Below are 104,338 nucleotides of genomic sequence, written 5' to 3'. Positions count from 1 at the left end.
GGTGAGGTTGTCTGACACCAAGGTGTGAAGTGAATAGTTTCTGGTGGTAAGTGGTGTTTTGTTTTGTCTTTAAAGATTTTGCTTATTTATTTGAGAGAGAGAGAGAATGAAAGACGGAGAGAGTGAGACAACATGGGGTGGGGGGTTGGGGGGGCAGGGCCAGAGGGAGAAGCAGACTTCCTGCTCAGCAGAGAGCCTGATGTGGGACTTGATCCTGGGACTCCAGGATCATGTCCTGAGCCAAAGACAGACGCTTAACCAACTGAGCCACCCAGGTGCTGGTAGTCTTTGAATGGGGACTTTCTTTGTTTCTACAAGGATCTGATCCCAGACTTTGAAGGACAGATACCAAGCTTTGGTCCTGGCTACCCTGGGATCGACCGAGCCAGTGCTCAGCTGTGGCCTTTCCTCCCAGGGCTCAGGGCAGAGCCCTTGACCATTCATGAGGCTCTCCCACCAACATGTTCTCTTTGACTCTTCACAGCATCCTTGGAAAGCAGTTGTAATTCCCATTTCCCAGTTGGGGAAACTGAGGCCCGTGATGGGAAGCATCAAGTACAAGAGAGAAAAGAGTTGGGACCAAAACTTTGGCCTTGGCACCTGTTGCCTCCCCTGCCTTCTCCTAGGCTGGGCTGCTGTGTGGGTGTGGGGTGACTCAGGCAGGGCGTGTGGGTGGGCAGGCGCTGCAGCTACGGCTGGTGGGTGTGGCCTGCCTGACGCCTAGGGCGGGTGGCCCAGCCAGTTCTGCCTCTGACGCCTCATTTCAACCCTCTCTCTGCCTAGGATGAGAGCCTCCCGCCGCCTCAGCCGCAGTCCCTCCGGGGGTCCCTGGGCCCAGGGCATGCGATGATCTCAGAGCAAAGGCAGCCACCACCACCCAGACCTCACCAGGTGAGTCCTCACCACACATGGCAGCCAGCGCTCTCCAAGGTCCTAGGGGACCCCGGAGTGAGAACCCAAGGGGTCCTTTAGGTCGCATCTGCCCTTTGCTGACAGGCCTTGGGAGAAGGGTTGGGAAGAAGCTTGGATTTCTAGCAGGAGAAACAAAGTGAGGTGTGAGCTCTTGGCCTGGGGAGTAAGTGCAGAGCCCAGGTTCTGATGGACCCAAGAAACTTCCCTGAGGTTTGGAGATCTTGGGAGGGGGAAGGGCTCACAACCACCTAGGGGCAAAGGCGAGACTCTTGTCACCACTAGTGGGCCCCGGGATGTGGCTCTCCAGTGCAGGAAAGTGAGGGGGGCATTCAGGATGAGATGAGGTAGCCCAGAGCTTGAGAGAGACAAGGCCCAGGCACCTCTCAGAGGGGGAGCCTGCAGCTCCAGGGGTTCCCTGTGGGCCCCAGGCCTGGCCTGTCTCCCGGGAAAGGCCGTTCAGTCAGTATCACGGCTTGGGAGCACTTCTCCGGTGAGGAAGGCCAAACCCAGGGAGGGAAGGCAAGGCAGTGAGAGAGTCCCACAGGTGAGAATCCCGAGTTTATGGGGTGACTCAGGGAGCTAATTATCTCCACTAATTATAGCTCCAACCCAGAGTTTTCTTGACCCTCTCCTGCCCCATGGCTGCCCCAACTCATGGGCCCAGTGCTGGGAGGATGGAGCGGCTGGATGTCATGGGTGAGCGCTCTAGGGTCCTGGGGTCCTTTCAGCTCATTCATCAGAAGGGAAAACAGAGGCCCAGGGTAAGAGACATGCCCTCCACCCCCCTCCCAACCCCCTGCCTCAGTCTCGGTTTAGCTCGGCTTTTTAGCCCTATCTGTCCATAGACCAGTCCTGGCTGAGGAAGGAGTTAAAGCCCACCCTTCCTCATCCTGTGACTGTGGATACAGTCAGGGACCTACATGCTCATGATTCTTTCTCGGTAGGAGACTTCATCTCTCTGACCTCAAGTTCCCTGCATTCCAAGGCCAAAGCCTTCCCCTGGATAACTCCTCCTCTCCCAGGGCTGCTGACTTTGGGGAGGGCAGCTGTCCCATTTCCAAACCTCACTGCCAACTGATAACGAACGGCTCTGGATACTTTTTCCAGGAAGCTTTCCTATCTGGGCCAGGATTACCAGTGGCCCCAGCTCTACTCCGCCTAGCTAAGCTCTTCTTAGAGGAACTCTGTCCCTTGTTCCTATCTCCAGGACCCTGAGGGTGTTCTCTGAGGGCTGCTCAAGCTGAGGATGGCCCCCTGTTGACTGCAGAGTCACCTCTTATCCACGAACCCTTGGTCCTGTCCATCTTATCCTATATGGCCAGCCCACCCTTCTCCATGGGTGCTGGCATATACCGCCCCCACAGCGGCCTTCTGCCAGCTAGCTCACACCTAGCTCCATGTGCTAGTCTTCTTCATCCTTCATAGTCTGCTATCGCTAACATGTCTGTCTCCTGTGTAAACCCTCCCATGCCCGCTGCCCTTGGGACCAACTACAACTCCTCACTGGTGTTTCAGGCCCTCATAACATGGCCCCCCCTGCTTTTGGAGCCTCTCACATCAGTGGTCCCCAGAACTCCCCAGGTTCTGCAGCCACACCAGCTCCTGGCCACTTGCTATCTTTCTTGACCTGTGGTCTTTGCTAAGGCTGTCCCCTCTGTCCAGATTGTCCTTCCTCTACACAGATACCTCTAAGGTCCCCTTAGAGTTCTCAAAAGACATATCAGTCCCTCTCCCCAGCACATCCCTCTGAGCCCAGCATGGGGTCCAGCCTGTACTGAGCACATCTGAGGGGCTGCTTTGCCTGCCTCTGGGAAGGGAGCTTAGCTGCTCGCTTCAGGTGAGAAGGGAATCTAACGGACAGATAGCCACAAGGCTGGTGGCACTCAGCTCTTGGGGATGAGACAAAGATAATGAGTGTGTCAGCTGCAGAGACCACCAGGGTAGTAAGAAATCCAAAGCACCAAAGAGGCCTGAAGCTGTATTACTAGGAGCAGAGTGTCTAGGACAAAGGAGAAGGTAGTCCTGTTTTGTTGAGGAAATCACTGAACACAACATCTGATGGGGAAATGGAAAAAGCAGAGCTAATTCTTAGTTGTCTGCCTGAAGATTGTGAGTGGAGATGATGTCTTGAGAGAAGCTAAGGGCATGGTGGTCTCTGCCTGGAAACTCTGTTGGGCTCTCCTAGGATGCAAAGGGCAGAGGTGCTGGAGCAGGGAACAGGAGGAATTGCAGCGAAGTTGGTAGGCTTGGAGGGTAGAGAGTGAGCTCCTTGTCCTGTGGGTATGAGTAGGGACCACCCGGTGCCACATGGGCATCTGAAGCCCCCTAAAGCTCCCCCATGCCCACTCAACCTAAGCACCTGTGCTACGATTTTGCTCCAGCCATGAATGCCCACCCCAAGGAGATGGTGCCCCTCATGGGCAGAAGAGCTGCTGTCCCCAGTGGGAACCCTGCCGTCCTGCAGGAGAAGAGGCCAGCAGAGATCACCCCCACCAAGAAGAGGTAGGACGGGCAGGCTTCGGCACTGTGTTGTGAGGGCACAAGAGGGATTCTGATGCCCATCCTCAGGCAGCCCTTGCCTGGGGTTGACACAAGACTGTCTCATCTGGGGTGACCTGATATCCGGCTAGGTATAAATGGGGGAGGGTGGGGAAACAGCCCTACATATTCAGGGACTGAGCTAGAGAAGCCATTCTCAATGGGAATAATCAGGGAGACCTCCTTGAAGGGATCAGAGGTGCTGAGGCAGTAATATTCAGGAAGGCTTCTCGGGGAGGCAAGGGATCCCTGGAGCCATCCTTGAGACAAGGAGTAGAAAGAGGCATGGACATTCCAGGCAACCCGGATCCCCAAATGAATGCTTTCTTCACATAAGCCAACTGCTTTCCCATCCCATCCATTTCCCATCCAGGGTGTTCAAGCTCTTAAACACCACCTGTGTAACGGGCAAGAAGCAAAGGCATCTCCTCATAGGGTGATGGTTTGCTGGGGTTGTCCGCAAGCAGTTGGCATCCTGCACACACGTGCTGATGGTGTTTTTGTTACTTGGAGCTCCATCTTCATCACGGTCATTGTTATTGTCACTCCAAGGGGCCCCTGGGAGCTGACTAGGACTGGGATGGTTACGACTACTTCCCAGCTGGGGATGTGGAGGAAGCAAAGCGCGGGAGTGTTTCTCCAGGGTCATCTCTGGCGCCTGAGCTGCTTCCGTGGCAGTTGCCCAACACCTTTCAGCGCCCAAATGCCCCTCCTCACCACAAGCTGTGTCTTCACTGGACCGTGGTGGCCCGGATGTGATTTAGCTTCTTTGCCCTGCCTCCTCTGGCCCCAGCCCCAGCCCCTGCTTGGGCCAGAGGTGAGAACAGTGATTTCCCTTCTGTCTGTTGTTTTTGAGTAATAATTACTGAAGTTTTCTGTGCACCAGGGCCCAGGCTGGGGAGGCTGAGACACAGAGAGAAAGAATATCCATCCCTACTCACAGTCTGGTGAGAAGGGCACCCAGAAGAATGTGAGATGTGTCCCAACTTCTGAGAAGGGATCTGAGAAGACTGTGGGCCTTCTCAGGGCACTTCCTGGATGAGTTGGTTTAATGTGGGTAATGGCAGGTGGAGAAGAAGGGCAACAGCATCCCCAGATGGAGGCTTGGGGCAGGGACCAGTGAGGAAATGTGTAACTGAAGTGCTGGATGGGTGGTAGAATCTTGGAGAACATGAGTCCCATGGGGGCTGGGTCTTGGAGGTTGGTTAAAGAGTTCGGACAAACCTGAGGGCAGTCAGGAGCCACAGAGGGATTTTATGTGAGATAGAGGGCATGGTGAGATTTGCATTTTGGAAAGGATAGTCTGGGTGATCTATGTGGATGATGGATTAGAGGGGAGACTGGGAGCAAGAAGATGACAAGGAGGCTCTTGGGAAGCTTGAGTGACAGCTGGTAAGGTCTGAACCTGGGTGACCAGGGATGGGGAAGAGGGGGTCAGGTCAGAAATTTATCAGGATCATGGGGTCTGCAGGACCAACTATGAGAAGGGAGGGACAAGGCAAAACAAGAGACATCCCCTTCATTTGATGGGAGGGTTGATGGGGCCATCTGTGACATGAGCACGTCAGAGGAGGAGCAAGATGAGGAGAGACAAGCCAGGTTCAGGTGTGAATGTTGTCTGAGAAGTGCCCGAGGAACGTGCAGGTGGAGGCTCCATCCTGGAGTGCAGGAGAGAAAACTGGGCAGACCTGGGGCTATGAGGGCAGCCTTAGTTGTCTAGATAAGGGCAGAGATTCCAGATCCAAGCCATGAAGCACCACCCTCCTGCCTCTCTTTCCCTTTCCCTGACTTCTCCCATTCCTAGGGGAGGTTTGGACCTCAGGGAAAGATGGTGAACACGGCTTCAGGAAAATCCCAGGATCTTCCCACAGTCAAGCTGCCTTTTCTGAGCCTTTCCCTGTTCATGAACTTAGCCTCATACTCAGCTCTACCTCACACAGCCAATGGCCTGGGTGTGAGATGTGAATTTCATCTCATGAAGCAGTAGCACCTTCTACCCAAGGGCTCCTTGTGGACCCTCAAATGCCTACTTCTCCCTGAAGGTTTGAGCATCTCCCTCAAAACTGAGTATAGGACTCAGCCTAGATAGGAAAAGAAAAGAAAAGAAAAAATTCAATGTAAATAAAGAAGGCCAGTCTGACCAGTAAGGAAATCTGTAGTAATGGTGGAACTGAAGATACCAAGTAATCTAAGTAGGGAGAGATTTTTGGACTCGGAGCTTTTCCTGAGCCATCATGCTATTTCTCATGAGCAGCTGCCACTGTGGCGTCTTTCCTGAATCCTGAGCAAGGCAAATGCCCTGAGGTAGACATGGGCTGATGAAGGTTATGGAGGAGCTGGCCTTTTGGAGATAAGAGCACTTGGACAATTTTGGGTACAAAGTAGCTGGTCACACAGCCTCCTTCCCAGCCCCGGAGATGCTCAGGGGATAGTTCACCGTCTTCAAAGGGACAGAAATGAAGGAGAGATGGTGGAGAGCTATGTGCTCACCTGAGTTAACAACACTTGTGAGGTGTCCTTTGGTCTGGATCAAAGGTAGGAATAAACAAACAGCATATGCTGCGGGTTAGAAGCCAGGCTGTCACATGGCCAAGACATCACCATCTGTCACCATGGCAGGTGAGATGTGGTATGTGCGCTGGCAATTAGGGCATGTGTGGGATGGACTGTCATGGTCTATAGCTCCTTGTCCCAGGAATTGGGTCCTTGCTCACAGTCAGGGATCTTTCCAGTCTGACTTTCACCACTCTCCTTCCTAGCCACTGAAGACTTCCTCTGACATAGTCCTCACCTTCTGCTGTAGAAGCTTTTCTTCTACCTGCTCTCCCTGCTTCTGGGGATTTTCCCTTGTCTCTGAGGACAAGGTTCCTGGAAGGGTCATCTCTTCCTTCCTGTTTCCCACATTTCCTACATGGAGCATATTAGTAGTTTCTGAGTTAAGTAGGTGGGTCGGTGCAAGAGAGACGGAGTGGGTGAACTGATGAGTAAGTGTCCTGGGGGCTCAGCACAGTCCCTCAGCACAATTGAGGACACTTCATGGTAAGATGAGGATACATTTCCTCCACTCCCTCTGTCCCTTTGGTTTCCAGGCCTGGAATAGATAGATGCTGCCATGATTTGGTTTTTGGTCCACCCTGGGGCCCCCCTATCGACTCTGGGAGGAGACCTTGAGAAGGAGAGGAGTTGGAGGAAAGGCAAAGGACCCTTCCTGAACTTCTTGGGAAAGACTGAGAAAAAGATGAGAGCTTTGGGCAACAGAGAGCCCAGTAGGAGTCACCTGAGGTTTATACTCGTTTGTCAGTCTATTGGGTCATTCCACCCACCTCCGTATCTATCCACCAATCTGCCCACCCAATTACTCATTCCTTAGCCGTTCATGCATCCATCCAGCCTTCTAACCATCTTATTCATCCATCCAACTTATCTGTCCATCTATCTGATGAGCCATTTTCCCTTCCTTTTACACATTATCTATCCATTTTCTACTCCTCTGTTCAGTTAAGTCTTCCAGGTGTCGGAACAAGTATTGGGTTCTGGAGAATTAAGGACACTGCAAGTGTATTTCCTCCCACTGAGGATCTTACAGTTGAAGGTCGGTGTGTTGTCTGGAGCAGGGAAAGCAATGACCTCATTGTGTTATGCCCTGGTCCCTGGTCCAATCCTTGGGACCGGTTCTGACCAGTTCACCGGAACAATAGCTCTTCAAATGGTTTTTTGCTCATTTGTGCACCATCTAATCCCCATCTCCTAGAACAGTGCTGGGCACACGGTAGGTGCTCAATAAATATTTGTTGAGTAGATGTATACCAAGGAGACTAGACAAGTAAGAATAGCTTTAGGGTGGCATTTTTGGGGCACTTCAGGGATGCTGGAGTGGTGATCCAACTGGATGACCTCTGATGCCCACTTTAGCTACACAGTCCATTTGTGGATGATTTAGAGCAGTCCTGGCTGCAGAGTCCGGATCATGTGGCCCAACCACTCGCCATCCTCAGGTCACACAGGAGGCTGAGGCAAAGCCAGACTAGAACCCAGGTTTTGGGCTCCCAGTCAGGGGTGTACTTCTCTTTTGGAAGAAGGATTTGATTTTATTTCAGATCAGAAAGTTCCTCTTGATGGGCGGAAGACAGGAGGGTGAGGGCCAATGTGCCAGTCAGTGCCGCCTCCCCACCCCAATTATGCCCCAGTTCTGGATTGGTTCTGAGCCTTCCAGTCTCGTCTGTTTCTGGAGGACAGGAGAGGGAGCCCCGGGTCTTGCCTGGGAAAGTCCCAGAAGACCCTAGAAGACCCTGGAATACCCAGGACTCGCTCATGCCTGCCCATCCGGGGAAGTGGCTATGTTGGGCAGTGTCCACTTTCAGCTAATCCCTAGAACCAGTTGGCTGGAAGAAGGTCCAGAGGGCCGAGAGGAGAGCAGCACGGATAATGGTATAAACTGTGAGCCTGGAATCACGAGTCAGTTCTCTGACCAACGTGGCTTCTATCCTTGGGGAAAAGGATATCCATCGTGATCTGCTGCTCCATCCTGGGCTTTAGTTCCCTCATTTACAGAATGGGGCCAAGTCCTTTTCCTGCTACCCTTCTGAACTTGACATGGCTGGAACTGTACTTTGGGAGCTCTTCGGTGGTCTTACGAGAAAGGGAGGGGGCATGTCGATCCTCCTGGGCGTGGGAAGGAAACAAGCAGCAAAAGCACTTAGGAGAAAGAGCAGCTGGTCAGGAGGCCACTCTCCCAGGCCAGGTCACAGGGCCAGCAGGTACGTGGCAGCAGCCACGGGGTGGCGGGTATCGCAGCAACCGGCCCTTGTCCTGGTGCTCATCATCCTTGTTGTCATGGGAGGGCTTGTCCCTGAGTGTGTGATTGTGGGTTCTGTGAGCATGCGTGTCTCTGTTTGTGGGTGTCTGGCTCGGGAGTCATATCTTGGATGTGTGTCTTGCCTCTGAGCGGCCAGTGAGTCTGTCCCCTTCTCTGGGGCTTAGTCAGGTCACAGGCCCTGGGCCCACAACTCTCTTCCAGGCCTGGGAGAAAGTGTGCCCTTCACTTGCCCTCTACTTCTCCTCATGTCCACTGTCCAAAGTGGTCTCCTGAGTTTTCCTTCTTGACGAGGATTCTTAGTCTTGTCCCCTGAACTTTTACGTGCTCTCTTAGCTCTAGGTCTGTTTTCTGTGCTGACACAAAGGGGGTCGAATATGCCCTGGCAGCCAGGAAAGGCCTTTGTCGATGTCAGCATCGAGGGACTGCCTCCTGGAAGGGCTCTTCTTCAGACCTGAGGCCAGAGGGGCTATTGCGGGAGATGACGGGGAATTGTAGCTCTTGTAATCATGTCCCCCATCTCTGGTGAGTCCTCGCACCTGGAGGAAGCTGCAGACAGGAAAGTCCCCCTCAGATGCTAGGCCACCCCAGCAGAGACCCCTGGGCTCGTCTCCCGGTATTTTTAGTGACAAGAGTCACCCAGACCCAGCTTCGAATCCAAGCTCTGCCACCTGCTTGCTGTGTGAGCTTGGGCAAGTAGCTTCACCTCAGAGCCTCCACATGCCCACCTGTCAAGCGTGGATAATTGGGATGGTACCCATTTGAGAGGGCAGCTGCATGGCTTGAGCGAAGCCATGAGGGATGGAGCCTAGTGTGGAGCCAGCCAAGAGTGAGTGTGCTATGTGGAAGGTCACTCTCAGGGTGGAGGGCATGTGGGTGGACAGTCCCTGTCCCGCTCTAATGGCCTTGTTTGGGTGTCCCCATAGTGCACACTTCTTCCTGGAGATAGAAGGGTTCGATCCCAACCCCACTGTCTCCAAGACTTCTCCCCCGGTCTTCTCCAAGCCTATGGACTCCAACATCCGGCAGTGGTGAGTACTGGCCCCCATGCCTGCCCCTACTCCAGTCCAGTACGGGCAGTGACTCACCCGGGGCCTAATGGCCAGTCCTGGTTGTCTCTCTCTTTTAAACTTGTCTCTCTCTCTTCCTTCCCCACTCCCCCACAGCCTCTCTGGGAACTGTGATGACATGGACTCACCACAGTCTCCTCAGGACGATGTGACAGAGACCCCGTCCAATCCCAACAGCCCCAGGTAAGCCTGGCCATTCCCTTCCACCCTCTGTGTCCACCAGGTGGATGACAGAGGCACGGGCATCACAACCCAGGGAAGAGAAAGCAGCCTCCATTCCTGGGGCTGGGACAAATGTCTGGGCCCATGGCTGTGGCATGTAGGAATTTTCTTTTGTGGGGGGAGAATTACATTTCATAAACTCTAAGAAGTATTACCCATTCATTATAAAATATTCAGACAACAGTCTGCAGCAGAGCGAGAACTGTAACACAATCCCATACAAGTGAATTAAAAATACATGCACCCAAACCATGAAACACCATGTGCATTTTGCTAGAACACATACAAACAAAAAAATACGCATTGCCATGGCTATCTCTTTGGAGTGTGGGGGCAGGGAGAGACAGAGTTTAAGAATTCAAACACTGCCAAAGATGAAAGTGGGATTTTCCTTCCTTTCATCTCATATTTTTTAAGATAATCACTATTATTTGTCCTTTCTAGTCATCTTTGCTATGTGTACCCAAATATATAGTTTGAAAAACTGTGATTGCATTTGGATTCGGAGGGAAGCCTGCAGGGGGCAACACGGATGCCAGGGCCCCGGGGTGCTGATGGAAGACTCTGGGGCCTGGTGACTGGCTGTGGAGCTGCGGCTGTGCTGTCTGGGGCCAAGGACCCGGCTGTGGTGCAGCTCTGTGCAGGCACAGCGGCCCTGGCAGGAGGAGGGGGAGAGTAAGTTGGTGGCACCCATGTGGTGAACTGGAGATACTTTCTGGCCTCAGTGCAAACCTGGCCAAGGAAGAGCAGAGGCGGAGGAAGAAGCGGCTGAAGCAGCGCATCTTTGCAGCCGTGTCAGAGGGCTGCGTGGAGGAGCTGCTGGAACTGCTGGGGGAGCTGCAGGAACTTTGCAAACGGCGTCGTGGCCTGGACGTGGCTGGTCAGTGCCTGGCTCTAGCAGAGAGAGTGTGGGGCTGGGGGCTTGCCTCCTGCTGTTCACCTTTCCCCACAACAACCCATGAGGGGGGCATGTGAGGAGCCCAGAAGGTTGGGCTGGGGACTTTGAACCTGACTCTGAGGGCATTGGGGAGCCACAGAAGGGCTTAGACAGGCGAAGGTCATGTCTGGCTACTGCATGGAGGGCGGGTGTAAAACTGGAGAAGGGCACTATTCAGGCAATGCTGGGATCACAGCAGCAGACCCGGGGGAAGGTGACCAGCTCCTCAGCAGGGGATCTGGTCTGGAGCCAAGGACAAAGGGAGTGAGAGAAAGGGAGCATTCCCAGGTAGTGCCTTTGGCGACTTGCTGGCTGGTGGGGCCCACGTTGTCTGGGGGACTGGGAGTAGCTTGTTAGAGGGAGGTGATAAGCTTTATTTGCAGGCTGCCAGGAGGTGGCAGGCTGGAGATTTCGGGCGTCAGCACTGAGGTGGACAGTGGGAAGACATGCAGTGGGTGAGATTTCCCCCTCCAACTAGCAGGTGCAGAAGGCAGAGAGCAGAAGGCCTCACATAAGGCTTTCGGGGGCCTCACGGGGGGAAGAGTTGGAGAGGGAGGAGGGGAGCAGGTAACACAGGCTCCAGGAGGCCAGTGGAGGGCACAGCATGGGTGTCTCAAGATCGGAGACTGCAGCCCCCACATCCTGGCCCCCCCTGCTCAGGGCTGGGAGGCCTAGGGGCAGCCGGGGCCCCTCCCACGGCTCACCCCATGACCCTGCCTGCAGACTTCCTCATGCACAAGCTGACGGCCTCTGACACGGGGAAGACCTGCCTGATGAAGGCCTTGTTAAACATCAACCCCAACACCAAGGAGATTGTGCGGATCCTGCTGGCTTTCGCGGAGGAGAATGACATCCTGGACAGGTTCATCAACGCTGCATACACAGAGGAGGCCTACGAAGGTATGCTACTTGTGGGAGGTGCCATGTGGACATGGGCTGGGGTGGGAACCAAGCCATGCGGAGCCCCCCACTGTCCCTGTGGACCCAAAGCACGCAGCGTGCTTCAGTACCACATAGCAGGCCCTCCCCGCCTCCATCCTTGGTTCTGTAGAGCGATTCGAGTGCCCACCACAGGCCAGGCAGGCCTTGTTTTCAGCACTGGGGTGCAGTGACGAACAAGACAGATGCAGGCCACTGCTTTAAATAAAGTGATTTTAGATGGAAAACGCTAGGAAGATGATCTGAAGTGACTGGGTATGGGCACCTTTAGAGTGGGTTCGCAGGGAGGGAACATTTGACCTGAGGCTGGCATGATGGGGAAGACTGGGAGCAGGGCAAGGGCTGAAGCCCGAGATGGGAACGAGTTTGGCCTATCAGGGCAATGGGAAGCCGGCCAGAGATGCTGTAGGATAGCTGGGCGAGGCCCACACACCTGTCAGACTCACCATCATCATTATCACTCATTTGGGTCTCAATTTTGTGGCTTCTCTGTTAAGTGGACTAGAAAGGGGCAGAAGACCAAATTTGGGATAATGTTTCCCTGCCCAGCAAATCTGTTGTGAATAATCAGTAAGGTATGCCCTCACTGGAGTTTTTGGACTCAGTAAACATCCTGTTCATCTCTAATAAGGTGCAAACATGATGAGCTCAGGAATGACCAGATGCTATCTTGCTGACATGCCAAGGGGTGCTGAACATTGCTCTTTGCAGGGGATGGTCTGTCTTGGGCCCTCAACGTTTCTCATGGGATAAAGTCATTTTTAAATATTTATTTATTTATACTCCAGACGTTCACAAGCATTTTTGCTATATTCAAGAAAAAGTAAAGGATTGTGAAAACTAACACCGTTCCTTGGAAGAGAGGGAATCCAGGGAAGATGGCTACAGCTGAGTGCTGAACTGCACGCTGAGCTCCCTGGTAGCCAAAGGAAAGAGAGAAACTAGATGAGCTGTGTATAATGTTCTCAGCCTGTCACTAGGGAGCTGATACTAGTCCTTAGCCAAAGAGTTTTAGGTCAGTGCCTCAAGCTTGCCTGTCTTGATTCTTCCCCCCTTTCAGTCCCTTTCTCTCCCCTTCTTTCTTCTTGTCAGTATATAGACACTTACACCTCTTTCTAGAAGCATGTTCTAGAAATCTCTTGAGGCCAGGGATGGAGTCTGTCTTGCCCATAGTGAATTCCCTGGGCCCCTTGGTGTCTCATATAAGAGATCCTTAATAAATGGTTTTTGAATGAGTGAATAAATGAAGGTTACTATTAAGGCGTTGCTGTCCTGGCTGCAATTCCTTTTTTCTTTCTTAGCCTTCCCTTATCACTTCCTTCTTTCATGATTTTGTCTTTTGCTGGTGGCCTTGTTGGGGGCTGTGAGCACTTTCTCTGCATGGTGGGAAGAGCCATTTATTTCTGACTTCTCAGAAGCCAACTCCCCATTCTCTCTGATGGTATCTGCTCATACCTTCCCTCTAGTGTCTGGGTGGGTGCTCCCCGCCACTGGGGGCTGAGGGGCTACAACACCATGGGGAGTGGGTCATTTTTCCTCACTTTGGGCACGTTACTTTGCCTTTCTGAGTCTCGTTCCTCCATCTGTCAGGGGCTAATATTTCCTTCCTATGCTGCTAAGAGGATCCAAAAGCAACTTTTAAAATATTATTTTTAACGTTTTGTTAAAGGCCTTCAGAAATTTGCCTTTTTTAAAGCAATGTATTCAACTAAAAATTATTATTAAAAATTTTAAACATGCATTTGAGATTAATATAATGAGTGATTTTATATCCATCAATGTATCCATTCAACATAATTATTTTTAATTACATAAATAACACATGAATAGAGTTTCATTGTAAAACATTCAAATAAAAAGAAAGAAAATATGGCAGCAGAAAAAAAGTAGCCAACAGGAGGGTTTGGAAGATAGAGTCAAGGAAACATTTGAGAAAGGAAATAAATAAATAAATAATAGATAGATAAATAAATAAATAAATAAGGTATGCAAAAGAGAACATAAAAAAAAATAAGGATAGCAAAAGTTCTACCTAGGAAGCCCAACAGAAGAAATATAGAATAGAGAAAATGGAAGGGAGTCCATGGTCAAAGGAGTTATACAAAAATATTTTACAGACCTGAAGGACCTACATTTCCAGATTTTAAAAACCCATTAAGGCGCTCCTAGGTGGCTCAGTCAGTTAAGCAACTGACATCTGCTCAGGTCTTGACCTCAGGGTCATGAGATCAAGTCCCACATTGGGCTCTAGGCTCAGCCCCTGCTGGAGAGTCTCTCTCTCTCCCTCTGCCCCTCTCCCTGCACACACTCTAAATAAATAAATAAATAAAATCTTTTTTAAAATTTAAAAATAAATAAATACCCTTAGAACATAAAAAATTCAAGTATTTAATTAAGTTAAAACAAACCCCTTTGCCCGTTTTTCCAGTCTCCTCTCTAGAAATAATTATGTTGTGTACACCTTGAGGACTTTCCTAGGCTTTTTACACATGTGTACATGTGAACATAGAAACATGTTTGTTTATTCATGTATCTATTTACCATAGAACAATAGTATACTGTTTGTATTGTTTTAAACCTTGCATTTTTTTTTTTTTAAACTCTATGCCTTAGACACTTTCTCATCCCAGAATATGCGAGTCTGCCTCCTTTTTTCCTGCCTAGTCTGAGTGTGGCTATCCTGTGGTTAATTTCTGTATTCCCCTGTTGAGTATATATATAAATATATATTATTTTCCTTCAATTTTCACTATGAAAATATCACAGTACATATTCTTGCCTATGACCCCATGCTCAGGGCACATGTTTTAGGAAAATTTTGAATTGGATTTTCTGTGTTCAAAGGCATGCACATTAAAATTTGTAATGATAATTGTCAGATTTGCTTGTAAAAGATACTAGTTTATTCTCCTCGAAATACCAAGTATTCATTCCCTCATTCTCTCACCTTTCACTAATACTGGAAATTATTATTTTTGTTTGGTTCTGCTTTGTTTTTTGTTTTGTTTTGCCAATCTAGTCAGTGAAAAGTAGAAAAGTGTTAACTTGCTAGATTCTAACTTCATTTTCTCAATTATCAGTGATTCCAATCATGTTTCACTTTCTTTTTTGGCCATGTGTATTTTCTTCTCTGTGAGGTGTTTGTTAATTTTTTCTCAGTTTTCTTTTAAGTTGTCTGTTGACTTGTAAGTGGTCTTAATATATTAGGAACTTTACAAAACCTACTGTCTATTTATGTCTCAGATATTTTCCCCAGCCTATCACTTGCCTTTTAACTTCCTTTACTTTGTCTTCTAAATTGCGGAAACCTTAAATTTTTTCTTTGTGAGCCGACATGTTAGTTTTTTCTTTGTGGTTGTTTCTGCATTTTTGGGTTTTGCTTAAGAAGTTCTTCCTTATGAAAAGATTAGTTAATCAATGAATTTTTGTTTTTTTTAAACGCCTACTTCTTTAATCCACCAGGAATTTATTTTTGTATATGGGATGGTGGCAGCTCCTTGGAAAATGCTGTTTCTGGTGGGACATTCCTAGACCTATCCCCTGCCCCAGCCTTTCAGAGCCTTCGATCTGGAGAGTCCACAGACTCCACCATCTGGGTTAATGTCCCTCCAGCCCCTTCCCACTGCTTTCTCCTGTTCTGTTCCTCAGTCATTGTGGCACCACTCTCCCAGCTCCTAGGCCAGTCATTCCTTCTTTCCCAGCCCCCACAGGCCATTCTGAGGACACTTTCTCCCATGGGTCTCTGGCTCTCATCATCTCTTTCTCCACTGAAGTGGCGGTTCCTGCCAAGTCTGGGCTCCTTCTAATGCATCCTCCAATTTTGCATCTAGAGTGATCTGAAAATACACATGTGCAAAACTCAAAACTCTGGTCGTGTCCCTTGCCTGCTTCAATGACTTGTGACTTCCCACAGCACTTAGGATAAAGTTCTAACCTGGCTTATGCAGTCTGGATTGCCCCCCACCCGCCCCTCCCCGCCCCTCTCCGCCCCGCCCCGCCCCAGGTCCCCCAGCCCTTGCGACTCCCAGTATGGTAGCACTGAAGTCTCACTGGAGCATGGAGCAGGAAGGCAGCTAGTATTTTGCTGTCGCTCGGTGGGGAGTTTGGGGGCCAGGGAGGGTCTGTCCCCCAGGGCCCAGCCGCTGAGCGCCCCCTTCCTCCTTCCCCACTCCGTTCGCAGGGCAGACGGCGCTGAACATCGCCATCGAGCGGCGGCAGGGAGACATCACCGCGCTGCTCATCGCCGCGGGCGCCGACGTCAACGCCCACGCCAGGGGGGTCTTCTTCAACCCCAAGTACCTACACGAGGGCTTCTACTTTGGTGGGTGCTGCCCGCCCCTTCCGGCCTTCCCGACCCACTCCCGTCCCGTTGGTGCTGGTGGGCTGGCCTGGAGCCCCCACTGCCGGTTTCTGCCCGCTCGGCACGTGGACCAGTGGACCCGCCCCAGGCCCAGAGGGACAGTGCCCGGGGAGGCCGCTGGGATAGAGCCTTCTGAACTGGGGGAGGGGGCGCGAGTGGGCACCCGCGTGAGCAGACTCAGCTTTGCCTCTGCCCTTGCGCCCGATGCTTTCCAGGACTGCAAACACGCAGTCAAGAGTCAGAGAGGAAGATTCCCTGACTGACAAATTAGGGCGTTCAAAAGGAATTGGGGTTAGGATACTCTGGGTAGAAAAAAAAAGATTGTAATGCATAATTTAGATATAGTGAAATTCACCCGTTTTAATGGATAGTTCTGTTCAGCCCCACAAATGTATACAGTTGACTAACCACCACCATGAGGGCAGGGTATAAATAGTCCCAGCACACCAGAAACTTTGCCCCCACAAATTTGTCAACCCCTTTACCCACTCCAGCCCTTGGCTGCAACCACTGACCTGTTTACTCTTCTGGGTGGTTTTTTGTTTCTTTGGTTGGTATTTATCTGTAGGACTAGCTGGGTCTGAGCAGCCATGAGGACAGGGTCTTATACAGTCCATTGTCCAACATTAGACCCTGTTGGAACCAGTGTTGGGAAATGTCTGTCAGGTGGGATGAAGAGAGGGAACAGAAGGGAGATTGAAAGGGAAACAGTTGGAGACCTCCTGTCCGGTCCTAGTTCCATCCCAGGTTTGCTGTGTGACCATGTATGAGTCACCTGCCTTCTCTTTTCTTAAAAAACGTTTATTGATCACTTACTATATACTCCTGGCATCATTCTAGGTGTTTGAAATGTATCGGTGAATGAAACAAAGTTTCCCATCCTCATGGAACTTATGTTCTAGACTGGAGGAAAATGATCAATAATAAACATAATAAATAACACTATGTAATATCTTAGAAAATGATAAGTGCTATGAAAATATAAAAAACAAGTCAGGGAAAGGGGATCAGGAGTTCCAGGGCAGGGAAGTGGATTTCAATTTTAAATAGTGCAGTTAGGGTGACTCATTAAAAACCTGATGTTTGAGTGAAGACTGGTAGAAGTGTGGAGATGCCCAAGGCAGATGCTAAGAAACAGTACTACAAGCGAGGGGAACAGCCTGTGTAAAGGCCCTGAGGTAGGAAAAATGCCTTGGCATGTTCTAGGAAAAGGAAGAAGGCCACTGTGGCCGGAGAGGAGTGAGTGGGGGGTAGGAGAGGAAGTGATGTTTGAACATGCAGGGCCTGTGGGCTTTTGCTGGAAACCGGGCTTTTATTCTGGGAGAGGTGAGTCTTTTGTGTCACTAGGATCAGTCTGGCTACTATGCTGGGGATAGTGATGGAGGCCTGGGATGGAAGTAGGGAGATCAGTTAGGAGATAATGGCGGTGATCCAGCTTTGGTCTCCCCACTCTTCCCGTACAAGGCAGAAGGTGGGGGGAATTACAGGGAAGCTTGGGTGTCAGTCCTACTGAGGACGTGGGCCTCAGTCCTAGGGCTTGCGGAAACCGGGCAGGTCTAGGAGAGAACTGAGGTCCAGTGCTCCCTACTGCCCCAGGCGAGACCCCACTGGCTCTGGCGGCGTGTACCAACCAGCCCGAGATTGTGCAGCTGCTGATGGAGAATGGGCAGACGGACATCACCTCACAGGACTCACGGGGAAACAACATCCTACACGCGTTGGTGACAGTGGCTGAGGACTTCAAGACACAGAACGACTTTGTGAAGCGCATGTACGACATGATCCTGCTGAGGAGCGGGACGTGGGAGCTGGAGACCATGCACAACAAGGACGGGCTCACGCCACTGCAGCTGGCTGCCAAGATGGGCAAGGCCGAGGTAGGGCCCGGGGTGGGGGACGGGAAGGAGGGCAGGGAGGCTCCTGGCCGGTGCTTTGGCCTTTCTGGGGACCCCACAGATTGTACCGTGGCCTGGGAAAGGTCAGCCTGAAGTCTAGGAAGTACATTTGTGGCCTGGGGTGGGTTTGTTCTGAGTGACCACACAGAAATATGTCACATGGGAGCCCCCTCTGGACTTTAGTCCCTGACACTCTGTGTTTCTGTGCCCTGCTCTGAGACTCCCATCTGGGGTCAGAGTGGGGGAACTTGAAGGCTGTGGTGACGTGGGACCTCACAGGCTTTGTGACAGAGGATTCCGGTGTGGTGAGGCAGGCACACAAGCCAAAGTTATGTCTGAAAACCCTCAGGGCCTTCAGCCTCTCTCAGGAGGCTAGGAGCCCCAGAATGCCGGCTCTGCCTCCAGAGCCAGTGAGCTGCCTGAGTCTGGAGAGACCTCTCTCTGTCTGTCATGTTGAAACTCTGAGCCAGGTCCCCAGCAGGAAGTGTGGTGGCTTGTGGCCCTTTGTGCCCTGTGTGGAGTGGCTGAGGAGCTCAAGGCTTAACCTTGGTGAAGACTTGGGTTGAGGCGGGCTCCCATCGCTGTGGGTGCCTGGAGTCACCGCTGGGTCTGAGATCAAGGTCAGGACTCAGGTGGGCCCGAGGGTAAGGCCCGGCGTAGCTTGCTCTTCAGCCTCCATGTGTCCAAGCCCTAGGAGTGGCCTGAGGCTCCTGGGAGGCTGTGAGAGGACTGGGTGGGTGCAGGGGGCTATTGAACAATCACAGCTGTGTCCGCCTCAGGGCAGCTGACAGGGGAGGCGGGGGCCTTGAGGGCCTTGGGCCCAGTGTCAGTGGTCAGGGCTGGGGCCCACAAGGGACCTTTTCATTCTCTTGGGGGGGAAGGAAGGGTTGGAGATTGGCTTTGACAAAGGAGAAATTGTGTGTCCTCCCACCCTCCCTACCGTCTCCTACCCTCCCCCAGGAACACGGTTTGTGGGGGGCTTTGAAGAGAGTCAGATGAGGGTTGCAAGCAGAGCTTCCTGATAGCTGCTGTGGCATGCGCTGTGGTGCTTGGAGCGTGGCCCCGTGACCTTTTGACTCTCTGGGGGATAATGTGCTCCCCCGTGGCCAGTCCTGGGGAAGGGACACCCCCATTCCTGGCCCTCTCTCTTCTTCATTCAGTGTTCTTCGGAAGACCTTTCTGGATGCTGCCCAAGTTGGCCACTATGCTGGGAGTGGAAGGTGCAGAGATGCTTAGACACAGACTCTGTTCCTTGGGGCTCTTTGAGGCTGGGGCCCAGGATGGGGAGACTGGCCCTGTGTCTGGAGGCTCTCTGCCTGGACTGTGAGGACAAGGCTCCCATATGAGATGAGATGGGAACCCCACTGGGTGGTGTGAAACCAGGGCTCTGACACCGTTCTCCCAAACAGAACCCTCTTCCTGGGTCTTGGTTTGGTGCCCCAGGAAGCTCCCGCCCCAGTTTTGGAAAGGAGTGAACTGGAGAGCAGTGGCTCTCCACCTTGCCTGCACTTTGGAACTGCCCATGGAGCTTTACAAAACATAGATATCTGGGTCCCACCTACAGAGCTTTGGACTGAATTAGTCAGTGCTGTGGGATTGTCGAGTGTCCCTAAGTGACTCTACTGTGCACCAGAGTTTGAGGGTCACCTGGAGAATGGATTTCTCAGGCCTCTCTGCCAGGCTGGCATCTTTTATGGCCCACAGTGAGCCTCAGCTGGAATGGTCTTGACAAGGCTAGGGAAGCTGGAAAAACTTCTAGTTTCTTCTCCCATCCAGGTCAAATAGAAATTATTTCTGAAAATTGTCAGTTCTCAGATGCTTCACTGAATGGGGTCCCCAACTGGTACAAGGCTTTATGATCTTACTGTGCAGCTTTCTGCACCCTGCAAAGGGCCTCTGCACCTTTTGTCCCTTGTATTCTCCGTCCCTGGTGAACTAGGCAGAGCAGTTAGGTTCACACGGGTTCTGCAGTAGAAGCCGAGCTGAGGGCTTACGGTGGCAGGTGCAGAGGGGGGCTCAATCCATCCAGGTGGGAACATCTTCCCGGCCCTGTTCAATGGCTGTTCCTCTTTCTGTCCCCAGATCTTGAAGTATATCCTCAGTCGTGAGATCAAGGAAAAGCCACTCCGGAGTCTGTCCAGGAAATTCACGGACTGGGCATATGGGCCGGTGTCATCCTCACTTTACGACCTCACCAACGTGGACACTACGACAGACAACTCGGTGCTGGAAATCATCGTCTACAACACCAACCTTGATGTGGGTCTCTCACGGGGGCTGGGGACGAGGGGCTGGGCCTCAGGCCAAATGGGAAGACCTATGGCACTAGCTGGACATGTCTGTAGTCCTCCAGTTCTTTACCTCGGTGGGGAGAGTCAACACAGAAAGAGCAGGGCTAGGGCCAGTGCTGTGTTTACTTGTTCCTAGCTAACCTTGCGTTACAAACTTCTGTGGTGGGTGTCTCCTGGCCCCAGAATCCTGGGCAGCGTGAGATGGCGGGTGGGATGATTCCTGTTGATCTTCTGCATCTTGTTTCTCTTTCTCTTCCCTGATGGTTCTATAATCTCCCCTACCCACAGAGAAGGCACAGCTGCAGCAACCAGGGAGGCCTTCCTGGAGGAGGCAAGGGCTGGGGCAAAGATCACTGAAGCTGGAGGGGAAGTGAGAGGATCAGCAGTGAGAGGTTTTCAGTTTTTGGGAGGGAATTGAGGCAGCAGATTAGACCATCATCATCCCCATGTTACCAAGAGCCATGCTTACTGGAGCCTGCCTCGTCTGTGGTCTCCCTGAACCCTCACAGCCTACTGGTTGGTAGGACAGTTTAGTTGATTTCAGTTTTATAGATGAGGAAATCGAGGCCCTGGGAGTATTGGGGGTTTTCCTAAGGTTACACAGTGAAGGGGCCAAGTTGGTTCCAGTCATGGTCCTTCCCCCTTGCGGCTCTTGCTCCCCACTGAGCAGTGGGTCCTCCCACTGGAAGCCCAGCTCCTGTGGGGTTTGGGAGCTGCCTGGGGGCACTGGGAAGGAGCTACAGGAGCCAGGAATGACTCTCCCACATTTCCAGCCAAACCAGCTCATGGGACAGAATGATTGGCCCCTTCTGCCAGAGGTGGTACTGACTCAGAGCTCCCTTTTGGAACGAGGGCCCTTTGAAAGTGGGGGTGGTGTTCTACCCCCAGAACCGGCATGAGATGCTGACTCTGGAGCCCTTGCACACGCTGCTGCATATGAAGTGGAAGAAGTTTGCCAAGTACATGTTCTTCTTGTCATTCTGCTTTTATTTCTTCTACAACATCACCCTAACTCTAGTCTCCTATTACCGCCCCCGGGAAGAGGAGGTACGTGGGCCCCTGGAGGGAGGCGGGTGAAGTGGTCAGAGCTCCAAGAGCTTGCAGAGTCCCATGTACAGATGAGGAAACTGAGGCCCAGAATGACATTTGCACGGCGTTCCCCAGTTGTTATCCTTCACAGCTTCCAGGGAATTGAATACGTCTCTGGTCCTCAGCAATTGTGGGGAAATCTGGAAGGTTGGAAGACCCAGGCTCCACCTAAATCTAGAGCTCATTGGGTGTTTCTGCCATGAGGGTCACAGAAATGGGAGGGGGGACTCCCCCACTCTGGGTCTCAATTTTGCATTCATGACACGGGGCAGAGGTTTAGCTTTGAGTGTCCTCTAAGTATCTGGATATGAATGGGTTCTGGAATGAACAAATGCCATGAGGTGTGAGGGGTCGTTAGCATGGATTGGACTGTTGAGTTCTGGGTCCCACTGTGGGTGGGGACAGGGGCACAGAGCTGCCGTTCCTTCTCTCCCATTGTACCGAGCTTGGGCTTCGCGTTGGTCTCCAACTCAACTAGTGGTCTTGGCATGTGAGCGTGAACCCTACAGGCAGAGGGGTCTTCCTCAGTCCCCGTCTTGCTCCCATCCATTCCTTCCCTTCTTCCCAGGCCCTCCCGCACCCCTTGGCCCTGACGCACAAGATGGGGTGGCTGCAGCTGTTAGGAAGGATGTTCGTGCTCATCTGGGCCATGTGCATTTCTGTGAAAGAGGTGAGTGGCCCACTAAGCCCCTTGCAAGGCAAGGCAGAGTGACCACAGGCCTGGCTTTGATGCACCCTCCTCTGCCTGACTATGGGGAGGGGGGGTTCTGGGGAGTACTTCCTTTCTAAGCTTTAGATTTTGTAGATCCGAAATTAGTTTCTTAGGCAGGCCTGTCCCACCTACTTTATCTATCCACCCCTAGATCCCTCTATCAGCCATCTACCCTCCCAGCCACTCAGTGACCCGTCCTCCTGTCCCTCCATCCACACATTCGGTCACTTCTCTCCCTGACCCAGCCCTTCCTCTGGGTTTATCAGTCAGTCCCTTGCCAACCACCCAACCGAGGAATCGACAGGTATATTCTGAACACCTGCTATACGTGCAGCCCTGGGGGAGGTGAGAGGGAGAGAGGGAGTTGGTGCTCTTTAACCTCACAGTCTTGTGGGGGATTTCAGATGGGCACAAACATCTGGATCCTAAAACGGATGGTGTAAAGGGCCCTGTGTGGGGTTCAGACCAGCACTCAGAGGAAGAGAGATGACTTTTACCTGGGGAGAGGTCAGGGAGGGAAAGCATGAAAGCAGAGATGGTATTTAGTCTGCAAGGGCAGGATTTGGCACGAGGGCACTGGAGAGAAGGTCATTACCGAGTGGGCAGGGGGAGCAGCATTAAAGGGCTCAGGGGCAGGAGAGCTAATCCATATCTTTTTTTGTCTTTTAATTAAAATTTTTAGTTTTAATTCAGTGTAGTTAACTTACAGTGTTATGTTAGTTTCCTTTGTACAATATAGTGATTCAGCAGTTCTGTACAAGACTCAGTACTCACCACAAGTGTACTCATAATGCCCTTTACCTAGTTTCCCCCAGACCCTACCCTCCTCCCTCTGGCCACCATCAGTTTGTTCTCCATAGTTAAGAGTCTGTTTCTTGCTTTGTCTCTATTTTTTCTTTTTTTTTTAAAGTAAGCTCTACACCCAACGGGGGGCTCGAACTCACAACCCCGAGATCAAGTGTCACATGCTCTACCAACTGAGCCAGCCAGGTGCCCCTGTCTCGATTTTTTCACTTTGCTCATTTCTTTTCTTAAATTTCACATGTAAGTGAAATCATACGGCATTTGTTTTTCTCTAACTTCTATCACTTAGCATAATGCTCTCTAGCCCCACCCATGTCATTGAAAATGGCAAAATTTCATTCTTTTTTATGGCTGAGTAATATTACATTGTATATATGTCCCATCTCCCTTATTTGTTCATCTATCAGGGGACACTTGGGCTGCTTCCATAGTTCGGCTATTATAAATAATGCTGCCGTAAATATGAGGATGCATGTATCTTTTTGATTTTGTGCTTTTGTATTGTTTGGATAGATACGCAGTAGTGCGATTACTGGATGATATTTCTGTTTTTAACTTTATGAGGAAACTGCACACTGTCTTCCACAGTGGCTGCCCCAGTCTGCACTCCCACCAACAGTGCAAGAGGGTTCCTTTTTTCCCGCATCCTCACCAACACCTGTTGTTTCTTGTTTTTGGCTTTAGAAGCTAGGCTGTGTCTGGGCAATGGCAGGGAATTGTGTGACTGTGCTGTTGCAGGGTCTGGGTGAGGATAAGGTGGGGGGAGTGAGAGATGTGAGAGGATTTGGGGGTACACCCACTCCTACCCTGGGATGCCTCTGCTCCCGGGCATAGGTCCCCTTCTGTATTTCTCACCTGGGCTCTAGTTTGGCCTTCATGCCCTCCCCCTCACCGAGTCTCAGTCCTGAGGAAACACTGCCTTCCTCAGATCCTCCAGTGAGAGGCATGCAGGGGTGCAGCTTTTCTTTCCTTTTTGGCCTCAGGGCATCGCGATCTTCCTGCTGAGACCCTCAGATCTGCAGTCCATTCTCTCTGATGCCTGGTTTCACTTTGTCTTGTAAGTAGGTCTGTCCCATTTGGTCACCACTGCACAGGCAGGGCCGAAGTCCTGTATGGTGGCCGCTGTGTCCTCTGGAACCACACTTCCATGTCACCATGTCCCAGTCATTTGGCCATAGTCTCGTGTGAGAGAAGCCCATGGACACCCATGGAGAGGACCAGAAGAGCCTAGCACAGTGCCCACCATCAGGTTGCAGTGATGACTGTCTCCACCTTGGCAGGTGTGGCAGAGAAGGCAGGAAGAGGCTTAGTAGTGGTTTACTTCTTTAGGAAGAGATGGTCTGGGCCAGTTCCTCCTAGTTTTGTGGGGTCTAGAGGTTGCCATCTTGGACTCTGGCAGATCGGGGCTGGAAAGCACTAGAGAAATCATCAAGTCTCATTCATAGACACAAAAGCCAAAGGCCAGAGCAGGGAAATGAGTTACTCAAGTTCACACCAAGCCTCGGTGGTGTCTGAGCCAGGCCCAGCGACCCAGTCATCTTCACCTTATGCTAGAGCAGGGGTGGTTACCATGGGGCCAGGAAGCCTTCATTCAGCAGCCTCTCTGAATGAGGTCACGAGCTGACATCAGAGGCTTATTGGACACCTGTCTCTCAAGGAACAGAGGCTGATTCAACATTGCTGCCATGCAAAGGAAATGGGACTTGCAGTGTGGAACGAAGTACTTTGGGCTCTTCGTCTCTGCAGATCCCACCAAAGTCCTGCCTCAGAGTATTAGGGAGGCTGGGTCTATAGGACCTTAAATCTTGGCCCAGTGTTTCCAAATACCTAGGTGTTTATTATGTATGCACCTGCCTTCTAGAGGCATACATGGAATTCTTCATCCCTGTGGGCAAGTGGGGTGCCCAGATACTGCAGTGAGTAGCTGGACCCCATGATATCTCCCTCATGGGAGTCTTCCACCTTTGAGAAAATACGAGAATTCCAGTGAAGCGTTTGTTTATCCAGCCACTGCTTTAGTACAGACAAAAGGGACCAATGCATTGCCCTGCTTTTCAGCTCCTTAGGTGTTTTGTTAAGGAGGGATACATCGTGTTTCCTCACTTCAGTTTAGAATGCATTGATCGCCCAATCATTTGCTTTTCAGTGCACATGAAAAGCAAGGTTGCCTGTGTCCTAACTTTAACTCATTGGATATTTTATAATCATGGAGACCGTCTGATGTTCTAAGCAATGGAGCTTTTTATCTACATGTCTGCATCACTGATGATGTAGTGGTGTTTAGGAGTTGATGCTGGTCCTATGTGTTTGTTATATGTTGTACTTTAAAATGTATATAACCTAAAAGTTGCCATCTTAACCATTTTAAGCGTACAGTTCAATGGTGTTAAGTACATTCATATTGTTTTGCAACCAATATGTTCAACAGAGCTATCATTTAGCACATATTATAGTTGTTAAAAGACTTTTGTTATGATTGGCTTTTAAGCATAGACGTTGTTAGCTTTCATCACTTTTGTTAAAAATGCAATCACTCACTTACCTCCCTTAGTCTACTCCAGCGGTTCCCTGATCTATGTGGGCATCAGAAATCACATGTGCCAGTTAAGATATATGGGCTCCTGAACCAGAATCTCTTTGAGTCCTCAGGATCTGTATTTTTAAAAAGTCCCTGCCAGCTGCAGTCTACCTGCTGTTGGCTCTGACACAGTCTGCTGATGCCATCCGCAAGGCTGGATGTTCAAGTCGAGAGGGTCTGGGGCAACCTTACCTTCTCTTCCGCATTACCCTTCAGGTTGCCACTTCGGGGGTGGAAGGGAGATTGGGGTTGGACTGTCTCCCTGGATGCTGAGAAGTAAGTAAGGCCCTTGTCTCCTGTGTCTCCTGAACAGTTTTGTCCAAGCTGTGCTTGTGATACTGTCTGTCTTCTTGTACTTGTTTGCCTACAAAGAGTACCTCGCCTGCCTCGTGCTGGCCATGGCCTTGGGCTGGGCAAACATGCTCTACTACACGCGGGGATTCCAGTCCATGGGCATGTACAGCGTCATGATCCAGAAGGTGCGCTGGGGGGCTCGTGAGCGTCACAGACACACAGGCATCTGTGCTGGGGAGATGGGGAGTCCTCAGAGAATGTCCATTTTTCCAATCGGGAAGCAGGTTTGGAGAGAAGCCTGCTTCTCTCCCTCCCTCCCAAACACTACTGTCTCCCATTGCTTGTGGCCAGGCTTTAAGAGTCTAGACCTTGAAACACCTGGGCTTGTTGGGCCCTGGGAAGGAATGATCTCACCCTCAGGCTGTGGTGTGCTGGTAAGTCTTTAACAAGTTTATCGCCCAAAGGATATTTACAAATAATCAACTATATAATGGCCTTTATTTAAATTCCACATAGCCAGAAGCATTTGTTGATTTTTCTTGGACTCGTGTATCTGCTGCCCATTTATGGTTGGAAGTGACAGATATGTCAATATCCGCTGATGTTTTCTTTAAGGAGTAAGATGGAAGTGAAACAGCACAGCCTTATGAGAACTTCCCTTGCTTGTCAGTGATGCGAACTACTTACTCGCTGACTTGAATAATAGTTCTCAAATATTGGGAGACTACTTCATGAATGTTACTGTTTTATTCATGACACAACAGCTACAGATAGGACACATTGTAAATTTTTTTTTTAAAGATTTTATTTATTTGACAGATCATATACTTAGGCAGAGAGAGAGAGAGGAGGAAGCAGGCTCCCTTGAGCAGAGAGCCCGATGTGGGGGCTCGATCCCAGGACCCTGAGATCGTGAGGTAGAGGCCCAACCCACTGAGCCACCCAGGCCTCCCCACATTGTAAATTTTAATCTGCCTTACCGTCATCTCTATTGATGTCTTAAATCTAGATCTAGAGAAATCTAGGTCTAGACAGTCAGCAAACATCATGAGTCTGTGATGTGTCCCGCTCACCGAGTCCCATAGTGTAAATCCTAGCACGGCTGATTTCCAGCTGCCAGGATGATGGAGTTAAACACAGAGTCAGGAAGAGATGCTCAGTAATGCAAGATATAGTAGGTACACAGTATGGCTGCCAGTGACGTAAATAACCTTAGTCACGTAGATAATTGCAAAGTGAGTGATGAGTTTTGAATATTTATTATCTTTGTTTTTACTATAATTTACTTTAATTATAAGTTTACGTGATTTAATTTTTCATAATGGCTCTGTTTAACAGCCAGGTTACAAAATTGATAAGAATGTAACCGTCAGCTCTGAGCTGACATCAGGCCCCAGCACACCACTGCCCCCAGGAAGCGTGAGGGTTTCCCACACGAGACACTATGGAAAGAGGCGCTCACGTACAGAGTGAATCACCAGGGACAGGCACAGACTATGAGCCAGAAGGGGGAGGGAGGAGAGCAGGATCGGAAGGGAAGGCTTCTTGGAGGAGATGGGACCCAGAGCGGAGCTTTGGGGCTTGGGAAGGGTTTGCTAGGGGGAGGGAGAATGGTCTGGGGGAAGGTGTGGTCGGCGGGGGGGGGGGGTTGGAGAAGGGTGAGAAGCAGTAAGGAGATGAGGGTCTAGTGAATATGTACTCAAATCTTACCCTGAAATCATGTTTCTCCCTTTATAGGTCATTTTGCATGATGTTCTGAAGTTCTTGTTTGTATATATCGTGTTCTTACTTGGATTTGGAGTAGGTAATTTGTTTGTGGATATCGGGAACTGCCGCATTCGTAAAGCACTTCATACAGAGGTCAAAATGACAGCGTCCCCAGCAGCCTCAGCAAGTCGTGTCACCTACCAGCGGAGCACTTGCCGGGCTTAGCCTTTTCCAGGCATTGCCTTTTTATTTCTCTCAATATCTTGACCAAGGGGGAGTCATTGTCCCTGCTCATAAGGTAACTGAGGCTTAGAATCAGACCTGTCATCCACACTGGGGTGTGCCTCCCGCATTCACATCCAGCATCTTACGTGGCCCCCACAACCTGAGAGAGGATTGGTAGGTGGTGTTGGCCCCATTTCACAGACAGGGAAGGTAGAGTCTGCAGCAATGTGACTGAGGGTCTTTGAAAAATAGGAGTAAATTAATGCATCGAGGTAAGCTCCTTTGGCTCCCCACATCATGTTACTTGCGGTTTGGTTCAGGTATATCTGTGAGGGCCTCTGCTCTCCTGGGGACGGGAGATGGGGAGCCCCCTCTTAAAGTCTTTTCATTTATACAACCTAATTTTATTTCTACCTTCTGCATAGAGAGGTATCATTGAATTTTCCCATTTCCTCCAACCCCCTTCCCCACCCCTCACCCCCAGCCATGATCATTGGCATTTGAAATTAGGCAGGCATTCCCATCTTCTGGTACCTTTGCTGGGCCACAATGTGTTTATTTATTTGCTCCTTCACTTGCCTGTTTATTCATCCATGCATTTACTCACTCATTAATTTGGCCATCCATCCATCCATCCATCCATCCATCCATCCATCCTTTCATCCTTCCTTCCTTCCTTCCTTCTATCCATCCATCCCTCCATCCACCTCTCTTATCCATTTAGCAACAAGCCACTGCTATGGTGTGTTGGAAAGAAGAGAAGAAAATGGCGCCAGTCTTTTTGGCCTGGGGATCTCCCAACAGACTGTGAGGAAGAGACTCAGGACCTTACAGTCTTGGAGGAGACGACCCAGGCTACAGGAAGCTGGGAGCCCAAAGCGGGACACACAGAGATTATAGATCACAACTCTGGAAGGCTGGGAGTGATCAAGGGCTGAATGGCAGAGTAGAGGAAGGAGAAAAAAGTGTGGGCTTTGTTAGGCAGGAAGAGTTTTTTACAGGAGGTCATGGCAAGAGAAGCAGCCTGAGGAAGCTTCTAGGAGCTGGGGGAGGCGGGAGGTGAAATTGAAATAAGCAGAGAGGCTGAGGCTGTAGGCCTGCATGGTGTGTGGGGGAGGGGCGTGCACGTACATGCAAGTGTGCAGGAGCCTGTTGGGTAATTAAGCAGCCAGAGCACCAGAGGAGAGCACCCTCTTCTGTCCTCCCAGCCCTGGCCTCGCTGATTGAGAAGTGTCCCAGTGACAATAAGGACTGCAGCTCCTACGGCAGCTTCAGTGATGCCGTTCTGGAACTCTTCAAGCTCACCATTGGTCTGGGTGACCTGAACATACAGCAGAACTCCAAGTACCCCATCCTCTTTCTGTTCCTGCTTATCACTTACGTCATCCTCACCTTCGTCCTCCTCCTCAACATGCTCATCGCCCTGATGGGAGAAACCGTGGAGAATGTCTCCAAGGAGAGTGAGCGCATCTGGCGTCTACAGGTGAGCCTGGCAGGGCGCCTGCTATGAGGGTCTTCCTGGGGACTCCATTCAGCACGTTGTATGGACAGCTGTCTGCACCAGGGACCTGGGAATCTGCATCAGCTCCCTGTGGTTGGCCAGGTTTGGGGAGATCTTAGTCTAGGGTCCGTGCAGTATGACTGGATAGCAGCACAGGTGAGAAAAACTCAGGCTTAAAGGCATGATCTGCTCAGAGTCTGGTGTGATGTGTGGATGTTGAAATGTGACCTTTGATTGCATTAAGAGGAGTATGCGGCATAGGACAATGGAGGTGACAATTCTGCACTCCTCCATCCTGGCTGCAACATTCCTTACATGCTGGGGGGTCTTACACACTGAGGACAGTAACCCACAGGATGGGCCAGAGCAGGTTACCAGGCTTAGGAGAGGACTTGGAAACTGTGCCTCACAAGAAATGGTATTGGGACTAGGGTTGAAAAAGGTAAGAGTTTCTTCAGGTATCTGCGGAGCTACTTGTGAAGGGACAGCTTCCTTCTGTGGCCCCAGATGGCAGAACTGAGGTACCTGGGCAATGACAGGGAGAAAAGCTTTGCTTTGTCACGAGGAAGTTTCTAATTATTAGGGCCTTCTTGATTGGATTGTTGATTCCATTCAGGAGAGATCTGACAAATTATGGATAGTTAAATGGTGAGGGGATTCCAAGCCAGGCATACAGGTAAGATTACACGATGTCAGCACCTCTCTTCACCGTGGGATCCCAGGATCCCAACATTTTCAGTTAGGAAGCTCCTGGACTTCCAGAAACAGAGTTTATGTTGTGTTTAATTTGAATACCTTTTCCTAACTTACTGGTTTTTCATTTTTGAATTCTGTAGATTAGCTGGACCCTTTGGATCTGTGCATTAAACTTCCAGTTGGAGGTGAAGCTGGCTGTTTGGTGGGGTGTGTGTGTGTGTGTCTGTGTGTGCGCATGTGTGTGTGTGCGGGGGTGTCTGCACACTCATACAGAGCTGTGTTCCTGGGCCGGCTTCTCATTGATGTGCTTAGGCTCATGTATGTCCCCAGAGAGCCAGGACGATTTTGGAGTTTGAGAAGATGTTACCAGAGTGGCTGAGGAGCAGATTCCGGATGGGAGAGCTATGTAAAGTAGCAGAGGAAGATTTCCGGCTGTGTTTGCGGTAACAAAGGGAAAGAGGTCCCTTGGTGGGTGTCTCTGGGGGGCTGAAGAGAGAGGAGTCAGTGAATGTCAGAGAAATGGTGCTGTCCTTTGTTTCCCAAACCACACCTGCAGTCGGTTCTGGCCTCCTTAGAACATGGAATTTGTTCCTATGTGGTTGCTAGCACTGGGACAAAGCTTCTCCAATTTCTGCAGGGAGAGGGAAGGAGACTGCTGGTGGCCGCTCCCGTCTCTGCCCGTGCAGCTGCCTCCGTGGCCTCTGCCGGTCCACTCTCTTGTTTAGGAAAGATTGGCCGAGCTGGCAATCTCTGTCCTTTTCTCTAGCCTGTGTGGGTTCATGGAACACCAGGCGACCTGAGCCATGTTTGTCATGGGTGACTGGAGACTGAGACAGCTACTTGGGACAGATCAAACTTTTTGGTTTTTAAAAAGTACCTGCACATGCCACGACCGACTTTTCTGATGATGAGTCTACTTTATCCTCTGGCTGACTGCCTGACCTAATGGATGCCTTCCATGTCTACCTCACCGTGCCCAGCTTCTCTGACTGAAAGTCCCACGCTGTGGAAACCACCGTTTCCAGCTCTATAACGCTTACCCTGACGAATATCTCTAATGTTCAGCCCCTGATTCTAGAGCTGCTCCCTGAATGTGAACTTCAGCCAAACCACTGCCTCTGTTGTAATCTAGCACCTTAGACTCTGCCCACTCTTATTGGGATCTGAACCCTAACTGCATTCTCCTAGTGCAACCTTAACTCTAGTTGAACCTTAAGCTTCTAAACTTCTATAAGTTTAATCCTCACACTGTCACATCTCAGCCTCGGCCCTCTCCCCCTCCTTCCCCATGGACTGCCTCTCGGCAGTAAGGCACAGCTGTTGTGTCCTGAAAATGTCCCCTTGTCACCTCTCTGAGTTTCTGGGCCCCACACACTGGGAGCGGACTGATCCCTGAGGGCTGGGAAGATGGGGAGTTTTAAACCCCCAAACTGCTGAATGACCATGTGAGGTGGGAGTCCCCGATCCGTGGGATGGAAAGAAAGGGAGCTATTTAGACCACTCCAAATGTCATGCTAGTTGTTTGCATTTAATGAGGTGCAGTTGAGAAGTGAGAATGATTATCACACACTTGCAGGATCAATGAGGTGAAGTGGACTGAATGGAAAACACATGTCTCCTTCCTCAACGAAGACCCGGGGCCCGTGAGACGGACAGGTACCGTTGCTGTCTCAAAGTGTGCTGGCCATGCCTGTCTGACCACGTGACCATGGGCAAACTGGTGTCTGAGGGCCCTGATTTTCCCCATCTGCAAAATAGGAGGTTGAATTAAATGGGTTCTCAGGCCCCTTTCAGCTGTGACATTTTATATCCCTGGTAGGAGTAACTTTGAGCAATCAGGTGGGGATAAAAGAATGAGGTGGTGTGCTAGACATGGAATCCCGCATTACAGAGCACCACCTTGCTAAAATAGGGATTTTGGTGTTTTGTTTTGAAAGCAGATTTTGGCAAAATCCAAGATTCTTCCAGAAGCAACAGCAAAACCACCCTCAACGCATTTGATGAAATAGATGAGTTTCCAGAAACTTCGGTGTAGAAGCAAAATCCAGAGCTGCTATGAGCCTGGGCTGTCTGACGCTGCAGTCTGGGTCCTGGACTCCGAGCTAAGGGCCTACAGCAGAACGTGGCCTTGCACTGCATGCCCAGAAGTGGAAAGCAACCTCATGCCAAGTGGTGGCTGAGCTAAGAGGCAGCTGTCAGTCTGTTTGAATGGGAAACACCCTGGATTATTTATTTATTTATTTATTTACTCAGCAAAGGGTTTGTGTAAACCCATGGCTAGGAGTCCTTGAAGTCCAGGGCGAAGGCCTGAGCTCACCAACTGCAGGACAGCTTGGCTGGGAGAAAGGGATGGCGGGGAAGGGGCAGAGGCCTGAGGAGCAGAACTTCCTTCCTGCCAACATCTCCTCGACAGCCCCCAGCCCCAGCCCTCACTTCCCACTGTCTCCCTTACTGGGACTGGGTCTCCTGAATTTAAGCCATTCTTGATCCCATCCCATCCCAGAACAAACAGGACTGAACTAAGTCAGACGTCCTGAGGGTCGAAGGGACTGAGCTCTGGAAATGCCCTTCCAGACCCTTCCAAGAACAGGAAACTACCCTTGGAATGAGTGCCTTGGTACCCCAAGGCTCGAACTGTCTCAAACTAAGAGACATTTTTAGTAGAGTAATTAACACAGGGTTTTTATTTTCAATAGAGAAAAAACATTTCAGTTTTGAATGAAAGTTACTTCAGATGAAGTATGTGATTTTAAAAGCTGAGAAACAGATTGGGGGATTTGGGGCCGGATATAAGTATTATATACTTGGCCTCAGCGTGGCCAGAGCAGGGACAAAAAGCTTTTCTTTACGGACGCAAAAGTCCACATGAGACGTGCCAGGCAGGGCCCGTGTGGGCTGCTGTGACCTGGGTGGAAGAGCTTGGCTCTTGTCCTCGCTCTGGCCCTGCGGTCATGCATGCCTCCCAGCTGGGAGCGGGGCTTCTTCTGATATAGAAATAGCAGCTGCTCTGTTTCCATGGTCTTAAATCTCAGAGGTTACTATTATATATCAGTACTTCTTATGGGAGGAATTTAACCAAATACCCAGAATGCTCTGGTATTAAGTGTTTTTGTTAACTGTGAATTTTGAGGCTGAAGAGAGGGAGTGTGAGAAAGGAGTGTTTGCCGAAACATAGGGCTTCTTTTCAGAGCCTCATCCTCTGATTTTTCTCCCCCTGAAATTACGCAGAGTCAGTCTGAGGCAGAGGTGAAGTGGGAATGGGAGACTTCTTCCGGATTACTGGGACTTGAACAACTATAAAATCTGCTCTGCCTTGGGAATCCGGTCAGAATTCATGTGAGAGTTTTTAGAGGCGGGATTATCAAGGTATTGACCACGAGTTTGAATTTTAAAGGGCGTAAAAATAAATTTGGCCTTTTAGACAACTTGGCAATTGGCTAGTGAAACCGGCAAACTGAGGAGTGTGAGCCAAGCACTCCGGGCCGCTCTGGGCCCTTCTCTCCACTCTGGGCTGCTCTGTGTGCCAGCTTCCCTGGGTGAGTGGACACTTGGCCTTTGTGTCCCTGATGAGCCGGGGATGAGAGAGGTGGGGTGGGTCTAGGATGAGCCTGAGGCCTGCACACTTCGCTGCAGCCCCCGTACTCCCAGCTGAAGCTGACCAGGGCTCTAAGCCGTGGTGCTCAGATCAAGCTCTGGTGTGAGCAGGGGTAGCAGATGATTGAGGGAGAAGGGTTGTCCTGGAGGCAGGAAGAGCACCTGTGTTCCAGATGGGAAGAAACAGTGCCAAAGAAATTTCAAGGACAAAGATTTTGGTTCCCTCCAGTCTAGCAAATGCTCCAGATATTGAAGATGTTTAAGCAGAACTCATTAGGCATGTTGTTAAGGATCACAGTCAGATGGATTGTGAGGTCCTTTTAGCCTGGAGGTCAGCATCCTGTGTCTGGAGTTCCCTACTTGTGAATATCCAGAGCAGATGTCCTGGTCTGAAGGGCAGCCATTGGGATCCATGGTGCCATGATCTGGGAACTCTAGGATTGTTTTGATTTGGATAGGAATGGATGAAGTGGCACAGCTCTCCATTTCCCACTTGAACAAGGACTGCGGGGTGAGGCGAATGGAAATCAATAATGGGACCTTGTTCCTCTCACGCATCTGAAGAGCTGTTATCTGTGGATCTGGATGGAATTTGTTGGCAGGGGCATTGTCTGTACCGTATTCATCCCTGAAAGACTTTCAGCCAAGGTCATCTGAGTCTGGGTGGGCTTACCAAGGCGAAAGGAAGCAATGAGTCAAAGATCATTGGTTTGAAAGAATCAGTTCCCTTATTTTATACCTGGAAACTAAAGACCAGCAAAGAAAGTGGACTTGCTTAAAGCCATACAGCCATGTGGGAAGTCACATCAGAACTGCTGGAGCCAGAGTGCTCTGGCTCCTGGGCCACAGGTTTCTCCCAGGACAGTTTCAACATAGTTATTCAGTAAATTTGAGCCTGCCTTTTGGTTGCCACATATATTACGTCAGGGGGCTAAGGGATTTTGCTCAGATGATTCATGTTGACAGTCTACATTGTCCCAGTGATCCCCAGGACAGGTTTAAAACTCAAGTGTGCACATAGGTGTGCACAAACCATACACACACACACACACCCCACATCACACCGAATCCACTGGCATATCAGGACTTCTTAAAACTTCAGGATTTACATTTCAGTAATGTAAGGGATAGGCATTTTTCCAGGGATGGAATCCCCCATGCTCAGATAATGGTTTTGGCTAGGAGTTTTCCTTTGGCTAAACTGCCTCAGGGGGAATCTGTTATTCTACACATTATGTGATGAATGCACCTGGAATAAAAATACTGCTTACCTTCCTCTCTGGGATGTAGCAGAAGGTGTGAATTACTGTGAAGTAATTAAGCTCTTAGAAGGCTCCTGCCTGAGAGAGCCCAGTATTATTGAAGTTCCTTTCCTTCCTCAAGGCCTGGTTTAACTGTGTCCCTTTGCTCCGGGCAGGGCCCAGGTGGATGGGCCGTATTCCTGGCCTGTAAGCCATACTTGAGTTTTGCACTGATTTACATGTTTATACTGTGATCTTGGTTCCAAACATAGAATTAACAGCTTGTTCTTCTTGAATGTGCCTAATCCTTGTCAATTTTAATTCACATACTTGTTCTTAGTGTTGTGTGTGTGTGAAAATCTGTGTTTAATTAAGAAATCATAAATAGAGTAAGAACATTTTAGTGCCATTGAAGAAATGCTCTCATGATTTCTAATAAATATTTATTTTGCCTTGCTATGATTGTAGTTTATCTTTTATCTTACGTATGCTACTATGAAGTCCAACTAGGAATCTTAGAGTGTTGCTTAATCTAAGGCAAAAGGAAAGACCTGAAATACTGGTCTCAACTCAGGGACAGAGTCAGCACACTGTGAGAGAGGTCACCTTTGAACAGCGTTTACATCTCACAGTGTATTGATGTCCAGTACTCTAGCTGAACCATGCAACAACTCTAGAACCAGTTTGAGTAAAGAGGGACTAAGGGAATTGAAATGACATGCCCAAAGTATCACAGCCAGAAAATGTCAGCGGTTCAGGCTTTCATGACCCCCAAGCAGTGCTCTGTCTACCATGTCCTGCTGCCTATCAATTTATTTAGTGTGGCTATAAAACCATGGCTCCACGTAGAGATCAGAAAGTATAAATCCCTTCTGTCCACTTCACAGGACCTTTGTGAGGAGGTACTGATATTACTGTCATTACTGGCCAACTCATATGTAAAGTCATTTGTAAAATTCTCTTGTTATTTCATAAGGATGGCAGTTTTTAACTTGAATGCCAAGACACTGCTGTGTCTTGATGGGTTGCAGAACTTGCAAACAATTTATTAATCAGTGATCAGCTGCATTTGGGTGGATTATAACTTAATCCAAATAACTTCTAGAGCAGCATCCTTCACTGGGATGTGTCTTCTTGAATGGCAAAGAAATGGGAATTGTATGTAATCTACATCCTAACTCAAATAAGCTTCAGTTTCTAATCTAGGAATGTGCTGTCCATGGGAATGTTCTGGGTGGACTGATAGAAAAAGGGTGGAAACCCCGCTTAATAGGATATATTCTGGGAGTGGGATGTCTAGGTCAATGGATAGGAACAGTTTTATGGTTCTCAACATTGTACAAAGTTACCTTCCAAAAGGTGTTTTGCAACTTAAGCCTTTAGGATGATATATTTCCTATTTATAAAGCTTTTCCTGTCACACTGGTTTTCTTAATAACACAGTGTTATAGGTTTGATGAGTGTTATATCCCCATTTAACAAGTGGAGAAACGGAGACTTGGAGAGACATGGAATGATACGTAAAGGTCACAGTGTTTTTTTCTTGGGCCATGGGTCCAGGTTCTCTGAGGTTTACTAGTTAGTGCTAGTCCGTCGTGCTAGCCTAGCCTGGGTCACATTTAAGAATGCGTCTCATCCAGGAAAAGGGAGTGTGTGGATGGGAGGGGCTTCAAGAAGAGGGAGCAATGTGGGCAAAGACCTTAAGGTGCTAGGGAGCCTGATGCAGCTGGAGGAATCTGTGGGGCCAAACTGCTGGTAACAAAGGGACAAGTGACATGAAATAGGGCTGGAGAGGTAGGTAGAGGCCAGAGCACATAGGACATGTTCAGCTTTCATATCAAGCTGAGAGGAAGCTACTAAAAGACTTTACAGAGAGGAATGATGAAATCTGAACATTCCTCTGTTTTTGCGATGGGGCTGCAGGCTTAAAAGGGTATGTGTTCTCCCCGCCATCCTGTGGGACACGGTAATGTCTGAAGAGTGTACAATGAAGTGAATTCCAATTGAGAGTGATGGGCATGCTCGGGGAGTGGCTGGGAGAGAAGGAAAGAAGGCCAGGACCTTGGTGGGATATGCAGACACTTCAGTAGAGAAGGGATGTTTAAGCGCACTCAGGCGACTAAACGCTACTGGGCACTTAGAGATTGCAGACACCGGCAGAGCTATCGGTAATGTCTTCAAGATGGGATGAAAGCAGAGGGGCAGAGGGGCGGGCCAGAAAGCCTTTAAGATGAAGGAAGAGGAGGAATTAGCTAGAGCGAGGGCCGACGGGGGTGAGGGGTACAGGAAGGAGGGAGAGAATTCTGAGTGCAAGGACCTGTCTGTGTGAGGGCGGACAGGAACAGAACAGTGTGAAACGGGCTAGAACAGAGAGGACCTGAAAGACAAAGCCTCTAGAGAGGTTGTGGGGGAGAGAACAATACATCATAAAAGGCCTCTTGTATTAGGAATCTGAACGTGAATAACTTGTTATTCTGTGTTGGGCACTGTGCTGCGTACTTGTCTGTATCAGCTCACTTATCCTCTATAATAATTCCGAGAGAGGGACACTATTATGATCACCCCCATTTTACAAATGCAAAAACCGAGTGCGCAGACTGTTAGAAATAATCAAAACAGAACAAAACTGAAAGTGGCTAAAACCAAACAGCACTATGCTCCAGATTTTTAAAAAATCACATTGAATTTAGGAACTCTGAATTCAGTAAATACTGAGTCAGAATAAATAAGACTTTGCATTGGTAAAATTTTATAGGTGACTAAAATTTGGTGGAAGAATAAAAGGACTCTGGTCAACATTTACATCTGGAAAAAAATGACCCAGAAAAACTGGACTCGGACATAAAACAGAAGGCATTTTCACTGTGGGGGAAGGAAGATTGGTAAAACTTATGTATGAAAGCTCGTTGATAAATTGAATTTTTACTTCAGAATTCAGAAGGAAGAGAGTTTATTTCAATACAAAATCATTTTGGCAAAGTACAAAAATATTGGTGCTGAAAAATTTAGAAACAGTTTACTTGCACTTCATAAAACACTGAATATGAAACTGAAATTGGCTTAATGGGGTTTGCTCTGGAAGAATGAGATATCTTTGTTTCCAATAATATTAGTATGATTTTGGTACATATATTTGAAACCATAAACATGGGTTCATTTGGGTCCAAATCATAGGATAAAAACTCTTTTTAACTTGGCTGTGGGGGCCTAAGAGAGGAGACAGGCGCGGTTCCTGCAGGGGCTGGAGGGAGAGGGAGAACTTTGAGGAGAAAAATCAAGAGAGGAGAGGGATTTGGGCACTTCAGTCATGGGCGCTTTCTTGAAAGAACGCATTTGATCAGAGACATGAGTTTGGGTCACATTTCCACTAGGGCCCACTGCCCTCTGCTATTTCTGTCTTCACCACCTATGCTGTAGGAGCCCAAAGACTTCCTCACGTGTTGGCTGGGGACAAAGGCAAGTGCATTCCTTCAAACTGAGAAGGGACAGTTGGAGGACTATGCCTCTTCCAGATTTTCCCAAGTTGGGAAGGGATGTTAGCTTCCCAAGGGGCTTGTGAGATGTCTGGAGGTGGCTCCCCACTCCCGGAGGTCAGTGCGGAACACGCAACCATGTGAGAGCAGCGATGCTGTGTGGGGGTTACTGTCTTGCTGTGGACAGAGGTCCATTCAGTTTCTAATCAGCCCTCATTTCTTGTTCACATTTCATCTTCAAAAGAGCAATTAAAAATCTCCTATAGATATCACAACTATTGGTAAACTTTACAGATGGGATACTTAATATATTATCATTAATTCAAATGTGAAAAATTTAAAAATAGCCAAGTCTGCATCATTAGTTTCTAGTAGCATTTCTACATTACTTGAAAACACATTTAATTCTATGTTCAAATTAATAACTTTTTAAGAAAATACCCATTTCAATTTTGAAATGTGAATTTAAAGGTGCTTTTATTCAAAATCTTAAACTATCCAAGTGTAATATATAAGGAGCTATGCAGAAATAAGAAATGCACCTCTTTGAATACGCTACCTATGCAATATGATACTTTTAAAGATACTCATCATTCATTCATTCAGAAAATTTGCCTCAATGCCCACTGTGTGGAAGGCACTGGACCTAGGTGCTACAGGTATGAAGCTGAAGAAGGCACGATCCTGCCCTTCAAGAGCTTACAGACTGGTAGAGATACTGTACACAGGGGGTTAGAAGTGATTCCTAATGTAAAGAGGAGCGAATACTCTTTGCACTGAGTGTTAGTTTGGTTGTCTTTGCGAAAGCTTCTCTTTTTTCATAATATGCAGCTTCATTTACAAACACTGGGTACACAGTATCGTCTCCGCCCAACGGAATTATCTGTCCATCAAGAGTTAAAAACACAGGATCCCCAGGGTGCAGCGGTTTCCAGTCTTGATCCTCTCAGGAAACAATTAAAATAACATAAGTTACATTTGATTTTTTCCCTTGTTTTTAAAGGTTTAAGCTGGGCTCTAGACAGCTAACAGATTGCAGCACCGTATAAATAAGGAGACACTGGACAGATGTGTTAGGAAGCACACCATGGTCTCACTAAACTGAGGCCGAACCATTACTTTGGGCTGCAGTTTTAGGAGTTCGCATTTAATTTTTAGAACTGATACATATAATTAGAGTTTGCCTCAATACCAAGTTTGCCTTGAATGCTGCCAAGGAGATTTAGAGTATGAAAGGACAGAAATAACATGTGTCTCTCTAAGTGTATATTCTACCTGTTCAGCAAAATTTAGGAAATACCATTAAGACCCTTCAGTATGCTGGGCATTATACTGCTGGGGATGTGAAAATGGTACCATTGTGCCTGCCTGCGAAAGGATTCTACTTGGATGGGCTTCGAGCATAGACAGTGGGGGTGGGCTGGGCAAATCTAGGATAAGGTGAGTGTATTCCATGGTAAAAACTGAGTTATCTGAAATGTCCCACCCCAGGGATCTGGACCTCTGAGCCCTCAAACCCCAATGCTGTCACACCACAGGGACCCTAAACCAGTTCTTCCCAAACTTGAACATGTTTGCAGGTGGTGTTTGGATTTTGTTAAAATGCAGATTTGGATTCTATGGGTTTGGGGCAGAGCCCATGAGTCTGCACTTCTAACATCTCCCAGCAGCACATGCGAGTTTAGTAGAAAAGCACAATTTCATTCCCCACTGCAAACTTGCTAAATCGAAATCTTCATGTTAACAAATCTCCAGATATTTACATGCACAACATTAAAGATTGGGAAGCACTGCATTATGGCAATTTTCTCAACCACGACTGCACATTATAATCACCTGGGATGTTTACAAAATATAGATGAGGAGAAGGGCTGCCTGTACCACAGATACATAAAACTACAATTTCAAGGGTGGGGCTCAGGTGCCATTAATTTAAAAACATTTATTTCAAAATCTACAGAGAGTAAAACTTACTCATTTTTATGCACTGTTCTATGTGTTGGGATATATACAGTAGAGAGTCAGGTTAGCACAGAATGTGGAATGAAGGTGCATGATTCCATCACACTCTTCCCTCGCTGCACTATTTAGAGTTCCCTGTTGGCTGGTTTTGTTTTTCAAAGCCCCAGGTGACTCTGTAGGACAGCATGTGAAAAGCTGCTCTGGACCTGTGATTTGCAGCCAGAGATGTGCCTCTGGAACAAGTGACACAGCTGCTTTGCCACACCTGCAAGTGATGCTAAGGTCAGGCAGGGCTACCCAGACTGGAGCCAGGGGAAAATCACCTGGTGAGCCTAACTGATATCTGGTGCCCACCTTGATGAATTAAATCAGAATCTCCGAGGATGGGACCTGGGAATCAAGATTTTTCAAAGCTCCTCTACTGTGACCTAAGTTTTGTTTTGTTTAAGATTTTATTTATTTATTTGACAGAGAGAGAAAGCACTGCGGAAGCAGCAGGCAGAGGGAGAAGCAGACTCCCAACTGAGCAGGGAACCTGACATGGAACTCGATCCCAGAAGTCTGAGATCATGACCTTAGCCGAAGGCAGAGACGCTCAACCCACTGGGTCACCCAGGAACGCCTCCTGTGGTCTAAGTTTGAGAAGCACTGTGTTGATGCTTTTGTAATGGGCTCCCAGCATTTGGGGGTACACACTTGAGGTCACTCCAGTGAACATCCTGATTAAGAACCATCACTCTTAGCATAAAACCTGGACTGTGTCTCTGGCTCCAGGACCTACTGTCCTCACTGTTCACCCCCTACTCTACACCGACACTGGTCTTCCAGGTCCTCAAACACTCCAAGTTTCTTCCAGCCCCAGGGCCTTTGGACTTGTTTTTCACGTGGTTGACTTCTCATGGTCCAGGATCCAGCTTCAATGCCGTCATCTCAGAGATGGCTCTTTCAGACCATTTCATCTAATAGGAACCATCTGCTAGCCTCTATTATTCTGTTTGTTTCTTTTATAGTACTCATTACAATTTGAACTGAACTGGTTTATGTATTGTTTACTTATTCATGGTGTGTTTTCCCTTGCTTGGTATGGAAGCTCCATGGGGGACTTTGTCTATCTTGAATCTCAGGGCCCAGAATAGGCTTAGTCATTCAAATATATTTTCTGCAATAACTAATGAATCACTTTTCCTTGTAGGATACAAAGCCATCAGAGAACAACTCTAACCTTCCTTTCAACACCTACCACTAACCCTGTTTGTCTGCCTCACTTCTCGGCCTCCCCATGATGATTTTTGTACTATTCAAGGATCCCCGAGGAATAAAAGTTCTTTAAAAATTCCTGTGTTGTAGTCAGTTAGGACATCAACATCTTGGCCTCTGTTTCTGGACTTGCTATTTTTGTTATCTGTAGGACTTCCTCTTTCTCCCTCACTCTTTATTTTTCTTTCCTTTAAATCACTGCCCAAGGTTCCTTCTGCTGTCTACCTGGATCACACAAAGGCTCTCAGCACAATTTGTTCCAATTATTTGTATTTTGGGGCAGGCTACTTTTTTAAGTTGTAAGTCTGCATGACTAGTATTAGGGTCATTAAATGGGAATCTGAACTGGATCAGTGGTTCTCCACTTGATTACTCAGGCCAATAAGATCAGATTATCTGAGTGGGATCCTGGCATCATTATTTTTCAAAAGCTCTCTAGGCAATGTGTAGCCAGAGCTGAAAGCCCCACATTAGATAATCCACCAGGTCTCTTCCATCTCTGATGTCTAAGGGTGAGTAGGGTACTCACAATGGGAATGGAAGTTTTAGCTTTTTGGAATCTTTTTTCCTCCTTTTTTCTACCTTTTTCTTGCCTTTCCCAGCTTTCAACTCTCTAAAGAGCCTTTTCTTCCCCCTTAACTATGCCATAATTGATCAAGCCAGACAAGGAACAGATACTAGGGTTCTGAGGAGAGTGAAGAATGTGGCCGAAAACATTGCGAAGGAAGAAATTTGAATGCTTTGCTCTAACTTATTCAGTACGGAGTGCAGGGAGGTGGCAGCAATGTGATCAAACTGCAAAGAACATTAGTTCTAGATCTGCCACAGAGAGCTACAGACTGTGGGGAAGATCTAACTTCTGAGCCTCTGTTTTCTTTAAAAAAATTTTTTTTGAATGTAGTTGACACACAGTGTTACACTAGTTTTAGGAGCACAGCATAGTTTATACTTTATACTATGCTCACCCCAAGCATAGCTACTATCTGTCAGAGTACAATGCTATTACAATAGCATCGACCATATTCCCTGTGTTCTGCCTTTTACCCTGTGACTTATCCATTCCATAAGTGGAAGGCTGTGTGAACCTGTTTTCTTAATTTAAAACAGATACACTGATTCCTGCCCATTGCACTTGGGCAGGAATTTCACCTTCCCTGAGAGGCCTTGCCTGACCCCTTCCTCCCTACATCATTATTCAGTTATAGCATCTGGTTATCTTGATTTCTAAACCACAGTTTAGCATTTAGTATATCTGGTTTGTAAATACCACAAAAGTATTTGTGTACCCCCAGAGCCAGCATGGATCTACTCAGTAAATATGTACTGAATGAACGTTTGACTACCCTACCTATACTGTAGGGTTTTTGAGAACAGTATGTAAAATGGTTTATAACTATAAAGTTCTATCGGAAGGTGGAGCATCATTATTTTGAATCCTTTAAAGAAACAGCAAATGTTACCTGCAGATTAGGGTGGATAATAGCAGCAATATCTCCATTTTCATTCCTGGGATAATCAACTTTCTCCATTATTTTATAGACTTCAATAGCACATGGAGGAAATTCTTTCCCTATGGTGAAAACAATATGTATATTTGGTGACTAAAAATGCCTCTTTTTTTTTTTTAAAGATTTTATTTATTTATTTGACAGACAGAGATCACAAGTAGGCAGGCAGGCAGAGAGTGGAGGAAGCAGGCTCCCCGCTGAGCAGGGAGCCTGATGCAGGGCTTGATCCCATGACCCTGGGATCATGACCTGAGCGGAAGGCAGAGGCTTTAACCCACTGAGCCCCCTGCCGCCGCCTAAAAATGCCTCTTGAAAAAAAAGGAAGTTAACACTTTAAGGGAAAAACAACAACAACCAAAAAATGAAGACAGTTACAAGAACCTACCATTTTAGTTAAGGATATTTATAAACAACATCTATCCAAAAGAAGTTCTCAAACTACTCCTATTGGTATATTGTCCATAAAGACACTAATGGATAGAAGTAGACGACAGGACTTGAGAAGCCAGTGTGGGAGAAAAAAGGCCTGGGATGGAAGTCAAGATACCCAGGCTTTAATCCAGCTGTGTAATCTTGAGCAAGAAACTTAACTTCTTGAGGCTCACTTTCTTCACCTGTCAGATGCAGATTTTCAATGATCTTATCTTGGAGGTTCCTTCCAGCTTTGACATTCTCTGATCCCACAACCTCAGGAGGACTTCCAGCAGGTCAGATGACTTCAGCATTGTGGCCCTTCTTTTAAATAGTACTGTGAGACACGGGGAAACAGCAACCTGCCAACAGTGGGGTCCTCTTTCCAAAGATGCAGCAACATCAAACAGCCCAGAAACTTGGAAAAGAAGTAGTGTACACGTATACCAGGCAACCCTGAGTAAACAGGATGAAGTTTCATCCAACATAGGGCTCAGAGTGCACTATGGCTGCAACTCAAAGAAAAACCTTCTTTTGTCTTTAGAGCAGAAAGTGCAGCCAGGGTTGGAATGTGGTAACCTATGATCATTTCTGTATCAGTTAGTTTTTGCTGCTTAACACACTGCCCCAAACGCAATGGTGTCATACAAGGACCTTCAATTTAGTCATGACTCTGTGGGTTGTTTGAGCAGTTTGTCTGGTTTAGGCTGGCTTGCTGATGTGTTTGTGGCAAGCTGGCAGGTCAGCTGGGGGCTGGATGATCTAAGATGGTCTTACTCTCATGTCTGACATTCGACAGGCCTATTGGCTAGAGCTAGGGTGTCTGAGTCCTCTGCCTCATAATCTCCCATTATTTAAGAGCCTAGGCCAGGCTGATCCACATTCTGGCAAGGGGAGCAAGAGAGCACCCCAGAGGGCAAGTCCCTTTCAAATTTCTTCTGTGGCACAAAACATGTAAGATTCAGGAGGTAGGGAAATAGACTCCATTTCTTGGTAGAAGGATCTAAAAAAGCACATTGTAAGAACATGGACACAGAGAAGGAAAGAATTTGTGGCCATTTTTACAATCTACCCCACCTTTCAGGGGAAGATGGAAACTTATCAGGTGTCCTCTCTTTAAAGCAGAAGGTCCATTGGGAGTAAAGGAAAAAGTGATAGAAAATAAAGTAGCACACTTTTGCTACTTTGAATCTCAGAGTCTGAAGGAGGCTCAAATGCCTAACTTCATCAGTGCTTGAGTATTCTCCATCTATTTCTGGCCCACTGGTGGTCATCTTAGTCTAGCTCAGACAGCTTCACAAAGTGTGGTCAGTGTTGTTAATTAGAAATTTATGTATGGGGCACCTGGGTGGCTCAGTGGGTTAAGCCGCTGCCTTCGGCTCGGGTCGTGATCTCAGGGTCCTGGGATCGAGTCTTGCATCGGGCTCTCTGCTCAGCAGGGAGTCTGCTTCCTCCTCTCTCTCTCTGCCTGCCTCTCTGCCTACTTGTAATCTCTCTCTGTCAAATAAATAAATAAAATCTTTAAAAGAAAAAAAAAAGAAATTTATGTATGTAGGTAACTCTATCCCCCTGATTCTACTCTGCCCTCAGTCACAGAAAACAAGTCTAATTGCTTTCCAATATAACACTTCTAAAACTCCAATATAAAGTCTTCTTTTGCTGATCTAAATATTCTTATTCACTACTCCTACATGGTCACATTCATGAGGTTCTATGTGAAGGTACTTTGTAAACTCAAGTTCTGTGTGTGTCTTGGGGATTACTCTTATTTTGGTTTTCAAACCTTTTAGCATTCTTAATTTACTCCTTGGCTAACCACTAATATGGACTCAGAATTTATTCACAGTTCCCCAAGTGGTGTTTATTCAATGCAGGAGAGAGACCATCACCTCCTGGATTTTTTTTTTTTAACATAAAAGCAAACTTTGTACCTGTAATGTATTTAACTTAAAGCATTTGCCTCAGACAATTGTTAAAGATTGTCAGGACTTTTTGGATCTACCTCCTGACCCCAAATATTTTCCTGAAAGCTTCCTGCCACCTTTCATTTATATATAAGCATGTCACATCTATCTTTATCCAACTTACTGACAATTTTGAGTAGCACAGGGTCAAGGACGGAGCTCTTCTGCACATTTCTAGAGATTTTTCTCTAGGTGGTTGGTTATCTCTTTGTCAGCATTCTTTGGGTAATTGTGCTCTTTCCGTGTTAGTTAAAAATCCACCAAACTAAAAAGTTATAGTGTAGAATCTTTTGCTCAAGTGAAATGTTACATGGCAGAGCAATCAGACAGTCGAACGGCTCTGGAGCAGCTGTCCTTGAACTGTCCCGGAGCGACGGGGCGGCGAGGAGACTCCCAGCCCGGGAGTAGGATTCTGTGGACTCGGATTTGGAAACCATGCTTCTTCGCTCAGGTTTGTGGCCTTCTACCTGGTACATCATTTCTCAATGTACTGCAGTCCCACACTTATTACTGGAAGGGTGTCTTGTAAATTAGTGGTGACCTTCCCGATACCAGGTCCATTCAATGCTATTGACCCTGTCCTCAGACAAAGGTGGTAAAAATATGATTTTCAGTCTTTATGACTTTGGAGTCAAAGGATTCCTAAGCAGAAAAGAAATTCCTGTGATTGAAGTAGGGTGCACAATCTGACATTAAGGCATTATATCTCCCACGACACTGAACTATTCTCCAGGCTTGTCACTATAATGACCAACTCCACAACAGTTTCAATTCAGCCTTCTGGAATAGTTATTTCCATAGGATTTTCTCTCTCTTTCTTTTAGGAATATTTAAAAATTAAAATTTTTTTTTTAAGATTTTATTTATTTATTTGACAGACAGAGATCATAAGTAGGCAGAGAGGCAGGCAGAGAGAGAGGGGTGGGAGGCAGGCACCCCGCCAAGCAGAGAGCCTGATGCAGGGCTCGATCCCAGGACCCTGGGATCATGACCTGAGCTGAAGGCAGAGGCTTTAACCCACTGAGCCACCCAGGTGCCCCAAAAGTTTTTAAAATTTTATTAAGTTTTTAAAATTTTAATTCCAGTAAAATTAATATACAGTGTTATATTAGTTTCAGGTCTCTTGGGTTTTAATTATACTTTATTTTTATATTTTAAAGAAAATCAGAGAGGGAGACAAGGCATGAGAGATTCCTGACTCCTTCCAGGAAACAAACCTAGGGCTGCAGAAGGGAGGGGAGTGAAGGTTTGGGATAACTGGTGAACACTACATTAAAAACTAATGATGTACTATATGTTTGCTAACTGAACTTAAATTAAAAAAATATTCTTTTGAAAGAAAAAAATTATTTTTAATTAATTTTAGTAACTCATAAGACTTATTTTTGCTGCAGTTTTAGGTTTACCAAATAAATTAGCAGATAGTGGAGTTCCATATATCACCCCACCACCAGCCCCATTTAATTATTTTTTAATTACACAAATAATAAATGAATGCATCATTCACCTTGAAAACAATAAAAACAAAATTAATCTGTTTTTTTACTCCCCTCCCCAATAATCATGGTTATCAGTTTACTGTATTTTCCTCTAGAACTTTTCCTGTGTATTAAGATATATGTGTAGGTGTATTTTAACAAGCATTTATTACTATTATTATTATTCTAAACAAATTATTATTATTCTAAACAAATATTACTACTATTATTATTATTATAAACAAATTCTATACTGCATGCTTTGGTCTGTAGCTTCTTTTCTATAATTGACAATATATTTTGAAGATCTTTCCACATTAGTTTATTTAATTGTTCACCAATGGATCGACATTCAGGTCATTTCTATGTTTTGCTGTTACTATGACACTGATACCTACCCTTGTGTATGTCGTATTGGGTGTGCATGTGTTTGTGTTTCTTTGAGATATGGAAATGCTGGATCACAGGATTTGTGTATTTTAAAAAGTGGATACTGTAAAAATTATCTCCAAAGTGCCCTTACCAATTTAAACCAGCAGGGATGAGAGCATCCTCTTTTCGTATACACTTACCAACAGTTAATATTATCAGATTTTAATAATTTTTTCACTTTAATGGGAGAAAATGGTTTCTCATTTTAATTTGCATTTTTCTGATAACTAGTAATATTAGACATCTTTTTATATGTTTACTGGACATTTTAATTAGTATTTGCTTTTTAAACTGGAAATTAGGAAATGAGGATTTTATTTGGAGAGCTTTATTTAGTAGCTGCTTTTCTTAACTGTCTACCTGGTCACTGAAGAATGGCTGAAGTGAATAACATTTTTAAAAATCATCTACTACCATGGGCATGGTAAATTTGACAATTTCTGTTTCAGTGTTCAGTGGTTAAGTCACTGTGTGCTCATTTCAGCTCCCTTTTCTGATTTCTTTACACACGCGCACACACACACTAACAAGGAAACAGTTCCTATTTCTTGCTTACCTTCATTGAAATTATGTATAAAATCAAGAGCATGTTTAAGCATTTTTCTCATTTGATCCAAAATATCCGCTCTCAGAACCCCTTGAGGCTGGGGACCAACTTCTATACCTCGGTACAAAAGGGGAAATAGTCATATTTATACAAAGAGTATTACAACACATTATAAAATTGATCATTTTAATGTATAAAGACCTATAATCCCATCATTAAAATTATTAAAAAGATAGACCATGTAGCATCATGGAAAATATTTGAGACAATGTTAGGCAAAAAATAAAAGCAGAACATCTGCATGTACATGCTATAAGCATAATGAATCAAGACTGGGAAAAAACATGGAAAAATATCAAAGAGTTATATTAGAATAGTAAAATCCTGGGGTCAATTTTCTTCAAATTTCCTTCAATATTGTCAAAATGCTTAAATATCATAACCTAGTAAACAGAGTAGGGAAATTTATATTGACAAAATAGTAAGTGGCCACAAAGAGAAACTGTCATAGACCAAATATTTAGTTTTGACTGGAGGAAAGTCACCTATTTAAGTCACAGAACTCTAGAGCCATGGATGTAAGTCAACATGACAATCTATGTGACCCTAGAGCAACATTCTTACTTACCTTTACATAACAGCCCATCCTGACATGATAGTGCGACAGTTTTAGTTTTCCTTAGAATAAATTTGTATTTATTTTTCACTCCTAGCCAATCCAATCTTTTTTTTTTTTTTTTTAAAGATCTTATTTATTTGACAGAGAGAGATCACAAGTAGGCAGAGCAGCAGGCAGGAGAGAAGGGGAAACAGGCTCCCTGCTGAGCAGAGAGCCCTATGCGGGGCTTGATCCCAGGACCCTGATATCATGACCTGAGTCAAAGTCAGAGGCTTAGCCCACTGAGACACCCAGGTGCCCCGAGTGCCAATCCAATCTTACACCAAATACCTAGTCACTTCCCTCCTGTTCCCTCCAATCCCTATAGTTATCCCTCCAACACAATTACTCCTCCAGTTCTTACCTCCTCCACTTTTAAACCATTTACCAAGTATAATATCATCCATTCTCTTCCAGATGATTCATATGTATTCATATACATTCTTTTTCACCCATTCTGTTTTCACTCACTTCTCTCATTTCTTGATTCACACAATCTTGCTATATTTGATCTACATTTTTAAAGAATTTTATTTATTTGAGAGGGAGAAGCAGGCTCCCCGCCAAGCAAGGACTCCCCCCTCTGACACCCCCATGTGGGACTTGATCCCAGAACCCTGGGATCATGACCTGAGCTGAAGGCCGAGGCTTAACCCACTGAGCCATGCAGGTGTCCCGATCAACATTTTTTATTTGTTGTGCTTAGCTTTCTTTCTTTCTTTCTTTCTTTTTTTTTTTAAGATTTTATTTATTTATTTGAGAGAGAGACAGAGAGAGAGAGAGATATCACAATTAGGCAGCGAGGCAGGCAGAGAGAGAGGGGGAAGCATGCTCCCCACTGAGCAGAGACCAGATGTGGAGCTCTATCCCTGGACCCTGAGCTCATGACCTGAGTCGAAAGCAGAGGCTTAACCCACTGAGCCACCCAGGCGCCCCTATGCTTAGCTTCCTTGTATACACGTTTGGACATATATTTAAGTATGTGGTATAAGTGTGGCCAAGGTAAGCATCTTGTGTATAAATGATTTGTACAGATGTATGAAAACATGTTCAAGGACATGTCTACATCTGTGCTATTGAAGACATTGTTGGCTGCCCATCCAAAAGCCATTCTACCTCCTTCCATTAACAGAGTCCTAATTTTGGTTGGGTGTCCAATCTTCCAGGTAAGGGAACTTTTCTCCAGCTCAGGTGTAAATGTGGAATAATATAACTCATTAGAGTACTCCCATTACCCTAGTGACTGATTTAAGAATGGATATGTGACCCAGTTCTAACCAAGTGATTATAATAGAAGGTCTGCAGGGGAGTTCCTAAGAATTTTCTTTCACTCACTAGATATTACCTTGTTGGCATATGATGCTTAAAATTACAGTGGACATCTTGTGGCCATGGGGCTGCTAAAAAAATGCTAACAATGATAGACTTCTTAGTCTAGAAGAACCTAGCCCCTCATGATGCTGTTGAGCTGTTACATAAAATAATACATTTATCTTATTGCTTAAGCCATTTGAGCTTCTTGCAGCCAAAAAATATTCTACATTTCCTTGTTCTGGGGGAGATGGGGGGAGATGGAAGGTGTGGTGTGGGACAGTCCTATGTGGAGAGAAGATACGATGGTTAGGAGTGGGTATTTGACCCAGAAGTCAGTTATTGACAGTTTTTTCCCTTTCTGATTTTGAGTGGAAGATAATAGGGCAGCCTTATTTTCTAAACCAGCAATTAACCTTGGCACAAGATCCTGTGTCAGAGAAGAATGTTTAGATTTGTAGAAAACGGCCATGGCATAGTCCTGAGTGGAGCTGAAGAAGTAATGGTCATAAAATTAAATCTTCTGAGTCTCTAATGAGGCCATGGTTGACCTGGGACAGTTAGTAGAAAATTCTGTTTAATTTCTCTTCTGTGTGTGTGCGTGCGTGCACGCATGCCCATGCACACATGATAGGCAGAGATACAGACAAAAATGAAGAAGATTCTAGGAATGAGCTTAAGGCTGGCTGAAGCAAACGGCTTTTTTCTGGAATAAAGTTTAACTGGAATCATCCTGCCATTTTTTAGGTGCCTTGGCAAAAGAATGCAAAAGGAGTCCTTGTAGAAGGTCAATAGAAGCTAAAGCAAATTTCTATGAGCAGAAGTTATAGGTGTATTATAAAATGTTGAGGGGCACCTGGGTGGCTCAGTCAGTTAAGGGGCTGCCTTCAGCTCAAGTCATGAACCCAGGATCCTGGGATCGAGCCCCCACATCTGGCTCCCAGCTCAGCGGGGAGTCTGCTTCTCCTCTCCTTCTCTCTCTCCCCCCTTGCTTATGATCTTCCCCCCAATAAATAAATAAATAAAATCTTAGAAAAAATAAAATAAAATGTTGAGTTTCAGATAGTTTTTCCTCTGATCTTAAGTGGTTTTTTTTTCCCCTCAATGTGTGGATGACATAAAAATATTCCAAATAGCAAAATTGCAGGGAGAACATACGGTATTTCTAACTATTTATGATGATCTTAATACTCTGTCATATTAAAATGTTTGAAAGATTTGGTTTTATTTTTTAGGACCAAACATACTGGTAGATATTTGTTCTAGCTAAGAACAGCATTGGCCCACAAACATCACAAACCAGGACTGCTTTTTCAAAGTGTGGAAATCTTTTGATTTATTTGGTGTCCTAGAGAAATAGGCTCTCTATCCTTTATTGTTAAGCATTTTGTTTGTTTCAAATAATTACCTATACTTGGATACTGAGCCTGCCCCAGGAGATCCCTGATTTTACACCAAATTATCAACAACTGAATAACGAGGATGACTTTAAATTTGCTTATATTGTTTGACAACTTGTTTTTAAGTTAAATTACTCTTGTTTAAAACCATCTGAGAACTAACAAAAAAGGATTTTAAGTTGTGATAGCAATTTTAAAGATTGTAGTATATCTGCAAACAACTACGTTAGTAGGTCACTCAGGAAGAGAGTTGAATACAGAAAAAAGAGACTGAGTATGCAAACCTCCATGTTGGAAATTGCTAGAAGGCAAAGATGAATTCACAGCCAAGTAACATTAAGGTCAAACAAATGAATGGATAGCAAACAGTTTATGGGAGACATGAATGCAAAGCAGGTGCTAAGAAGAATGTTGACACAAGATTTTTCATGGGTCTTTTGTGTTTCTGCATGTCTTCCCAGCAAGACACTGACTGCCCTGGTTCCAGATTATTTTTTAAGAATGTTTGCATAGTGAACAGTCCTGGAAAATGGGGATGATCTCTTTCTAGGGACAAAAGGTAGGCATGTTTACTGCTCATTATAAAAGACTCAAGTTCCTTCAGCTCACTGTTTCTCTCCTGGAATGCAGAAAGCTGCTCAATGAAATTGAAGAAATTTGATATAATTAGAGCCTGCCTGGAGTTAGTTTGCTTATTAACTCATAGTTATAAGCCATAATAATTATCAAGATAGCTATAAATATTCTTAAAAAATAATTTTCTCAGAGTTTCACCTAGGATACATTTTGTGCAGTTGTGACAATGGAAAATATGACTTACCAACAGGATACTTGGCTATAGAACGAGTGGTTGCATATTGGAGGGAAGGATGTTCAATAAGATAAACATAGCAGGGTAATGGAGCCAAAGAAGACTGAAAAGAAATTAAAACATCTTTCTTATTACGCAAAGACCATTTGCTTTGTTCTTTCCACTGGAGAGTCAATAATGCCTTCAATATGTTTTACCACATCAGCTAAGATTAGCAAGACAGCTTTATGGAATACTCTAAGATTCAGTGTTATTATTGTAACTTGAAAACACACCAATGAATTACATATAAAATTGAATCCTGCATAGCTTTCTGGGTAGAAGGTACATTAAACAATTCTCGAGGACTGTGATCCAAGTACAGGAAATAATTTTTCCTTCTGGATGGATTTGGTTATTTTTGTTTTCACTGCTGGCTACAGTTACTATTTATTTATTTATTTTAAAAATTTTTTAAAAAATTTATTTTCAGCATAACCGTATTCATTGTTTTTGCACCACACCCAGTGCTCCATGCAATCCGTGCCCTCTCTAATACCCACCACCTGGTTCCCCCAACCTCCCACCCCCCACCCCTTCAAAACTCTCAGATTGTTTTTCAGAGTCCATAGTCTCTCATGGTTCACCTCCCCTTTCAATTTCCCTCAACTCCCTTCTCCTCTCTAACTCCCCTTGTCCTCCAGGCTATTTGTTATGCTCCACAAATAAGTGAAACCATATGATAATTGACTCTCTCTGCTTGACTTATTTCACTCAGCATAGTCTCTTCCAGTCCTGTCCATGTTGCTACAAAAGTTGGGTATTCATCCTTTCTGATGGAGGCATAATTCTCCGTAGTGTATATGGACCACATCTTCCTTATCCATTCGTCCGCTGAAGGGCATCTTGGTTCTTTCCACAGTTTGGCGACCGTGGCCATTGCTGCTATAAACATTGGGGTACAGATGGCCCTTCTTTTCACAACATCTGTATCTTTGGGGTAAATACCCAGGAGTGCAATTGCAGGGTCATAGGGAAGCTCTATTTTAAATTTCTTGAGGAATCTCCACACTGTTCTCCAAAGAGGCTGCACCAACTTGCATTCCCACCAACAGTGGAAGAGGGTTCCCCATTCTCCACATCCCCTCCAACACATGTTGTTTCCTTCTTGCTAATTTTGGCCATTATAAGTGGTGTAAGGTGGTATCTCAATGTGGTTTAAATTTGAATCTCCCTGAGGGCTAGTGATGATGAACATTTTTTCATGTGTCTGATAGCCATTTGTATGTCTTCATTGGAGAAGTGTCTGTTCATATCTTCTGCCCATTTTTTGATATGACTGTCTGTTTTGTGTATGTTGAGTTTGAGGAGTTCATTATAGATCCTGGATATCAACCTTTAGTCTGTACTGTCATTTGCAAATATCTTCTCCCATTCCGTGGGTTGCCTCTTTGTTTTGTTGACTGTTTCCCTTGCTGTACAGAAGCTTTTGATTTTGATGAAGTCCCCAAAATTCATTTTCGCTTTTGTTTCCTTTGCCTTTGGAGACACATCTTGAAAGAAGTTGCTGTGGCTGATATCGAAGAGGTTACTGCCTATGTTATCCTCTAGGATTCTGATGGATTCCTGTCTCACATTGAGGTCTTTTATCCATTTCAAGTTTATCTTTGTGTACAGTGTAAGAGAATGGTATGGGCTCTCTACTCTGTTCCACTGGTCTATGTGTCTGTTTTTATGCCAGTACCATGCTGTCTTGGTGATCACAGCTTTGTAGTAAAGCTTGAAATCAGGGAACATGATGCCCCCAGTTTTATTTTTGTTTTTCAACATTTCCTTAGCGATTAGGGATCTCTTTAGATTCCATACAAATTTTTGGATTATTTGCTCCAGCTCTTTGAAAAATACTGGTGGAATTTTGATTGGAATGGCATTAAAAGTATAGATTGCTCTAGGCAGTATATACATTTTAACAATGTTTATTCTTCCGATCCAAGAGCATGGAATGGTCTTCCATCTTTTTGTGTCTTCTTCAATTTCTTTCATGAGTGTTCTGTAGTTCCTCGAGTACAGATCCTTTACCTCTTTGGTTAGGTTTATTCCCAGGTATCTTATGGTTCTTGGTGCTATAGTAAATTGAATCGATGCTCTAATTTCCCTTTCTGTATTTTCATTGTTAGTGTATAAGAAAGCTGCTGATTTCTGTACATTGACTTTGGATCCTGCCATGTTGTTGAATTGTTGTATGAGTTCTAGTAGTTTGGGGTGGAGTATTTTGGGTTTTCCATATAAAGAATCATGTCATCTGTGAAGAGAGAGAGTTTGACTTCTTCATTGCCAATTTGGATACCTTTTATTTCTCTTTGCTGTCTGATTGCTGTTGCTAGGACTTCTAATACTATGTTGAACAAGAGTGGTGAAAGTGGGCATCCTTGTCTTGTTCCTGATCTCAACGGGAAGGCTGCAAGCTTTTTCCCATTGAGGATGATATTTGCTGTGGGTCTTTCATAGATAGATTGTATGAAGTTCAGGAATGTTCCCTCTATCCTTATACTTTGAAGCGTTTTAATCAGGAATGGATGCTGGATTTTGTCAAATGCTTTTTCTGCATCAATTGAGAGGACCATGTGGTTCTTCTCTCTTCTCATATTAATTTGTTCTATCACATTGATTGATTTGTGAATGTTGAACCATCCTTGTAGCCCAGGAATGAATCCCACCTGATCATGGTGGATAATCTTTTTAATGCGCTGTTGGATCCTGTTTGCTAGGATCTTGTTGAGAATCTTAGCATCCATATTCATCAGTGATATTGGTCTGAAATTCTTTTTGGTAGGGTCCTTGCCTGGTTTGGGGATCAAGGTAATGCTGGCTTCATAGAAAGAGTCTGGAAATTTTCCTTCTGCTTCAATTTTTTGAAACAGCTTCAGGAGAATAGGTGTTATTTTTTCTTGAAAGTTTGGTAGAATTCCCCGGGGAATCCATCAGGTCCTGGGCTCTTGTTTTTTGGGAGGTTTTTGATCACTGCTTCAATCTTGTTACTAAATATCGGTCTATTCAGGTTGTCAATTTCTTCCTGGTTCAATTTTGGGAGTTTATAGTTTTTCAGGAATGCATCCATTTCATCTAGGTTGCTTAGCTTATTGGCATATAACTGTTGATAATAACGTCTGATGATTGCTTCTACTTCCTTGGTGTTAGTTGTGATCTCTCCCTTTTCATTCATAATTTTATGAATTTGGGATTTGTCTCTTTTCTTTTGGATTAGTGTGGCCAATGGTCAACTGATATAAAAAGACTGAGATTATTCCCTGCACATTCTCAGATCACAATGCTTTGAAACTTGAGCTCAATCACAAGGAAAAGTTCGGAAGGAACTCAAACACCTGGAAGCTAAAGACCACCTTGTTTAAGAATGCTTGGATCAACCAGGAGATCAAAGAAGAACTTAAACAATTCATGAAAACCAATGAGAATGAAGACACTTCAGTCCAAAACCTATGGGATACAGCAAAAGCGGTCCTAAGGGGGAAACACATAGCCATCCAAGCCTCCCTCAAAGAAATTGAAAAATCCCAAACACACCAGCTGTCTCTACATCTTAAAGAACTGGAGAATCAACAACAAATCAAAGCAACTCCACACATAAGAAGGGAAATAATCAAGATTAGAGCTGACATCAATGAGGTAGAAAGCAGAGATACAGTAGAACATATCAATGAAACTAGAAGCTGTTTTTTTGAAAGAATCAATAAGATCGATCAACCATTGGCTACAGTTACTATTTAGCTTTGTATTGATCACATAATGAATTCTGTTTCCACCCCTACAGTCCAGGTCTGTGTAGATGTTGGGTGACTTCCCCCACCTCCACTTATCTGAGTGAGAATTCAAGAAATTCCTCCAGGTTTTGATGACAATGTCAGCCATGCTGCTTCTACACTTGGCAACCAGAGCATTCGACTCTCCCTTCAATAAGCATTAAAGAATTGCTCCATTATGATCTCCATCCAGAACTACTATCTACTTATTATCAAAAACTCAAGGGAAATGAAAATAACAGTTATTCTTTACTGTATGCTAGGTTTGAGGGTAAATGCTTTAAATACTTAAAGACTTCTCATTTAAGGCTTTAACAGCTATATGGGTAAGTGTTGCTGTCATGCCCATTTTATACAACAAGGAAAGTACAGTTTTGGGAGTGGGGTATCTTGTCCAAGGTTAGTGAGTAAGAAAGCAAGGATTATAAACTTAGGTTCTGGGGCGCCTGGGTGGCTCAGTGGGTTAAAGCCTCTGCCTTTGGCTCTGGTCATGATCCCAGGGTCCTAGGATCGAGCCCCGCACTGGGCTCTCTGCTGAGCAGAGAGCCTGCTTTCTTCTCTCTCTCTCTGCCTGCCTCTCTGCCTGCTTGTGATCTCTATCTGTCAAAAAAAAAAAAAAAAAGACACTTATAAACCTAGGTTCTCCCGGCTCTGTGCGTCAAACTCTTTCGCTAGATCATACTAGCACTCTGGAAGGAAGAGTACCCATTACACAGAGAGTTTATTATTAGAGGTTATTATTTGTGGTGTTGCTGTGGTTTAGCAATTCTCTAGCTATAGGCACTGAATTGCTGAATTTTTCATCCTGTAAATTTCTGAGCCTTAAAATGATTAACTTTAAGTAAAACTCTGAAATTTGGGATAGGGTTATCTGAGTAGATTCCCTAAAGAACACTGAATCCCAGAGCCCTCTTGGTCTGTTAGAATCAACTGCCATGGGACAGCAAGGATAGGGTAGACTGAGGAGCATATGAAAGGTTCAATGGTGCTACTTGCCTTGTAAACTGGTAATTTTCTTCCTCAAGATCTGGCATCGACTTTTCCTGGTTATTAAACTAATAACTAGGAAGTTACAGTAAAACTAAGAAAGATAGGTTTTATTAAAGGAATTAAAGAATTATTAACTGAAAGGGCTACAGGGTTGACAAAAAAAATGATTAACTTTATCAAGTACTAGAAGAACAGATGTGTGCTGGTGTATCTGAATCAAATGCAGACAAAGGCAGAAATAAAAAGAGCCACTCCTTTTAACACTGACCTTTAGTCAACATTAAATGACTATTTCTTGAGCTTCCTAAAACTGGAATTGAACTACTTCAACCACACCAATTTAAACGTTGGTATTAATTTTACCAAATAGCCTATGACTTGGTGGCTGTCTGGATAAAAGATTTATAATTTTACAGACACATGTATCTACAACGGTCTCATTATTTTATTCACTGTATTTATTATTTTACTCATTTCCTCACCTTTTGTCCTGCTTGTCAACACTGTCTCTATTCTAGTGTCCTTCTCATTCCCTCCTCTCTCTTGGACACTCCCTCATCTCCTGATCCTTTTCTGGTTGTCTTATACCTATAACTGGCTTAAAAGTACAGGAACTATACTAACATATAAATTAATAACATTGACATTACCTTAATATAATGAAACATCTGAATTAAAAAGTCATTTCTGGAATCTTCAAGAATAAGAGTGCATCCCATGTTAGACGTAGTGTTGTGAAGGTCAAAAATAATGTCATAGGAATCTTCATTGTCTTTTGGGCCAAACAAATGATTTATTTCTTGAGCCCTTCTCACTTCATATGGCAAATCCTTTGACATTGTTTTACTGTTATTAGCAGAAAGAAAAAGATTAACATTATCTGTGGCCAAGATAACATAAATATCTAATAAGAACATAGTGTATAAGGAAACAGTTGCCAAACCTTTAATATGAAAAAATCTGTAAGGGAAGTGGAACTTATCTGAAAACTTCATAAATAAAAAAGTTCCTTTTTTTTCTCCATTTGATTTTATGTAATGGTGCACTGGTCTGCTCACAAATAATAGTTGATTTATGTGGCTGATCCCAGAAAAGACATTTCAAATAGAATTTACCATCTGACTTCAATGTTGAACAAAATTTATTCATTAATTTAATCAACAGTTTTTAAAAAGTTATGTGCACTGGGCTATTTTATGGCGCTACACCATCAAACACACATTAAATTTCTTCTTCCTCTCACTGATTTTCTAGTGCATGAAATAGTCAAACTTAGGTGATCATGTTATCTAATTAGGGATAGAGATCAGGGAACCACTAGTGGTCTACGGCAAGCTTGACAACATCTGTTAAGCTCTAAGAAAATGCAAAATTTTGCAGGTATATGCATATATATGTTTTTTTCTGGGATGAGTTTTTATTGAATTCTCAAATGAGTATCTCCTCTTACTCTTTAGGATACTTTTTCTTTCTTACTGTACAGGATGATAAGTTTATTATTCCTCATTAAACAATGGTTTAATTCAACCGCTTCTCTGTAATTCCATCTATTTCTGTTCCCTGACTATTTTTGTTGGTATCATCAAGGGACCTACAGTTTGAACCTGGGTAATTTCTGCCTGAAATATAATCAAGCAATCAAAAACGAAGCAGCCATTTTTGACCATAAACCAAAACTATGAGGACAAAAGCTTTATAGTAAGGATGGTACAGTGGGAAGACAGAAGAGACCTGTGACACTAATGATATTATTGAACTACTGCAACCATTGCTGGACTGCCCACCTCTTCACTTATTTGTGAAAAAGAAAACATTTATTTAAGCCACTGTTTTCAGGTTTTTATATGCAACCAAAGTTCCTGATGGATAGAGAAGCATTTTATTTTTTTTTTTTTAAGATTTATTTATTTATTTTAGGGAGGAGGAGCAGAGGAAGAGGGAAAAAGAGAATCTCAAGCAGACTTTCCTCTGAGCATGGAGCCGGACGTGGGGATTTATCCCAGAACGCTAAGATCATGACCTAAGCTTCAATCAAGAGTCAGTCACTCAACAATTAAGCCACCCAGATATGTGTTTTATTTTATTTATTTTTTTTTTTTTTCTCTTTCTTTCTATTTTTAAAGATTTTATTTTTTTTTTAATTTTTTATTTTTTATAAACATATATTTTTTATATACATATATTTTTATCCCCAGGTCTGTGAATCACCAGGTTTACACACTTCACAGCACTCACCAAATCACATACCCTCCCCAATGTCCATAATCCCACCCCCTTCTCCCCAACCCCCTCCCCCCGGCAACCCTCAGTTTGTTTTGTGAGATTAAGAGTCACTTATGGTTTGTCTCCCTCCCAATCCCATCTTGTTTCATTTATTCTTCTACCCACTTAAGCCTCCATGTTGCATCACCACTTCCTCATATCAGGGAGATCATATGATAGTTGTCTTTCTCTGCTTGACTTATTTCGCTAAGCATGATACGCTCTAGTTCCATCCATGTTGTTGCAAATGGCAAGATTTCATTTCTTTTAATGGCTGCATAGTATTCCATTGTGTATATATACCACATCTTCTTGATCCATTCATCTGTTGATGGACATCTAGGTTCTTTCCATAGTTTGGCTATTGTGGATATTGCTGCTATAAACATTCGGGTGCATGTGTCCCTTTGGATCACTACATTTGTATCTTTAGGGTAAATACCCAATAGTGCAATTGCTGGGTCATAGGGCAGTTCTATTTTCAACATTTTGAGGAACCTCCATGCTGTTTTCCAGAGTGGCTGCACCAGCTTGCATTCCCACCAACAGTGTAGGAGGGTTCCCCTTTCTCCGCATCCTCGCCAGCATCTGTCATTTCCTGACTTGTTGATTTTAGCCATTCTGACTGGTGTGAGGTGATATCTCATTGTGGTTTTGATTTGTATTTCCCTGATGCCGAGTGATATGGAGCACTTTTTCATGTGTCTGTTCGCCATCTGGATGTCTTCTTTGCAGAAATGTCTGTTCATGTCTTCTGCCCATTTCTTGATTGGATTAATTGTTCTTTGGGTGTTGAGTTTGCTAAGTTCTTTATAGATTCTGGACACTAGTCCTTTATCTGATATGTCGTTTGCAAATATCTTCTCCCATTCTGTCAGTTGTCTTTTGATTTTGTTAACTGTTTCCTTTGCTGTGCAAAAGCTTTTGATCTTGATGAAATCCCAGTAGTTCATTTTTTCCCTTGCTTCCCTTGCCTTTTGCGTTGTTCCTAGGAAGATGTTGCTGCGGCAGAGGTCGAAGAGGTTGCTGCCCGTGTTCTCCTCAAGGATTTTGATGGATTCCTTTCGTACATTGAGGTCCTTCATCCATTTTGAGTCTATTTTTGTGTGTGGTGTAAGGAAATGGTCCAATTTCATTTTTCTGCATGTGGCTGTCCAATTTTCCCAGCACCATTTATTGAAAAGGCTGTCTTTTTTCCATTGGACATTCTTTCCTGCTTTGTCGAAGATTAGTTGACCATAGAGTTGAGGGTCTATTTCTGGGCTCTCTATTCTGTTCCATTGATCTATGTGTCTGTTTTTGTGCCAGTACCATGCTGTCTTGATGATGACAGCTTTGTAATAGAGCTTGAAGTCCGGAATTGTGATGCCACCAACGTTGGCTTTCTTTTTCAATATCCCTTTGGCTATTCGAGGTCTTTTCTGGTTCCATATAAATTTTAGAATTATTTGTTCCATTTCTTTGAAAAAGATGGATGGTACTTTGATAGGAATTGCATTAAATGTGTAGATTGCTTTAGGTAGCATAGACATTTTCACAATATTTATTCTTCCAATCCAGGAGCATGGCACATTTTTCCATTTCTTTGTGTCTTCCTCAATTTCTTTCATGAGTACTTTATAGTTTTCTGAGTATAGATTCTGTGTCTCTTTGGTTAGGTTTATTCCTAGGTATCTTATGGTTTTGGATGCAATTGTAAATGGGATTGACTCCTTAATATCTCTTTCTTCTGTCTTGCTGTTGGTGTAGAGAAATGCAACTGATTTCTGTGCATTGATTTTATATCCTGACACTTTACTGAATTCCTGTATAAGTTCTAGCAGTTTTGGAGTGGAGTCTTTTGGGTTTTCCACATATAGTATCATATCATCTGCGAAGAGTGATAATTTGACTTCTTCTTTGCCGATTTGGATGCCTTTAATTTCCTTTTGTTGTCTGATTGCTGAGGCTAGGACCTCTAGTACGATGTTGAATAGCAGTGGTGATAATGGACATCCCTGCCGTGTTCCTGACCTTAGCGGAAAAGCTTTCAGTTTTTCTCCATTGAGAATGATATTTGCGGTGGGTTTTTCATAGATGGCTTTGATGATATTGAGGTATGTGCCCTCTATCCCTACACTTTGAAGAGTTTTGATCAGGAAGGGATGTTGTACTTTGTCAAATGCTTTTTCAGCATCTATTGAGAGTATCATATGGTTCTTGTTCTTACTTTTATTGATGTGTTGTATCACATTGACTGATTTGCGGATGTTGAACCAACCTTGCAGCCCTGGAATAAATCCCACTTGGTCGTGGTGAATAATCTTTTTAATGTACTGTTGAATCCTATTGGCTAGTATTTTGTTGAGTATTTTCGCATCTGTGTTCATCAAGGATATCGGTCTATAGCTCTCTTTTTTGGTGGGATCCTTGTCTGGTTTTGGGATCAAGGTGATGCTGGCCTCATAAAATGAGTTTGGAAGTTTTCCTTCCATTTCTATTTTTTGGAACAGTTTCAGGAGAATAGGAATTAGTTCTTCTTTAAATGTTTGGTAGAATTCCCCCGGGAAGCCGTCTGGCCCTGGGCTTTTGTTTGTTTGGAGATTTTTAATGACTGTTTCAATCTCCTTACTGGTTATGGGTCTGTTCAGGCTTTCTATTTCTTCATGGTTCAGTTGTGGTAGTTTATATGTTTCTAGGAATGCATCCATTTCTTCCAGATTGTCAAATTTATTGCCGTAGAGTTGCTCATAGTATGTTCTTATAATAGTTTGTATTTCCTTGGTGTTAGTTGTGATCTCTCCTCTTTCATTCATGATTTTATTTATTTGGGTCTTTTCTCTTTTCTTTTTGATAAGTCGGGCCAGGGGTTTATCAATTTTATTAATTCTTTCAAAGAACCAGCTCCTAGTTTCGTTGATTTGTTCTATTGTTTTTTTGGTTTCTATTTCATTGATTTCTGCTCTGATCTTTATGATTTCTCTTCTCCTGCTGGGCTTAGGGTTTCTTTCTTGTTCTTTCTCCAGCTCCTTTAGGTGTAGGGTTAGGTTGTGTACCTGAGACCTTTCTTGTTTCTTGAGAAAGGCTTGTACCGCTATATATTTTCCTCTCAGGACTGCCTTTGTTGTGTCCCACAGATTTTGAACCGTTGTATTTTCATTATCATTTGTTTCCATGATTTTTTTCAATTCTTCTTTAATTTCCCGGTTGACCCATTCATTCTTTAGAAGGATACTGTTTAGTCTCCATGTATTTGGGTTCTTTCCAAACTTCCTTTTGTGGTTGAGTTCTAGCTTTAGAGCATTGTGGTCTGAAAATATGCAGGGAATGATCCCAATCTTTTGATACCGGTTGAGTCCTGATTTAGGACCGAGGATGTGATCTATTCTGGAGAATGTTCCATGTGCACTAGAGAAGAATGTGTATTCTGTTGCTTTGGGATGAAATATTCTGAATATATCTGTGATGTCCATCTGGTCCAGTGTGTCATTTAAGGCCTTTATTTCCTTGCTGATCTTTTGCTTGGATGACCTGTCCATTTCAGTGAGGGGAATGTTAAAGTCCCCTACTATTATTGTATTGTTGTTTATGTGTTTCTTTGATTTTGTTATTAATTGGTTTATATAGTTGGCTGCTCCCACGTTGGGGGCATAGATATTTAAAATTGTTAAATCTTCTTGTTGGACAGACCCTTTGAGTATGATATAGTGTCCTTCCTCATCTCTTATTACAGTCTTTGGCTTAAAATCTAATTGATCTGATATAAGGATTGCCACTCCTGCTTTCTTCTGATGTCCATTAGCATGGTAAATTCTTTTCCACCCCCTCACTTTAAATCTGGAGGTGTCTTCGGGCTTAAAATGTGTTTCTTGGAGGCAACATATAGATGGGTTTTGTTTTTTTATCCATTCTGATACCCTGTGTCTTTTGACAGGGGCATTTAGCCCATTCACATTCAGGGTAACTATTGAGAGATATGAATTTAGTGCCATTGTATTGCCTGTAAGGTGACTGTTACTGTATATGGTCTCTGTTCCTTTCTGATCTACCACTTGTAGGCTCTCTCTTTGCTTAGAGGACCCCTTTCAATATTTCCTGTAGAGCTGGTTTGGTATTTGCAAATTCTTTCAGTTGTTGTTTGTCCTGGAAGCTTTTAATCTCTCCTTCTATTTTCAATGATAGCCTAGCTGGATATAGTATTCTTGGCTGCATGTTTTTCTCGTTTAGTGCTCTGAAAATATCATGCCAGCTCTTTCTGGCCTGCCAGGTCTCTGTGGATAAGTCAGCTGCCAATCTAATATTTTTACCATTGTATGTTACAGACTTCTTTTCCCGGGCTGCTTTCAGGATTTTCTCTTTGTCATTGAGACTTGTAAATTTTACTATTATGTGACGGGGTGTGGGCCTATTCTTATTGATTTTGAGGGGCATTCTCTGAACCTCCTGAATTTTGATGCTTGTTCCCTTTGCCATATTGGGGAAATTCTCCCCAATAATTCTCTCCAGTATACCTTCTGCTCCCCTCTCAATTTCTTCTTCTTCTGGAATCCCAATTATTCTAATGTTGTTTCGTCTTATGGTGTCACTTATTTCTCGAATTCTCCCCTCGTGGTCCAGTAGCTGTTTGTCCCTCTTTTGATCAGCTTCTTTATTCTCTGTCATTTGGTCTTCTATATCACTAATTCTTTCTTCTGCCTCATTTATCCTAGCAGTGAGAGCCTCCATTTTTGATTGCACCTCATTAATAGCTTTTTTGATTTCAACTTGGTTAGATTTTAGTTCTTTTATTTCTCCAGAAAGGGCTTTTATATCTCTCGAGAGGGTTTCTCTAATATCTTCCATGCCTTTTTCGAGCCCGGCTAGAACCTTGAGAATTGTCATTCTGAACTCTAGATCTGACATATTACCGATGTCTGTATTGATTAGGTCCCTAGCCTTCGGTACTGCCTCTTGTTCTTTTTTTTGTGGTGAATTTTTACGTCTTGTCATTTTGTCCAGATAAGAGTAAATGAAGGGGCAAGTAAAATACTAAAAGGGTGGCAACAACCCCAGGAAAATATGCTTTAGCCAAATTAGAAGAGATCCAAAATCGTGAGTGGGGAGAAAGGGGATAAAAAGAGGTTCAAAAAGGAAGAAAGAAAAAAGAAAAAAAAAAAAAAAAAAAAAAAAGAAAAGAAAAGAAAAGAATTTTTTTTAAAAAAAGAAAACACCTAAGAAAAATGTAAAAAAAAATATATATATATTAGATAAACTAGTAAAAAATTGTTAAAAAAGAAAAAGGTAACAGTTAAAAAAAAAAAAAATTTTACCCGAAGGCGAGAAAAAAAAAAAAAAATGAAAAAGAAAAAATTAAATTAACTGCAAGACTAAAAAAAATCACAGGAAAAAAGCCATGAGTTCCGTGCTTGGCTTTCTCCTCCTCTGGAATTCTGCTGCTCTCCTTGGTATTGAAACCGCACTCCTTGGTAGGTGAACTTGGTCTCGGCTGGATTTCTTGTTGATCTTCTGGGGGAGGGGCCTGTTGTAGTGATTCTCAAGTGTCTTTGCCCCAGGCGGAATTACACCGCCCTTACCCGGGGCCGGGGTGAGTAATCCGCTCGGGTTTGCTTTCAGGAGCTTTTGTTCCCTGAGCGCTTTCCGTAGAGTTCCGGAGGACGGGAATACAAATGGCGGCCTCCTGGTCTCCGGCCTGGAGGAGCCGAGAGCCCAGGGCCCCACTCCTCAGTGCGCCCTCAGAGAACAGCGCCCAGTTACTCCCGTCTGCCTGACCTCCGGCCGCGCTCCGAGCTCACCGAGCCTGCGACCGGTTCAAGGTAACACGGAGCTGCGAGCTTACTGTCGGCTCTGTCTCTGTAGCCGGCTTTCCCGTTCCAATACCCGCAAGCTCTGCGACACTCAGACACCCCTTATCCTTCTGTGACCCTGCGGGACCTGAGGCCACGCTGACCCCGTGTGGGCTTCGCCCCGGTTTAGCCTCTGGAGCGATGTCCCTCAGCGGAACAGACTTTTAAAAGTCCTGATTTTGTGCGCGGTTGCTCCGCCGCTTGCCGGGAGCCGGCCCCTCCCCCCGGGGTCTATCTTCCCGTCGCTTTGGATTCACTTCTCCGCCGGTCCTACCTTTCAGAAAGTGGTTGTTTTTCTGTTTCCAGAATTGCTGTTCTTCTTCTCTTCGATCTGCCGATGGATTTTCAGGTGTTTGCAATCTTTAGATAAGCTATCTAGCTGATCTCCGGCTAGCTGAAGCAGTCTCAGCTTGCTACTTCTCCGCCATCTTGACTCCTCCCTTCCAGATATGTGTTTTAAAAGTTAATTCAGAGAACAACACTGCGAGTTTCCTCTACCCCCAACTGATTTGCTTCTAATTCTCCCTCAGGTGAATAATTGGCATCACTAGCCGCCCAGTTGCTCAGAGCTGAGGACTGGAGTCTTAAAAGACAATGGACACTGCGTTTTCACGGCTGGGGTCCAGGTCTCATAGGAGGAGTCCCAAGGGATGAAGCTGAAACAATACGCAGGGGAAAGCTCCAAAAAGGCACAGCAACAATACTAAGTTACTTAAATCTTTGCTGGATAGGAGATTTTTGAAGAATTTTCAGCTGAGGACAGACATGATAAGATTTGCTGGTCGGGGGGCACCTGGGTGGCTCAGTGGGTTAAAGCCTCTGTCTTCAGCTCAGGTCATGATCCCAGGGTCCTGGGATCGAGCCCTACATCAGGCTCTCTGCTCATCGGGGAGCCTGCTTCCTCCTCTCTCTCTCTGCCTGCCTCTCTGCCTACTTGTGATCTCTGTCTGTTAAATAAATAAAATCTTTAAAAAAACAAAAAAGATCTGCCGGTCAGGTTGATCCCTATGAGTGAATAGCAGGAAGGACTGGAGTAGGGCTAGATGCTGAGATTCTTTACGAGGCTACTTTCACTGTCCACAGAAGAAATAAACCAAGGAATTGAGAATGCAGAGGAAGATTGGATTTGCATAATATTCAATACTTGAATAAATGGGAAGATTTAGTGACTTAGTAGACATGGGGCTTGAGGAACAGGGAAGGTTCCAAGTTGATTTCCATAAGGGATTTGGTGGGGACTGGTGACATCAATGAGAGGGTAAATACAGGAAAAGAAACAGATTTGGGAGCGGGAAGACTGGAGAATGTAATTAGCTTATCTATAAGTTTTATAACCACCCTGACAGAGAACTGTCTAGCCTTTGAAGAGTATTCAAGTATAAGAACTAGAAAATGAATTTAATTTAAAAGACTGCTCTCATTGAAAATGTATACTATCGAGTGGTCATAAGAAGAAGACTCACCCCTGTTCATTTCAGAGTTATTTAAGAAGTTAACATTTGAGAAATTGCCTAAAAGAGTTATTCTTCAACAAATTCTTTTTTTTAAAAAATATTTTGTTTTTATTCATTTGACAGAGAGAAAGATATCAGGCAGAGAGGCAGGCAGAGAGAGCAGGGGAAGAAGGCTCTCCATTGAGCAAAGAGCCCAATGTGGGGCTTGATCCCAGGACCCTGGGATCATGACCTGAGCCAAAGGCAGAGGCTTAACCCACTGAGCCACTCAGGTGCCCCTCTTCAACAAATTCTTATAAGAGTTAGTTAAAAGCTATTTTAGGTGACTAGATAAACCTTAATTGTATCAACATAAGCTCAATCATGAAGATAAAGTATTCCTGAAATTAAAATATATGCCAGTAAAAAATATTATTTGATTCACAGAACATAACTAATTATAATTTTCCCTAGAAAATATCTATTTCTTGGGGCTCCTGGGTGGCTCAGTTGGTTAAGCAGTTGCCTTTGGCTCAGATCATGATCCCAGGGTCCTGGGATTGAGCCCCACATTGGGTTCCCTCCTCAGCAGAGAGCCTGCTTCTCCCTCTCCCTGCTGCTCTGCCTACTTGTGCTATCTCTTTGTCAAATAAATTAAAAAAAAAACCTTTAAAAAAAGAAAATATCTATTTCATAAAGTGAGGCATACTTGAACTAAAAGTCACAACCATCTTTTGATTGGCTGTGAGATTAAATTTAAGAAACTAAACTGAATTTAGTCTTTATTAGAAAATGAGTACATAAATCAGTGCTGTATTTGTTGTTCCTTTGCATGTCTTCTATCTTAGTAGTCTTCCTACTTGATGTTGGCAAAAACTGTTTTGTACATAGTTTTGTACTCCTACGGTATCTGGCACAGTGCCCCATAAAGAGTAGGTGTTTAATAATATTTTTAGGTAAATAAAAGTGATAAGAGGCAAATAATACTTAGAGGCTTATATATCTATATCTACACTAGGACCTACAAAGATGTAAACAAAGGCAAAATACTTATTATTTATATTATGTATCATAACGAATACCTAGAGTATTATTATTGTATATTGTGTGCAATGTATTATAAGCCAGTTGCAATTTAAATTCAGAACATGCAGGTGAAGTATCTTTAACTCTCAGTGATCCTCCACTGAAGCCAGTACATCTACTCATTTCACAGCGTGGCCTGATCTTTTTTTTTTGATGATGGGCATTTATTCACATTTTTCATTAAATATTAATTGAAATGTTACAATATTCTTGACTAGAACTTTATGTACTACCATAAACATAGTGGTATAAACACATAGTGGCGAACCACCTAGAAAACTAACAAATATGTATGCAAGTGTAGTGGCCAAAAACTAATAAATTTTAAGACCATTAAATCTGTTTCTTTAAAGATATGGCTTAAAAATAAAAACCATTGTTATTTTTTGTCTCAGTCTTTACAGAATGCATTTAAAAAGAAAATCAGTTAAGAACAGCCTGATGCTTTCAAAAGTTTATAAGAGAGCATGTGAATGCCCAGTTTAGGTCACAGAGAAATTCATAGTATAGTATGATTAAAAGTGAAAGTGATCTTATTCATAACAGCAATTATATGTACGGATTTGTATATCATGTGCTACACATATATATTCTCTCACATGTACCACTTTTCATACACACACACACACCCATACATGTTCCCATGCATACAACACAAAATACAGTCTTACCCAAGATTTTCAGGGTCAAAAACTCGATTCAGGTCACAGTCAACATATCTGGTACATTTCTTCACTGCTCTTGGGTTGGTAATAAATGGTTTTACTTCCAGCCCTGTTCTCTGAATCTCAGTGCCATTCTCCAGCCAGTGCTTGACTAGAAATACTCCTGTTAACTCATTCCCATGAGTTCCTCCAAAGATAGCAACCTTTTTTATAGGATCTTTAGTAACATGACAAGAAGTCATGTTTATCAAGTAGTTTTATCTGATTTCTGCAATTCAGAAAAGAGGAGATCAAATAAAACTTAATTTCTTAAGAAAAGTTTAGAAATTTAAATTTTAAATGAGACTTTAACCAAAGTGCAAAGTGCAGAGTTCTCCTGAGTGGAGTATAATTTAATATTCTGTTACAAGTTCAGAGCCCTGTTTATTGTAGGGACACTCCCTTCTTTAGCCCTGCCCTTTACCATATTTGGATTAAAATATGCAGAGATTAACTAGACACAACTGTTTAACATCTGACTCCCTCACATGGTCAGTCAATCTAAATGCAATAATAAATTAGAATCTCATACCAATACAAAAATTCTGTTTTTCTTTTAGCTAGAAGGTCACCTATTGGTGCTTCTACAATTACTTGTGATAGTAAAAATAGTTTATATTTTTCTAATTCTTAAAAATATGAAGAATTTAAAAATATATATAAAAAAGAAGTGGTTCATAATATGCATGCTATTATTTGATATTTATGTTTCCACTCACATTTGAAAACATTTCTACTCTGAAATAAGTTTAAATCCATTTCATCATCGGAGGACATTTGAATCTCATTTCCAAAAACAGCCAAAGACAGATCCTAAGAGACCTTCTCCTCTACTGAAATAGTATTCTTTCAGTAGCTTTTTCATGGTCAGAGACAACAAGAACCTAATAAATGATCCCTGGGACTTAGAAAGCTACTTTAAAATATGCTTTTATTTCTTTCTGATTGAGCTTTTGATAATTCCATCAATTTCTTTAGGAATCATCCTCATTTTTTGCCTTAATTCTAAAGGAAAAGCAACTGGGGGTAATTTTCAAGTCTTTGTAATGCTTGAAAATGTCTTGGTGGCATGCTATATATACTAACTAAATTAGGAGTTTATTGTAATACACAGTCTAACTTACTGGCAGCACAGACTTTTCATTGGAATGTGTTACTCAATAGGCGGCCTTATTAGGGGAAACTATCCAGAATACTAAGATGATTACATTCCTTTGGAAAAATGACTCTGAACCAAATCAGATTTGATTTCATGTTCAATCATCCAGAAAGGCAAATACGTTCAAGTACTGGAAATATTATGTACTGGTAATGCCACATTGTTTGATAGGAGTACAACAAGAGAAATTCATTACAACCAAAGAAAAGTTTGATTTATAATGAAATTTCCCACATGTTATCTCATTTTATTCATATATTCACTTTACAAGATAGGGTGGGTGAAGTATTGACATTCCCATTGCAGTGTTAAAGGAAAAGTCCCTCAGCTACCAGGAGAAAATCGAGCTGGGACCCAAGTTTTCTGATTGTAAGCCCAGTGTTTTTTACAGAACAGGGTGCTTCCTGTTATTTTTGGACTTTCCCAAAGTTCTAATTTTGTTCTTTTGGAATTCACATAAGCAGTTACTACAGTGTGCTCAGGAAACAATAAGCATATAAACAAAACACATGTTGGAGAACATAAAATGTGACTGTTTCATAATATTTAATAAACTAATACCTATGTTCTTCCTTTAAAAAATTGTAATACAGAGCTAGAGAAAGCAAAATAATGAAATCCAAATTTACACATTAAAATTACCATTCTAACCTAAGAAAATGCCTCTGTAGCCTTTAATTTTCTATCCACATCAACTTACACAGAACACTTCAGTGTAGAGATTCTGAAAACAAGCCTAAATGTTAACAAATGATAGTTGTATTGTTTACTTTTGTTTTAAGCGTTGTAACTATGGTGAATTATTAACACTTGGTTATGTTTTTCTTTCTTTTCTGCTGATTGTGGTTAGTTCTGTCCTTTGCCCTAGTCTCTCTGGAAATGCTGCCTTGGTTATTTACTCGTAGCTGGCACAAATGACTGGCATTTCGAGGCTTGTTTTATGGAATTTTAACAGATCAACACTTTGAAGCACATTTAACGTTCACAAATGAAGTTTCCGTTACATGTCAAAATGAATAACTTTTTTGAGAGTTAAAGAATTACAGCAATTCCGTCCTATACTTACCTTGTTTATTGTGTACAGTTCGTCTTCTGCGGAAAGCTTTATTAGAAAAAAAGGAGAGCATTTCCTTAGAACTAGAGCAACAGAGGCTTTTCATACTCTTATACCAAGTTAACTTCCGAAAGATTTTTAACTCCCTGTTTCCCAAAGCACACCCAATTTTTGAACTCTACAATCTAAAAATTTTTATTAGTCTAATTCTTTTTTGAAAATTCAAAGAACTGATGATATACAAAGTGGAACCCTTTCTAGTTATCACCATTTCACTATTAGGTTGAATATGTAATGTTCGGAAGTATTTAAAAGAATAAGCCTAGTAATTTCCAGCACTACAAATGTTTTGTAGGGGTGATGGTGCCTGATTTATTAGTAAAATAATGTAGTATAAAACAAAGTGAGAATAAATTTTTCATAGTCTTGGTCATCCAATAAATGCATGCAAAAAATTTTGTAGGAGACACATTTAAGTTGTTGTTTACAAAATAGTATGACTGGAGGACAAGGAGGGTCTTCTCTCCAATATTACATATAAGGAAGTTATCTCATTCATAATGCAGTTGTCCAGCAGTCATGTAATTAATCAAACTCACTATTTAAATTTTTTCCTTCCTTTGTGGCCCTCTTGCTGTCACGCATTCTGACCAACTTTCCAGATGAAAACAAATCAGTGTAGCCAAAACAAGATCAGTATAATACAGGTAATTTATACACTGCTAGTAAAGATTCCACATTGACCATGTCAGTAGCCCTACAGACGTAACACACATGTTGCTCATAGTGGGTTTAAAGTATTTGTTTTTAATGAGAAATCCATTTTTGGGGTGTGTGTGGGGTATGTGTGTGTGTGTGTGTGTGTGTGTGTAAGGTAAAAATCGGTTTCCCCAAAGCTTGTAGTCATTTTTAAAGGTCTCTTTTTTGGAACCATGACAACTCACAAATCTTTTCAGACATTTTATTGTATGAAATCTTTTTCAGATTAAATGAAGACACTATTCCTTCAAAGTTATTCCTTAGTTTGGCATTCATACTTATTCTTTTTTTTTTTTTAAAGGAGGGAGAGGGGCAGAGAGAGAAGGAGAGAGAGACTCATATGCATGTTCCACACCTAGTGGGGAGCCTGATGTAGGGCTCTATCTCACAACCCTGAGCTCATGACAAGAGCCGAAATCAAGAGTCCGTGCCTTAATCGACTGAGCCACCCAGGTGCCCCTCATTCTTCTTCTGACTTAATCTTACAAGAGTTGGCCCTCCAACAACAGGGGTTAGGGGTGTTGACCTCCAAGCAGTTGAAAATCCTTGTATAACTTCTGACTCCCCAACAACTTAAATTACTAATAGACTACTGCTGACTAGAAGCCTTACCAAGAGACAATTAACACGTATTTTGTGTATGTATCATATACTGTCTCCTTACAATAAAGTAAGCTCAAGAAAAGAAAATGTTATTAAGAAAATCATGGCAGAGAAAATACATGTACAATATCATACTCTAAAAAAATCCATATATAGGGGCTCCTGTGTAGTTCAGTCCTTGGGCATCTCCCTTCAGCTCAGGTCATGATCCCAGGCTCTTGGGATCAAGCCCCACATCAGGCTCCATGCTTGGTGGGAAGCCTGCTTCTCTCTCTCCCACTCCCTCTGCTTGTGTTCCCTCTCTTGCTGTGTCTCTGTCAAATAAATAAATAATGAAAATCTTAAAAAAAAAAAAAAAAACCCATGTGTAACTAGACCTGCATGGTTCAAACCTGTGCTGTTCAAGGGTCAACTGTACATGTCACATGGTTTCATAGTCCTAGGCCTGTACCAATAACCTTCCCCCATCTCTAGACCCTCTGCACATTTCTGTTCACCTATCCCAGTCTTCAAATGGTCAGAAGTTATACTAACAACAAAACATGTCTTGGACTCCAAGTGGAGCTAGGATTACTATTTCTGGCCTCTAGTAAACATTCAGTAAATAGCAACTGTTACCCAATAAAAGCTAACATTTACTGAGCATTTACTGTGTGCCAGGACTGTTCATTCTCTATTTTAATACTTTGAGGACAATTAATTAAATAGTTATATTGGGAAGCGAAATGTAGGTTTAGAGGAGGTCAATAACTTGCCCAAGACCAGAGGCCAGGCAGGGACCGTCTATCCTGTGAGGGTCAGAGCCCCTCACTGCACCATCCCGTTTCCTCCCCCCGGTCTCAAGTGCTAGTTCTCCACCGAGCTTGCACAGCACAGGCCCAGCCTTACTGACTCCACTGGGATTTGCAGGGCCCTCTTCAAACCAGCCTCAGCTCTCCCACTGGCTGCCAAGCGATTTTAATTCCCAGCTATGACCAAGGGAGTTGAAACAAACCCCATGACCTGGTTTTGAGGCCTGTGGCCTTTGAGTTACTCTCTTCTAAGTGAACTCCCAGCATCTTACAAATTGATGTCTAGAACCTAAAATATACGTGCGCGTGAGGGCGGGAGGGGAGGGTGTGTTGGGCCACTAGTCCTGGGTTCACCTCAGCAGTGAACAGAAACAGGTGTGTCCCTACAGCCATTCCTGTGCTACGTACCTCACAGTTGTGAGTGGGAGGTGCGTTAACGTTCTCCTTCCCAAGATAGCGAGCATGTGTCCTTCTCATCGCCCACGGGCCAGACGACACCATTTGCACCAATGACCCAAACGCAGCTAACCTCTGCGCCTGCGCAATTGGAGGCGCGGGTGGCGGCGCGTCTGCGTAAAGCTCGACTTCTCGCGCTTTTTCGGAGGCCGGGAAGTGGGCCGTAGCTGACTGGAGTGTGTCGCGGGACGCAACAGGCCGAAGACGACGGTTTTTCGAGGCGTAGGAACCTGAAGGTTGAAGTTGCGTGTCCTGTTGGCTGGAGGGTCAAGAAGGGAAAGACTGTATTATCCCTACTTACCAAACTCCCCCCGTCCCCAGATCAGTAGAGGTCGTTGGAAGAGAAACTTACCTCTGACTGGGCCGCCTAGGAGGAGCCGTAATAGGGCCTCCTGGTCGCCATTTGAGACGAGACAGTGGGCTTTGTCGGGGGAAACTGGGGGGAGGGTGTGTGTGTGTGTGTGTGTGTGTGCGCGTGCGCGCGTGTGTACATTGGACATACTTTTTGCTCATCGACGCTGTCAACCGCCATCGGGGTCCAGTTAGAAGTTAGGGTCGAGCAACTCGGTGTTCCCGACTCCATGGTCCGGGGGAGGATGCTGATTTTGTTTGCGTGGTATTCGGAAATGTGATAGCCCTTGTAAGCCCCTCTCTGGTTCAGTGTGTGAGTTCCCTTGGTATTTCTGTGAGGAGAAAAAGTCGCACAACCTCTCGTTTTCTTCCTAGAATGACATCAAGAATGTTTTCTAAAGGGCTTGCTATATCCGGCTTCAAGCCCTGGATGTGGAAACAAAGCAGAAACCGTCTCTGCACTTAATGTTTCCCAAGTTTTATTTCTATAAGTGGTATTTGGACATTCCTGTTTATCTCAGTACGATTTACATTGTTGTATTCATGTCTGTTTTCCTCATTGGATAGTGAGTTTAGGAACAGAAATTACGTTGTTTACATTTGTGTTTTGCCTTTTCATGTAATAGGTGTTTGTTGAATTCAATTGGGATTGAAATATATTAGGACGCTAAACATGGAAAAAATTACAGCATACTTTGTTGTAGAAGAAAAAACAAAAACCTTCTTTCACTTGTTGGAGTTATGTAGACACTGAATAGAAACTTACCGTTATAATTATTCTGGATTTTGTGGCTTTAGTCTTTGATATTATATAATACAGGGTCTCAAATTAATGGCCAAAGCAAGTGATCTCCAGTGTTTTAAAGTGAGATAGAGCTTGTTCTCATGCGGTTAGTTCAATTGTTTTTGTTTCTTTGGTTGCCTTGTAAGCATACCAGTTTGTCAGTGCTGTAGTCCATTTCCCTCTTTATAAATTTGTTTCAGAACTGGTGCTATTATGAGTCCTTGGCCCTAGAATACATTATGTAGAGTGTGTGAAAATCCGTGCATGTTTAGGAAGAGCGGAATAGCCACCTTAGTCCTAACCAATTTCGAACAGAGTTGGAAAAGCAGATTGTTACAAATTCTTATGCAGGAAGAAAAGGTGCTGTAAAGTGATTCCCTTATCAGGTTTGAAATCATAGTGTTAAATCCTAATTTCAGTAATTACTAGGCTGAGAATTTGATTTTTTTTTGTTGATACAATGTGAGTTGCAAATTTCTTTCTTTGAAGATTTAGTCAAACAACTTCATTTGTAAATTTGGAATGCTGAAGAAACGTTACAGACTTTGATATTGAAAAAAATGAAGAGAAACCTAAGTGAAAATTCAACTCGAAGTACAGCAGGTATTGAACAATTGTATTCAATTTTATTTATTGTATTTTTATTTTAAATTTTGTATATCTTTATATACCATGTAAACCTTGTGAAGTTTATAGATGGGACATTTTGGAAGGAACTTTTAAAAAAGATTAAACATACAGTCTAGCCTCTTTACTTTTAGGTAAAGAACATATAGTCTAGCCTCTTTACTTTTTAGGTCCAAGGAAATGAAATAACTTAGTCAAAACTTTCAGTGGCAGAGGTAGGAGTAAAATGAAACATTCCTGGATTTACCCTAGCATTCTTTCTACAAACTTTATGTGCTTGAGTTGTTGTTCACTTTTAAGCTTTTCGAAAACATAGAAATAGATTTATTTCTATTATTATTCTATTTGTATTTGTGACTTTCTTATTTGAAATATTTCTATCTCCCTAACAACTTCCCCTACCGTTTCTGCTTTCCTGATTTATTAGTTAGTAAAAGGATAGAGGATAAGGATGAAGAGAACCAGGAGTGTAGTGATAATGCACAGTGAAGACAGTCATAGCGATTTATGATAGCTGTACTGTATTCTAGCATTTAATTATATGTATCAATTTATTTACTCCTTACACCAGCCCTCTGGGATAGGCATTATAATTATCATTCCTGTTTTCCAGATGAGAAACTTAGGCACCGAGAGGTTAAGTAAGTAATTTATGAAGTGGCAGAGCCAGCATTTGGACCTAGGAATCTGGCTCTAGTGTTCATGCTCTTAATTACTATATTTTCCGCCTTCTCTGTGTATGTCATAATAGCAGAATGAGTTAAGGAAATTGCCCAAATTTATACTTGGAAGTTGTGATTCAAACTCAGGCAGTCTGATTTCAGAGCTCACATAAGTTTCCCAGCCTTTTGTCATACAGTTATCATAGAGTCAATATTTTCTCCATAGTATACGTGTTGATAGATCAGCTAGGGTATGTTCTAGTGGCAAGATAATCTGAACTGAGTTTTAGGAAGCTTGGGCCCTATCTAGGCAAGCTTTTCAGATCCCTTTTTGTCTGAGATCCCTTCTAGTTTTAGTGTTTATAAATTCTGACTTTTGGCTTGACTTGAGATCCCAGGCCTCCCAGCTAGAGGGCTTGGACGTAATATTTATTTATCCTCATGTGGATTGAATATTATCACTTTAAGCATTCAGAAAATGATCCCAGAAAATACGCATTACAGACACCTGGAGTGCATGTTAAAATTCAGAGTTTTGGATTCCAAACTAAATCTGTTGAAATAAAATCCATGAGAGTGGGGTCTAGGAACTGGCGTGTTAAGGAAAATTCCATGTAAATCTTAGTCAGACTAAAGTTGGAGAACCATGGCCCTAAAGGGTGTGCTGTCACAGTCCAAAGAGTGGTTAGGGTTTTGGAAAGCATGGGTCAGAGTTTGGTTCTCCCTCACCTCTATTGTATTTGAAGGGCCCCCCTCCAGTTGACATGGTAATAAGAAGCACAGAAAGGAAATAAGGAAAACAAAAAGTGGATTTGGAAAGGGTTGGGGGGTGAGGAAGGAGATGGGAATTACTTCCAAACAAGTGAAATTAAATCAGAGTTAATGTAGAACAGGAAAGGAGTTTTTAATAGAGACAAATGAGGTTATTTGGGACCTTAAAAAGAATGTAAAAATCAATGCAAAGATACAGAAATAGATCTGTAATAAGTATAAAATTAACATATAGAAGTAGACAAATCAAAGTTGTTATTATACACAATTATTCTATAACTAGATCTATCTGCCTATTATGTACTAATTTATTGGTACATTCAATTTAGGCTGTTTGCCTGTACCATTGTTCAATCAGAAGAAGAGGAATAGACAGCCATTAACATCCAATCCACTTACAAATGATCCAAGTAGCAGTACTGCTTCTGACAGTTATGATTTCCCTCCTTTACCACCAGGTAAGGAAATATGGTGAAAATTTAAAAAAAAATAGGAATTAAGATGATAGAAAATTAACATTTTAATTTTATTACAATGGAAATAGAAAGTTTATTTTTTTCTTCTTTCCCCTATCCAAATATAGGGATTACTTGGCTCTTTCTGAACATTCCAGTACAGTAGTTTGAGTTTCCTTGTCTACAAGGGTGGCTTAGCATTTAAATGGAGTATCTTAGATCTGAAGCCTTTATTCTAATGAAGTTGTAACCCACATTGTAAAGATTTGTTTTTTTCTTTTTCAAGATCTATGGATATTGTAACTTAGGCATGTGGTGATAAAGAGTGGTGAAACTCAAGTTGCCTCAGGAATTGGGATCTGTGTACACATGAACACAGGAAAAACGGGAGAAAATTTAGACTTTAGGAAGGATAGAAGCCTAAAATTTCTACTGCTTGGCTTTTTTCTCTTCTGAGCATTTTTGCTTCTCTTCATTTGTTACTTTATTTCTCTCATCCAGTTGGCTTCCTTATAACTTCAGCCAGCCCATGAACTAAATTATCTTTGCTGGAAGTTAACATAGCCTTTTACTTCTAGTTCCCAGAGTCCACTGTTGACTGCCTTCTGTATCTTTTGATTAAATTCTACAGCCTTTGGTTCAGCACATCTTTTTAAGTAAGGTCACTAAAATTCTGGTTTAGCTTTATGATTAGGCCTCTCATCTCTGCAACAGTTAGCTGTAGTGGTGGGTGCTGAGAGGTCTTAATGTTTGCTGACTTTTTATTCCTCTTCAGAAAAAGGCACGGACAGGCAGGTATTCTGCAATATACTTGGTATATGCTGATTGTATACATTTATATATTTTTGAGGATACCTTAAAAATCTTTAATAAGATATTTTGCAACTAGAATTTTAAAATTTCTCTCCCTTCCTCTCTCTCCCTCACCCCTCCAGGCCTTTGTCTGCTTGTAAATCTATAATTATTTTCTTTTCTTCCACATTTGAGGAATTCAAAGTAGGAATTTTATATTATTTTCATTTTTATTGACAAAAGAAAAAATTCATATGGATGTGCATAAATTGGCATTTATCTGATCATCGTCTGCCATCTAAAAAAATTCTCTGACATTTAAAGTATTTTTATAAATAGCATGAATGTAGTCCTCCATAGGGAAATGTTCATCCTCCTGAAATACTGAACTGTCCAAGCTCTGAGCAGGATTAAAATCTGTCAGAGATGTAATATGATTCTTATATTGGGTAAGAGATATGGCTAGCTCAGTGTTTTTCAAATTTTCATCTTGATCCATTAGTTTGGATGGGAAACAATCTTTAAAGAAGGAAATAGAAGAGAATAGAGTAGAATAGAAAATATCAGGGAGCATCACACATGGTAAGGATACAAATTGATATTTCAGTTTTGTTATGTTCTCTCTCCTTTGTCTCTCTCTCTCTCTGATGTACACCATGCATGTGTGTACGTCTGTGTGTGTGCATATATTCTGGGCTATGATGTACTTTTTGCTGTGGGTTGGGTTCAAAAAAATTGAAGAAACATTGATTACACTAAATTCATGCTACAAAGTACAAGGTACCACACTAGAACTGATCATGGAAAAGATACAGATTAAACTACTACCTTTGTTTAAAATACAATGAGAAAGGAAGACATCTATGAAAATTAATAAGGCAGGCTGTGACAAATTCCACAATAAAGTGCTGTTTGAAGAACATACCCATATCTTCCAAGTCCTTTTCTTCTCTAGGCTTTTAGTTTTCCACCTATTAAATAAATATGAAGTGATTGTTTTTAAAAAATGATACATATCTTACTTTTGTCTATGCTATTTGTATCTTTTGAGATTGGGCTTGGGAAGCTGTGAATCCAGAGTTTCCTCCTTCAGTGAAAACAGTGAACACAGGGTAGGTGGAAAAATATATACCACTGACTATATGTGTCTGTTACTGACTGATGTTATTCTTCATTGTATATTTTACATTTCTCAGTTTGGAAACAAACTGTTAATATTTAATAAGACCTATTTCTTTGAAAGGCAAATACCACATTCAGTTTCTCATCCTCCGAGAAGTCAAGATTCCGTGTCTAAGTCTATTCAATTAAATACTGAAAGAAGCAAGAGTCACTGGAGGTGAGTTTACTTAAGATTTCTCTTTTTTCTATCCTTCTCCTTCCCCTCTTTTTCTCTCCTCCATTCCCTCTTCCTTCCTCAGGCAAAATTACATTTAGGAAATTTTTAAGCTAAATAGTAACTAACCCCATAGCAGTATTAGCTACGTTTTATAAAAGAAGTTTTAAAATGCTATATAAGACTTTAAAAATAGGCAAATTTTTAAAAAATGGGCAGATTTGTCGGTGAATATGTTTCCAAAGCGTTCTTCACGTTATATCGAAATTTCTGCCTATATTTGTCATCATGCTACAGATCATTAATAATCTAATTGGCAGTAGGTAAAGAGTCAGGAATAACTGTATTTTAGTGTTGGATATATTTAGGAATTGCCAACCAAATAGAATGATGAATTTCACCCTAGTAAGACAGTCAGCTCCATAAACAGAACAGAGTAAGAAAGAAAGATGATGACCAAAATGTGTGTACATAAACAGTGGTAGGTTCTCAGGAAATGAAGATGACCATTAAGGAAGATGGTGAGAATGCTCCTGGATTATTGCTGTAAGAGTCTAAGTTTAATCCCTAAATAGGATGAAAAAATAAATAGTTAGGGAAAGGACATGGGTTATTTGTTAGGTTGAGGATTTTAGTATTCTCGAGTAACTAGTAACTACCGAAGGAAATAATTTTGGGAACAAAATATTAGAGAAACAACATCAAACATATATCTTCTATCAGTCTTGTTTAGTGCTATGGTACATTATTTTAATAATCCTTACAGCAATCCTGTAAAGTTAACCTTACCTTCACTTTTATTCGAGATACCATATTTTTTAAAGGGGAGAAACATTAATAAAATACTTTATAAGTACATCAAAACAATATATATATTTTAAAATTAGTTTTGCTCATGCTGGTTTCCTCAGAACCAGTTAGTTACATTCTTTAGAGCCAGGGCTTATTACCTAGGCCATTTAGTGGTTTGAGATCGTCCTCAGAGGCACAGTTTCAGCTGCAGATGCTGTAAGAAAATGCCTTCTGGGAGGGTATGTGATTTGATGAGTGCTGTGAAGTGTGTAAACCTGGTGATTCACAGACCTGTACCCCTGGGGATAAAAATATATGTTTATAAAAAATAAAAAATTAAGATTAAAAAAAAAAAAAAAGAAAATGCCTTCTGACTGGCATTTGAGAATTAGGTAACATTGTAATATGGACAGGCAGTCAGTATTAGATATTCCAATTTGAAATCATAGATAATCTATCAGACAGTTGGACTATAACAACAGATAATCCAGGAGCAAAAACCATTTGAAAACCCAGGTAGGTGGCTGATAATCTGCTGAAGCTCTGGTTCTCTGCTTAGGTTTAGAATCTCTGCTTTATCTTCACATCCATGTAGCCCCCGTTAACAGCTTGTTCTTGGGATCTCATTGAACACCTAGATCCAAAGAGAAGGATCCAAAGCAGACACTACCCTTCCCTTTTTAGAAGCCACTACAGCTTTAGTACCTTTCATGGTCTGGTTGGGATTTGAGGACGTGGCTGAGCTAGATTGGCTGCTGAAGCAGCATACTTGTGTGGGCTCAGTCAGGAAGGTCAAAGGACTGTGGTTCTTCCAGGGCTTGTTCCCAGGCCAGGAGCGCCTGCTAGACAAAAATGTGGGAAGAAGTTAAAATGCATTATTAATAAGGAGCTGTGAGGGGTGCTTAGGTGGCTCAGTGGGTTAAAGCCTCCACCCTTGGCTCGGATCCTGGGATCATGCTCCATATTGGGCTCTCTGCTCAGCAGGGAGTCAGCTTCCTCCTCTCTCTCTGGCTGCTTCTCTGCCCACTTGTCTGTCAAATAAATAAATAAAATCTTAAAAAAAAAATAAGGAGTTGTGAAACAAAGAAGCTTTTCTAAATTGAATAATAAACATAATTTTTATAGCCATGAGAGGAGACAGGCGAAGTTTGGTTTCTGTTCTCTCTACTGAAAATAAAATTGCTGTCATATGAAGAGGTGGTGAATGTAGAAAAAATTTTAAAGAGGTGTATCAGACAGTTAATTAATAAAAATACATGTAATTTTTTTTCTGGATATTTTGAAGTTTGTGAGATTTATCAACTTTTAAAGGTTTGAAATTATTCATGATTTCTTCTGTCCTTATTTTCATACCTAATTTTGCACCCAATTTACTTAAGAAGGCTGCCCACATTAACAAGCTTCAGGCCCCATACAATCTGGACTTGTGCCTGGTCACTGTGGAGCCTCTATTATTTTCTCTAACAAGGGATGAGTTGTATTATTTGCCCCCTTGTAATACCAGTGATATTTTCAGGAAAATTACCCAGAAATAAGAATTTGTGACCTGGATTAGTTTCTCCCTGTTGAACTCTTAACTGGTCTGCTTAGAAATTATACTTTGGATTTTGGCCTCATTAACATCATGTTCTCATCAGTTAATATAATTCACTTAGATTAATGTAGTTACTAAAATGTTGCAACAGATTGATTAATTGGACTTTTAAGCTATGTAGTAAAAGCATAAAATTTCTAATCAAAGTTATCTACACTGCTTGTATTTATTCTCCTTGTGATTTAAAATCACCTATAAGCCATAACTTAACTTGTTAAAATTTTATTGTAGAAAATTTAAAAAATTAATGCATAAAGAAGCAGGCAAATATCCTCAGAATCTTACCACTCAGAGACAACCACTGTCAAATGAAAGCCTATAGTTTAAAAAATATACTTTATAACACTAAGCTCTGAGTTGGGAGACTAGGATTCTCTGGGTTCCAGATTGACAATAACTTGCTGTATAACTTCAGGCAAGTTACTTCCTAGGTTTCATCACCTAAAAAGAGAGGTATGATCTATTGTAGAGTTGTTGTGATAATGTATTTGGAAGTTCCAACTAATCAATAGTTACAAAGTACTTTATAAATCATAATTTTTCACTATTAATTTTTTAAAAGAAGATGTATATAGAAACAAAAAACCAATATTAATTTAAAAAAATCTATTACAGCTACAAGGATGGCAGCAAAAATACCAGCTGGAAACCATCGGACAGAAATGATGTTAGGCCTCAATGCAAAAGAACAAACCTGGTGGCAAATGATGGAATAAATTCCTGTTGGGGAGCTCAGCAAGGGAAACAATTAAGAATATCAGAACCTCCTAACTTATCTCACCAAAGAGAAGCCAAAGTACTCAGACAAACACATTCGTCAGAAATACCTGGCTCCACAATGAGAGGTCTAGACAGAAGCAGTGCTTTACAGGCATTTAAACCAAGTTTTCAACAAAGTTTATTTAAGAAGAAAATGTTGGATGATATTCCAGAAAAAAGTAGTCTTAAGGTAAACTTTATAAATATGGATCATTTACATTTAAAAATATGAGATAAATACTTAAATTACAGAGATAAGAGCATTTAAAAATCAATCTCATGGCATGCATTACATGATTAACACAAATACCTGGTCCCTGGTGTAGATAAAGGTTTCAAATATTTTCTTTGTGATTATGAATGAGTGTTCCTTTTCATAGTTGCCTTAGAGTGTCCTACGGGTTCTGAATCTCACTGTTGACTCATTATTGAGATGATGAGAGTTTATCCATTACTTACAGAAATTTCTCCCAGTTCCTTATGTGTCAGTCTAATTTTTTGTAAGAGGTCAGCAAACTCTTTTTTTAAAGGGCCAGATAGTAAATATTTTTTTACTTTAAAGTCATATTGTCTCAAGTATACCACTTAGCTCTACCATTGTAGTTTGAAAGCAACCATAGACAATACATAAATAATAGACTTGGCTGTGTTCCAATAAAAGTTTACAAAAAACAGACAACAGGTTCGATTTGGACTGCAAGCCAGAGTTTATTTTACTTTTTCAGCTTCATATTCTATAATCTACAAATATATACTAGCCATTTCAGACCTTTCACAATTCTCAACAGGATATGCACTCTAATATGACTCTGCTTTGGTTTATTTTTTTTCCATATCTATACATCAGCCTTACTTCCTCCTCTCACCACCCTTTGCTCTAATTGTTCTATATATTTTGTGTGCTGGTTGTTCACTACCTTCCTTTCCTTGTACCCTGCCTGGCCCAACACTCTGAGGGTTTTGAAGGGGCGGGTGTGGGAGGTGGGGGAACCAGGTGGTGGGTATTGGAGAGGGCATGGATTGCATGGAGCACTGGGTGTGGTGCAAAAATGATGAATACTGTTACGCTGAAAAATTTAAAATAAATAAATAAATAGGAAAAAAAAAAAAAGATTCTTTACTCTCCACTCTCCGTGCTCTGGAAGGCTGAGTTGTCCTACGTAGTGTAGCCTCCTGAGGTCCCCAGGCTAGCTCTTGTTAGGGGTCAGCCAATGGTAGTCACTGGCCGGAAATCAGAGGGAGAGAGAGAGGTTGGGTTTTCCTATTTTCTCCCTGTTTAAATGTTGTATTGTGGGCAGTAGCTGTCCCCAAATGGTACAGCTCTTCCATGAGTCCAGCTTTCACAGGTGTGATAATTTTATTTCTTTCCCTTGTCCTTTCAGCCTAAGAATAATGGAAGTCTCTTATTGTTGTTAGTCTCGAGGGCTTCAGTACCCTGTTTGTTTTGCCCATACACCTGTTAAGAAGTCTTTTCAACAATTGGGGTAATTTTTTTTTTTTTTTTTTTTTTGCTAGAAATCTGACTAATGTAGCTTATATCACAGTGGCTTTCAACCTTATATTTCCTTGTACAAAAGAATGATAGTTACCTTAGTAACAATTGTTCATTATGGCAGTAGCGCTCTATGGGAGGTATTCGTATCTTGGTTAGGAAGGGGAGGAGGAGGGAAGGTAACTGTAGTTAGAAAAAAAATGTCCCATCAAGTGTTCTTTGATGTACTGCCACCCTCACGAGGGAAAGTACCCTCTTGCCCCCTGAAATTAGTACTTGACACACTTTATTCTTAGTTGATCTTTAAAAATGCCAAATACATTCTCATCTTCGGGCCTTTATATTTTGTTGTTACCTCCACCCTCACTTAACAACCTATTTAAAATAATAATTCCTATTTCTCTTTATCCTTTTACTCTGTTTTTCTTGAATTCATAGGATATATTAATTTCTGACATTCTATTATGTATTTATTTGTTTATTTTCTGAATACTCCATTAGAGGGCAATATTGGTGAGGTATCTTGTCTGTTTTGTTCAGTGGTGGTTCCTCATTAGCTGTGTTTGGCACATAGTTAATGCCAGTAAGTACTTTTGGAATGAACGAGTGAGTGTGTTTGGCTCCCCTGTTAGAGTATGAACACATTAGGGAAAGGAACTGTGTTCTATGCACCTGTGTTTATCAGAGGATTGGCACACAAAGCTCTAAAAATATTCAGTGAATAAATAAATGAGTGCATGGATGTTCATACAGATAATTTTCTTCTTGGTTTATTGTCTAAGTATATCCTAGTTTCTCCTCCTATAAACTGCTAATGATATCTTTAATTTAAGGAGTAACTACTAAAATTTTCAATATTTTCTTATATATTCTATACATAAGGACCTAGGATCTTTACATGGAAAGTGAAGGAGTATGACAAGAAAAAAAAAAATGAATAGCTTCTCAGCCTTTTGGCTAAGATAAGTGTTAAAAAAAAAAAAGGTTTTTCTAATGCTATGTTTTTATTTTTCAAAAGGAAAGCTCATTTTATCAGTTAAAGCTCAAGGAAAAAGATAATTCTTTAAGAATTATATCTGCAGTTATTGAAAGCATGAAGTACTGGCGTGAACGTGCACAGAAAACTGTACTTCTTTTTGAAATATTGGGTAGGTAAAGTACTTTGGAAAACCTCAAACTATTTGGACAATAGTCTTAAATGTCTATAGGAATACCTAGGGGATCTTAAAAATAAAATTTGGAAAAGGATATTAAGGTTTATTAGGATTTTCCTCATTTCTTAGATTTGTTATTGATTTGTGTGACTTAAGACGTATTTAGTTATTTTTGATAGTATTCTTCTGATTCATAATGTTAAAACGGGAAAGATTGTTACAGGGGCTCTGTCTTAACTCCTGAGTTGAATAGGGCCAGAAATTTAGTTTTCCTTAATATTTAACAGTTTCAGAGATATTGTTCCTGCTTAAGATGTAGTCTGTATTATTGTATAAATAAAACTAGAAGAGCTTTGTGTAGGAATAGTTATTTAAATATTAGTTCCCACTGTTAAATTTTATTTGCTTGCATTTTACCAGCACTGATTTTCTCCCCTATTTTAATGTTGCTTAGCTGTTCTCGATTCAGCTGTTACACCTGGTCCATATTATTCAAAGACCTTCCTTATGAGAGATGGGAAAAACACTCTGCCTTGTGTATTTTATGAAATAGTGAGTATTTGTTTAAATATTATTTGCAAAGCTTGTGCCAACCAAACATACAAAGGCTGGCTACATTTCCGTCATAGTAGAAATTCTGTTAACAATTTGGTATTACTTTCAACATTTTGTTTGGTTCTAATTCTGACTTTAAAGTTTATTTGTTCAGCTAATAGAGATAACCTACTGTGTGCCAGGTGCTGTACTAGATGCAAGGGATACAAAGTAGAATACAGGTGCTAAACAGCTCTTTCTCTTAGAATTTATTGTAGTCTCAGATAGAAAGAGGTACATAAATATTACATTGTGGTATAAGTGGTAGGTAGAGGTATGTACAGTGTGCTATAAAATAGACAGGATGGGGCAGATCAGAGAAAGACTTTTCAAGAATGTAGTAACTTATCTTACATGTTTAAAGAGTAATAATAATAATAATAATAATAAAAATAATAAATAAATAAATAAATAAAGAGTAATAAATGAAGCCAAAGTGTGTGGGAGGTGGGAGGAATGAATTCTTAGGTAAGAGGGCAGCATATGCAAGGACATGAAGCTGAGAGCATGGATTGTAGAGGAAACTGCACATAGTTTATAATCAACAGAGTGTGGAAGGACAGTGGTTCTGAAGTTGGAGGAAGGCAGGGAGTGGGCTGGGATTTAGGAAAGATTCTTGGTGACGAATAAGGCTGCAGGTGACAAAGGAGGCTGGAGATTTTGTAAAACTTAGATACTTTGTAGAAGAGTTTGGTATTAATTCTGAAATCAGATTTGGATTCCAACTTTTACCCCACTATTTACTAGCTTTATGACCTTGAGTAAGCTGCTCAAATTCCCTGAGTTTTTTTTAATCTGTAAAATGGGAAGACAATTTCTACTGAAAGGTTGTTTTGGAGATTAGATAATAAAATATATGAATGTACGTTTTCTGACACATAGTAGATAAAAAAAAGTAAGTATATTACTAATTTCTATAATATCTTTAATGCTTATTTTTCTCTAGTCTGTTAAGTTTAAAAATCTTTTATTGAGGGCACCTGGGTGGCTCACTTGGTTGGGCGTCTGCCTTCGGCCCAGGTCATGGTCCCTGGGTCCTGGGATTGAGTTCCGCATCAGGCTTCCTGCTCAAGCCGGGAGTCTGCTTCTCCCTCTGCCTCCTCTTTCTCTGTTTCTCATGAATAAATGAATAGAATCTTTTAAAAAAATCTTTTATTGAAGTAGAACATATACCTAAAAGTATACAAATCATAATTGTACAGTTCTGTGATGTGCCTATGACATATCACAAAGTGGACATTACCAAGGCTAAGAAAAAGAACATTGCTGTCACTCCATGCATCCTGTGTCTCCTCCCATTCTCTACCTCCTCTCTCCTACCTAAAAGCAACTACTATGCTGATTTTTAATATCACAAAATAAATCTGTTTAGTTTTGAACCTTATATAAATAGTATTATATGGTGTATCTTTAAAGTCTGTCCCTCAACACAATGTTTGTAAGATTCATCTGATATTTTGTGTAGCTATAGTCTATTTATTTATATTTCCATGTACAATATTCTGTTGTAAAACAATTTAGCTTTCTATTCTACTGTTGGTGATATCCAAGTTTCCAGATTTTTTGCTGTTATGAATAATATTCTATGAATAGTCTTGTATATATCTCTTGTGCATATACACATATTTCTGTTGAGCATATACCTAGAAGTAAAATCACTGCATCATAGTTCATGTGTATGTTCCAATATAGTAGTTATTTACCAAAGAATTTTCCAAAGGTTTGTACTTATTTAGACTCTCACAATCAGTGTAGACAAATTAAGTTTTTCTGCATTCTTATCAACACTTAGTACTGTCAGTCTTTTTTATTTCAGCTATGTAGGTTTTTAGTGCTACCTTACTTTTCTGCAGTTCCTGATAACTAATGAGGTTGAACACCTTGTATGTTTACTGGCCACTTAGACACCTTCTTCTGTAAAGTCTTTTCAGGCCTCTTACTCTTTTCTATTGAATTATTGTTTTATCCTTACTGATTTATCAGAGGTTTTTTGTGTGTGACTATTTTGGGTACAATTTTTTGTCCATTATTTGTATTGCAAATTTTTTCTCATACTCCATAGTTTGCTTTTTCAGTCTTTTATTTTTTTTTAAAGATGTATTTATTTATTTGACAGAGACACAGTGAGAGAGGAAATACAGGCAGGGGAGTGAGAGAGGGAGAAGCAGGCTTCCCGCCAAGTAGGGAGCCCGAGTGGGGCTCGATGCCAGGCTTGATCATGACCCAAGCTGAAGGCAGATGCTTAATGACTGAGCCACACAGGGGGGGGGGGCTGCTTTTTATAGTGACCATTTGGTGAAGGGAATTCCAGAATACTCACCTTTAATTAATGATTCAGAAGATTTGATGCTTGCTGGTCTTTTTCCATTTTACTAAGCCCATGAAAGGTGTAGCCCTTTTGGGTACCAACCCTAGGCCAAGGGTGAGAGTGAGAATGGTGACCAGAATCTCTTTTCCTTGGGAGCCTCTGATTCCTTTTTTTCTCTCCCAGTCCTAGGAGACTGTCAAAACCTCTGCTCAGTTTCTTAGACTCTCAACTGCCTTGGCTGTTCTTGACAGATAATCTCAAGGGGAAACATTCCTAAATGTCAAGCCCCACTTTGCACTTCTGTCTTTTCCCAGATGGGAGTCTCTCTATTCCCTCACTGCATTGGTAGCTCTCTAATGTCTATGAGGAGATTTAAAAATATTTCATCCACCTATTTGAGTTGTTCTTAGCTAGAGAGTTGCTCTGAACTACCTGATCTGCTGTTTATTGGAAGTGGAACTCTAGCAGTCTAATAAAGTGAATAATTCATGTGCCATTACATTGGGAGTTATTCAGTCTTTTAAGACCAATAGTTTACCAGCTTGTAAGAAGCCCTACTCAAATGAATGTCTTTCTTCTGTGGCAGGACACCCATATATGCCTAGCTATCTTGGTCTTACAGGCAGTGGGGCCCTAAATCAGGTTGAGGGAATTACAGCTTTTTGGGGTGATTCATATTTAGTTGGTCATATGATTAGTTTTTTAAAAAACTGAAATTCAGATGAAGTAAATAATAACTTCTTTGATATTTATTTTTTAAAAAACAGGATCGTGAACTTCCAAGACTGATTAGAGGCCGAGTTCATAGGTGTGTTGGACACTATGACCAGAAAAAAAATATTTTCAAATGTGTTTCTGTTAGACCAGCATCTGTTTCTGAACAAAAAACTTTCCAAGCCTTTGTTAAAATTGTAGATGCTGAGATGAAATATTATACTGATACAATGAATGAAATTTAAATAGTAATAAGGGAAGTTTAAATATTATAATTTAAAGCATTTTCTTATTGTTTAAATGATCATCTCCATACTTATAGCTGCTGTTTTTTGAAGTTCATTTGTTGATTAAAACATTTCAGTCTTTTTAAATGTGGAGTTTTTTTTTTTAAATGAAAATGGTACATTTGCTAAAATTAAACAACCATTTCTAGGTAAAAATCCTCAAAATAGTAGGAATAGATGCTTATTTAACATGATATAATAATATATTTGAGTCAGCCCAAAAGCCAACATCAAGCTTAATGGGAAAATATAGGGACATTTCCACTAAAATCAGGAATAAGACAAGGGTGCCCACTATCAGTACTGTTACTTGGAAGGAGAGGTAAACCATGAAAGACTATGGACTCTGAAAAACAACCTGAGGGTATTGAAGGGAGGGGGTAGGAGGTTGGGGGAACAAGGTGGTGGGTATTAGGGAGAATTCGTATTGCATGGAGCACTGGGTGTGGTGCAAAAACAATGAATATGCTGAAAAGAAAAAGTTAAAAAAAAAAAAAGAAAGAAAGAAAGTGGGTGGTAGAGAACATAGAGATACAGCATCAAAGGCAAGGACTCCAGAGGAGGCCAGAGACAGAGGAGGTCTGTACCAGCAGGTGTGAAAGCTCCTGAGATAAAGACCTAACAGATCAAAGGGAGCTGCTCAGACAAGACAGACCCCTGGAGGAGACAGGGACAGGCAGAGATCTGGCAGGCTGGAGCCCTTGGGAAGATGTCTTTGAAGGGAGGGGTGTATCAAGAGGTGCCTTGGGGCACTGTTATGCTGAAAAGAAATTTTAAAAAAATGTAAGCAGGAAAAAAAAAAAAACTGGTCTTAAATGGATTTCCAAAAATGCTAATAAAATAGATACTAGATTAAAAAAAGAATTATGTAAGAACTGTCTATGCAGTTTATTTAATTATTTCAAATATTTAGTGTGCATATGTAATATATATTTGTATATTCATATATAATTTACACTTAATTCTCTATTTTCCTATATCTGTCCTTCTAAAATGCATCTGCACTCTGGTCTTTCCTCCCTCCCTCCTCTCCCTGCCCTCATGTTTAAGATCGCAATTGCTCACCACTCTATAAAACGAATAAGTGGAGGGGAGTAATAGTCTCCAGCTTCAAAAGCAATCAGTTACGATGGAGAAATCCCTTGGAAGGTACATGGAAGGGGGATGCAGAGGATGATAGCAAGTTCTTGTCTGGCTTCGCAGTTACTGCCTTATACCGAAGTTGTGATGCCAGTTGGGAGATCACATCCCAAAATGATTGGTGTATACTTCTATGGAATATGAACCAGGAACCCACACATGGTGCTACTTCTCCCATAGCCATGATATATGGGTCTGGGAATCAAGAGGTGGTAGCAGGACTGACTTTTGTCATTATTACACCAAATGATGACCTCACAAAATTTTTGCTTCCCACCCCGACAATTTTAGGCTTCTGGTTTAGTGATCTTACTTTCTGTTATAGTCTGGGTTGCTCAAAATGCAAACAAAATCTTATTATTTGCTAGTATTTTTTTGGTACTGTTATCTCACAGGAAGAGACAGAAGGGTATAAATAATGAAGAAAGGACAACCAATAAGTGGGGTGGGGTGGCTTATTAAGTTGACCACTACTGGTGAATAAGGCTTGTTGAAATGCATCATAGAACTGTCCAGCGTAGTGAAAATGGGAAGCGTATATTCCTTAGCTCCCACCACTTGTTTTTTTTTAAGGGTTGACACATGGGTCCTGGATTCCCTGACATCAGTATTATCAGTATTAAACTGGCTACCTGTGATATTCTACCCTGTGGAAGCAGAAAAACCCTATGACAAGATGCAATAATCAGGTGGAGCAGGCCTGAAGTAATATAGTTAGATTATATCTCTGTGAAGCTGGTTAAAGTCTGCAGAACTGGTTACTGCAGCTGTAGCTGGAATCAAAGATGTGTGAGGGAATCTGAAATGCTGCACAACAAGTTTCTGGTACATCTCCTAAAGAATATTTCTACCAGGATTGCTTTAATGGTTCTATTCTATGGGAAGCTGAGACTGCCACTTGGCCATTTTACGTTTATTTGTGTTAATGAACCAACAGGCAAAGAAAGGAGCTATGATACTGTCTGGAGTCATTAAATCTAAATTAACAATAGAAAATTGGATTTCTCTACACAATGAGGAAAGACCATGCCTGATATCCAGGAGGTTCTTTAGAGTACTACTTAGTAAAAGATAATGGAAAACCATAGTGACCCAATAAAGACATCAACACTGAGGATTTGGACTCGCAAGGAATGAAAGTTGAATGTAAAGAAACCATGTAGCTACAGTGATACAGATAGAGGAAATATGGAAGAAGGAGTTATAAATATTAGCTATGGCCTTATGACCAATACAGAGTAAGAAACAACTGGAAACTAGGAGGTAATCTGACATATGCGGATAGTGGTGGCAGGGTGCTATTAAGGTTTTCTACAGATGTAAGAAGCTAAACATACTTCAATGGAATGAAAATCTGGGTTTCTTTTCCATCATTGCATGAGGAAAAATTGAAATGATCTGGGAGAGTTACCTTTTATTCCAGTACTTCCTATGCATCTACATATGATTGGGTCTTAGGGATCTAATCTTTATTAGCTGCAGGTTTATCTCTCCCCTTGAGTATGTTTATGAGAAACTGGGTTGTAGTGAGAGGTGATGCCACCCTGGGAATTTTTCCAAAATACGTCTTTCATGGCACTTTCTTCAAAGACCACTGATGATGATTTCTTGCCCGCAATAAAGCCTTTTACCCTGTAAGATACTTTAGGAATTCATAGCCTTGTCCCTATTCCTTTCTATGGCTTCTCCAAGCATCCTCCTTCACCTTCCAAAAGGAAGGCTCCAGCCCCATGGGACTACTGTCCATTCCCTAAACAGGGAATGATTAAGCATTCATATTATGAACTTCTCTCCTTCCCTACCTTCCCCCAAAGATTAGTGAGGTATGATCAGTGATGTAATCAGTCACTTCTCCAGGACTCAGAGCATTTGTCGCAAGGGTCCTGGGTAATTTCTGTGTCTTTAATGAGTTCCTTTAGGATCTAGACTCCTCTGGGATCCAGGGCCCCTTAGGCCCAGGGATGTATAGAATGGGAGATTTGAGAAGCGATGTTGCAGACACAGGTGATGACTACAAAAGCTGGCACTACACATGTCTTAGTAAACAAAGGGAAACAGGACCTTAAGTTAGTGTGCCGGTGTCACCCTCAGGCATACTGGGTAGGTTGGGCAAAGGGTGAATGAGCTGATCCATTAGGGTCCTTCTAACCCAAGAGTCTTGTTTTTCCATGTTGTATGACATTCTGCAGGATAGGTTCTTCAGGTATGATAATCCTCCTCTTCTTCATCTCCCTGCCTCCTGAGATTTCCCTAGAAATATTTTGTCTGATGTTACACCATCATATGGTTACATAACTGGCTACACTGGTGTAACCTGTTAAACCAGTTACATCAGTTCACCAGTTACATTTTGTCTTTTTAAAATAATATTCATAAATATTTCTATATAAGATCTCAAATCTAGAAATTACCTGTATTTCTTCCTTTTACCCCCAAGTTACTAAATCTCGAGATCCATCAGGTTCATTTTTTTTTTTTTTACAGCAATATCACTGAATCTTGTGGATACAGCAAAAGGAAAGAGTGACGGTGTGGATGTATACTGTGTTATTGTGATGTATATTGTGGTTAAAGAGCAGCATAGTTGAAGTTCAAATTTTCCATGAGTAACAAGGTTATGTCAGGCAATTCTATAATAAAGTGTTGAAAGTTATTAATTTTTGTTCTAAGATGATTTAGTAGAAGTAAATATTCTAATAGAAGTTTGCTGTCTCTAAAGTTGAAGGAATGCATGTCTCAGCCTGAAGCACAGCCAATGGATATTTACAGAACATTGGCTATATCGAGGCACTGTGCCAGGTGCTGACACTTCTGCAGTCATGAAGGCAGACGTGGCCTCTCCTGTATGTTTACCATCCAATAGGGAGAACAGCTGTAAGCAATCTCCTAGGCATTCAGTGCTTGAGGAGAAAGTATGGGATGCCTGAAAAACATAGTAGCAGGTTCTTATTGGTCTGGGGAAGGGGCCCAGGAGAGATACAGCTGAGTAAATGACATGTAACATGGCTGAAGGGTAAGTAGGAACAAACCAGGTGAGGAGGGAGCAGAGAGAGGAAGATGCTAGGCAGGGGGAACAGCAAGTAGAAAAGACTAGTGGTGGGGCACCTGGGTGGCTCAGTGGGTTAAGCCGCTACCTTCGGCTCGAGTCATGATCTCAGGGTCCTGGGATCGAGTCCCGCATCGGGCTCTCTGCTTGGCGGGGAGCCTGCTTCCCTCTCTCTCTCTCTCTCTGTCTCCTGTGATCTCTCTCTGTCAAATAAATAATTAAAAAAAAAAAAAAAAGAAAAGACTAGTGGCAAGAAATTGTGCCTTTCAAGCCCAGCATTTCTGGAGAGGTGAATATAAGTGTCACTATGGGGCCAAGTGAAGCTGTGGAAGTCAGCAAGTTGTTGAAGCATCTTTTGTGCAATTCATTTGAGAGGAATTTTGCTTTTTATCTTTTTAAAATGAGATTTTGGGGCGCCTGGGTGGCTCAGTGGGTTAAGCCTCTACCTTCAGCTCAGGTCATGATCCCAGGGGCCTGGGATCGAGTCCCGCATGGGGCTCTCTGCTCAGCAGGGAGCCTGCTTCTCCTCATCTCTCTCTCTGTCTCTCTCTCTGCCTATTTGTGATCTCTCTCTCTGTCAAATAAATAAATAAAATCTTTCCAAAAAACGAGATTTTATCTATCTACTTGAGAGAGAGTATGAAAAAGAGAATGGGCAGGTGGGAGAGGCAGAGGGAGAACCAGGCTCCCTGCAGAGCAAGGAGCCTGATGCAGTACTCAATCCCAGGACTCTGGGATAATGACCTGAGCCAAAGGTGGATGCTTAACTGACTGAGCCATCCAGGCATCCCTTGACTTTTATCTTAAGAGCAATGAGAATTCCATGAAGATGTTAGGGAGAATGATGATTCAGATTTTCATCTTAGAATGCCACAGTATTAATGAAGGATATTGAAGGAGACAGTGTTTTTTTGTTGTTGTTTGTTTTTTAAAAGATATATTTATTTTTTTCCACCTCCAATTTATTTGATTTGATTTTATTTTTTTAACATTTTTTAAAATTTTATTTATTTTGAGCATAACAGTATTCATTGTTTTTGTACCACACCCAGTGCTCCATGCAATCCGTGCCCTCTCCAATACCCACCACCTGGTCCCCCCCAACCTCCCACTCCCCCATCACTTCAAACCCCTCAGATTGTTTTTCATAAAGATTTATTTGTGAGAGTGAAAGAGAGAGGGCATGAGTGGGGGAGGTCAGAAGGAGAAGCAGACACCCCACTGAGTGGGGAGCCTGATGTGGGATTCAGTCCTGGGACTCTGGGATCATGACCTGAGCTGAAGGGAGATGCTTAATGGACAGAGCCACACAGGCGTCCAGAAGGAGAAAATGTTCAAGTGTGGAAGCAAGGAGAAAAGTGAAGAGAAAAGAGGCTGTTCCAGTAGTACAGACAAGACATGATGTCAGCCCAGTCAGGATAGTGAAGGTTGAGATAAGGAATGGATGAATGAGAAAGAGGTTTAATGTGGCTGAATCTTTAGGATGTGTTGACAGATTGGATATTGAGGATGAGAGAGGATGGAAGGAAAGAAAACTCTCAGGTGTATGACCTGTGCCTGGATTTCTTTTACGTGAGAGATGTAGAGGTACAGGTTGGGATGGGGGCAGGGTGAGATCATGAGTTTTATTTGTGATCTGTTGAACCAAAGATGCTTGTGATTGTATATGAAAAGATAATCACTACGCAATTGATGATATAGTTTCTGAGGTGATAGAGATTTATCAATGAGATTTAGATGGTAATTTATGCCATGGGAATAGGCCATTCTTTTAGGGCTGTATATGTGGTGTTATAAGAGAACAGTAGTTAGGGAAAGGCCCAAGAAAACACTGATACATAAGATACGTTATAGAGGACACCAATCACAGTTACTGAGAATGAAGGGCTGAGAACCAGGATTATCACACAGAAGATAAGAGATAAGAGTGTTTCAGAAGAGAGGGAAGAGTCAACCATTTGACATTTTAACAACCATTGTTAAATGGTAAGGAGTGAGAAATGAAAAAAGTCTGAAAGTGATTGGATTTAGTGATTTGTTATATTGTGGTTACAGAATGCTGTTCTGGATAATGAGAGTGAAATCAATTATTGCAGAACATCTTATCTTGTATCATAGAAGTTGTTAATTTTTATTCAGGTTTATAATGGACAAAAGATACTGGACACAGAGCATGACAAGAAAGAATCAAACTGTCATCTCAGAATTTGTCCTCCTGGGCCTGCCCATTGATCCAGATCAGCAAGACTTGTTCTATGCCCTGTTCCTGGCCATGTATATTACCACTGTCCTAGGGAATCTTATCATCATCATCCTCATTTGCCTGGACTCCCACCTCCACACGCCCATGTATTTGTTTCTCAGCAATTTGTCTTTCTCTGATATCTGCTTCTCTTCTGTGACCATTCCCAAGTTGTTACAAACCATGCAGGGCCAAGTCTCCTCCATTCCCTATGCTGGCTGCTTGACCCAGATGTACTTCTTCCTGTTTTTTGCAGATCTAGAGAGCTTCCTTCTGGTGGCCATGGCCTATGACCGCTATGTGGCCATCTGCTTCCCCCTGCACTACACCAGCCTTATGAGCCCCAAGCTCTGTCTCTCCCTGGTGGTGCTTTCCTGGGTGCTGACCATGTTCCATGCTATGTTACACACTCTGCTCATGGCCAGATTGTGGTTTTGTGCAGAAAACAAAGTCCCCCACTTTTTTTGTGATATGTCTGCTCTGCTGAAGCTGGCCTGCTCTGACACTCGAGTTAATGAATTGGTGATATTTGTCATGGGAGGGCTCATTCTTGTCATCCCATTCCTGCTCATTATCATGTCTTATGCACGGATTGTGTCCTCCATCCTCAAGGTCCCTTCTGCTAGGGTTATTCACAAAGCCTTCTCCACCTGTGGCTCCCACCTCTCTGTGGTATCTCTCTTCTATGGGACAGTTATTGGTCTCTACTTGTGCCCATCAACTAATAATTCTACTGTTAAGGAGACTGTCATGGCCATGATGTACACTGTGGTCACCCCCATGCTGAACCCCTTCATCTACAGCCTAAGGAACAGAGACATGAAGGGGGCCCTGGGAAGAGTTCTTTTCAAGAAAAAAATTACCTTGCCTGTATAATGGTAAAGCCAGGGACTTTTACATTGTTTTATCAAGTAGATACATTGTTATTAATATCAGAATATTGACCCAGGCCTTTTTTCACTATGACATTTTCTGTTTAAATGACATACTATTCTGTTCCATTGATCTATGTGTCTGTTTTTGTGCCAATACCATGCTGTCTTGATGATCACAGCTTTGTAATATAGCTTGAGGTCAGGGACTGTGATGCCCCCAGCCTTGGTTTTGTTTTTCAACATTCCTCTGGCAATTTGAGGTCTTATCTGTTTCCATATAAATTTTAGGATTGTTTGTTCCAGCTCTGTGAAAAATGTTGATTGTATTTTGAGAGGGATTCCACTGAAAGTGTGGATTGCTTTGGGCAGCGTAGACATTTTAATAATGTTTATTTTTCTAATCCATGAACATGGAAAGTTTTTCCATATCTTTGTGTCTTTCTCAATTTCTTTCAGAAGTGATCTGTAGTTTCTACTGTATATACCTCTTTGGCTAGGTTTATTCCTAGGTATCTTATGGTTTCGGTGCTATTTTAAATGGAATTGATTCTTTAATTTCTCTTTCTTCAGTTACATTGTTAGCATACAGAAATGCAGCTGATTTCTGTGCATTGATTTTGTATCCTGCCACATTGCTGAATTGCTCTATGAGTTCTAGTAATTTTGAGGTGGAGTCTTTGGATTTTCCACATAAAGTATCATGTCATCTGTGAAGAGAGAGAGTTTGACTTCTTCTTTGCCAATTTTAATGACTTTTATTTCTTTTTGTTGTCTGATTGCTGATGCTAGGACTTCTAGTAATACGTTGAACAAATGTGGTGAGAGTGGGCATCCCTGTGGTGTTCCTGAACTTAAGGAAAATCTCTCAGATTTTCCTCATTGAGAATGATATTCACTGTGGGCTTTTCATAGATGGTTTTTATGATACCAGAAATGGACTCTCAACTCTATGGTCAACTAATCTTTGACATATCAGGAATGAATATCCAATGCAAAAAAAGACAGTCTCTTCAATAAATGGTGCTGGGAAAATTGTACAGCCACAGAAGAATGAAACTGAACCATTCTGTTACACTATACATAAAGATAAACTCAGAATGGATGAAAGACTTTGATGTGAGATGGAATCCATCAAAATCCTAGAGGAGAACATAGCCAGTAACCTCTTTGACATTGGCCACAGCAATTTCTTTCAAGACACCTCTTTAAAGGCAAGGGAAACAAAAGCAAAAAAGAACTTTTGGGATTTCGTTAAGATAAAAAGCTTCTGCACAGCAAAAGAAAGAGTCAACAAAACTAAGGTAATCTATGGAATGGGAGAAGATATTTGCAAATGACATTAGAAATAAAGGGCTGGTATCTTGTTAATTTTTGCCATTTTAACTGGTGTAAGGTGGTATGTGATTGTGGTTTTTATTTGTATTTCCCGGATGGTTAGTGATGTTGTAGTGATTTTTTCGTGTGTCTGTTAGCCATGATAAGTTCTTTATAGATCTTGGATACCAGCCCTTTATCTGTAATGTCATTTGTCAAACTCAACACCTGAAAAAAATTCAGTCAAGAAATGGGGCAGAAGACATGAACAGACACTTCTCCAAAGAAAAGATACGAATGGCTAACAGATACATGAAAAAATGTTCAACATCACTCACCATCAGGGAAATACAAATCAAAACCACAATGAGATACCACCTTACACCAGTTAAAATGGCAAAAATTAACAAGACAGTAAACAACAAATGTTGGCAAGGCTGTGGAGAAGAAAGGGGAACCCTCTTATGCTCTTGGTTGTAATGCAAGCTGGCACGTCCACTCTGCAAAGCAGTATGGAGGTTCCTCAAGATGTTAAAAATAGAGCTACCTTACAACCCAACAATTCCCCTACTAGGTATTTTTCCCAAAGATATAGATGTAGTGAAAAAGAAGGGGTATATGAACCCCATTTTTCATAGCAGTGATGTCCACAATATCCAAACTGTGGAAAGAACTGAGATGTCCTTCAACAGATGAATGGATAAAGAAGATGTGGTTCATATATACAATAGAATATTACTCAGCCATCAGAAAGGATGAATGCCTACCATTTGCATCAACATGGGTGGAACTAATGATTATGCTGGGTGAAATCAGCCAAGCAGAGAAAGACAATTATCATATGGTTTCACTTTGTATGTGGAACATAAGGAATAGCATGGAGAATCATATGGCAGTGAGGGAGCTCTGAATGGGAAGAAATCAGAGAGGGAAACAAACCATGAGAGACTCTGGACTCTGGGAACCAATTGAGGGTTACAGAAGGGAGACGGTTGGGGAGAAGGGGTAACCAGGTGATGGATATTAAGGAGGGCACGTGTTGTGATGAGCACTGGGTGTTATGCACAACTAATGAATCGTTGAACACTGCATCAAAAATGAATGATGTACTATATGTTAGCTAGTTGAACATAATAAAAATACACAAATAAAATAAAATGACATAATAATGGTTCAATACATAAAAGAAGTGGAGTTATGTAGTTGCACTGCAAAAGGGGGTCTCAGTGACCTGCCAACAAGGTCTTTCTCTTTGTTATTCCCAGGTGACTGAAGAAGCATTATTTTTAAGCCAGTTGTTAAACAACTAATATGTCATGTGCTTATTTTTTTTTTTTAACTACAACTCTGCTTTAAATAATACCCTGCTCTCCCAGGTCAATATTGACTAAAACTCAAGCATCTTGCCCCTTTGCTTACCTCTGATAAACTGGATTTTCATCATTGAATGCAGATTTTTACTTACCTCTTCCCAAACACAGTTCACATCATTCTGTCTTTTAACCTTTTCTCCTCTGACTTATCTTCAGGTCTACATTCTGACCTGGCCTGAACCTAAAGTGGACCTTTTATTTGCTACAATAGTTTAGTCTGTCTTTACCTGGGAGCTAATGTATACCTAGGACCTTACAGGTTACTCCCACAGGTATGGGAAACTCAGAGCCTGATTAACAGCCTTACTGTTTAAGGGTGTCTCCCTTCTGCTTAGTATTTTGGAATTTTTAAGCAAGTTTTACATCCATGCTCTTATTTTACTCTTATGATGATTCCACAAAGGAATCTTATCACCATCTTAAAGATTGAAAATGCAGAATTTGATGACTTGCCAAAGTCCCAGAATTGGTCAATACTGAGCTTAATTTCTTGGACTGTCTAATTTTAGGGTTTCTTCTCCTTTTCCCCCCATCTCAGAAATAAGGGACAAAGCCATTGATTTTTTTCAGTCTTAACCCCATGTATGGCATTGTCTAGAACCCAGCTTTGATGATTTGTTTCCTGTTGTCTCCCCTAGCTGATGGCATCTAAATCCATTATTTTAATCCTTTCATATATTCTGCTTACCTCCACATCCTTATCTGCAGATCTGTCACCAGTTCCCAATTTTTACTTTCATCTTCACTGTAGACACCTCCCCTTGGTGCTCTATGAGAACTTCAATCAACCTGCAAAAAAATGAACTCTATATATCCCCAAGCTTTCACTGCCCTTATACTCCATTTGTTTTTTAGCTTTACAGAAGTGTGATAAAAATTGCGCACATTTAATGTATACATCTTGATGAGTATAGACTTACCCTATATCCATGATACTATCACCATAATCAAGATATTACATATATTCTTAATCTCCAAGGATTTCCTTCTGTTCCTTTGTGGTTTTTCTTTTCTTTTTTGATAAGAACTCTTAATGTGAAATCTATCCTCTTTACATATTTTAGAGTGTACAATACTATATTATTGACTGTAGGCACTATATTGTACAACAGATCTTTAGAACTTACTCATCTTATATAACAAAAACATCTTATACCCATTGAAAAAAAACAATTATCCATTTCCTTCTCCCCCTGGCCCCTGACAAGAACTATTCAATTTTTCTTGTCTGCTAGCATGGCTATTTAAATACCTCCTATCTAAAACGGAATCATGCAGTATTTGTCCCTCTGTGAGTGGGTTTTTTCACTTAGCCTAATGGCCTTTAGTTCATCCCTGTTGTCTTGAATATCAAGGTTTCTTTCTTTTTAAAGGCTGAATGACATTCCATTGTATGTATATATTACATTTTCTTTATTCATTTATCTGTCGATGGACTTTTGTATTGTTTCCATATCTCAACTATTGTAAATAATGTGCTGCAATGAACACAGAAGTGAAGATATCCTTTTGAGATCCTGATATCATTTCTTTGGATATGTAACTTCATTAAATATTTACAAATATTTTCTCTCATTCAATAGGATACCTTTTCATTCTGTTGTTTCCTTTGCCATGCAGAAGTTTTAAGATTGATGCAGCATCAAAAAGAATCAAATAGACCTATTTTCATATGAGTTGGGTAACTAGCTAGGAGCAAGATTGTTGTGCTGTATAGCAAGCCTATATTTGCCTTTATTTAAAAATTGCCAAAATGTCTTCCAAAGTGGTGCACCTTTTTGAATAGAGTTACTTTAATTTTCAAAACTTAAATACAGTTTCTTGGATCCTTTCCATTGTTTCCCAAGCTGGTCGTCAGGAGGTCTCACTCATAAGGCAAAGAGCACTGGCTTTGCCATCCAATCTGTGTTTAAATCCTGACTCCAAAAACTTAAAAACCATTTCTTTTTCTCTAACTTTAAATTCAGTTATTTAACATATACTGTATTATTTTTTTCAGAGGTATAGGTCTGTGATTCATCTGTCTTTTATAATAACCAGTGTTCATTATAACACTTACCCTCCCCAGTGTCCGTCACCCAGTTTCCTCATCCCTCCACCTCCTCCCCTTTGGCAATCCTCAGCTTTTTCCCTATGATTAAGAGTCTTTTATGGTTTATTTCCTTCTCTGGTTTCATCTTGTTTTATTTTTTTCTCTCTTCCCCTAAGATCCTCTGCCTTGTTTCTTAAATTCCACATATGAGTGGGATCATATGATAATTGTTTTTCTCAGATTGACTTATTTTGCTTAGCATAATACCCTCTAGTTCCAACCATGTCATTGCAAATGACAAGATTTCATTTTTTAAAAAAGATTTTATTTATTTGATAGAGATCACAAGTAGGTAGAGAGGCAGGCAGAGAGAGAGGAGGAAGCAGGCTCCCTGCTGAGCAGAAAGCCCGACGTGGGGCTCAATCCAAGAACCCTGAGATCATGACCTGAGCTGAAGGCAGAGGCTTAACTCACTGAGCCACCCAGGTGCCCCGACAAGATTTCATTTTTAATGGCTGCATAATATTCCAGTGTATGTATATATGTATGTGTATATGCGTGTGTGTGTGTGTGTGTGTGTGTGTGTGTGTGTGACATCTTCTTTATCCATCCATCAGTGGAAATCTGGGCTATTTTCATAGTTTGGTTATTGTGGACATTTTTGCTACGAACATTGGGGTGCAGGTCCCCTTTGGATCACTACATTTGTATCTTTGTGGTAAATACCAGTAGTGCAATTGCTGGTTCATAAGGTAGCTCTATTTTCAACTTTTTGAGGAAACCACATGCTGTTTTCCAGAGTGGCTGCACTATCAGGGAAGTTGCATGAAGTAACTGTAAAGTCAAGAAAGGGGGTTAAGTGTGACAAAACTATGTACATTTAGCTGAGAGGTCATATAATTTATTGTCCAAACTGGAATTTAGATATATATAAAATTTTTATTTTGAAATAATTATATACTCATAAGAAATTTAAAAAATAGTACAGAAAGATAATTTATATTTCATCCAGGTTCCTCCAGTGGTACCACTTTATATAACTAGATTACATTAACAAAACCAGGAAATTGACTAGCACATCACAATGAACTGGAATTATTATTATTACCATTAGTAATAATAATTATTATTATTATCATTTCTTTGTGTATAATTTATGATACTCTGTTACCCACATGGATATATATGAACACCAATAGAAGAACTCTAGAGCTGTCTCCTCATCCTGAGGATGTCTATTGTATTATATCTTCATAGATCAAACTGGAATATACCTTGAGAGTAAAAGGAATCTAATAATGGGACTATACAGGACAAACTGGTATATATATTCACCTTAATTTTAGTTTATATAAATGTGATCAAAGATGTTCAGAAAGCAACAGGGAGCAGAGAGAGATAAAAATTCATGAATAAATGAATGAATGAATGAATTATGAGTACCTCACATGCCATGCAAGAGTTTAGCATGTAGAGATACATTTTTTCCCCCTTTGTACATCAGGATTCCAGATACAGGCATGTATTTCATTGGTGCTGTACTAAAAAACTATTTAAAGTTTTTAAATAGTATTTAAATTACTTTAAACATTTTAAAGTTACTAGCTGTTTAAAGAATGGGGGGAAAAAGTGTCTGCCTTTGACCTACTGGTACACAATATGTCACTGTGTAATGGGGCCCCTTGCTAGGGGATATTCTTTTTTTAAAAATTGGGCGCCTGGGTGGCTCAGTGGGTTAAGCCGCTGCCTTCGGCTCAGGTCATGATCTCAGAGTCCTGGGATCGAGTCCCACATCGGGCTCTCTGCTCAGTGGAGAGCCTGCTTCCCTCTCTCTCTCTCTGCCTGCCTCTCCATCTACTTGTGATTTCTCTCTGTCAAATAAATAAATAAATAAAAATCTTTAAAAAAAAAAATAAATAAAAATTTCAATATAGTTAACATACAGTGTTGTGTTAGTTTAAATTGTACAATATAGTGCTTCAACAATTCTATACAACACCCATTGCCTGACAAGTGTACTCCTTATTCCCCATCAACTATTTCGCCCATCCCCACACCCACACCCACATCCCATCTGGTAACCATCAGTTTGTTTACTATAGAGGTCTCTCTCTCTCTATCTTTTCTCTCTCTCTTTTTCTCTCCCTCCTTCTCTCCATGTGTTTCTTTGTTCTGTTTCTTAAATTCTACATAGGAGTGAAGTCATATGGTATTTGTCTTTTTCCTATTATTTTGTTTAGCATAATACTCTCTAGGTCCATCCATGTTGTTGCAAATGACTAGATCTCATTCTTTTTATGGCTGAGTGATATTCCATTGTATACACACACACACACACACACACACACTACATCTTCTTTATCCATTCACCAGTCCATAGACATTTGGACTGTTTTCATAATTTAGGTATTATAAATAATGCTGCTATAAACATAAGGAGCATATATTACTTTGTATTAACATTTTTGTATTTTTCTGGTAAATCTGTTAAAAAAATGCTGGATCATAGGGGTAGTTATATTTTTAACTTTTTGAGGAACTTCCATACTGTTTCCCATGGTAACAGAATGGAGGTAACAGAACAGAAACAGCACCAGCTTGCATTCCCACCAACAGTTAAAGAGGGTTCCCCTTTCCCCACATCCTTGCCAAGAACTGTTATGTCTTACATTGTTGATTTTAGTCATTCTGACAGATGTGAGATGATATCTCAATGTAGTTTGATTTGTATTTCCCTGATGACAAGTGATGTTGAGGATATTTTCATGTGTCTGTTGATCACCTGTATATCTTCTTTGGAGAAATGTCTGTTTTATGTCTTCTGTCCATTTTTTAATTGGATTATTCATTTTCTGGGTGTTGAATTTGATAGGTTTTTTATATATTTGGACACTAACTGTTTATTGGCTGTGTCATTTGCAGATATCTTCTCCCATTCTGTAGGTTGCCTTTTAGTTTTCTTGATTTTTTCCTTCACTGTGCAGAAGCTTTTTATTTTTAAATTTTTTATTTCTTTTCAGCATAACAGTATTCATTGTTTTTGCACCACACCCAGTGCTCCATGCAATATGTGCCCTCCCTAATAACCACCACCTGGTTCCTCCAACCTCCCACCCCCACCCTTTCAAAACCCTCAGATTGTTTTTCAGAGTCCATAGTCTCTCACGGTTCACCTCCCCTTCCAATTTCCCTCAACTCCCTTTTCTTCTCCATCTCCCCTTGTCCTCCATGTTATTTGTTATGCTCCACAAATAAGCAAAACCATATGATACTTGACTCTCTCTGCTTGACTTATTTCACTCAGCATAATCTCTTCCAGTACTGTCCATGTTGCTACAAAAGTTGGGTATTAATCCTTTCTGATGGAGGCATAATACTCCATAGTGTATATGGACCACATCTTCCTTACCCATTCATCCGTTGAAGGGCATCTTGGTTCTTTCCACAGTTTGTCGACTATGGCCATTGCTGCTATAAACATTGGCATACAGATGGCCCTTATTTTCACTACATCTGTATCTTTGGGGTAAATACCCAGTAGAGCAGTGTGCAGAAGCTTTTTATTTTGATGAAATCCCGGTAGTTTATTTTTTATTATGTTTCCCTTGACTCAGGAGACATATCTAGGAAGAAATTGTAAAGGCCAGTGTGAAAGAGGTTACTGCCTGTGACCTCTTTTTTTTTTTTTTTTTAAAGATTTTATTTATTTATTTGACAGACAGAGATCACAAGTAGGCAGAGAGGCAGGCAGAGAGAGAGAGAGGAGGAAGCAGGCTCCATGCAGAGCAGAGAGCCCGATGTGAGGCTTGATCCCAGGACCCTGGGATCATGACCTGAGCCAAAGGCAGAGGCTTTAACCCACTGAGCCACCTAGACCCCCCATTACCTCTTTGTAGTATAATGGGAAACTTCATTACTAGGGAATATGCACCCTTTTTGGTCCTGTCTTTATTAGGTTATTAGACTTTCCATTAAGATTTATTATTAAGTAGATAAAATAGTAAGTAGCACCCAAGTGTTCCCCAGGATTTCAGACATGGTCCTATCTGTCCCATTATACTATGGAAAGAGCCCCATACAGCCCCACACAGCTCATTTTAATGATTCGCCAAGCTCATATTTTATTCTTTAATCCATTTTGAACTTATTTTTGTGTACAGTGTAAGAAAATGGTCCAGTTTTCCCAACACTATTTGCTGAAAATACTGTCTTTTCCATTGGATATTCTTTCCTGCTTTGTTGAAGAGTTAGTGGCCATATAATTGTGGGTTTATTTCTGGGTTTTCTATTCTGTCCCA

General features: G+C 42.4%; 4 protein-coding genes and 1 long non-coding RNA gene across 9 annotated transcripts; 4 read left to right on the top strand and 1 right to left on the bottom strand.

The window, feature by feature from the left end:
* Positions 1 to 3,295: 3,295 nt before the first annotated feature.
* TRPV3 (transient receptor potential cation channel subfamily V member 3) lies at positions 3,296 to 33,291 on the top strand. 2 transcript variants are annotated; one of them, XM_059147560.1, is made up of 17 exons: positions 3,296 to 3,414; positions 9,190 to 9,294; positions 9,430 to 9,516; positions 10,281 to 10,435; positions 11,216 to 11,392; positions 15,612 to 15,752; positions 17,388 to 17,668; positions 19,769 to 19,945; positions 20,866 to 21,024; positions 21,635 to 21,736; positions 23,566 to 23,639; positions 25,474 to 25,639; positions 27,192 to 27,258; positions 28,595 to 28,869; positions 29,914 to 30,026; positions 31,160 to 31,239; positions 31,524 to 33,291. In XM_059147560.1, the coding sequence occupies exons 1-17, from the start codon at positions 3,296 to 3,298 to the stop codon at positions 31,616 to 31,618; spliced, it is 2,373 nt and encodes a 790-aa protein (XP_059003543.1). In that variant the 3' UTR covers positions 31,619 to 33,291. The 2 variants fall into 2 exon arrangements, with proteins under 2 accessions (XP_059003543.1, XP_059003544.1); XM_059147561.1 differs by lacking the exons at positions 3,296 to 3,414; positions 9,190 to 9,294; positions 9,430 to 9,516; positions 10,281 to 10,435 and adding an exon at positions 10,827 to 10,947.
* A 4,060-nt stretch (positions 33,292 to 37,351) lies between these two features.
* Positions 37,352 to 69,987, bottom strand: ASPA (aspartoacylase). Of its 2 annotated transcripts, XM_059147569.1 has the most exons (7): positions 69,950 to 69,987; positions 67,692 to 67,953; positions 57,068 to 57,263; positions 51,640 to 51,733; positions 47,460 to 47,567; positions 42,571 to 42,680; positions 37,352 to 38,834 (listed from the first exon to the last, which is right to left on the bottom strand). In XM_059147569.1, the coding sequence occupies exons 2-7, from the start codon at positions 67,925 to 67,927 to the stop codon at positions 38,637 to 38,639; spliced, it is 942 nt and encodes a 313-aa protein (XP_059003552.1). In that variant the 5' UTR covers positions 67,928 to 67,953; positions 69,950 to 69,987; the 3' UTR covers positions 37,352 to 38,636. The 2 variants fall into 2 exon arrangements, with proteins under 2 accessions (XP_059003552.1, XP_059003553.1); XM_059147570.1 differs by lacking the exon at positions 69,950 to 69,987 and having other exon boundaries at positions 47,460 to 47,561; positions 67,692 to 68,092.
* Positions 45,298 to 67,340, top strand: LOC131815712 (uncharacterized). Its single transcript, XR_009347820.1, has 3 exons — positions 45,298 to 45,444; positions 58,335 to 58,454; positions 65,032 to 67,340. It is a non-coding gene; the product is annotated as an uncharacterized LOC131815712 (long non-coding RNA).
* A 2,691-nt stretch (positions 69,988 to 72,678) lies between the features above and the next one.
* On the top strand, positions 72,679 to 88,068 carry SPATA22 (spermatogenesis associated 22). Of its 3 annotated transcripts, none has more exons than XM_059147565.1 (9): positions 72,679 to 72,782; positions 74,171 to 74,284; positions 76,071 to 76,199; positions 78,040 to 78,100; positions 78,232 to 78,327; positions 81,326 to 81,659; positions 83,980 to 84,109; positions 84,570 to 84,667; positions 87,785 to 88,068. In XM_059147565.1, the coding sequence occupies exons 2-9, from the start codon at positions 74,242 to 74,244 to the stop codon at positions 87,974 to 87,976; spliced, it is 1,083 nt and encodes a 360-aa protein (XP_059003548.1). In that variant the 5' UTR covers positions 72,679 to 72,782; positions 74,171 to 74,241; the 3' UTR covers positions 87,977 to 88,068. The 3 variants fall into 3 exon arrangements, with proteins under 3 accessions (XP_059003548.1, XP_059003547.1, XP_059003549.1); XM_059147564.1 differs by having other exon boundaries at positions 72,683 to 72,788; XM_059147566.1 differs by lacking the exon at positions 72,679 to 72,782 and adding an exon at positions 73,005 to 74,067.
* Positions 88,069 to 94,377: 6,309 nt separating this feature from the next.
* Positions 94,378 to 95,322, top strand: LOC131815710 (olfactory receptor-like protein DTMT). The gene has a single exon (XM_059147568.1). The coding sequence runs from the start codon at positions 94,378 to 94,380 to the stop codon at positions 95,320 to 95,322; it is 945 nt and encodes a 314-aa protein (XP_059003551.1).
* The last annotated feature ends 9,016 nt before the right edge of the window (positions 95,323 to 104,338 follow it).

Source organism: Mustela lutreola, chromosome 15 (assembly GCF_030435805.1).
Source record: "Mustela lutreola isolate mMusLut2 chromosome 15, mMusLut2.pri, whole genome shotgun sequence".
Taxonomy (NCBI): domain Eukaryota; kingdom Metazoa; phylum Chordata; class Mammalia; order Carnivora; family Mustelidae; genus Mustela; species Mustela lutreola.
The sequence above is the reverse complement of the archived record's forward strand: the minus strand, read 5'-3'. Positions and strand labels throughout refer to the sequence as shown.

Bases quoted from the DNA above. Each gene is read 5' to 3' on its own strand.
- TRPV3 (XM_059147560.1), top strand. From the start codon at position 3,296: ATGAATGCCCACCCCAAGGAGATGGTGCCCCTCATGGGCAGAAGAGCT. The intron at 9,517-10,280 runs GTAAGCCTGGCC...TTCTGGCCTCAG, and splicing joins TCCAATCCCAACAGCCCCAG to TGCAAACCTGGCCAAGGAAG. The intron at 17,669-19,768 runs GTAGGGCCCGGG...TTCTGTCCCCAG, and splicing joins CCAAGATGGGCAAGGCCGAG to ATCTTGAAGTATATCCTCAG.
- ASPA (XM_059147569.1), bottom strand. From the start codon at position 67,927: ATGACTTCTTGTCATGTTACTAAAGATCCTATAAAAAAGGTTGCTATC. The intron at 57,264-67,691 runs GTAAGACTGTAT...TGCTAATAACAG, and splicing joins TTTGACCCTGAAAATCTTGG to TAAAACAATGTCAAAGGATT. The intron at 38,835-42,570 runs GTAACATTTGCT...GTTTCCTGAGAG, and splicing joins TTATCCACCCTAATCTGCAG to GATCAAGACTGGAAACCGCT.
- SPATA22 (XM_059147565.1), top strand. From the start codon at position 74,242: ATGAAGAGAAACCTAAGTGAAAATTCAACTCGAAGTACAGCAG. The intron at 78,101-78,231 runs GTAGGTGGAAAA...TTTCTTTGAAAG, and splicing joins GTGAAAACAGTGAACACAGG to GCAAATACCACATTCAGTTT. The intron at 84,110-84,569 runs GTAGGTAAAGTA...AATGTTGCTTAG, and splicing joins ACTTCTTTTTGAAATATTGG to CTGTTCTCGATTCAGCTGTT.
- LOC131815710 (XM_059147568.1), top strand. From the start codon at position 94,378: ATGACAAGAAAGAATCAAACTGTCATCTCAGAATTTGTCCTCCTGGGC.